This window comes from Podarcis bocagei, assembly GCF_964188305.1.
Source record: "Podarcis bocagei genome assembly, chromosome: 15".
Lineage (NCBI taxonomy): Eukaryota > Metazoa > Chordata > Lepidosauria > Squamata > Lacertidae > Podarcis > Podarcis bocagei.
Genome location: NC_138141.1, coordinates 19,719,836 through 19,846,504, shown reverse-complemented (window position 1 = coordinate 19,846,504; position 126,669 = coordinate 19,719,836). Strand labels below are relative to the sequence as shown.

General features: G+C 44.5%; 1 protein-coding gene across 4 annotated transcripts; it reads right to left on the bottom strand.

Moving 5' to 3' along the window:
* Positions 1-21,624: 21,624 nt before the first annotated feature.
* Positions 21,625-103,429, bottom strand: DRD2 (dopamine receptor D2). Of its 4 annotated transcripts, none has more exons than XM_081172660.1 (8): positions 102,513-103,429; positions 35,506-35,804; positions 30,830-30,939; positions 30,496-30,632; positions 28,667-28,866; positions 26,574-26,660; positions 24,041-24,374; positions 21,625-22,518 (listed from the first exon to the last, which is right to left on the bottom strand). In XM_081172660.1, exons 2-8 carry the CDS (start codon positions 35,776-35,778, stop codon positions 22,325-22,327), a joined length of 1,335 nt encoding a protein of 444 aa, XP_081028786.1. In that variant the 5' UTR covers positions 35,779-35,804; positions 102,513-103,429; the 3' UTR covers positions 21,625-22,324. The 4 variants fall into 4 exon arrangements, with proteins under 4 accessions (XP_081028786.1, XP_081028787.1, XP_081028788.1 ...); XM_081172661.1 differs by having other exon boundaries at positions 103,209-103,429; XM_081172662.1 differs by lacking the exon at positions 102,513-103,429 and adding an exon at positions 101,904-101,993.
* Between the last annotated feature and the right edge of the window lie 23,240 nt (positions 103,430-126,669).

Here is a 126,669-nt window from a genome sequence, read left to right as displayed (position 1 = left end):
AAGGCTTTGGGTAGGGTGGCTGAACTGTTTTTGGTCCCCACACCAGTTGGCATTGCAGGTGTGTGCATGTGTGTGTCTAAAATTATCATTACTGGGGTGGGGGAATTTGTAAAGGGCTGGCAGAAAATAGAGCAAGCTTTTAGAACCCCAGCTCTTTCCCTTGATGTGAATCGACATGACACCCTGACATGTATCTGTGCACTTGCATGGTGTCTGTTTCGTCCCAGGATAGGTGCAAAGCCATCACCTCACACTTCTCTGTCTGACCTTCAAGGGTAAAGAAGGCCATATGCTTCCATTCAGCACAACGGCCCCAAATCACACCCCTCAAACTGGAGATTAGGCACTCCTGGGTTAAATGATCTAAGGCACAAACTCTCCCTTGAGGAGCCACTGCCAATCAGGGTAGACAATATTGGTATCAATGGGCTGATTTGGTTTCTCGGTGATTTAAAGCTGTTTCCCTGCCCTTGTTGCTTGCCTTGCTTCAAAGCTGGCTCTCCACACCTCACCCATTTCTTACAGCGGCAGGAGAGAGCAACTCTTTCCATTTCTCTAGCTAGCAAAGTTTTTCTTAATTGAAAAATAAGCACTTAATTATCATCATATTTTCCTGATTAAAGAGCAAATCTGTGCTGTTGGTGAGCGAATTTTAATCTCTCTCTGCTTTTGATTCATTTTCCCCCCTTCTCCCTCTCCCGATGCACTTTCTGAGGTTGAAAAATGAAGGGTATTCATTAAATGAATGGTAGTTCATTAGAGCTGCTCGTTAATTACATGATTCATAAAATTGCCTGTGTTAACTAAGATGCATGCCTTGCAGCCTAGTGGAGCGGCATCAAACATCTGTGTCTCAGGTTTGAAATGGGGAAAGTGACACCCGTCCAGAGACCAAAACTGCCTTGAACAATCTCCCCCGCCTTCAATTCAAGAAGGCTGATCACAGAAGAATTGATGCTTTTGAATTATGGTGCTTGAGGAGACTCTTGAGAGTCCCATGGATTGCAAGAAGAGCAAACCTATCCATTATGAAGGAAACCAGCCGTGAGTGCTCACTGGAAGGACAGATTGTGAAGCTGAGGCTCCAGTACTTTGGCCACCTCATGAGAAGAGAAGACTCCCTGGAAAAGACCCTGATGTTGGGAAAGATTGAGGGCACAAGAAGAAGGGGACGACAGAGGACAAGATGGTTGGACAGTGTTCTCAAAACTACAAACATGAGTCTGACCAAACTGCAGGAGGCAGTGGAAGACAGGAGTGCCTGGCGTGCTCTGGTCCATGGGGTCATGAAGAGTCGGACACGACTAAACGACTAAACAACAACAGGTGGCAGTCAAGTGGGAAAGGCTAGTGATGGGGCTGGCAATGTGGGGAAGGCTGGCAATGGTGGCAGTCAAGTGGGAAAGGCTGGCAATGGGGGACTCCAGGTGTTGTTGGACTCCAACTCCCATCAGCTCCAGCCAGCCTGGCTAATATTTAGGGATAATGGAAACTGTAGTCTAGTAACGTTTAGAGGACCGCAGGTTCCTCACCGCTGCTTCATGTCTTCTTTGTGCACTTCCCAGTGGCTTTGGGTGTGTTTTTTTTAAAATAATATTTATTATTTTTCCAAAAACACTAAAAAAAAGAAAAAAGGGAAAAAAACAATACAACACAACACATCAAATTAACAAAACAAGACTAATACAATAAAATAAATCAACCAATTTCATTATCCCATCCTTCATTTACTTATTTCCATGACCTCCTCACACCTCCCTTTTTGTATTCCACTTCTGTTAATTATTTCAGCAATTCCTTTCCATCCTCCTCTGTTTTCTATCCTATAATTATCTTAACTCATTCTAACCTTATTTTTCCCCTTTATTAACCTATCTGTACTTAATTCTTTATAATATTTCCACTAAAGCCATGTAACTTCATTTCAACATTTTTCTAACATTCATTAATTTTACAATATTTCTGTAGATAGCCTTTAAACTTTTTCCAGTCTTCTTCCACCAACTCCTCTCCCTGGTCTCGGATTCTGCCAGTCATTTCCGGCAGTTCCATATAGTCCATCAACTTCATCTGCCATTCTTCCCGGGTGGGTAAATCTTGTGTCTTCCAATACTTCGCGATGAGTATTCTTGCTGCTGTTGTTGCGTACATAAAAAAAGTTCTATCCTTCTTTGGCACCGATTGGCCAACCATGCCCAGGAGAAAGGCCTCTGGTTTCTTCAGGAAGGTATATTTAAATACCTTTTTCATTTCATTATAAATCATCTCCCAGAATGTCTTAATCCTTGGGCACGTCCACCAAAGGTGAAAGAATGTACCTTCAGTCTCATTACATTTGGGTTTTCTGCTCTTGGATGTAGGAAGGTGTAGGACAGGGATGGGAAACCTCTGTCTCTCTAGGTGTTGCTGGACCTCAGCTCCCATCAGGCCTGATCACTGGCCATGCTCGCTGGGGCTGATGGAAGGTGGAGTTCAAAAACACCTGGAGGACCACAGAGGTCCCCACCTCTGCTCTTAGAGGAGACATTCCATGCTCTACGGAGGGAATGGCTTTTCTAAGTAGAGACACTATTCTTGCATGCAGTGGAGAATGCTACTTCTTAGATCAGGGACAGAAAAACATGTGGTCCTCCAGATGTTGCTAGACTCCAAGTCTCATCATACCTGGCTATTTGCCATGCTGGCTGGGGCTGAAGGGAGTTGGAGTCCAATAGCACCTGTAGTCTTTGCTGTAGAAGATGGTTCATGGAGTGGGCAAAGTGAACAGAGATCAGTTTTAATCCCTCTCTCCTAAAGCTAGAAGCCAATGAGGAGCATCCAATGAATGTTGGAAGATTCCACATATACAAAAGAAAGGCTTTATTCCCACAGCACATAGTTAAACCGTAGGATGCACTATCACATGTTGTAGTGATGGCCATAAACTTGGAGGGCTTTAAAATGCTGGGGGGGGGGGCACCAGTATGGAGAAGAGATGTCCTTCTGGTGGCCTTCTAAGAGGCATCTGGTCAGCCACTGTGGAAGCAGGATGCTGGCTTCGCTAGGTATTTGGCCTGATTCACCAGGGTTCTTCTGATGTTCTTAGGACCATGACAAAAATGCCATTTCCCCATGGTTTGAAATGTGCTTCCAATCTCCTGTCTGCTGCATTTGGAAATGGTCCTGGCTATGTGATGCAGGGTTGCATTTGGCATTTCAGCTGATGAGGATGTTTGCCTCACACCGAGAAGCTTAGGACACAGAGAACTCATTGAAGCTTCATGGTGCATTGCAGTAGCTGGGCCCAGCTGCCTTGCAGATGGTGCTCGCCACTCAGGGGCTGGATGTTCTTTCTGCAACTTGGTTAATAAGTCTGTTTTGTTCCCCCTGCGGGCACTGATTTACAGGGAATCTCTTTGATGGGGCTTGGGGTTTCTTAATTTCCCCCAACCCCCTTTTTAGCAACTTGAATTTGGACACCTTCTGCTTTAAGAAACATTCCAAGTCACTAACACAGTTTTAAAGTATTGATTAATTGGAAATTCGACGAGTGGAACCTCGAGGTTTACAAATTTTTTATCTCCAGTTTCCATATGTTTGGGACTAATTATAGAAAATAAATCTCTCTACTATGTGCTGTTTGCAAGCTTTCTAAAGGCATCTGTTGGAAACCGCTGGAGATAGATCCCTAGGTTGGACCATCTATGTATTTCTGAGAACTTTGCACTGTAACTAAAACAACAACAACAACCCCTTTTTTAAAGTGTGCGGTTCAAAATAAGTGTGGATGAGACAAACATTTGTTTGAATAGACCTGTGTGCTGGACAGGAGAACTCACTGAGGTCTTCCGCTGCCAGCAAAAATGTGGCAAAATTGCCTTTTCATGGTGTTAAAGTGCTTTTTCACAGAGTAGCATCTTCGAGCCTTGACAATGGACAGCAATAATACACAGCTAGAATCTGGACTATTGAACAACTTGCAGTCTGTTTTCAAATGCTCTTAAGGCTTAACAATACCTTATGTAAGCAACACAGTTACACAGAATAAACATTTTGGAGGCTTGGGGGTTGGGGAGGGAATCAAACCTGCCAGATTTGCCCTGCCTTGGCTGTGTTACGATGGAAAGGTGGAGGTCATTGTCAAGGCCATGGCAATAGTACTGCCAAGGCTCACATTTCTTGGCTCTGAAGAAGGGAGAGTGAAGACAAACCTAGCCAATGGGTAAGCTTATACTTCCTGTCTTTTTGAGAAGTGTCATCTCCTCCTGGCTGTGTTGCAGAGAGAACTTTAAAGTATAATGAAAATAAAACAATAATTGGTTTGTTTGTTTGTTTGTTTGTTTAAAAAAATGGCATAGAAACATAGAATCATAGAACTGCCGATTTGGAAATGACCCCAAAGTTCATCTAGTCCATCCTTCTGCAATGCAGATAAAGAAGCTATGACACATAGCTATCTAACCTCTGCTTTAAAAACCTCAAATGAAGGAGTGCCCACAACTTTCCAAAGGAGACCATTCCAGTGTTCTTCCTAATGTTTGACCAGAAGATACTTTCTTGCAGCTTCATGGAATCATGGAAGGAGTTGGCAGGGACCACAGTGATCATCTTGTCCAGCCCCCTGAAAATGCAGGAATCTTTTGCCCCACGTGGGGCTCAAATCCAAGATCCTGAGATTGAAAGTCTCATGCTCTACCAAACGAGCTATCCGTTGTCCTACCCTCTGGAGCAGCAGAAAACAAGCTTGCTCCATCTTCCATGCGACAGCCCTCCAGGTATTTCAAGATGCCTCTCATTTCCCTCTCTCAGTCTTCTCTTCTCCAGGCTAAACATACCCAACTCCCTGAACCCTTCCTTGTAAGGCTTGGTTTTCAGACCCTTGATAGTCTTGGTCACCCTTTTCTGAACATGTTCCAACTTGTCAATATTGTGCCCAATATTCAACTGTTGTGCCCAGAAGTGGACACAGTACTCCAGGTGGTGCCTGACAAAGTAGGACCCTTACTTCCCTTGATCCCTTGATACGGCACCCATGGAGAAACTTGCCTATAAAATTAGATCTATACAGTACATAAAACCACAGAAACTGACAACGCTTTTGCTACTTGTCACTGTTTTGCACCATGTGCAAATACATCGGTATGCGCTGTAACTCAATTAGGGTCAATTTTAGAAGGATGATCTCAGATGAATTTGGCATCTTCTGGTAAAAATATGTATAATGGGAATTTGTCGAACTTATCTCATCTTATGCTTTGAAAATCTTTAATCCTTTTATCATTGCCATTATACACTTAATGTTATTGTGTTTATAAACTGCATGATAAAGAATAATTAAAAATAAATGATCCTCATAACAAACACACCAGGTTTGTTTGGTTTTTTTTTGCCATCTCTGCACTCAGCGCTACAAAATTGAGACATAGAGGCAATTAGCTTCTTTTCCAATTTGAATGAAATTTATTTAGAATAAATTGAATTAAATGGAAGTTCTTCTCAGTTTACTCAGCTCGAACTGAACAGACCTCCAGCACAAATCAATTCTCCCAACACCCCCTTCTTGGGAGCTTTGAATGCAAGCCTTATGCAGACAAATAGTGAGGTGCTACCCCTTGATTTGTTGCAATAATTAAAAAGCTGTTTCTATTGCGGTAGACTCTGCAGTTCTGCATTAAAACAAACAAAACCCAGACTGTTCCCACAAACGAAAACACCCCCAAAACAAGTCCACTAGACTGTTCCATCTTCTGGTGGGTTGGATAAATTAATTAATTACAGTGTTGTCAGAAATATTTATCATTTGCATTGGGGGAAAAAATTCTTGCAAATAAATAATTAAAAAAACCCAACCCGAAGCTATAAAATGTTTGTAGTATTATTTGTGAGCAGAGCTTTTTGCTTGGCAAAGGATTCTGTGGCTGAAATATGAGACAGACATCATTCAGAAGGCTGGCCCAGGTAGGATTTGTCAGCGGTGAAATGTTTGCTTTGCTGACCTTGGAGATTTGCCGAGTAGCAAAACAACAATTTCTTAATGTTCACTGGGTGCACAATGCTTTCAGCACAGTGGCAAGCCCGCCTCTTCTCTGCTTCCCCATTTGTGATGGGGGCAATTGTCAGCTATGTTGCAATTTGGAGCATGAAACGGAATTGAAAAAGGATTCAGTGTAGTCTTTCCCAACATGGTGCCCTCCAGTTGAAATCCTGGAGAGTCCAAATGCCTGTGTGGTGTAGTGGTTAAGAGTGGTAGACTCATAATCTGGTGAACCGGGTTCACGTCTCCGCTCCTCCACATGCAGCTGCTGGGTGACCTTGGGCTAGTCACACTTCTCTGAAGTCTCTCAGCCCCACTCACCTCAGAGAGTGTTTGTTGTGGGGGAGGAAGGGAAAGGAGGATGTTAGCCACTTTGAGACTCCTTTGGGTAGTGATAAAGCGGGATATCAAATCCAAACTCCTCCTCCTCCTCCTATTGGTGTAGAGAGTATAAAGCTAGGTGGACCAATGGTCTGGCTCAGGATAAGGCAAACTTCCTTTAACACTTCTCCAGCCAGGGGAGGGAAAAACCAAATGTCCCATGGAGAGGCATTTCCATAACAACAGCAGGGGGCTTGCACATGCTGCCATTTGTTATATTTTGGAAAAATTGTGCAACAATTCCTTTTTAAAGTATTGTTGACACTGACCGGCTGTGGCTTTCCAAGACTACAGGTGCAGGACATTCCCAGTCCTACTTGAAAATGCAAGAGACTGAAGCTCTGAACGTCTACCTGCAAAACAGGTTTTAAACCATACTGAGCTGTGGTCCTTTTCAGACCAGATCCTTCCTCTTTCTCCAATTTGAGAAATCCTGTCACTGAAATGCTGGCCCTAGAGGTTCAGAAGATGCTGGCTAAATCCCTTCAGTGACAGAATCTGTCAGTTGTACAATAAGAGGTGGGGTTTTTATGTCTACCATTTCCCCATCTTTTTGCATGGGGGTCTCATACTCCTTCAGTGTTTGGTTGATGGGAATCCATCCTCTGTTCTGTAAAAGGTTCTTATGCGAATATCTGCAAGAAAAGGAAGGAAGGAAGGAAGGAAGGAAGGAAGGAAGGCATTGCCCTCCCTTGTCTGTCAAATTTCAATGGATGATGCTTTTTCTGCACAGCAGTTAGTGTTTGTGAACATTCCATGACATCACAAAAATGCAACAAATAGCAATGAGTGGGGTCTAAGCTTAGGCAATATGGGAGCCATTTTTTTTTTTAAAAAAGCTAGCAGTCCATATATTTAAATTATGAGCCAGAGCTGAAAATTCTTTTCCCAACAGGAGATTTCTTTCATTCATTCCAGGGTTGAACTTATTCCCTTCCTTTGCTTTTCTTTTTTTAAGAGTTTTTTTTTAAATTTACTTATTTATTTGGCCTTTCATTTACAGCCTTCATTTTCCTGTGTTTAATATTAATATTTAATATTAGGATAGCTTCAAGCTGAGAAATATTGAGTCTATGCTTTTTCAATAATGCATTGCTTTATTACCAAATCCCTATTTTTTCTAGCGGACCACGAATATGATTTTTATAATGATTGCATTGTACACCACTATGATATTTACCATTATAAATACATTTTTTTTTAAAAAAAAACCCACCACACAGTCTGGCCATCAATCACATCCTTAGGAACAGAACTGGCCGATTACGCACATCTGGCCAGACAAACTGTTTTGCAAGCATTCTGTGCCAAGGAGCTTTGTCAGTTGAGATGGAAGGATCTGCTGGTATCGTTTCTCTGATTTTTTCATTCTTCCAGTCTTACAATTTAGTTTCCCACATTTTGCAGCTTCTCTCTTCTTCTTTTGCTTCATGCTCATGAAAATTCACCAGCTTTTTAGGGCAAATTTCTCCCAGTCAAAACATTTTATGTGGATTTTTGACAAACATACATTTTTGCAAGTAATTTCCATTGACATACTGTACTTCATTTTTTGTATGCATTTTCACTACTATCTTTATTTTTGTGAACACTTTCCCTTAATATATGCATTTTTGGAAACATTGGTTAGAGAACCATATTGCAAAATTTTGGATAAATGTGAATTTTGAAGGATGGATGTATTTTAGTTCTACTCTGAGTAGAATTTAGCTGGCAACAACCCCAAAAGACCTTTACTTTTCTGAAGTTGATTTGTTGTATGAGGGCAACACAGCCCTCTAACTTTATTTGTGCAAAGCTACATTGATAATATCTGCTTGAATTCCACCTCCCACCCACCTAAAGAAATGTTTTGTGATATGGCCAGTTCCCCATAACTGTCAGAAGTTGCAGAAAGCAGCTTTTCCCACTTTCCACATGAGATGAGTTTACTATTTTCAGATAGGTTAGCAGATATTTCATTAGTTTGTGTTTATGTCTTTTAAATTTGCAAGTGTTTTGCTTAATTGGAGCTCCATTCAGAACTGCCTAACTGCTTCCCTTGAATCTGAGTCAAGGCAGTGGTGAACCTTGGCGTCTCAAATTTCAGTGGCACCTTGTGGGGTGCAAAAATTCAGCACCCCTTTGCATCTTGCACTCCATTCTAAACAATAATCACAGCATCTCCTATGGAGCCCCTGAGGCTCCTTGCCCAGTGTGACCGAACCGGTCATGCTCCCCTAAATCCGCCTCTGGTCAAGGGGATCGGCAGCTGGTAGCTAGCAGCCATCCCTGCTCCCCAAGCAATCATCCCCAGCAAGCAAAATGCTACAGAATCCTTGAGAGAGAACATCATTTTGCAGAGCCAAAGTGTCTGCTTGCCTTTGAAAAGACTCAGGGCAGAGTTGAGAATCTTATTGCTTAATAATTAAACATCACTTAGCAGTCAGGTCGCTTTGCTAACAGCAGTGCTGTGAAAGGGTGCACAGCTTTCCCCATGAACTTTAGAAGGTTTTATTGCCTCTGGAACTCCCCTGAGGTCAATTCTGATTTTCTTCCATCACACTTTTGAGAGCATTGATTCCCTCCCCAACACCCCTTTTTGTAATCCAGCCACAGAGGAGAACACTCGTTTTATCAGGTAGGCAGCAATGTATGTGATACTCAACAATTGTTTTCTTGCCTCTCCAGAGGGTTACACACTCCCTCCCCGGTACAATTAAAAGAAGCTGCTTGCAATCAAAGGAATAAAAACAAAAAGCAATTGATTTTAATTCAATGAACGGACATGTTTTGTTCTACGCCTCAGCTCCTTTTTTCCCCAGGTCCAGCGGTTTTCAAAATTGATTTTGAAGAAGTGCAATGAGCTCACCCAATAGAGAGACATGTATGAATTGTCTTTTGTTTTCTTTCATGCAGAATTATATTGAACAACTGCTTCTGGAGTGGTGGAGGATAGTTTGATACACCCATACATTACTTGTTTTCTTTTCCCTGTCTTGTTTAGTTTTTAAATAATCATGGCTCCCTACCAAGGAAGGATATATCTGTTTTGGTTCTGTCAGTTTCTCATTTTTCCAATCTTAAATTCGCAAGCATTTTTGCGCAAATTGCCCTTGTTATAAGAATTTTAAGGTCTCAAATATAGAATAAATATTCATAAGTGCACACATACTTAAATATATGACCCATGTGTCTGAAATAGTATGGGAGAGCAATCCTGAAGCCATTTTGACTCTCCCAATGACCTCAAATATTCCTCTGCAGTAAGGGAGGCAAATGGGGAAAGCCTCCCCATTGTCTTTTTGTTTGCAAATCCTGTCTTAAAGGCATATTTGTGTATGAATAGGGTGAGCCTGTGACCAGGATTCAGGAACTAAAGTATTAACCATCACGAAAGTATGGCCAGGCTGCCCAGGTAATGCAATCAGTGACCATTATCAGGTATCCTGACAGGCAAGATTTCTGCTGTAGACCGCCTCCTTCTGTGATGTATGTATGATGTTTTAGGGGTGTGTTCTTGGGCTACAGGGTGAGCAGTTTCAAAAGTCTATATAAGGGCTTGCACACCATTGTTCAGGGCTCTCCTCCCTCCTGCATGTGGTGAGTGGGGACACCGTTGCAATAATTTATTTCCTTTAATAAAGATCAGACTTACTAGCTGCTTTGCTTTGGTTGGCCTCTGTTTTCTCCTACTGATAGGGAATCCATTTAAGGACTCTATACTAGCTCCAGAATACGCCATAAGAGAAAGGGAGCAGTTTTTCTTATAACATCCCCTGCATTTTTGTACGCAGCTCTGACTAACGTACACATTTTTGCAAGTAGTTAGGAGACCCCTGCAGTTCCCAGAGTTCCATGTGAAGAGGGACTGCATGTTAAACCACTCTGAGAATTGTGAAGTGAACAGGGGTCTCCTAACAATTCTCACCCTTAACAAACTACAGTATCCAGGATTCTTTGCAGGGGAATCCATGACTGTTTTAAGTGGTATGGTGCTACTTTAAATGTATGCTGTTGAGGTGGCCTTAGATCTTAGCCAGTGAACAACTTCAGTTTTGGACACTCCATTTCCACATGGTGTCTTAAATCTTGGATCAATGCCTGAACTCCCAGGTGGAGTTGGCCATCAGTTTTGAAGGTACCCATTGGATTTGGCCTGGCTGCATAGAGTTTGGTGCTGAAAGGCAGGAAGCAAAGTGTCCGAATGCCAACTGTGTTGTTCATGTATAGTTCCTACTCTCATTCTCTACCCCTGTTTCTTGCTCATGTTTTTGAAATAGACAATGCCTGCCTCTTGAGAAGGTTAGGGCATAATGATCTCTCACTGTGGGCTGCCCTTTCTCCTTTTAGATAAATCTCTTTGTCTGCTGAATTCAACATCAAGGATAAACTAGACCTCTGCAAGTGGTACACAGGCTTCAGCAAATGGTTTCTTTTTGTTCCCTTTTGGCTCTGTGATTAGATGAACAATCAACAAGAAGCTCAGAGCATCCCAGCGGCTCAACTGCTGACACAATCTTGCATTAAATTTTGGGCTATCCACTGATTGGTTTGAGTATTTATCTGAGAAGCACTGATCTCCTTGGAGTCAATATCTGAGAGACAGCAGGAGCTGCTGGGCTTGTCCTTTCAGTTAAACAGTGAGAGATTTCAAAATGTGCTTTATGTTAGGTGTTACCATGAAAACCCCAGCATTTGCAGCTATCAGCTGCATATTACAGATGTAGGTTGTGTCATGGAAGTGCAAATCACTTGCAAGACATTATCTCATCCAGTTATCCTTTCTGTTGTATGGATGTCTCCAAATCCAAGTTATGTGGGGAAACAGAGAGCAAGGAAAAATGAGCGTGTGCATTAAAGCTCAGTAAAGGTAATGGTAAAGGTAAAGGTAAAGGGACCCCTGACCATTAGGTCCAGTCGTGGCTGACTCTGGGGTTGCAGTGCTCATCTCGCTTTACTGGCCGAGGAAGCCAGCGTACAGCTTCTGGGTCATGTGGCCAGCATGACTAAGCTGCTTCTGGAGAACCAGAGCAGCGCACGGAAACCTCATTTACCCTCCTGCCAGAGCGGTACCTATTTATCTACTTGCACTTTGACATGCTTTCGAACTGCTAGGTTGGCAGGAGCAGGGACTGAGCAACGGGAACTCACCCCATCGTGGGGATTCGAACCGCTGACCTTCTGATCAGCAAGTCCTAGGCTCTGTGGTTTAACCCACAGCAGTATTGGCCTACATATATATGCACATACATGCTTGATTCATTCAAGGGCTGGGAAAAGGAACCCCTTTCAGTCCAAGGGCCATGTTCCCATCTGAGAGAAAAGTGAGTGAAACAATGAATGGAAAATTTACCTTTGAACGGTAGGATGTGAAGTAAGGCTGTGTGTGTGTGTGTTGCAGACAGGGAAGCCTGAAGGACTGCGTTTGACTCCCAGGTCCAAGGTGAAGCAGATGAAGTCACAGACCCTCCAAGTGTCCCTATATTCCAGGGACGTCCCTGATTTAGAGAAGGTGTCCCGGTTTCCGATTTGAACCTGGAATGTCCCACTTTTCCTTAGGATGTCCCTGTTTTCATTGGAGAAATGTTGGAGGGTATGGAGCTATCTGAACCCTCCTGCTGTCACAAGGAAATCCTGTATAGGGAAGGAGTTTTTTTTTAAAAAAAATATTCATGTTTTATTATGTTTTTATATGTTGGAACCTGCTCAGAGTGGCTGGGGCAACCCAGCAAGATGTATGGGGTATAAATAGTAAAAATATCATTATGGAATGGGACGTCCCCATTTTCATCGGAGAAATGTTGGAGGGTATGAGTCATAGAAAAGGCGAGCAAAAACACTGCTATTGGTGATGGTCAAGCCTGTGCCCCATTTTCCCCCTGGAATGACACATTTGATGGATGTCCAACATTTGATGAGCAGTTTATTATAATGCAAAATGCTATTGAATGCGATTGTGTTGGTGCCGGTTGCAGTTTGGACTTAGTGTTGCTGTTTTTATAATGGCTGTTTTGTTTTATTCTGCTTTGTTTTATCTTTTGTACTGCTGCTTATACTGTATGCTGTGTTGTAAGCCACCCTCTGCTCTGATCTGGAGGCAACTGATAAAACGTGTGAACCAAATTTTAAAAGGTGCAACCATACAAATGGATTCATCATTTAGGCTGTAATTCTAACCCATAGGATTTACTTCTACGTAGGCATGGTTAGGATTTGACTGTTGCTCACTACCCTCTGTGAGTCTTACTTTTGCAAGCTTCCATGTGAATGTAACTTACACTTTCAATGAGCATCATTTTGCATCTTAAGTGTGTATAGACCATGGGTAGGCAACTAAGGACTGGGGGCCGGATCTGGCCCAACTGCCTTCTAAATCCAGCCCACGGATGGGCCAGGAATCAGTGTGTTTTTACATGAGTAGAATGTGTCCTTTTATTTAAAATGCATCTCTGAGTTATTTGTGGGGCCTGCCTGGTATTTTTACATGAGTAGAATGTGTGCTTCTATTTAAAATGCACCTCTGGGTTATTTGTGGGGCACAGGAATTCTTTCATTATTTCCCCCCAAAATATAGTCCGGCCCCCCACAAGATCAGAGGGACAGTGGACCGGCCCCCTGCTGAAAAAGTTTGCTGATCCCTGGTTTAGACACTACACGGCATCGCTGTAATTCCTGGATTAATGTTGAATGTTGCAAGGGCTGATCTACAACATTTTTTGCACAGAATCCAAATGGGGAGCCCAGGATTTCTTGTGATATTCTGTCAGAGAAATTTACACTTTTAAATGGTCACAATAAAAGATTGTGCCGATTTTAAGCTCTAAATATCTGTTCTAAAACAGGCTCCATCTTTTCCACTGATAGTTTTGCTGTAGAATTAAGGGTTTATTATTTTTTATATTAAAAAAACCAACCCTGGGTGAGAAGTGAGTGTGGCAGGAGGGAAATGAGCACGCATTTGATAGTCTTTTGTATCTTCTGCTGCTTTGAGTCAAGTAGCTTCGGCTAAGAACTGATGAAGGCTCAGTAGCACACCCACGAATTTAGATCCCCCATTCTGTGAAGGAGGAAAATTCAAGCTGTCAGGGCACTCTGACACTGGAGACAATTTGCATGCTAAACATACTGTATTTTTAGCAGCAGCTAGATTTCTCAGAGTTTAACAAACCTGAAGACTTAATTATGGACTTTGGGCTTCTCAGGGCATCTGAAGCATACTTCTCGCATTGTTGCAACTCTTTCTTCTGTCTACATTTTGCTCACTATATTTAAAAAGCGCTCTGGAGCTGGCAAGAAGATTGTTTTGTTCACTGCAGAACAACACAGGAAGCACAAAGACCTTGACTTGTAGCTACAGAACTTGTGTTATATGAGACTGGCTTTATCCCGCATTATTAAACTCAATGCTGTTCTGCTCATGCAAGGAAAGTGCAGGCCTTGTATTGACGCACCTCTGTAAGGGTATTGTAGAGCTGGAAAAGGGCAACCAAAACCAAAATGATCTAGAGCTGCAGCCCAAAATAGGAAAAGAGGTAGTAAGGGAACACCTAAGGTAAAGATAAAGGGACCCCTGACCATTAGGTCCAGTCATGACTGACTCTGTGGTTGCAGGGCTCATCTCGCTTTATTGGCCGAGGGAGCTGGCGTACGGCTTCCGGGTCATGTGGCCAGCATGACTAAGCGATTTCTTGTGAAACAGAGCAGCGCACGGAAAAGCCGTTTACCTTCCCGCCAGAGTGGTACCTATTTATCTACTTGCACTTTGACACGCTTTCCACCTGCTAGGTTGGCAGGAGCAGGGAGCTCACCCCGTCGCGGGGATTCGAGCAGCCGACCTTCTGATCAGCAAGTCCTAGGCTCTGTAGTTTAACCCACAGCACCACCCGCATCCCTAAGGGAACACCTAGCTACTTTAAATGAATTCAGATCTCCAAGACCTGATGATCTGCAGCCAAGGGTAGTAAAGGAGCTTGCAGATGTATTTTCAGAGCCTTTGCCTATTATCTTTGAGAGTTCTTGGAAAACAGGAGAGGTCCCTAGAGACTGGAGGCAGGCAAATGTTTTTCCCATCTTCAAAAAAGGGGGAAAGCAAGACCCAGGTAACTAACGACCAGTGAGCTTGACATCAATACCAGGAAAGTTCCTAGAACAGATACTTCATCAGTCAATCATTTTGGAGCATGTGAAGAAAGGACATTAGGTTAAAGAAGAGGTGAGACAGAGGTGGGGAAAACAATGCATTATGTTGAGAAAGGGAAGAAAGTTTTTCTGTCTCTCTTGTAAAACCACTACAATTCTGGGACATCCAATAAAGAAGAAAGTTGGGAGAGTCAGGACAAAAGAAAATACATTTTCACATAGCAGAGAGTTAAATAGTGGAATTTGCTCCTACAAGAGAAAGTGATGAGCACTGACTTGGAGGTCTTCCAATATATATTTGAATTTCTCCACCACGCAGGCTATATTTGCTCTATAGTCAGTTGGGGAGGGTGTTGTGGGGAGCAAGGACACCAAGTTGGAACCCCAGGCAAGAAGAAATTCCAGAAACTGCCTCAATCACATTTGCGATTCTTGTCAGATCAGGACAACTAAAATTACCAACAAGCACTCGAAACACAGGCAGATAAAGGCAGACTGATGAGTCTATATTCGTGCGCATAGAGAGAACAGGGCATGCTTGCCTTTGCTCAGTTCTTTAATAAAGCAAGAAGTCTGGGTTGAGATGCTGATCCATAAAACGGGCATCTAAATTGAGGCAGGAACTTCAGAAAGACAGCAGTTAATTTCCTCTTGAAGTTTCCTAGACCAAGGTGGAGAAACTAGCTTTTTGTAGTCCTCTTGCGGGTATTATTAACTTTGGGAAAAGGGTCAAGGAGGACAGTGGAGATGAATACTCTAGCCCAGGCATCCCCAAGCTGTTTTGAGACTACAGCTCCCATCATCCCTAGCTAACAGGACCAGTGGTCAGGGATGATGGGAACTGTAGTCCCAAAACAGCTGGAGGGCCAAGTTTGGGGACGCCAGCTCTAGCCCCATATCCCTACTCCAACACCTTGCCATTCTCATCACCCTTCAGGAATTGAGGGTGAATTTGTTTTGGGGGGGTATCTCCCCACATTTTAGTACCCTGGTTACTCAGTTACAATTATGCATGCATACTAATAAGTTACCCTGAAAGCCAACTTACTCACACAGGAAGTTGCCTTATATCATTGGTCTGCCATTGTCTCCACTGACGGGCAGTGCCTCACTGGGTTTATGGACAACATCCTAGACTTGGGTGAGGAGAGGTGGGAGAGAAAGTCATTCCATTTGCATTTGAATGGGAACCTATCCTAGTTCCACTTCCTGAATCAATATGTGGACCAAAACACAACTAGCTTTGGAAATGCTCCCCATTTTTTTAGGTGCAGTTCTCCAACAACAACAAAATGCATATGTTTGGGAAGATCATGCACAAAATTGCATATAACGGTGAAAATACTGTACAAATATGCATTGTATTATGGATGAGTAGCCACATGCTTTGTGCCACCTGGGCTTTTGATTATTTCTTCGGAGCTAAACTGTTTGCACAATGGGCACAAGGCTAATCATTCCACGGTAAAGAAAAGGGCCACGGCAATTAGACTAGCTTTTGTAGAGTGTGAGCTTAACAGGATTACATGTAAGCACAAGATTAATTTCCTCTGTAAACACAGGAAGGCAGCAAATCCCTTCCTGATCAGGAAACTGGAAATACCAAACTTCTCAAGAGCACGCGTGTTTCCAACTGGACGACTGTTTGTGTCTTAATCCAACTGAATCGACTCAATCCTGCAAATCAATTCTCCACCCTCTTAATTAAAAGGCTCAAACACCTTAAATGTCAACCTACTTTGCACCATTAAAATTAAAAAGCAAGCGGCGATTTCCCCAGCTTCACTTGAGTGAGATCAAAACAGAGAAATGTCATTCAAGTGGATAAAATTCAGGTCATGGCACCAAATCTGTAAGGAAGAAGCCGGGAAATCTCAGTCACGGGGTTGTGGTAAGGTTGTCAGGTCAGGAGCATCCCATTCCCTGAGATTTCAAGGCCCAAATCTGAGACCTGGAGAGGCCTCTGGTGAAGTCATGGGTTTGGAGACGGAAGCTAATTGGGAGAGGGGAACAGAAGAAGGCAAATCCCCTTCCCAAGGGTCTATGCTATAATTTGCAGCAAGTTCCAGCCTGCCTGAAGCTTGCAAGCTGCATGCACAGTCTTCTTAAGATATTGTTGCATGCCACCCTAATCTTTCAGCGGGTTCCAGCTGCTTACCCAGGGTTTGGTTTCCTCAGAATGAAGGACAGCGGAGACTATGATGTCTTCAGGATACATAGTTTATTTACACATATATACAACCTGAGCCTGAGATAGAGGGGCTTGCAGCATCAGAACCTCAGGAAGGGCTTGCTTCTCCCATGGCCACAATCTTGGATCCAACCAGAAATCAGGCATGGCTCTGTCTCTCAGCTGTCCAGCCTGCTTCTTGCTTCTAGCTCACACACCTGTCCTTTGTATTTCCAACTAACAAGCTGTGGAGGGAGGTGGTCCCACTCATTTGTCTTATGGCACAGAGCCACTTGCTTTGTTCCCTTAATGTTCCATATTTAGGGAGCCATATTTAGGAAGAAACTTTGGTTATCCCAGCAATCAGATCCTTTTTGGATTCAGGAATTAGAAGGGACTTGGGCATACAGTCTGCCCCATCCCAAAATTCTCAACAGTATATTTTTGTAAAGGCAGTCTCACCCACCTGGAGAGTCAAGTGCTTTACCTGTCACCTGGCCCTAGAGGTTCAAAGACTGTCTCAAGGCAAATCTTAAAAAATGTAGCATAAGCACCAACAACTGGGACACAGTGGCCTGCAAGCGCTCCAATTGGAGAACACCCTTTACCAAAGGTGTCATGGGTTTTGAAGACGCTCAAGTTTAGGATGAAAGGAAGAAATGTGCTAAGAGGAAGGCACGCTTGGCAGACCCTCACAATGATCAACTCCCACCCGGAAACCTATGTCCCCACTGTGGAAGGACGTGTGGATCCAGAATTGGCCTCCACAGTCACTTACGGACTCACTTTTAAAACTGTGTTTATGGAAGACAATCTTACTCGGCCACGAGTGATCGCCAAAGAAGAAGAAGGATCCCTTCACTGAGGAGAGGGACTCAACTTGAGTCTAGCTAGTTTCAGTCCTGCTGTGAATTCTGTGTGTGAGAAAGCGTGTTCTCCATAGGAGAGAGCACGTGTTGCGGTTGGGGATACAGGCCACCCCATTGTTGCTGGGCAGATTTTGGGAAGAACCCAGGCAGCGAAATGGTTAAATTGGTCGCTGGGGAGAATTGAATGTTGCCAAGATTGGAGGTGGGGTCAGAGCTTTTAAATGCTGGACGCCCAACTCTGGGCGTCCTCTTGGCTGTTTGCACCGGATCACCCGCCCACCCTCCCTGTAATGGGGGGGGGGGTTGTTTACTTGATCTTGCTATGCCTGTCATGGGGTCGTCTGCCTTAGTGCGGGGGCCTGGTAGGAATTTTGCCATCTGGCTGATTGGCTGGTGCCATTTGTTTTTTTCCTACTGCGTAGCAACTTGTAAGGTTGGCGGTTAGGCATTGGTTAAAATTGTTTGGTGGAGGGGTAAGTGCCTACCCCTCCAATGGTGGTGCGGAAAGGGAATTCCGTTAAAGGAATCCAGGGGCTTGCCATTCTTTTCGTCCTTGTCCCCGGAGTCGGACTTGGGCCGTGCAAGCCCCACAGGAACATGCGGGTGAGAAGTGAGGGACTGATGCCCAGCTTCATTTCTCACCCAATACTTGTTTCCCATGCTGGCTTCCGCTGGAATCCGGAAGTCAGTTCTGTCCCTGGGGCAAGGGCAGATAGTCATAACCACTCACATTTTTTGTATTTGAATAAAGTTGTGGCCAAAATTATGCCAAAAGCCTTAAACAAAAATTGATGTGTGAATTTATTTTGGGGGGTGGCATGGGAACCTCAACACACAAAAGTGTGTTCCCCCTAAAGCTCCAGAGCGTTAACAGTGGACTTTGTATAAAGCACACTGAGGTAATGAGAGCTCAATGTTCCCAAAACATGATCATCAACAATTGTTAGGCTTAAACCTCAAATGTGCTGCCTTATTCACCAGATGCATTAGTGAATTAAATTCCAGAGAGATCCATTTCCACGCCATTTTATTATTAACCGACTGTATAACATCGGCAAAGGTCTTACAAAAGGTACTGTGAACTGGGTACAGCTAGCAGTTACAGGGGTGGCAAAGGTGTCAATTCAATGTGATGGCTGTGGGCGACAGTGACAGCTTTCTGATGGTGAACCACAAATACCTTGATGGTGACGTGGAAACATTTAGTCAGAAAAATGCCCCCCTCCCTGCATCTTACCAGAGACCAACTACACATCCCCAGTGATCCCCAACAATTTTTTTATAGCGAACACAAGTTAGAAATCTAATTAAACCTTTATTGGCAATATCTGTTTAATTAGATTTCTAACATTTAAATGTTACTGCATGTAATGTTATATTCCCCCCCTTTAAAAATTTATAGGGGAGAGTACTGAAGAGGTCACAGCAAGATGTCAAAGCATGAGGTGCGACGGGAGACCTAGAAACAAATGATCTCAATCCCAGAACTAAATCTGGATATTGAGGGTGGTGTTTTTGTCTCTTCTCAGTTAGACTGTTTCATGCCTTTTTTTTTTGTCTGAGCTGTGTTCTTACTTGATAACACAAAGGCCCTGGTCTGTGTCCAGGAAAGAATGCCATCTGGCACAGCCCTTGGGAAGGGGATCCTCAATCCACTCTTGCCCAATCACTGCATTGCAAACAGAAATGGGCAAATCCATCCATTTTAATATCTCCCCCTTTCTCATTTTTCTATTCTTCAGTTCTCCACATTCCTACATCAGTTTGCATTTTTTTTTTAAAAAAAACCCTCATCAAAATTCATCAGTGATTTTAGCACAAATTTCTCGCAATGCACATTTTTGTTCAAAGCATTTCCCTAACAAATATAATGCATTTTTGTATGCTATTTTACCAATACACACATTTTAATGCACATTTTGCCTGAGTATATGCTTCTTCTTCTTTTCTTATACCTTACTTGGCCAGATGACTCCATTCCTAAATTCAGAGAAATATTTCAAAGGACGGCTGTGTTTCTGTTTGTGCATTGTTTCAGTGAGTATGAATTAGGCAGGCCCACTTTCAGATGTGAACTAAATCAAATTTCTTCCCCACCCCAATTTGCAAGTGCTTAGGGGAGCACTGCCCTGAGTCCCTAATGAGCAGTCCTGTATGGAACTTCATAGAAAGAACAATTCAGGTTCCTGCCCTAATGTGTTAGCTTTTATTTAAAAGCTGCCGTAGATTGGGACTCAAGCAGAACCAATCTGCCTGAAGTGCTTCATTGTAAGATGGGCTTTCCATGCAACACGCTCTCCACAGATATGGGGCATGCTAGATTTTCGCAGCTTGGCTAAAGTTCCCATCATGTCAGAATAATGGTGTCTCAGATAAAACCTTCTTGAAAATAAACCCTGTTCATATGCCATACTGGCTATTGTTCTAACTCCACTGATGGAGGCAGCATGAACCTGAATTGCAGTTGCTGGAAATTACAGGTGGGCATGATGTTGAAGGGTTAAACCACAGAGCCTAGGACTTGCTGATCAGAAGGCCAGCGGTTCGAATCCCTGTGACGGGGTGAGTTCCCGTTGCTCGTTCCCTGCTCCTGCCAACCTAGCAGCTCGAAAGCATGTCAAAGTGCCAGTAGATAAATAGGTACAGCTCTGTCGGGAAGGTAAACGGCGTTTCCGTGCGCTGCTCTGGTTCGCCAGAAGCGGCTTAGTCATGTGGCCGCATGACCCGTAAGCTGTACGCCGGCTCCCTCGGCCAATAAAGCGAGATGAGCGCTGCAACCCCAGAGTCGGCCACGACTGGACCTAATGGTCATGGGTCCTTTACCTTTATGATGTTGGCAACAGCTAATCTAAACAAGCACAGCAATCTCTGACTGTGGCTCCATCAGAGATTCTTTCAACACTACCTGTTTGATCCTTTGAAAAATTTACTGGAGATACCAGGAATTAATTCTGGGGCCCACCGTGAACAATGCAGGGCATCCGGGTATAGGGCAGTATATAAATAGTAGTTGTAGTAGTAGTAATGCATATGCTTAGGGCCCTCGTATTTATGGGACCGCCTCTCCTGGTCTGCCCCACAGAGGACTTTAAGGTCCATGAATAATCATAGTTTAGAGGTCCCGGGCCCTAAGGAAGTCAGACTATCCTCCACGAGGGCCAGGGCCTTCTCAGTGATGGCTCCGACCTGGTGGAATGCTCTGTCCCATGAGACCAGGGCCCTGCAGGATTTAACTTCCTTCCACAGGGCCAGTAAGACAGAGCTATTCCGCCTGGCTTTCAATTTGAACTTAGCCTGATCTTTTATTCCCCTTCCTTCCCTCCCCTCCCCTTTTTATGAAGATTACCCGCTCTGGATCCCACAGCTAATTCTCCCCATGTCTCCTCGCTGGCCCAAATAGGACTAATTTAGCCAGCTCGCCCTGGTGATCATCAAATGTTTATTGGATGGACTTCCCCCCTACATTGATTTTTGAATTCTGAATTTATTGTTATTCACGTTTTATACTGTATTTTGTTGCATCAATTAAGTGTTTTAAATTTGTTGTTAGCCGACCTGAGCCCGGTTTTCTGAACCGGGAAGGGCGGGGTATAAATAAAAAAATATTTATTATTATTATTATTGAGCGGTCTTTTCCTAACAATTTATGCTTCATTGAGCATTTCTTGGAGGTTTCTTCAGATTGAATACTTGATTTAGGAACCTAGGAAACTGCCTTAAACCAGACCATTAATCTGTCTGTCTTGACTGATTGACTGATTGACATGAGCGCTGCAGGATTTGGGGCAGGGTTCTCTCCCAGCCCGGCCATCAGAGATTTAACCTGGGGCCTCCTGTATACAAAGCAAAAACTCTGCCACCGAGCTACAGCCCTTCCTTGTCTTCCACCTATCCCTCCTTGCCTGTTAGTTCTCTTTCATCCCCACCTCCATTGGATTCCCTTCTGGACAATGGCATGTAATCAGAGAAGATGCTGGAGAAGGCAAGGAAAGCCGGTGGATGCTGGTGGAGATGGCTATTGTTTTTGAGCATCATGGGCAGACACTAATTACAATGCATACCATGCAAGACAAGATTTTGTATATTTTCATTTATTATTCTTATTTTTTTGGCTTGGGCTTCTGCTCAGTTCATTCAATTATATATATATATATACACACACAAACATCATTGTTATACAGTGTCCTCCGCACTGAGGTTCCATTTTCTTACATTCTCCTCCTGGCAACAGTGTTTTGAGGCTACTGAACGCCTTTATGCAGCCTGCCCAACCAGACCTTGAAGTCTGAAGGCAAGGCCAATGGACACAATCCTAAGAAGTCCTGGCTGGTTTGGGGAGCAGTGGCAGAGAGAGGTTCTCCTATTGCAAAGCAGACAGGATGGTGGTGTCTTTGGTGAGAAATGTATCCATCAGAGCTACACACGAGCAAGTCAATGCACTCGACTGTTAGGCTCGGCTAATCACTGTGATGAATGCACTGAAGACCACAAGTGTTACTTGGGGCATTTTCCCTAACTGCTGTTGTTTCTAGCACAGTGCAAAGGTTGCAGTTGAAACGAACACTTCTTCATCAGTCTCCCAGAGTCTGAATGCCACCTTGGTCATGAATGAGACAACCTTCAACCGATACAGTGGTTTCAACCCAGCTGACAAATGTATGTAGGCATGACACCCATAACACGGCGTGCTTCGATGTCCAGGCAGAACACATGGTGTCTTCATGGTCCCCATTAGGACCATGCTAATCATGCACCTGGTCCTCAGGAGAGTTAGCAGTGAAGGATCTTCATAAAGGCCTTCCGGAACTCAATATTGAAGGTGGTGTAGATAATGGGGTTGACAGCACTGTTGACATAGCCAAGCCATGTGAAGGCATTGTACAGGGCCGGGGGGATGCCACAGTTGCAGTGCATGTTCAGGATGTGGGTGATGAAGAATGGGAGCCAACAGATGATGAAGACGCCTGCAGGAGGACAAATGAAAGGAGCCAGGTTAGCATTGCAGCGACCAGCCAGTACTTTTTCACAACAGAATGCAGTTAACTTATGCAATGTGCTACCACCAGATGTGGGGAATGTCAGAGAAGCAAATGATATTCCTTGCCACTTGCAGCACGATATGCGGGTGGCGCTGTGGGTTAAACCACAGAGCCTAGGACTTGCCAATCAGAAGGACAGTGGTTCGAATCCCCGCGACTGGGTGAGCTCCCATTGCTCGGTCTCTGCTCCTGCCAACCTAGGAGTTCGAAAGCATGTCAAAGTGCAAGTAGATAAATAGGTACCGCACTGGTGGGAAGGTAAACGGCGTTTCCGTGCACTGCTCTGGTTCGCCAGAAGCGGCTTAGTCATGCTGGCTACATGACGCCGTACGCCGGCTCCCTTGGCCAATAAAGCGAGATGAGCGCCACAACCCCAGAGTTGGTCACGCCTGGACCTAATGGTCAGGGGTCCCTTTACCTTTACCTTTATGCAGTCGTACCTTGGTTTTCAAACAGCTTACTTCTCCAATGTTTTAGCTCCCGAATGTCGCAAACCCTGGAAGTGACTGTTCCGGTTTGCAAACTATTTTTGGAAGCCAAACTTCTGACAGGGCTTCTATGGCTTCTGATTGGCTGCAGGAACTTTCTGCAGCCAATCAGAAGCCGCGCTTTGGATTTTGAATGTTTTGGAAGTCAAATGGACTTCTGGAATAGATTCCGTTCGACTTCCAAGGTAAAACAGTATGGTTGTTTTTCCCTGCATAAAGTGTGTTTTGAGCCCCACAATCAAGAGGCTACTTTTGTCAAAGACCTTTCCAAAGTACCTCTGCCCTCTTTCATTTTCTACTGCATCTTTGGTGTTAGATTTCCCTCTTTATTTTGGCAGCTGCAGTTGTTATAATTTAATTCCTCACATGGTAATGCAGGGATGGGTAACCTGTGGCCCTTCAGATATGGTTGGACTCTATAACTCCTATCATCTCTGATGATTGACCATGTTGGCTGCAGCTGATGGGAACTGTCATCCAACAACATGTATTATGTTGGTATCAGCCTTGGCCAACCTGGTGCTCTCTGGATGTTGTTGGTGAAACTTTCATCAGCTCTAGCTGGATTTGATGGGAATTGTTGTTCAGCAAATTTCAACAAGAAATTCCTGCATCATTTGCCCTTCTCTTTTATGATTCCGAGTAAGCAACTGCCTCAGACAGTGAAGTAACCATTGATCGCCTTATAATCAATGGAGGGTATCAGGTTGACAGAGGCTGCTGCAGAAATAATAATTATTATTTTAATTATATCTGCTTTATTACTTTAATGATTTTTTTTAAAAATACCCACATTAGGAACTTTAAGAATGCAAACAGTGGTTTATAAAGATTGATATAAATACATAGAACAAAGGCATCAGAAGCCTCCAATTTACTATCAAACTCAGTGGAAGGTGGTTCTTGGATGGATGGAGAAGTTCTGTAAACTAGAGGTGGAAATGACATGGAACCCTTACCAAGCACTATGGCCAGCATCTGTGTGGCTTTCTTTTCCTTCTGCTGCGAAAACTTCCTCCTGCTCATCGTCTTGAGGGAGGTCCTCGTCTTGCCATTGGGCATTGTTTGGATCTCAAATATCTTGGCTGCTTTGGGGTTATCCACCGTATGCCCATTCTTCTCTACTTTTGGTGGGCCGTCCGTGGGAGACCGCAGAGTGGCATTGGCACAGAGGTTGGAAGCAGCTGGCATGGCCACTTCGTCGTTACTTGGCACAGGTGGCTTGTGTTTGGTTTTCTCTGCAGGGCTGGTGCTGGTTGCCATCTCCATCTCTTCCATGTGATTTACTGCATCCTGGACAAAGATCAGATTCGCCCCCATTTTTAATTATTTTTTACAAAAAGGATTTAAGGAAACCTACCTAAATTACTTCGTTCAAAGAGTGACTCAAGGGGGGGGTTAGGGTTATGGTGTAGGATGCAATTCTAAGCTCTGGTTGGCAGCAGCAGGGCTTGACGGAGCCAGGATTGTACCTGTAACTCTGGTGCTCATGCCATCCAAGGCAAAATATTGGGGAGGGGGGAAGTGCATTTTGACCCCATTCAGCACATTCAACTTTTTAATACCAGATTTTAACAATTGCATTTGTAACCCAATTTATGGCTTGCATATACTATTGATATGTTATTATTATTATTATTATTATTATTATTATTATTATTATTATTATTTTCACTACATTTATATATCACCTTTCTTCCAGGATACAGGGTTCTCTACCCCCCCTCACAACAACCCTGTGTGGTAGGTTAGACACAGAGACAATGACAGGCCCAAAGACACTCAGTGATCTTTGTGGCTGAGCGGGGATTTGAATCCTGTTCTCCCAGACACTCAACACCCAAGTGGCTCCGATTTAATGCACAATCTGTCTCTCAGATGATACATTTTCATTCTGGAATATGAAAAGATGTTATCTGTTCATGCCAAATGAACTGATGTCTTAATTGTTCAAACTGTTATGTGGATAGATAGCCTCCTTTAAAAGAGGTTGGGGCGAGCTGTGAAGGGATGGGCAAAAGGATGGGTGAGGTGTAAAGGGAAGGGAGTTTGGTCAGGTGTAGAGGGAGGAGGAGCTGGCCAGGTGTGTGGGGAGAGGGTTGGTAAAGGGGCAGGTGAGCGGATTGAGTAGGAGCTGTAGCCTCATGTCATTTATATTTGTTACTTGCTTTTCTTAGAAAGTAACACACATTAAGGCCGAGTCAGAAAAGCCAATAAAAATCCACGTAAATATATGGCAGGACTTACAGATCCTACCCCACTGAAAGATGCCACAGTGCTAGCCCAAATTAAGGGCCAAAATGCTGGTAAAGAAAAAAGTATTTGCCTGGCACCTAAAAGGAGATAAAGATGGTGCCAGGCATGGCTCCTCGGAGAGAGCATTCCACAAGTTGGGGGCCACCACTGAAAAGACATGAACTCTTCTTGCCACACTCAGAACAGGGACAGGGCACACAAAGAAGTGCCTCAGATGATGGTTGTGGGGTTCAGGTCACTTCATGTGAGCAATGCTGGTCCTTGAGATACTGGGGTCCTGAGCTGTATAATGCTATACAGGTAACCAGTAGCATTTCTCCATTTTAAATCAGGTTCAGGGCTGGCACCAAAGGATGGCATAGTTGGGCATCTGCCAGGGACAAACATTACACCAGTGAGCCCCACTGACAAGAGCGCTCCCTGAACTTGCTCCTCCTCTTCAGCACTGCAGCCCACTAACTTGTTCATCCAACAGTTACTTTGGCTCAGGCTCTGGTGGTGATGAGGGACGCGGGTGGCGCTGTGGGTTAAACCACAGAGCCTAGGACTTGCCGGTCAAAAGGTCGGCGGTTCGAATCCCCGCGACTGGGTGAGCTCCCGTTGCTCGGTCCCTGCTCCTGCCAACCTAGCAGTTCGAAAGCACGTCAAAGTGCAAGTAGATAAATAGGTACCACTCTGGCGGGAAGGTAAATGGCGTTTCCGTGCACTGCTCTGGTTCGCCAGAAGCGGCTTAGTCATGCTGGCCACATGACCCGGAAGCTGTCTGCGGACAAACGCCGGCTCCCTCGGCCAGTAAAGTGAGATGAGCGCCGCAACCCCAGAGTTGATCACGACTGGACCTAATGGTCAGGGGTACCTTTACCTTTACTATGGTGGCGATGAGGAGGAGCAGGAGACGTCCTTGCCTACATTTTCAGAAGTACATGTGATGAGGAAGAGGAGCACAGCAGCAGTTTATGGTGGTGCGGAGGCAGACTCACCAGGGAGCTGGACACTGGGAGAGTGTCTTGCCCTCTGTACAAAACCTGGAGCTTGCATGGAGTGGACTTGCTGAAATGGAGAAAGCTTGGGAGAAATCCCGGGGTGGACTTTCTCTGGGGAGGGGGGAGACTGAATCCTCCCTAAGTGTATGTCTGTTTCCCTGGAGCTGAGTTCCTGGCTCCAGATGGAGGGACTCTAAGAACTGAAAGAGATCCTGCAAGCCTGAAGCCTGCTATTGCTTGTAGTACAACTCACCACTCTCCGTTTGTGAAGCTGGAAGCTCCCATTGGTCTTCATGATGAGTGTGCAGAGCCTGACGTCTTCTAGATGAGTGCATTTGCTCTATGGGTGGGGAGGGAGGGAGGGAGTGCAAGGAAGGGAGGGGAAGCAAGGAAGGACAAACAGGGAGTGTAAGAAGAGATAAGTCTGGCCTGTGAGCTAGAGAGATGGATTTGAAATTCAGAAGACGGGGGATGGAGGATATAGATGTGAGGGCCCTGACTGTGTGTGTCTCCCTGAATAAACAGGGATCAGCTTGGCAAAGTCTGTAGCTTATCCTGGGTGAAGCAGGTGGGTGAAAAACTAAGTAAGAGATGTATTTCAAAAAGTTTTCTATATTACCTCTATAGCCTTTCCTTACAGGGGAATCACTCCAATCAAAACTATCAAGGGAGCAACTCCTGTTTAGAGAAAGGGTAAGGGGTGGTGGTGGGTGGGGCTGGCCCACCCTTGAGGCAAGGTGAGGTAACTGCCTCAGGTGGGCAGCAGATTCCAATCTCTTTATTCCACCTTGTTGCTGATGAAGATCTTCATTTTCACCTCTTCTTCCCTGGAGGGGAGGAGGATGCCATTTTGTGGTTCACCTCAGGTGCCAAAATGTCTTGGGCCAGTTCTGGTGGTGGGAAATGATAGAGTTGTATACAATTATGCGTGGTGTGGGGAAAGTGGACAGAGAGATGTTTTTTTCTCCCTTTCTCATAATACTAGAACTCAGAGCCATCCAGTGAAGCTGAATGTTGAAAAATTCAGGATTGAACAAAGCAAAGTACTTGGGTGCATTGTGGAATTTGCTTCCACAAGAGTCAGGGATGGCCACCAATTTGGAGGGCTTTAAAAGAGGATCTGGCAAATTCACAGAGGAGAAGGCTACTAGCCAAGATGGTCCTGCCTTCATGCCAGAGGCAATATGGCTCTGAATATGAACTGTTGCAAATCACAAGTAGGGAGAAGGCTCTTCTGCTTTCCAGAGCCATCTGATTGGCCACTGTGAGAGAACAGGGTGCTGGACAAGATGGGGCTCCTTGGGCCTGATCTAGCAAGGTTATTCCTACATTGTTACGCCTGCAATTCTTGTGAATACCCCTCTTAAAAAAAATAAACACAGATAGGCCAACAGATATACTGTGGCTTCCCAGGTGCTTGATAAACTCTATACTTTCCATCCTTTGGACAGGCAGCAAAACTAGAACATTTATTGAGAGCCTGAATGCATGGGTCGAGAAGCTTTGAGGGCCACAATCTGTATAGCCCCTGGTCGTATTTTCCACTATGATCTCTAGCTTGCACCTGTTCAGCTATTGCTATGGAAGTTGTCACTAAATGGTACAGGATGGGATGCCTCCAGGTTTTGTTTTGTTTTGTTTTGTTTTGGAGGTATGTAGGGTGAACTGCTCTCCCCAGTGTCATTACCAACATGCTTTTAACTGTTGCCCCAACTCCTGGTGTGCCTATTAAGGGCCAGGACAGTCAACCATGGTAGGAAGATGAACTCCCCCTATATTGGGGGTGCAATAATATAAGAAGAGCCTGCTGGATCAGGCCAATGACCCATCTCGTCCAGCATTCTCTTCTTGCAGTGGCCAAACTGATGCTTGTGGGAAACTCTCAAGCAGGACCCAAGCCCAAGCGCACTCTCGCCTCCTGTGGTTTCCAGCAACTGGTATTGAGGAACATTACTGCCTCTGACCATGGCAGTACATCCTGGCCACCATGACTAGCGGCCGTGGATAGCCTGCTCCTCCATGAATTTGTCCAATCCTCCTTTAAAGCCATCCAAGTTGGTAGCCATTGCCATCTCCTATGGAAAGTGAGCTCCATAGCTTAACCATGCAATGGGATAGCGATGTCAGAAACCAGGACGGCAGCTGAGGACTGATGCCTCTTCTGCTTTTGCCTAGGAGCCCTACCTGAGTCAGAGAACCAAACAGCCATCTCAGGTTCACTCACGCCGAACAGCAAAGATTGGGGAAGGAAAAGGAGGAGATGGGAAATCCTTGGGGATAAATCAGGAACAGGGAGGAAAGAGGAGATGGAGATTGGTGTGTGGGTGTTGCTTGGGTTCTGATTACCTTCAGTGGGGCCTCGGTGTCAGGGTCCAGGCCCACGTTGGTGGCGGTGACGCGCTTGGTGTTGACCCGCTTCCTGCGTTTCCGCAGCACTATGTATATCTGCACGTACACCAGCAGGGTGACAATGAAGGGGACGTAGAAGGAGACGATAGAGGAATACACAACAAAGGCAGGATTGGCAATGAAACACTCATTCTTCTCTGGAAGACACAAGAGATTGCAGGAGCGTTGTCCCAGCCATTAGGAGCTACTGCCAGCTTGCATGTGAGTTTGTGCTACTACAAGAAGGTGCAAAAGATGTTGTTTCTGGGGGAGAACCTCATCACACTTGGTCCCAATGCAATAAACTCCAATGCAAGCTTGAGATCTTCAGCAGTGGAGACTGCATGACTGTTATGGAATCTATCCAGCCTCACATACATGACACTGTTCCTTGGGAGAGCAGCCCCATCCCAAGACACTGCTAATTTCAAGGGGGCGGCATGCTGTCTCCCTGCCTTGCTAGTCTTTCTGACTTGCAGTTCCATAAAGTTATTTAAGAGACAAGGGGAGGAAGAGGAGAGTGAATGTCAAGGCTGGAGCCGGGAGCCAGTCAGCCATAACTCCCCAAGTGTCAGTGAAGTTAACTCTTTATTCAAAGAAACAAAATAGCTCAGGCCTAGTGAGCACAGCAACTCTTCCCAGTATGTCTTGCCCCAGTGAGGCAGTTGTGAGGACTGAAGGCCCCCACCTTCTCATAGCTCTCTAAGTCTCCTCCTCCCTTGGTTACTTCCCAAACAGTCTGAGGCTCCTTTGTTTTGCCTGTTTCTGCTTTACTCATGTCATACTGCTGCAGGTTCTGGGTGACCAGCAGGGAGGGGAGCTGGTCGCAGCACGAAGGGGAAAAAACCCAGGCTTCTTCAGCAGCCTGCTTTATATCTTTCTCTGGGGTCCTCCTCCACTCCAGTCTCTGCTTCTGCCTCTGATTCTGGACTGCTCTCTGCCATAGCCTCTTCCTGCTCACTAAACCCTGTTACCTCTGCAATTTTCAACACCTCCTCCAGTCCTCTTCCACTGACCACTCATTATCATCTCCCCAACTCTGGGCCTTCTTCCCTCAGTGTTACCCAGCTGCTGCCTCCCACCACACCTCTGTATCCAGCCAGTCCATGACAGTGAGTGGTGGAAGTTTGCACCCCTTCAGGAGATCAGATGTTGCTGTGGCAGAAATACAGCGTGACCAAGAGACACACACTGGGCTATTTTCTAGATGGGCCTTTGCCAGTCTTTCTGAATGAGCCATTGCGGATTCATAAAAATAACATTGAATTATAATTGGGGCAGGAGAATAAAGAGTATCTACACCAGCTTTTGACACAATGATGCACTCCAGTTGTTATTGGACTACAACTCCCATCAGCCTCTGCCAGCACTGTTCGTAAAGGCTGTTCTTCCCAATTGCTGTGCTGAAAGTAGGCCAATTTTACTCTTTCTTGTGTGTGCACATACATGTGTGCATTTCAGTGGCGTAGCGTGGAGGGTGCAGGGGGGGCCGGCCGCACCGGGCACAACATCTGGGGGGGGGTCTCGCACTTGCAGCTCTCTGCCCCCACTAAAATCCACGGGTTAGGGGGTGCAAATTACTTGCCTTGCCCCGGGTGCTGACAACCCACGCTACGCCACTGGTACATTTGCTTGCTTTCTGCACAAACTACCCTTTGGGGTTACAAGAGGAGGAAGGCTGTGTTGTGACCAGGACACACAGAGAGAATGCTGGCTCATTTATAGCCTACCCCCCCAGACTTGAACCCAGCACAGAATGCACCCCCTATTTTTTTTATCATGCTTACTTGTGTTGTTCAGCCCAAAAAGCAGTGGGCAGGAGACAGCAAAGGAGAGGACCCAGACCACGGCGATCATGACAGTGACTCTGCGCTTGGAGCTGTAGCGTGTGTTGTAAAGCATCGGCATGGCCACAGCAGTATACCTGTTTGGAAGGGAGACACAAGAGTGGGAACTCAGTGTGGCATTGGAGCTCACCTGCACTGCTGAAAAACAAACAAGGAGGGGAAGGATGGCAGAGGAAAGTTCAGGTCCAGAGATAGCAAGGATTCGTGATGCTGTGCTGGAAGGAGCACGCAATCCCTTGCAAGCTGGGAAGCAACTCAGAGATGGATTCTCTACCTGTCGATGCTGATGGCACAAAGGTTCAGGATGCTAGCTGTGCACATCATAACGTCCAGGGTGACGAAGATGTCACAGTGGATGCGGCTGAAACGCCACTCACCAACCACCTGAGAAGAAAACAGCATCGGTGTCAGGGGTGGGGAAGTCCAAGACTCTGTACAACAATAATAAAGACTTGGGTGGAATCTACACACATATAAAAACACTGTGAAAATGTGTGTTTTTTTTAAAAAAAACATTTTGAAAAATATATTGAATTAGCCATAGCTCACCATCGCCATCTAGTGTCACATTAGTATATTGCACTTTACAACACACTTGAAATGTTCTGTTTTCAGCTGTATAGCTGATTCCCTGGAGACACTTGTTTATCCAGGTATACCTATTCCATTTTCCAGCCAGATGGCCTTTACAACAGCCTCCCCTAGCCTCACACTCTCCTTATGTTTTGGGCTATGATTCCCATCAACTCCAGTCAACCTGATCATCCTGGGTGGTGATGATGAGAATTGTAATCCAAACACCAGGAAGGCACCAGGTTGGGAGCCGGCTGCCCTAGAGGAACTTAGAGACAGTTTTGATATGGAATAATTCAAGAAGCGCAGAAACAATGCTGGCATGGGCTGCATCTGAGCTTCTTTGGTGCAATCTCTTCAATCAATCAATTTATTTCTCAAATGCCCAGAGCAAGACAGTTCCAGCATAACCACATAAGCGCTCTCTCCTTCCCTTTCTCTCTCCTGCACAAATCACACCTTTGATCAGGTTTCCAGATGTTCATCGCTTGCTTGCCGCTTTTGGCTGTTGCAGTCTAGCTTGTCTGGAATGTAAAAATCTAGACCTGCCTGTCCGGAGAGATCAGCACTGATCCTATCAGCGGGGGGGGGGGGGGGATTTGGAAACAGACAACATGCTCCTGAATATACATCCAGCAAGCTGCCAACAGACTCCCCCCACCTGCCCCCCAGCTCTCCCTGGCCTCTGTAATTCTTGGAATCTACATCAATGTCTCTCAGCATCATTCACTTTAAGGGAGAGGATGTGAGACTTCAGAAGGAATTAGAAGACAAACTAATGAAGTGTTACACACAATGCTGGTGGGGAGTGCACTCTTTGTGGTGGTTGTGGAACGCAGCTTAAGAAGAGATCTGTCACATCAGGCCAGTAGACTCCCTGCCCCTGGCATCTGACACCTAGAATGACACTGTCTCTGGGATGTTTTATTTATTAATTAAATCACTTCATAGCGAAACTTTATGAGTGGTTCATAGCAAAATAGAAACGGTTGCATTCCCCCCCCCCCATTATGACTTATAGCTGCATGGCAGAGAGGCCTTCTGGGGACAATGTGTATTTGCAACAGCATCCTTTTTAGCAGCAAAGCATTTTGGGTGCAGGTGATAGACAAGGCACCAAAAAAACCGTTCTGACTCTCATGTGGAGCACTCAACAACAGGGATGTTTTTGATTTGGAGATGTAGGAAATGCAAAAACCAAACACCATGTGTCCAAAATGGTTTTAGAATTGTGGTGTTTTTTAAAATGTATTTAAACATCTAACCCCCCCCCATCACATACACTCCAAAGGGGAAAGAACACACCCATGCAAATATTGTTTGGTAAACACAGTTTTAGAAATGGGCAAAAGTTGTATGTTTCAGTGGAATTTGATTTCTTGGCAGTCAAAAACTTGCTGGGAATGCATTTCTTGCAGTGCATTCATACAAATGAGTTTCATGCGTCACATTAAAAATAGGCACACAATATTTCAACCAGAACAAGGCAAAACCATCAAAATCCAAATGACACTGTCTATTGTCTGATAAACAAACAGTCATTATTTATTTTTATTCTCTTGGAAGGGATAAACTGATATTCCACTTGAAAGCAGGTTGAGGATCATACAGAAGGAGTCCGGGTCTGTTGTTGCCTGTACTTGCTCTTGAAAAGTGTGGCAAGCATTGCCACAGAGATATATATATATGTCCAGCTAGTAGGTGATAGTTAAGCACTGTTTAACTATTTAGATAGTTAAGCACTGTTTAACTATTGATGACTGTTTGTTTATCAGACAATAGACAGTGTCATTTGGATTTTGATGGTTTTGCCTTGTTCTGGTTGAAATATTGTGTGCCTATTTTTAATGTGACGCATGAAACTCATTTGTATGAATGCACTGCAAGAAATGCATTCCCAGCAAGTTTTTGACTGCCAAGAAATCAAATTCCACTGAAACATACAACTTTTGCCCATTTCTAAAACTGTGTTTACCAAACAATATTTGCATGGGTGTGTTCTTTCCCCTTTGGAGTGTATGTGATGGGGGGGGGGGTTAGATGTTTAAATACATTTTAAAAAACACCACAATTCTAAAACCATTTTGGACACATGGTGTTTGGTTTTTGCATTTCCTACATCTCCAAATCAAAAACATCCCTGTTGTTGAGTGCTCCACATGAGAGTCAGAACGGTTTTTTTGGTGCCTTGTCTATCACCTACTAGCTGGACATATTCACCTACTAGCTGGACATACATTTAAGTGTCATTACAGCACAAGAATGCCTCTCCTGCTCTTACTTCTGTGCTCCATTCAAAAGTAAACAAAAAAAAATCAATGGGGCTTGATTTTTGAAATGAATGAAACAAGCCCCATTGATTTTTTTTTTTGTTTACTTTTGAATGGAGCACAGAAGTAAGAGCAGGAGAGGCATTCTTGTGCTGTAATGACACTTAAATGTATGTCCAGCTAGTAGGTGAATAGCATCCATTGGGGTATCCATAAGATTCTCCATTATTATGGGATTAATGTGGACTCCCTACCAAATTTTGCCTCTAACAGAGTCAAACAACTCATCAAAGAAAAAAATTATTTGGACTGTAAATGGAGGGACATTCATTCACTTTCCCAGATGGCATACTCATCCTGGTATCCAATATATAAAACATCTTTTGAGCTGGAGCAATACTTAATTAATCTCACGCTGGCACCCCTTAGAAAAGCATTTACAGCTTTGTGTCTTCAGTGTATGCCCTCCGCATATCGAATGGGAAGATTCAATAACATCTCTGTGTACCTAAGACTGCACCTGTGAGTCGGGAGACATGGAGGACATTCAACGCTATTCTTTACGATGCCCCTTATATACATCCCCTAGACAAAAATTCCTCGATTACATCCTTTGTTCTCTTTCCAACTGACCTCCCCTTGAGCAATTCTCTATTTAGCTGGCTGATAATAACGTATTTATTATTGCACTGGTTGCAAAACTTGCCTTGGCTGCAAGTAAGTTGAGAGCTAGGTGCCAAGACAAGTAGCATAAGGGGGAGTGTGAGATGTGGAGTGCTTAACTTATGCAGGTGTTATTTTTTGCATTTTTGTATGTTTGCTTTGCTGCTGTTGTTGTTCAGTTTCAAATCAATTATTTGCATGCTACGCATTGTGACCAATTGTGATGGTTTATAGCAGGCACCATCCACCTGCGGCCCTCCAGATGTTTTGGCCTACAACTCCCATGATCCCTAGCTAACAGGACCAGTGGTCAGGGATTATGGGAATTGTAGTCCAAAACATCTGGAGGGCCGAAGGATGGGGATGCCTGGCTTATAGCTTTTGGCAATAAAGATTTCATTCATCCGTTCATCCATTGGGGAAATGAGTGTGCAAAATAACAGCTACTAAGGTAGATTTCCTGGAAGACTTGATGGTGCTTTCTAGAATATTGGGCCCCCTGATTCTTGAGCCAACCAGAATTTAACTAACTCAAGGGCTTGCCTAGTTCCTCCTCACAGAAACCCCACAGACAGATCAACACCCTAATGAGTGGAAGAGTGTCATTACAGCCCAGGAGCCAAATACAACCTTCTAGGCCTCACTGTGTGGTCTCTATTTCCAATTATTTTCAATGCATTTGCCTACAGAATACACATTTTGCATGCATCTTTTACATAAGATACATACATTTTCTGCACTGAAACAGCATCACAAAAGTAAGAAAAGTGCATAATCTGATTGGGTTCTGATTTTCAGTCAAGTTTGGGAGTGTCAGGTTGGAACGGTCCACTGTGAAAAGCAGGTGGAAAAAGTTCCTATCCCCTCCCTTTCTTAGGCCGCATTGGCACAGTAGTTAATTCAGTTTCGCTCTGTTAATTTTCTTATTAAAGTATATTTGAGCTTTTGCATGACATAAAACCCACTTCTAGCGGAATCTAATGGAAGTTTAGTGCTCCTTTCTGTGATAATTGGTTCCAAAACAATCTGTTTGTAACCCTATTGACCCAGAATATTATGGAAGTAAAATTACAAAATTTAGGGTGTTATAACGGCATACAGTCATTTCCTGCCATTTTTACGGGGAAACATAGTGAAATAGAAGCATGCATGTGTGGAAAGGGTGGGGGAGTACCGTGCCCACTGGTGTGAATGGAATTTATTGTGGGATGTCAGTATATTGATCAAAAAACCATAGTTCCATAATGCAACAGGTACTGCTGTGTGAAAGGAACGTCTGAAAATGGGACAGAAGCAGTAGCATTATAATCAGAAAAATGAACACAATATTCCCCACATCTGAACACCTCCCAAGTGTTTGGGTCACCTCTTCCTGACTCTAAAGAAGCTTCAAGGATTCTTAACCAGGACAAGTTGCAATAGACTATTCCTAGAGTCTCCCTACCTCCAAGTAGACCCCCCATGGCATCACCAGAGTAGCCACGAGCAGGTCTGCCACAGCGAGGCTGACAATCAGGTAGTTGGTGGTCGTCTGAAGAGCCTTCTCCCTCGACACAGCCATGCACACCAGCACATTACCAAAGACGATGACGAAGATGAGGAGAGTGAGGAGCATGGCATAGAAATTATACTGAGGGGGCTCCTGTCCTGGGCTGGACCCATTGAGGGTTTGGTTATCGTAGCTGTCATCATACGAGGACATGTTCTGGAAATCCATGAGGAAGCAGCAGCTGGTTTGGGGATCTGCCTCACCACAAAAGGGGAAGACAAAAGAGTTGGTCATTAGCGGGTAACCAGCAGTGAGGAACATTTAGTCACAGATCTTAAGGCCACCATATTTGAACAACAATGTTTCAGAGAGAGGCTCCAGCGTGAAACTGATGCTGAAATGAAATTTAATGAGATGCAGGCAGAAGCCAACATAAACTGGGGGGTGGTTGTCTCACTGCAAACAAACAATTGCCCTATTTTAGGTGTTTATCATTTTCAATCATGCTATGCTAATTTATCACCAATGGCTGGCTGGGAATGGGCTGCCCATTCTAACTGGATCTTATATTCATTTCTGCTCTGCAAAGCAACGGGAGTTTCCTGCTACTGTCTGTACACTGCGCGGTCTTTTGATCTCACATTGCCATGCCTCCCTTCCCTTTGTACATAAGTATGTATCTGCCTAGGACACCTAATATGATTTTATCCATTCATTCTCAGGATTTTTAGAACCTTACTGTCTGACGATATGTTGACAACTTGCAATAAGTCTGCATAGAAAGCTTAAAACAGCAACACTGCGACAGAAAATTAAAAAACAACAACTGTATTTAACAAAGTAGAATAGGGCTTGCAAAAATTGCCCTCCTTGAAAAGCTCTCTTATAAACTGAGTGTATTTTAAAGGCTAAGCTCAAATGACCCATTTTCTTTATATATTTTTTGCTATACAGGGTGATTTTTATTTATTGGGTGGATATTGTGGCACACAGTTGCTCAGCATTTCAAGTCTGTGCAAATGCCTGGCTCATCTAAGACTTTATAGAGCTTTTATTGTCAATAACAATGGAGCTTACAGGTGGAGACTACTTTCATTTTTACCTATCTTTGATATTTGTAAAGGGAATCCTTGTATGAGTCAATACTTTATTATTCCTTTGGAGATGTGCTGTACCTCCTGTACTTCCAGACTGCGAGGCTTTGCGGTTTACATTTTGATTCTTTGCTCTCTCTCATTTTGTTATATTTGCACTTCTTATCAAATCAATAAAAATATTTTTTAAAAATAAAAATAAATTCCAGGAATTTAAGAGCAGCCTTCTGGATCAGCTCAATGGCACATCCAGTCCTGTTCTCACAGTGCCCAACCAAATGCCCCAATGGGAACAACAACCCTTTGCACTTGTGTTCTCTAGCAACTGGGTATATTGGGGGTGTGCTGGGGGAGGAACAGTGGAAAACTTAGATCTAGAGGGAACAACTCCTTCCCCAGCTCCCTGACACACACACAGACCCAGGAGAAATTTGTCAACTCAGGAGCTGGTGCAAATCAATACCTTTGCGATATCCATTCCACTATTCCTAATGACAGTAGTAGATCTTGTCGTCTCAAATTTCAACAGCTCAATGGATATAAAATTTACATCATGTTATGGTTTAAGAGAAAATGATATGAAAATGATATATCGTTGATATCTAACACCAAGTAAACTGACAAAAATGTATAAATGTAAATCAAACCAGTGTTGGAAATGTAAAGAGAAAGAAGGTTCCTTTTATCATATGTGGTGGTGTTCGGGTCAGGTTAAAACTTACTGGGAAATGATACACAATGTATTGAAAAGAATGTTAAAAATAACTTTTGTAAAAACAACAGAAGCTTTTCTTTTGGGAATTCTAGGGATCGGACTACCTACATTGTATAGAAATTTATTCATGTATGCTACTACAGCAGCAAGAATGCTACTCGTCCAAAAATAGAAAGAAGCAGAAGTCCCAGCAAAGGAAGAATGGATACAAAAACCTACGGAATATGCAGAAATGGCGAAACTTACCAGAAGAGTAAGAAATCAAGATAATATTTTATTATTATTAAATAATAGATATTGTTTATTGAATATTTACAGATAAATTGCAAACAGGTAAGAACATTGGCAGGATTATTGTAATAACCCACAGTTTCATAAGAGTTTATATTTAAAGCAGACAATTAAACAAGCAAATTAAATGAATTTGGATATGCAGAAGATATTTAAAAATAAATTTAAGGAACCTCAGAAAGAGGGGGAAGGAAGTCAAACTTTGGAATGTTAAAATGATAGTAAAGTTAATGGAATGTATACATTTGAAAAGTATAAATAAAAACTTTTTATTAAAAAATTTCAACGTCCATTCTACATCCTAGTTGCTGTGCCCTCTGCAGCACCCCTGAGGCTTCATGCCCAGTACAACCAAACTAGTTGTGCTCCCCTAAATCTGTCTCTGAGGTTAGTTTGACACCTGAGATAAAGGGACTTGTAGAACTTTAAACTTTGCATATCGCTCAGTATGCACGGGGGGGGGGGAACGCCCCTCAAAATGATCCATCTAGAGCTTATTCAAGTTTCACTTCTTGAACTGAAAGGCTGGCTGGTCTGAGATGTTTAGTATTCCTTCCTAGCGGCCTCCCCTTGACTCAGTGGCCTCCCCTTGACTTATCTCGGCGGGAGATAAAACAAGAAGGTTAACCATATTAATTGAAGAGGAAGTTGGATACAAGACTATAATCCCCGATATATTGCACTTGATGAGCTAAGCAATCTTCTTGGCCAAGTACACAACTCTTTAGAGCTCCTTCCTCGCTGTTCCTTCTCCCTCCCCTCTGAGATGTTCTTTCGGCAAATTATAGTCTACTTTGGGTGGAATTCCCTTCCACCTGTGGGCAGGAGAGAAAAGCAGTTAAGTAGCACTTTCAAGAGCAAGGTAGGGCATCCCCTTGGGAGGCAAGATCACTAACACACTTCTCCCAGTTTTGTGAACTTCTGTCAGATAACTTCACACAGAGAGTTAAAAAAACTACTGGAGTATTGGGTGGAGAACCTGTGGCCTCTCTTTCTGACCCACATGAGTCTCCCAGACCCAATTCCACACCCTCTGCGCATGCTCTTGCATGGCTGAAGCATGTCCTTGAATTATTTTTATTTTGCCTGGATGGAAAGATGGCGAGGGAGTTGTAGAAACCTCTGGCTTTGTAAGCCTGGAATGTAGCCCACTGAACAAATCCATTGCTTCCCCAACTTTTGCCTCTGGCCTCCTCACTTTCACCTCTGGTCTCACTCGCTATCAGGGGCATGCACTTCTCACAAGGGAGTGCTGCTCTTGGGCTAAAGAAAACTATGGGGAGGGGAAGAGCTACATAAAAAGGGACATGTCTTGAGTGTTAGGGTTTATCCATACTTCCTCTTGTCCTGCTGCTTCCCCCTAGGAAAAAACTCTCTTTAGTGCTCAATCAGAGCAAACAGCAATTTGGGTTTTCGTCGGGTTGACGTTTGCTCTGATTTAGAGCTAAAGAGCAGGTTTTCCCTGGGAAAGGAATGGGGACCTGGAATTTCTGAGTATGGGATGCTCTTGACTGAGGAACCACAGTGGTCACAGAATGAATCTTCATGCTCAGCAGCTTGAGGGTGGGATTTGTCTACCAGCCTCTGCCTAGCATTCAAGAAGAAGAAGAAGAGGAGGAGGAGTTTGGATTTGATGTCCTGCTTTATCACTACCCTAAGGAGTCTCAAAGCGGCTAACAATCTCCTTTCCCTCCCCCCCCCCACAACAAACACTCTGTGAGGTGAGTGAGGCTGAGAGACTTCAGAGAAGTCTGACTAGCCCAAAGTCACCCATCAGCTGCATGTGGAGGAGCGGAGATGCAAACCCGGTTCACCAGATCACGAGTCTACCACTACACCACACTGGTCCTCATACAGGGGTAGGAAATTGGATCTGGTTGGTGGGACAGATCATGGACCTCCCCCATGGGCCACTCACATCTCAACTCAGACCCACAAATGCACAGCCCACAAAGTGCCTTTCAAAGAGCTCTGCAAGACCTGACAAGCAGCTAATGGATGGAGCTTGTGAAGCAAGCCTCTTTTGGTTGAGCCAGGTCATATATGGTGTCAGGTGGGAGAGGGTTGGCCCAAATGGCCCCATAGGCCAAATGAGGGAGGCCTGGTGGTTTCCCCATAAAACTAGTTGTTGACTAGGGTTTGAAGATGGAGGTAACAAAAATCTTAATTGATTTCTCAAAAGCCTTGAGTGTACCTTCTTGGCTCCTGCATTAGAAAGGCACACTTCTTGAGAGGAGAATTGCCAACAGGCATGCCTCTTAGGAAGAGCCTAAGAATGTCAAACATGCTTGTCATAGGTGAAGCCTGTCACTACCTTTCAGCCTCGGTTTTCCACCTGTAAAATTGGAAGAATAGCAACATGCATTCATGCCTGGATTAAAGCAACTGGAAACCCTGAGCTAGGAGAACTTAGGAGGCCCAAACCTAATAGTATCTGATAATGAGAAGCAAAACTTTATTGTGTTCTTTATATACTCAATGAAAGTAGAACATTGCTGAAATTTTAGCGCTGATAAAAAGATTATAAATTTCTAAACAATCTTTTATAAGTTTACAAAAGTTTGAAATTAATGAAGATATTCACATGGAATATATGTAGGAGAATCATAGCACACAGGGGAAATTTACACTGTATACAAAGTCAGAACAGATTCTTTTGAGCTCTTTTCAATGCAAACTTATCAATTATATTAATATAAACAGTAAGAGAATGCTTAGATCAGACAACCAATCTTGGAGCATTATTGACCGTAGATCATTCTTTATCCTTTTTAGTCTAGAAAATGATATTTTGCCAGTACAGTTTGTATCCATTAAACGCAGGAACAATCTGAACATCATTTCCCCATTTGAAAAAGTTGTCTGAATTTTCTCCTGGAATATTATTTGATTCATATATTGATGGCTGAATTTGTCTTTTTCAGGGTGAGCTTGTTTTATGTACAGATGGAAGTGTAAGAGTTCATTGATTAAACTAAGGTTTACATCCTTTGGATACTCAAGAACTCAATGCCATTGTGAATCTGTTCCTTGGTTGCTCGCAGATTCACCAAAAATGAAAAAAATCCCAGCGATACTCCTATACACTGTTGCTCTTCTGTGTAAGTTGGTTTTGAGAACATCCATTATAGTTAATTGACCAACATGGGAAACATCAGGGGTTGAATTCACTGATAAACTAAAATAACCTGCCTGTTGGATGTGCTCAATATGGCTGCCATTCTGATAGACCTTTCTTAATGCAGAATATTTCCTTGTTATTCAGTGTGGTCCATAAGTCTACATCATTATTGTCTCTGAAATCACTAGTAGCAAGAACAGCTGGTATTTTTGTGTGTGCAATGCTGAGTTTTCGCTCGATAATTTGCTTTGTTTTCCAATTCTTTAAGGCAGCAATGAGCTGGAATTGCTTCTTTTGGTGCAACCATCTCCTAGCATGTTCCTTCAGTGCCTTTTGTTAATTCTTTGGTCATGCCATTTCATTGTCACTTTCTTCAGAAATCTCTGTACTTGTAGTGGTATTTACTCACAAAAGTTCTCCTTGAAGTTCTTGGGAGGCTGTGTTCTGTATATTAACTGGTTCTTCATTCTGTTCAGACTGCTCAGTGTAGTCTACTTGATTGTCTTATGCTTGTAAACAAGAACAGTCTGCATCTTAGGGGTTATGTAAGGCAGTTTCTGTCTGCTGTACAAAGCCATATGACATGGTTGACTTTAAAGGTTTGAGTATTTCCTTCTGCTCTTTTTGTCTCTTGTTTACTAGCACCGCTTTCATATTGCTTACTCATTATCATTTCCACAACAAGTCAAAATTAAATATGGTTGTGATTCCCAATGATATAAAAGACTCCTCACTTGTTCTCAAAATGTACACTGTAATGATAAGACAGTGATATTGCTGCAAGTATATAAGGAATACCTGTTGCCCACTCAAAATGTGTCCAAGAATCGACAGATGCAGCAGTGGAGAAAAAGAAGGCAAAGTTTATTGCTGAGCAATAAAGACCCAGTGGAATATTTTCCAAAGCCTGGGCTCCGAAGGCCCTGTGCATTGGGTTTTTATACCTGATTACAAACAGCATAAAACATGACATATTCGTATGTTGCAGCAAAATCAAACCAATGAGCGGGTACAAGCTCTTCCTCTGCCCATGTAAAGAATACTTCTGCTTTTCTCAGATGGTGCATCAGTTTGCCCTTTACCCTAATTTTCAGCAATAAAGAGGAAAAGAAACCTATTTGACCGTTGAAACCTGAATAACCCCCACCATCTGCTATCGGCTTAGAACATTGCATTGTGGCTGACTGCTTTTTCCCGTTCCCCAACTCAGCCCCATCTCGTGAGCCTGAGAAGCCCTATGGAGATGGTTCCCTATAGAAAAATGCCAACACATCAGATTTATTGTTTCCTTCAAGCACAATAGCAGGGCAGAGAGAGAAATAGGGCAGAGGGCAACTTTTGGATCTTTAAGATTCAAACATCATTAGGATACATGGATATATAAAAATCATCATTAGGGTATATGGTTATATATAGATATATGATTATATAGAAATCATAAAGGTAAAATTCTTCCAGGTGGTCTTGCCACAATATGAACACTTGCATTGCTTCATAGCTGACTTTATAATTTGATTCTGAATAAAACCTCCATGCATTTTGCTAAACTGCTAGTATGCACTTGGGTGACTGTTAAACAGTCATAGATTCATATGCCACATGTTTATTGTTAATAAGCAACTGGGTCTAGATCGGTGATGCCATCTCCCAGGGGCCAAGTCCATTTTTGGGGGGGACCCAATATTGTGGAAGGAGTCAGCCCCCCCCCATGTTCTGGTGGTAGTGGCAACAGGAGGAGGAGAAGCTGCCGCCATGTTTGGCTCCACCCCGGCTCCTCTGACATCCTGACATCACACAACGTGCAACACTGACACCCTCATTCTCCTTCAGAAGTTGGCGCCTGTGGACTAGATAGTAAAATCTGCCTGGTGTTTAAAAAAGAAAAATTGGCAAGATGCCGAGGCCCCCTTAGATTATGAGGCCCTTAGATTATATGTAAAAGCAACATGCCTTGTTGAGCAGTCATGAAGGGGGGGGGGAGCAAGAGGGGCAGAATGCACATTAAAATTTGAAGTGCTGCTCCATAAGTTTAAATTGCTCTGTAAATGGTGGTATTTATGGTACAGTTTATGGTTTGCTGTTTAATTAAAATATGGCTCCCGACAGTTCCGAACACACTTTGGCAGGGGTGGAAGAGTATTAATTATTTTCCCCCAGAGATCTGTTTTAGTTATGCAAGGAAAATTCTGCCAAAGTGGTTGTCTCCCCCCCCCCCCCCGTCCCCGGCAGCTTCAAAAGCTTCTGTAACTGCATCACTTTTTTTGCCATTTCTGTTTGATTATGCCTTTATCTAGGTTAGCTCAAGGAAAGATTAAACACTGATTAGAACACTTCAGTAAACAAAATGATTTTGCAAAGGTTTATGCTAATTGGATATGGCTATGGTGCTCATTGTCGAAGGCTGCATATAATTGTACAACATAATTGAAAAAGGCACGTTTTTCAAAACACTGCGCTGCAGAAAAGCACATAATGACAAGAGACTGGAGATTTACAATTCCACGGCTTTTGATGGAGGATTTTGAGAAACATTTGAGAAACGTTATCCTGACTTTGATTGAGTGTGCAGCCGTGGCGAAAAAGGCAAATTCCATGCTAAGGGTTATTAGGGGAGTGATGGGAAATCTAAGTGCCAATATCGTAATGCCCTTTTGCAAATCTCTGGTTCAGCCACACTTGGAATACTTTCAAAGAGGATATTGTAGAACTGGGAAAAGGTGCAGAAAAGGTCAACTGAAATAATCAGGAGGGAGCGCTGTGCCTTTTATAGAGGGGAAAGCAGACTAAACCCCAATAATGTCGCATTAGTAAGGGAGGCTCAGTAAAAAATATGGCTGTTTGTACTTTCAGCCTGCAGTTTCTGTTTGCGATAAGAAAGAGAGCCACTTCAAAAAGAGTCCCAAAATTGTAGTTAAATGGAAAAGCAAGAATCTGCCTTCACATATGGGCAGTGGTTTAGTGGTCCAGGCTCATGGGAGTGGGATTGGGGTAAAGACCCATTGCTATTTCTGCAGCAGGGTGCCTGCAAGGTCGCTGTCTCCAGCATCCTGGAGTTACCTAATCGCCATGAAAGAGGAACTTTTTAGCCACTGTATGTTCTGAAGCTAAGCGTTTGGGAACATGGAAAAGAAATGGGGCTTCAGTTTCAAGGGAACGGTGCACAAATTTTGCTACCTACAATGGAGCTTCAAGGTAAACACACCTTAAGTCATCCAGAAAGATGACTTTTCCAAATCATTTGCTCATGTACATGTACAGAAAATATTAGATATAGGTGAACAGCAACACATGGAGATCTGCATTGATGGCTGCAATGCATCCCTGAATATTATCCCTGAATACTATTGTATAATTTTAAGATTATTGTGTAAATTTGTTGTTGTTGTTAAAATTCGTATACCTCCATGTAAGATAAAGGACCCCTGGATGGTTAAGTCCAGTCAAAGGAGACTTTGGGGTTGCGGCACTCATCTCGCTTTCAGGTAGAGGGAGCCGGCATTTGTCCACAGACAACTTTCCGGGTCATGTGGCCAGCATGACTAAACTGCTTCTGGCACAACGGAATACCGTGATGGAAGGCAGAGTGCACAGAAATACTGTTTATCTTCCTGCCACAGCAGTACCTATTTATCTACTTGCACTGGTGTGCTTTCAAACTGGTAGGTTGGCAGGAGCTGGGACAGAGCAATGGGAGCTCACCCCGTCTCGGGGATTCAAACTGCTGACCTTCTGATCAGCAAGCTCAAGAGGCTCAGTGGTTTAGACCACAGCACCACCCATGCCCCACTGCATGTACCCGCAGGTCTCAGGGTGGTTAACAGGAAGGTTGTTTAGAAGGTTGTATAATCTAAGAAAGGGTGAGGCTATGACATATATGAAGGGACCTTTCACGTCTGAATTTGCCACCACATTTACTGGGTGAAATGAAGTATGGTAAGTATTTACCATGAACAAGATATGCTACTCAGTTTTGAGTTTGTTATTTTTTAATAAGGTGATTTTTCCGGAATAATTGGATTTGTGAAGGATAATGCACTAAAAGACAAGTTGTGCCAACCACATCTGCTTTAGATGCACAGTTTAAGATTATTGATGAATGACAGCACTCTGGGAATACCAGACACAATATTGACTGATTAGCTATTTTATGCAATTTGCACCCATCACTATTTACGGTGAAGTGGCGGCAGGTGGGGGAAAGGAGAGGGAACCCTGCAAATAAAGAGGCAACAATGGAACAAGGCTGGAAGTGAAAGTGGGGAAAGGAAGAAGATAACTCAAGTGACATAAAAGGTGTCAACAGTCTGGCCGAGCTGGATCAGCACAGGGTTAAGGCATGTGTGCTGAAATAGTCATATGGTTCTTCTAGTAAGCCAGTAGGCTCAGGCAACAGAAGCTGGGGAGAAAGGAACATTGTCCTCTAAACTAGCATGCTATCCTCTGTTGCAGTGGAGGAACACCACCAATGTTCAGGGAAGATCCAGCAGCCAGTCTGGTTGGCTTCTGTACATGGAGCCAGGGGCACTGTAATTTGGACATGTGGCAGAACTATCACAAAAACCCTTCATTAGGCACAGACTTATTCATCCTTGGATCTCCTCGACTCATTTTCCGAAGACACCATTTTGGCTGTGCTTGCTAGCCCAGTTTTCCACCCCAGTTCTGCTGCATCTGCACCCAGGAATCAGATCTCTGTTCAGTATAATTAATTTAATTGACACAGAAATGGGAAATGTATGTGTTTTTCATGAAGGTTTAAAATGGAAAAATGGCTGGATGCATATTGCTAATGTTGGGGTTTTTCCACAGTAGTTTTCTAAGTGAGCTCTGATAATCAACTCTTGTTTTCTGCTAGCTAACATGTGAGTGTTGTAACCTTAGATCAGGTGCCCAAGGTCTTGAGTTGCAAATTCGCCATCTTGAAAGGCTGGTGGCTGAAAGCCTTTCTCTGAATGCAACAAACAGAAGTGATAAATGGCTCTCTCAAAGCTGCATAGCCTTAAAGCTGGCTAAGGCAGGCTGGAATGGGGGAGAGAAACACCGTTTTTGATTTTTGGAGTTACCTTTTATTTCTAAGATGCTGAGCCTGTGCTGGACAACACAAGACGTTGCATAACTGTTTTGGATGTATCATTTGAGGTTTCTGTTTTGTTTTGAAGAGTTCTGCCAGTAAAACTTCAAATAATACTTTTTTGGATCTGGGCAACAATTCCTTTCAAAAGGACTCAGTTCTTATGCTTCTAGTACACAATATTAACATCTGCAATAATCTCCACCCAGTTTAAAGTGCTCTCCCCACTTCTGATTCAAACTGTGGTGCATGAAGTGGCTAATTAGACAGCTTAATTGACCAACAACTTCATGTGTACCTTTAAAAGAAGGTTTTAAAAAGAAGAAGAAAAACATTTTCCCCTAATTGTGATTTCCTCCAACTGATTACTGTTGACACAGTTTGATTGATCTGAGCTGCCCTTCTCAACCTGATGCAGAGTGTGTGTGGGATCTGGGGTTCTTCAGCAAGGCAAATCCAGAAGAAACCAGTTCTGAAAGCCTCTCCAAGCTGAGCCCCCGGAGCTGCCAAGTCTCACCCTGTGATTTTCTGTTTCCCAGTAACGAATGACTTCTTGGCTCTGGTGGCTCTACAGCTGAGTACTCAGCAGGCAAACATGAAAAAGATGTATTTCATTTGAACTAGCCACCCTCTCCCCATCCCACCATGGATTTACTCTGAGCACTTTTCAGTTTTTGGAATATAACAGCAGCCCTGCAGGATAAAATCAAAGTCTCATCTTCTCAACAGCACCCTCTCCTTTCCACTGTGACCAACCAGATGTCTCTACAAGGGGGTGGGTCTCAATGTAGTAGCCCCCTCCCATTTGTGGTACCCAGCAACTAGTATCCAGAGGCACGTTGGGTGGATGTCTTGGACATTTACTGGTGGAAGAAGGCTACTGTTGTGCTGAGAAATGACTGAGACCTTTCCACACCTTTTCTCCTTTTGCCCTCTTCAAGAGAGTTTGAAAATGAGCTCACTCTGAAATATAGATGGATGGATGGGAAGATAATCTTGCATTTCACGCAGTGGTAGGAAGTTTAAGTGGCATCCTTTTTACAAAGCAAGTTCTCTCCTGAATAGTTGGTGTTTTTCAAACATACAAGTTCAGGAGAGTGGCAACCTGGTGGCCACTGGTAGCCTACAGAGTATTGACATCTCCCCATAATTACAGCTTAGCATACTGTCGCACCCCCCCCCCTCACCACCAACTGCCCCCACCCCACAAGGCTCCTTCTGTGACTGCCAGTGTGGTGTAAGGGTTAGAGTACTGGACTAGGACCTGGGAGATCAGGGCTTGTTTGAATCCCCACTTAGCCATGAAGCTCACTGGGTGACCATGGGCCAGTTACTGCCTCTCAGCTTAACCTACCTCACAGGGTTGTTGTGGGGAGAAAATGGGGAGGGGAGAACCATGTACACTAGTTGCAGCTCCTTGAGGGGGGGAGGTGGTAAGGGGAGGTAATAAATAAACAGAGAGAGAGTGTGTGTGTGAGAGAGAGAGTGCCAGTGACCTGCAAAAACACCAGACTTCTTTCTCATTTGCTTGGCTGCATTGTAGCTCTTTTTCTCCCCTAAGCAGGTAAGAAGTGTTAAATAGGTAGTTCCAACCAACCATCAATGTTCATGGAATGAAGCATCTTTCAGCAGCCATTAAATTCTGGAGAAGAGGCACTTTGTATGACTATAATCGTTCTATTTCCCAGCAACCCTTTCAACTGGAACCAATAAGAAATGGCTATGCTTTGTGGTTTGCTGTGAAATCCTGCACTGCGCATGACGCAAAGCGCACAGTGGCGCCTTCTGATGGATTGTTATGGATAGTTTTAAACTACAAATGTTTCAGAGCAGCTTTAGGCAGCTGAAAATCTCTGCCACACAATGTGCAATAAATTATTCCCTGTTTAACAAGTTTCACGCTGGGGAGAAGAAAACATATTTGATGACAAAGCGAGCAACAGGAACCATAAAATGACAAAAGAGTGGAAAGCAAAAGGGAACCTGCCGCTCGTGGTGTGAGATTTGTTTGTCCAAATACTTCAGCTGAATCACTCCAAATGACAAATTCGCTTAGAGGGAAGAATGAATTTACCAGTGAATCAGGGAGACGGCCAACTGGTGCTCACGAATGCAGAGTAATCATTCCACGAGAACAAACCAGATTATAAATGCTTTGTAAACATGTTTTATTTTTTGGGTCACGCACATTCCCTTTCTAGAGGATTCCTGTCCTGAGAAGACCACCACATTCCGTTCCTCCAAAACAACTGTGCCATTAATATGTGCAGTACAACTGCCTCACCTCCATGGGAGATGGACACAATTTTGAATGGTAGAGGAAATGTTCAAAGCATTTCAACCCCCAAATGAAGAACTATAATCTCTCAAGAAGTGCTAAATGGTACGAGGGGTTGTTTGGCCCTTACTCAAAGGTTTTTTAAAGCGGGAAATGAAACACAGCCTTTCTGGAGAGGTAGGGTTGGGAATTGTGTTAGGAGTGACGGGAATAGCAAGGGAAAGGGGCTGATAATTAACTCATTCTCCATAGATTGTCTGCCCACTCAGGGCTTTGCCACACCTCAGTTTGCTGCACTGCTTCCCCTCCAGAAAATCCTTGGTTTACTGCTGAATGGTTGTCTTGATAATTGAGAGTACCTCAGTTGGTAATTGTGTTTTCCATGGAACGGATCTCTGTTTGTTCTGATTTTGAGGAAGATGTTGAGAGGCTCCAGAGGTCTCTCCATCAATGAAACTGACCACAAAGGATGGGAGGACAGGACATTTTCCCTGTGCTCAAAATCCTTGTTAGAAACAGTTTCCAACATGCCTGCGTTAGTGTTAAGTCATTCCATTGGCCTTTTCAAAATACTGCATAAGTAATAGATGGTGACACACAACCAGCTCCTTGAGGTTCTCTCACTTATCAAGATAACCACTGACCTCTCCTTGAATTAATAAATTGTTCTGCTTTGCACATCTCGTTGGCAATTTAATCCCAGTTTGCAGAGGATTTTTTTTTTATTGTCCAGGAATCATTTTTGTGATGACACTTCTCTGCAGCTCTCTCCATTTTCAGAAGCAGTATGCTAACAATCATAGCAGGTCTGAGAGATATTACAGCATTCGGATATTAGACTCCCACAAGGAAGATACTCAGAAGGGTTTCTAAGGATCGACCAGGAAACTGCCTTTTAAGGTAGTAAATTATGCATTCTCTAAATTGCTTTATATAACCTACAGTTAAAACACACACGCACAAACAAACAAACACTCAAAGGCAAGTAAGAATACACACCACTCTGCCATCTCTTAGTTACTTGAAGGTAAGAACAAGCAAGGGACAACCCCCCCCCCATAAGACCCTAATATTGTGTTCAGAGTTTTAGGTGGCATAATAAATATATCATCCTTATATGGGTTATAGAGGAAAGTAAATTAATTTTACTTTCCCCCCAAAAGCCCCTGGATCGAGTTTTCTGCAATTTGGCAGTCTTCATCCATTCTGGCTGGGCTCCTGTGGCTGCAAAGTTTATCCACTTCTGCCAAATGTCAAAAAAGTGATAGCTGTTTTTGTATTTTGAGAAAGTTCATTTTACACAGAGCAGGTCAGAACAGAACAACAGATGAAAGCAGGCAGGGGGGCTTGGAATCAAATCAGAATTTTTAAAAAATGTGCAGTTATAAAGTGGCTCTTGGAGCTGGCACACACCTCTAGAAGTAAATATTTATCTACAAAACTTTATATTCAGTGTCATGTAAAATTTGACCATCAACAGTTTATGAGAGTTCATATTTGATGCCCGTGAAAAATCAAAGTAAACATAAAGACTCCAAGTAGAATTTCCTAGTTAATGGACAAAGAAATCTGAAATTTTGACCACAGTGTCAACTAATGATTTAAGGAACAATATAAACCTACAACTAGCTACACTTTGCCTACTCTGGCCTCAAAACCCTACCTTTTTCTTTTGAGGAATGTTGGTGTGAGTTTTAGGATATGCCCTTACCTAGGATGGCCATGTGGCCTGTGTTACAGAGGGCAGTCCTCTATTGAAGTGCCATGTGAAGGGTTTAAGTTGCTCATCAACCTGGACATCAGAATATACAGGGCATCTGGTCACCACATCTGGTTACTATAGTAACTCTTTCTAAATTTGCCTTTATCAATCTGTATTTGCTTATTCACATTTTAAGCCAATGTTTCTCCTCTTTTTTGGGTGCTGTGCAAGTAGACTCCCTACCTTGACCAGACCTTAAAAGCAGCAAAACTCCAAGAACAGGACTCAGCAATCCCTCACAGACATTGGGGACTTTAAGTTTGCAAAACAACCGTAAGTCTTCTGCAAGGCCGGAGGGAATCTCTTATGCGTTCTTAAAATCCAGTAGCAGCACAAAAAGAAAGTGGACTTGTGATCATTTGAGGAGAATAGCTAGGGTTGCTGAATAATTTAGTTCTGAGCAGGTTTTCTCAGCAATTTCATCCCCTTTACACTAATGTGGGTTGTTTATAAAGAATGAAGCAAACACCGATAATTTCCTGCTAGGCTTAAAAGCTGGGGAAATGTTTCCTTTGGAAGAACATAACAACAGCTTTGCTGAGTCAGGCCAAAGACTCATCTAGTCCAGCATATTGTTTTCACCGTGACCAACCAGATACTCATAAGCAGGGCATGACTGCAACAACATACTCCACACTTTTGCCCCCTGGCAGCTGGCATTCAGAGTTTACCCATCTCTATTACCTTCCCTGCCCTGAATTTTAGATTCTAATCATCTTGGGACAGCGACCTGTTCTCTCGTACTTTGCAAAGTGCCATGCATGTTGATATAGCACAGGTAATTCTCACAATATCATTTTTAGTACAACACTTTGCAATCAAGTTGGCTCACACATCCAACTGGGTTATCAAGTAGTGAGAAGAAACTGAGCTATGTGTGAACGTGTGCATGTGTGAACCGGAATATGTATACCCAGATTGAGAGTGGAAGCTTAAGATAGACATCCCTGCAGACACAACTAGGTGCAAGACAGAATCAGCCCTGTTTAATGCATCGGCAAGTGATTAAGGAAAGAGGACATCTAATTTCATTTCTCTTTCTAAAAGACAAAGGGGGGGGGTGAGGCTGAGGTGTGCACGCTTTTTTACCTTTTAAGGGTGGTGATGGGGAGAGAATTACTAAGATAGCAAAACATTTGCAAATATCAAACTCTCCCGTGAATAATGAGAGGCCTTTGGAGTGCTTTTGTGTGGTACTTGATTCTGTCAAAGAACAAAATGTGTGGCACACCTTGGCAATGTGTGGCATATAAGTTTAAGAGCTGATAACTCCCAAAGGGCCCTGCTTGACAGTATTATCAATTCAGATTGACAGAACTACTAATGTCGCCTTGCAAACTGTCAAAGTGTCACAAATTAATTAAATGTTAGCTCCGATGATTCACTTTGCAGGGGGCGGGAAAGGGGAGAAGAGGGGGATCAGGATGCTAAGCGAAGCAGCAGCACTTAAGACTGTTCACTTGTTGCCCTCGGAGAAGGCACTCGCGAAAGGACCACACAACATCCTGTGCTGACCCCGGAAAGATCTGAAGTTGCACGAAATTGTGAGCAGGAGGCAGTGATGGCCACCAGCTTGGAAGGGCTTTAAAAGAGGGTTTGGACACATTCATGGAGGACAGTATCAATGGCTACTAGCCACAGCGGCTATGCTCTGCTTCTATGGCTGGAGGCAGTAATGCTTCTGAATACCAGTTGCTGGAAGCCATGGGAAGGAGAGAGGACTCTTCTGCTTCATGTCAGGGACTGGGCAGAGGAGGAATGGTGGAGACCGCCTCCCCAGCCTGAACCTTCCAGAGAAGAGAAAGACAGTATAGATGAGGGGTCAGCAACCTGTGGCCCAGGGGCTGCAAGTGGCCCATTGGGGCAGTTTAACCAGTCCCTGAACCACCCCTGAACCAAGCTGCCCACTTGGCAAGTCCCTGTGCACTGCGCTAAACCGGCGCAGCGCAGGGACTCACTTCTGCGGTGCCGGAAATCGTGTCTGTGCATCCCCAGAAGCCAGAAATCGTGCGCGTGTGTGCAATCCGGCCCACGGAGAGCTCTCCGCAGGACTTGACCAGCCCAGGCAGGTAAAACCTTGCTGATCCCTGCTATAGATTTACAACAGTGGTTTACAGGAGGTCACAACTCAGAGGCTGATGAGGGGGAAAGTTGGGAAATAATGGGAGAGGAGGAGGAGGCAGAGCCGGAGCGGCTGGCTGACACCTTATCACTAGAAAGCATTCCAGACCCGCCCCCCTTCTCCCAGAACCTGGCAAGCATTGAAAGTAGGAGAGCAAAGGGCTCAGAGACAGATGGCCCTAAGCCGCAGCCATTAGGTAGATGGTGCCATTGACGAATGAGGACGTAGGAAAGAAGAGGGGTGGAAATTTACTTGGAGTAAAACCATTACTACAAGAGGTTTCATTTCTGCGCCTCTCTCTGTGAATATTGAATAAACAACATTGGTAAGAACTTTCCTTGTCTTATCCATTCCCGGCAATCTACTATGGCGGGTTGGATCCTCTGATGCCTGACACTTAGGTTCTGCTTGAGAGTTTCCCACAGGCATCTGGTTGGCCACGCAGTGTAGGATGCTGAACTAAATGGGTCACTGGCCTGATCCAACATGCTCTCCTTGTGTTCTTATCTTCTTAACACAATCAATAGTCAGGAAGGATGGGAGTGGGAGTCCAACAGAATGGCTACAGGTTCCCTCCTATGTAGGGATGATTGCTGGGTGCGGAGCACACTCCCCACCTGCAGGCAGCCTCAGCTGCCTGCACGCGTGACCTTGGGGTGCAGGGCACACTCCCCCTCACAGTTAAAGCCACAGCTGTCTGAACATCTTGCCCTCTGTCTAACCTTTTGTGGTCTCAGTAGTCTGTGGTGTCCTGTCTGTGACCTTTGTCTCTGAGACCTTTGTCTCCTTTGTCATACACTGGGCAAGGGGGAAATGACGTGGTGGAAACAGGTGTCAAAATAACTTTGTACCACCCCACAATTTCAGGACTGGAAGATGTGTAAAGGTCACCGCCCAAAATATATCTGCCCGGGTTTGCATACTGTGTCAATAAAAGGAGCCTTCACAGAGCTGGCCGGCAGCTTGCTTGCAAGTCACCTGTGCGCAGCTCACCTGCATTATCAACTCCTGCCTCATGTCCTTCACTTCACTCCTACCCATGCCAAACAACCAATGCTGACCAGTGTAGAATTATAGAACTTTCTGCCACCAAGTCCCACTTGAGAGGGCAGCAGATGTGAGAGGTATAGTGACATAGCTTTCCCAGTTTAGGTAGAATTTGTGGTACTGAAAAGTAGAGATCCACTGGGGAACATGCTGCAAAGGGGCAACCTATTTGCAGGAATGAAAGGAAGAAAAAGGGGGAAATCACAGATTCCCCCCCCCCCCAGAATTCTGTCCTCCAAGAAATTTCAGCTCTAGCTAAATTCCACTTTGTCCTCCTTAGCATGATGAGAAGGATCCTCTGTGACCTGGAGCACTACACCTCTGTATAAAGGAATATTTAGAAATAGCCACTTTACAAAATAGATCACATCTCACTTTAGTGGGGACAGCTGTAGCCGGGTGACCTGTGTTCCTGCTGCGAACTGTTATGGGCAACTTAAAGGATCTTGCATCTCTACCTTCTTATGGTACTTCTTCTTTAAACCAGATTTGGACCAGACAGCCTTTCAAATGGTGTGTGTGTGTGTGTGTGTGTGTGTGTGTGTGAGAGAGAGAGAGAGAGAGAGAGAGAGAGAGAGAGAGAGGGGGAGGGAGGGAGGGAGGGAGAACTGGCTATCTATCCCAGGCCCTCAGCTAAGTTCTGCAAGTCAAATGCCAACCTTGCTAGAGTGTTCTAAATTGCAGGACAGACCCAATCGCAATTCTGCACTATCCAGACTTAGATGAAGAAAAGAAAAGGGAGAAGGAGAAGTTAACATGCAACCATTCCCACAACACCTCCTGCTGAGGCAGACCTCACATCACATTTATTCTTCATTGCCGACACTAAGATAGATGCCGAAAGTGTTTAATTACTGTTGGTCTTTTGGAGATGGGGGTGGTGAGAGCTCTTTCAAAGTGGTTATACCTTGAAGGCTTTTTGGCAGCACATAGAATCAATTTTCTACTAGTGGCAGGACGTAAGTTACAAAAACTACTCCCTCCCTTTCTGAAATAGCAACACCCGCAAAACCCAGGGGCTGCGTGTCTCTCCCCGGGGAGACAGGCTTTCTCTACAAATGCCCATGACTGTGCTTTTAGGGAAAGGACATTCTTTGGGGAGTATAAATTGCCTTTCGTAAAACACAAAACTAATCTCTCACCCCCCTCCCCACGATTTTCCCTGAAGATTTGGGTGAAACATAAAACAGTACAGTGGTACTTCTGTTTAAGAAAAGTTCTGTTTACGAACAATTTGGTTTACGAACTCTGCAAAACTGGAAGTAGTGTCCCGGTGTGTGAACTTTACCTTGGTCTACGAACAGAATCCGAATGGTGGAAGGGCACCAGCAGCAGGAAGCCTCATTAGGGAAAGTGCACCTCGGTTTAAGAATGGCTTTGGTTTAAGAATGGACTTCCAGAATGGATTAAGTTTGTAAACCGAGGTACCACTGTACAGTGGTACCTCGGGTTACAGGCTCTTAAGGTTACAGACACTTCAGGTTACAGACTCCGCTAACCCAGAAATAGTACCTCGGGTTAAGAACTTTGCTTCAGGATGAGAACAGAAATCGTGCGGCAGCGGTGGTGGGGCGGTGGTGGGAGGCCCCATTAGCTGAAGTGGTACCTCAGGTTAAGAACAGTTTCAGGTTAAGAACGGACCTCCAGAACCAATTAAGTTCTTAACCTGAGGTACCAATGTATAAGATATGAGTGGTGGGGACACAAGTATTTCCCCTCTCCTGTTCTTTTAAATGGCCGCAGAGAATTTGCAGGAGAGGTCCAAGCTCTCCTCTGCTAATGCGTCACACACATCCATATGTTGCTGACCACAGTTATGAAACTTCCTTCCTTACTATAAGCCATTTGAATCAAGGCCCCTTTTAATTAGATTGAACCAGAGGCAATCCTTGGCAGGATCTTGACATTTATACATTCTCGGCACATAAATAATAAAACATTTGCCATCAAATGCCAGCTGTATCCCTCCTGCTTTCTTACTACCACCAGTGCAGGCCAACTCCAGCTCAGTTCTTCATGGCACAGTGAGCCAGACTGGGTCTCAAGGTATGGGGAAATGCCACCTTAGGCTGTGGGGAAAGGGGCATGCATGCATGCCACAGGAAAAGAGGACTCCCAAGGTACAGGGCTGGTCCCATCATGTCAGAGACCAGGCTGATGAGTACTGCTCTGATGAAGAATGGCGGGAGCATCCCCCTTCCCCTGCTCCTGGCCAGGATCCTGAAACTACACAGGAGCAGGAGAGCAGTATTGATTTGGAACAATGGTTTGTGGAGGGACACAGTTGACAAGGGGGGTGGGGAACAGTCAGAAGAAGACAACAACAAACTGGCAGAGAGAGAACAAACAGGCTCTCCCTCTCTGGAAAGCATCCAGTCCAAGGTCACGGAGATTAGATAAGGTAGTTGAACAAAAAGCTAGGTGGTGGAGAGATCATGTTTCCAGGGCTGGAAATGACGGGAGTAGCTAGGAGGGAAGTGGGTGTAACCTTTAATTGGGAACACCGCCATTTCAAGATGGTTGCTTTGTTCTTTTGTTGTCAGCATTAAAAGCTCTTTCACCAGTAAGAAACTCATTTTGCTTTGTCTTTCTTATCTCCTGGCCAAGGGGGGGGGGGGGAGCCACATCCCCTAAGCCTGATACATCTTTGGGTACAGTGAGACAAGCACCTCAAGTGACAAGTGCTGTTGGGCAGCAACAGCAGATGCCCAGCTCTTCCTCCTTAGTCACTCAACCATCTCTCACATGGCCTCCCTTGGGTACCCTTAACTGGTGAGCTGGTTCAGGGGCGACAGGTGTGTGTGTGTGTGTGCTTTCCCATCACTAGGGTTGGAGTCAATTCCTGATGCAGAATGAGAAGGGAACACCATCATGTATTGTAGCCAGTGCTTTTTTTCTGGGGGTACGCAGGGGTACGCATACCCCTAAACATTTTGTGAATCTAACAGGAGAAGAAACTTAAAATTTTAGTTTCTTCTCTAGCACAGTGAATCGTCAGTTCCGTTGCTACCCCCGATGGCAGCCTCATTTCTTGTCACGGTGTTTCTCAAGTCTCAGACAGAAGCGAGCATTTAATGTGTGAAGTAGGAGTTGGAATCTAGCATGGGGATTGGTCAGTTTCGTTGTCGCCACCTCCGACAGACACCAACAGCAAGCAGAGAAATTGGGAAGATGTTAGGGCGCACAACCTCATGCCAATGTGGAAGTTACTGTGAGCTGCATAATATGAGGTAATGCATGTTCTTTGTACTTTTGTCCATTTACTGCATTTATTTTCCCTGATTTGAACTATAAAATGGTGATTTGCTTGAAAAATTCACTGATTGTACCAGTGCATTAAGGCAGGCCCATCTTCTTTTCCATGAACATCAATGATCTGTTATGGTAAAAAGTCATGCCTACAAGAAAGAAAAAGGACCAATCTGCCATGGGGGAAGAGGGAAGGGGGAACCACTGCCTTTGTGCTTTTGAGACTATCATGCCATGGCTGTGGCCTATATCAAACGTGGGAAACCTCCAACCTGTGAGTCTAATTCAGCATGCCAGGCCTCCCCATTTGACCCATCAGGCCATTTTGAGCAAATGGCCCAGCTGCCTTATACATAACATCACGTGTGGGGCAGGTAACATCCTGATTCAGCCCCAAGGGGGTTTGCAAGCACTAGAAATCAGCTGATCAGTGGCACCTGCAAACCCCCTGTGCAAATCACTCTGCAAGCTCCAACTACCAGCTGATTATCAGAGCTCACGGAGAGCTTTGAAAGAGACATCTGGCTGGTCCCTGTTGGAAGTAGACGTTGATAAGCCTTTGGCACGATCCGGCAGGGTTGCTCTAATGTTCTACTAACCACAGATAGACATATCATCTTTTAAAATGTCTGGTTCCCTTTTGCTTTTCTTTTAAAAGGCATCTAAGCTGGTGGCCATCACCATATCTGGACCGCTTATGGGAATGCAGAAAGCTCCCCACTCTTTGCCCACAGCATTTGGTCCTGAAGTGACCTCAGGCAGGAGATGCGGGTCTTTTTGGGTGGTGGCTCTATCCCTGCAGAACTTCCTCATGTGCGGTGTGCAGTTTGTGGCTTCCTCCTTTTTTTTAAAAAAAAGTATTCTAATTTGCTTCTAATTAAAATAGGTTGTTCTGGGACGCGGGTGGCGCTGTGGGTAAAACCTCAGCGCCTAGGACTTGCCAATCACATGGTCGGCGGTTCGAATCCCTGCGGCGGGGTGTGCTCCCGTCGTTCGGTCCCAGCGCCTGCCAACCTAGCAGTTCGAAAGCACCTCCGGGTGCAAGTAGATAAATAGGGACCGCTTACTAGCGGGAAGGTAAACGGCGTTCTGTGTGCTGCGCTGGCTCACCAGATGCAGCTTGTCACGCTGGCCACGTGACCCGGAAGTGTCTGCGGACAGCTCTGGCTCCCGGCCTATAGAGTGAGATGAGCGCACAACCCTAGAGTCTGGCAAGACTGGCCCGTACAGGCAGGGGTACCTTTAAAATAGGTTGTTAGTGGACTTTGTAAACTGTTGCTGTCTTTTATGGACTTCATTTTATTGGTTCATTCGCGTTTCATGAATTTTATTTACGGCATTGGATTGCTTGTCATGATTTTAAGGGTGTTTCGCCTACAGCCCTGAAAAACAGTCCCAAAAATACTTAAATAAAAGGAATGAAGAAATAAATAATAGCTGTTCTAACAAAAAATACTCGTTTGCCATTTTGCTTTGGCACTTTCCGCCCACCAGGTGGGGTTCTGGCCGCAGTGCACGTCTCCAGACTCGCTGATCGGTTCATTTGCCCTGGTTAAGTGCAAAGACATGCTGTTAAGTCAGGCTCCTAGTAGGAAATGCTCTAAAGGAAAGGAAAATAAAACCCCATTTTACCTCTCCACTTCTGGCTGCCACAATATTTAACCAGCGCTCGCGGTTCATTTCTGGATAATTGCATCATTTGCAGCACTTGGCTCTTATTCCATAACATGAAACAGATCCCTTGAACTGAAGTATTAAAAGGGTTATAGGAAAGAGGGAAGTGAAGAGAAAGGGAGCTTGATCAAATCCTCTCCTGTCCCATCTTGGGGCTTCCTGGTATATGTGGGATTGGGAGAGACGGGGGCTGCGTTGGCCATCCATGGTAGGGTGGACTGCTTCCACCTGCCATGACCCAGCCTCTTGTCCTACGAGTGGCCGATAGGGTTGCCATGTGTCCTCTTTTTCCAGGATACATCTTCTTTTTCAGGGGTAAAATTTCTGTCTGGGTGGATTTTTTAAATTTCTCTGGCTATACTTTCTGGATGAGACATAGACATAACTGGTGGTTGAAGACTTGCTTTCCTCTTCTCTTCTCCTGCCCCCCTCAGCAATATATCACAGCTTCTATAGCTTACATATAGTAGGGGGTATTTAAAATGAAAGTCTTCATTTTGCTCTTCAAAATATGGCAACCCTAGCAGGGGGATTCTGAGCCTAGGTATAAAAATGTGGAATGGGTCTGCTAGATACTTATGCCATGAGTTGGGGGGGGGGGCAATTCACCTCTTGGTTAAGCGTTAAGCTTGCTTAAGTTTTCTTATGATCAAAAATGGAGACTGTCAGATCCAGAGGTTAATTGTGGCCCTCCAGGCCTCTTTACCTGGCCCTGGGGACTCTCCCCATGTTTCACCCAGCCATGCCATTCCCTGGCTCTACTTTACTTACTCGTTTGCCTGGTTAGAAGGTATCCTTAAACTAAATTCTGTCAGTTTGCATTTCTTAGTACAGAAAGTATTGATCTGATGTGTAGAGATCTTTCCTTTTCTACTTAATTCAAGAGGGTTCTGGAAGCTTCTGGAAGCTTCTCTGTGTGAAAGAAATTTCATGATGTTTGGGTTATTCCTTCATAGAAGCTGAGTACAGCTGGCTTAAACTGGTTCTCTTATCTTTTTCTGTCAAGGTCATGTGGATTATAGAAGTAGGGCCGGAAGGAGCCTGGGTTTCACTTTTTCTATCTTTTTTCTTTCTGGTGTGCTGTTCTGTACATAGTATGCTTAGTGTTAAGGTTTAGACTTATCATAAATTATTGTAAATTTAAGTTAAGTCTGCTGCAACTGGATTTCTTACGGACTGTGCCAATCCCGAACGTATTGGATTTGTGACCATTATGCTCATTTGCCTTCAGTAATAGTAACTCTCTGCTGGATGAAATACAATTGCCTCTGGTCTATTTTTTGGGGAACTCTGCAATGTGTTTAAGTTTTTCCTCCACATGACTCATTCTTCTGTAGAAACAAACTTACTCCGCAAAGATAAATTAACATGACTTGCTCCACTCATTCTTGCTTCCAGCCCCACCCACCACTGGGCTGAAAAGAGGTTTTCAGCTCCTGGCCTGAAAAGAGGTGACTTCCCTTTACCCCTATGTCTGTTTTGAATCAGTTATTGGTGACTGAATTGTTAGTGTAGCGATACAATTTTTATTACCTGTCACTGTTATTCAGATTTTACTATTGGAGCTTTACCCTTCAATTTGTGTAAGGCGTTTTGAGCGTTTTGACCACTGTGGAACATGTGGTATATTAATAACCTGCCTCTGACTGAATGTATTCGGCTGGAATCCAAAGAGCCTCATCAAGGCACATATACAAGTACTTCTGTGCAGAGTTTCTGCACTCCCTGGGACCACTGGGATGCCAGCAGCACAGCATCTTTTAATAGACCATTTTAGGACCAATGAAGGCCTGGCATTCATTTCAGACCCTGGAGATCTGAGTGACAGATTCTTCTCTTTTGCACACAAAAAGCCTGCCTTGTGTGCAGTGGTTTGGGATGAGCATAAATATTAGCCAGCCCAGAGGAGACTGAGCATTCATCAGATCAATGCGGACCACAAGGCAAAAGCAAGGTTTTGTCACAGATTGTCTAAGAGAAGTTCTTCCATGCCCAAGCTAAGCCATGTGTTGGAGGGCTACACTTTTTTTTTTACAAGGAGGAGGCAGAGAAGGAGGAAAGAGTGAAACTGTTCTAGTGAGGGCTGAGCCAAAATTTCTCTTGTCTGTGTTTTTTTAAAAACACTCTCCATCAATAAATGGGGAAAGAAATTGCCATTGGAAATCGTCAAAGGAGACAGAAGACTTTAGAAAAATTTTTCATGAATTGGGTGCTTGCTGAGTTTTTGTAATGTTCATCATATGTTAAGGCAGCCAAGGGGAATCTGCAAGTTCCTTTTCCTTTGTTCTGCAACACATTTATCTGGTTCTGCATCAAACAATGCCCAAAGGAAGACATCACGAGGTTCACTCCTTTTTCCGATCAGGAAGCGTGGGAAGCCAAAGTGGTGGAGAATTGTTTACTGGGAAGAAACACACACAGTCCTTGGCCACCACACAGCAATAGGGTAATCTCCAAAACTCCACACCCACTGAAATTCTAAAGGAATTCTCAAGTTCTCTGAGAATGAGGTGGGAAAATGGAAGCTTTTTTTTTTTTTTGCAAGCAGAAAACTTTTGAGAAACTAGGGACAAGATTTTGGTATAGCACTAGCTCTATCATCAAATTCTATCATCCCAACATTGTGTGTGTGTGTGTGTGTGGTGTCTATCTGGGGCTTACACTTAACAAACTGCATTACGCTGAATCACACCATTGCTCTATGTAACCTAGTACTGTTTTCTCTAAGAGACAGTGGCTCTCTGAAGTTCTCCTATTGGAGATTCTTGCAATAGCAATGCCAAGGATTGAAACTGGAACTTTTTGCATCCAAGCAGCGGTTCTACCACTAAGCTATGGCTCTTCCTAAAGTCTGAATATGCCTCTGGAAGCTAGCCCAGCTTTCACAAGCCTGGATCAGGGCCATTACAGCCTCCTCAGCCGATGCTGTGGAAGGTTGGAAGACCATGGAAGAGCCCAGAGATGGAAAGAAGACAGAGAAGAACTTCCCTACCAGAGAAGAATGGCAAACTAAGCTGTTGGACAATGCTGAAATGACAAAACATACCGGGAAGCTCAGAATTCAAGAAACCAAGGAGTCCAAAACTTTAACAAAGAATGGGATAATTTTATAATATATCTGGGATACCATTGTGATCAGATGAAAACATTAGCCGGATTGCAATAACACTTGTAATGTAGCAGATACTATGGACAAAATGGAGTGACATAAAGTATGGATTATGAAATAATATGCAGTTGAAAAAGTTGAGAATTGGACCCATGGAGGGGGAGGTGGGATGTCCAGAGATTCGGAGAAATCTCTAAATATGGATATGTATTTTGTATTGTTACAATCTTACACTTGTAAAATCAAATAACAATTATTTCAAGGAAGACTATGGAAGTAATGAAATCTTGGGCAATGGGGGGGAAATACCATAAAATAAAAGTGATGGTTGTACTGGGGAGAAAGCTTGTTTTATTATAGTAGTGGGGAAGCATATAAAATATGCTGGTGCTTTAAGAAAATGGGGTAGCTGTAACTCTGCACAAGATAGTGTCCTTCCCCCTTTGCATTTATATACCGCCTCTCTTCCACGAAGGAACCCAGGACAGCATCCATGTGATTCCTGGGTGGTCTCCCATCCAAGTGTTGACCAGAGCCAGACCCACTTAGCTTCAGCAAGGTGGTAGGCTCATGTGCCTTCAGACCATACCCTGTGATAGATTGGGTTTTATAAACAGGAATAATATTATACAAATAAGTATACCAAGTTTCCTCATGTCATTTGTATATCACAAAAGCAGCATAATAAATGTGGAAAAATATCTACAACATATGGTTTAAACAATTAGGAAGAAGAAGAAGAAGTGAGAGAGGTTGGGTGTGGCTTAGGGTGTGGTTGGTTGTCTTTGGTTGGCTGTAGTGAGAATTGTTTTTGTGTGTGAGCGGGGTATGAGTGTGTATTTTTGAATCAGGTTAGCCAGATTGATTCGTATGCTGTTGTGCTGTTGGGGGATTCTTGTTGTTGTCTTGTTGGGCTGTGTATGTGATAAAGGGGACCCAAACCGGGGTGAAGATGTCTTCTTCTATTTGTTCCCGTGTCCGTGTCAGTTTATTGGTTAGTTTTTCTAATAAGGCTTTTCCCCATACTATTTGACGCCATTGGTCCATGCTTACTCCTGACAGGTCTCTTCAGTGTCTGACTATGATGCTTCTGGCTGCTGAGAGTAGGTGGGTTATGAGCTCTTTATGATGTGAGTGGGCATTATTATCTTGGAAGTTGTTTAGTAGGGCCAGTTCTGGGGTGACTTCTAATACTTGCTTAGTTATTTTGCACATTTCTTGTATGACTGATGTCCAGAAGAGTTGGATTTGGGGACATTCCCACCACACGTGGAGGTATGTGCCTGTGGAGGTGCATCCTCTTCAGCATTTTGGTGAGGTTCCTGTGCATATTAGCGCTAGTTTCTGTGGTGTTAGGTACCATCTGTAAGTGAGTTTCAAAGTGAGTTCTGTATACCCTTTGATAGATGTAGGTAACGCCATCCTTCATTTGGAGAAGGCTGTTTTTTTGAGAAAGTCACAACACAAAAGTTCAGCACTATCCTCATTCTCAAGGAGGCAATCTGTTTGCTACAAAGGATTACATTCATGCCACTGAAAAGGAAGCCCATTCGCCTGCAATCTGCTTTATTCTTAGAGACACAAAAATATATGTATTTATAATTTCTCCCCAGAATATAAAATCAATGTTGGGTATCCAGGGAGAGACTTCATGTCCCCTGAGTAGTATTATGCAATTTCTGAAGAGTAACCATAAATGTATGGATGGCGGTGGGGGTGGGGAGAGAAATTCAGCTCAGTTTACAAACCTGCCTGATTTTCACTTTACAAAACAATACAAAATCTGAAACACAGCCGGCATTAGAATTTTGCATTTCTCTGAATTTTGCAGTGCAGTTTTCAAGCCAAGTAATATGCACAAAAAATGCATCATAGCAGAGAAAATTGCTTTGATTAGGCACACAAAAACCTGCATATTAGGAAAAAATGTCCTAAGATGCTGATGGATTTACTGATGCAGAAGTATGGAGAACCTGAACTTAAGACTGGGGAAAGGAGAAAATGAGAGAAACTGAGGTTAGATTTGCCTTCACCTATTCCCATGGACTGCAAGAAAATCAAACCTATCCATTCTTAAGGAAATCAGCCCTGAGTGCTCACTGGAAGGACAGATCCTGAAGTTTAGGCTCCAGTATGTTTGGCTACGTCATAAGAGGAGAAGACTCCCTGGAAAAGACCTTGATGTTGGGAAAGATTGAGAGCACAAGGAGAAGGGGATGAGATGGTTGGACAGTGTTCTTGAAGCTACCAACATGAGTTTCACCAAACTGCGGGTGGCAGTGGAAGACAGGAGTGCCTGGTGTGCTCTGGTCCATAGGGTCACAAAGAGTCAGACATGACTAAACGACTAAACGACTAAACAACAACAACAACAACAACAACAACAACAACAACAACAACAACACTTTGATAGCTAAATCCATAGCCAGAATTCAAATGAGAGGTGGGATTAAGAATAGCTGCAACTTTCCCATTATTTCATTTGGTGATGTTTCTTTCTGTTGCATTAAGATCTGATGAAAGGGACAGTTTTCCCCACATTCGTTCTTAGCGCAGGTATTTTGGTACCTTGGATATTTTTCAAAAGAGTTATCTGTGGAAGAATCTAACAGGCTATGTGTTAAGGCCTCTTAGATTCAGCTTCTTCCAAAAATAAAGGTGTGCATTGGGGAGAGGGAGCAATCCATTTGTTCCCAATCCTATGATCCAGTAATGTTCCCAGCTGAAGCAATGTCTCAGCTGTCACTGTAATCAATAACATCCATGAGGATTTGCGGGCGGTGGGAGAAGGAGCTCAGATTATACTTCTTTGATCTTTAAATAGAAAAGAAGAAAGTCTTGGCAGTTGAGAGGAGAAAGTTTATTTCAAGGCAAGCTCACAGACTGCAGAGGCAGAGGTCTCTTGAATCAAGACATCAGAGTTCTCTTATCGGGATGCTTTCCAAAAGAGGAAAAAAGATCAACAGTGAGCGGGGAGAGGTGATGAAGGAAAGGCTCCCATAGCCTTTAACTATATGCCTTTCCTCCCAAGGCTATTTGTTGGAAGCATAGCGTAGATGAAAGGTCTTGATTATGATTTCTGCATTCACAGCTAGCCTTTTAAAAAAACAACACAGCCACTTTAAAGGTGATGATCACCTTTAATGTAACATGTTACCCTGGTATAGCTCATCCCCACCCACTTGATTGCATTCCCATTGTCACACAACTCTCAATAGTACAAGAGCTCTTTGCCCCAGACCACCTGAAGTGCCTATAATCTTATATTCATTCTCCAGCAACGGACAGGCAAGAAGCTTCCAGGGAAAGTGCCAGGGGTCAAGACTGCTTGTTCTCATTGACTAGTAATTCACTGGATGGAAAACTCTTTCTTTCTAGATGTCTGTCCATCTCCTAATTCCCTGCAACCCAGGTGCCTCATTAAGAATTGAAGGAGGCAGGATGTCAACTTTCATTGTTTCACCTTCCAAATATACCCATCAGTGGGATTCACAGCTATACCCTAATGGGCCGATAATTGTAACAGAGCTCTGTAGGAAGGATGTGGTGTGTACAGTATCCCCCACCAGCAAACAGACAATCAACCAGCATCCTGCCTTGCTTCTTGATGTAAATCTTCAGACTCCTCTCTCTCTCTCTCTCTCTCTCTCTCTCTCTCTCTTTCCTGGTTGTATTCCCATTTCAAGCAGCTTCTCTGCAGCCTCTACCCAAGCAAGTAAAGAAATGTGAAGTAGATATCACCAACTATCAGAAGTCATCAGAGAACCCTCTCTATGCAAGAAGCTAGAGTTGGTTCTCTCTTTGACACAGTGACGTTCTTTTTGCCATGGTATGCAATGGATCATCATCACATACAAGGTAGTTTCTGGAGGATATTATACCACCAGAAAGTATGCATTTGTAAGCCACTAAGCCAGTTTTATATAGATATATTTTTACCCACTGAATAGCTTTAGGCACAAAGAACTTCACAGTTGGGGGATCTAAGCTACTGCCATCATCTCAAATGAGACATGAATATTGTAGAGAATCCCAGCAGGCTTTCCTCCACAGTAATGATGATCAGAATCACAAATTCAATGTGTGAATGCAATGCCCTATGGAGCGCAGACCTTAGAAGAGGTTCTCTTTGGTATAACCTTCCATTGACCTGCTAGTGCTACCTCAATATTTTGCATTTCTATTAGCAGAAAGTGGTCGTATCTAGGGATAGGGAGGTGAAAAATCAGTTCGATTAACATTTTAATATGCACCTATTTAATCTGCATTTCATGAACCAATATGTAAATCCTAATACAGCTATCATTTGAGATTTTCACTTCTCTGAATTTTGCAAAGCAGTTCTCCATCCAGTATCTATATCTGTCTGTCTTTCTGACTGTCTGCCTACCTACCTATCTATCTATCTATCTATCTATCTATCTATCTAGGGGTTTGCATAAAGATGCATATATTCATGGAAATAACAAAACAGCAACAACCCCATAATGTATTATTCAAGAGAAAATCCATTGCAAAAGAATGTTATTTTAGGAAAAATTGCATAAAAAGTTGTATTTATTATGAGGAATGCACATTAAAATTCAAGTGACTTTTCTTGAGGATTGAACCCTCAAACTGATGCAGAAATGTGGGGGATCTAATTTAAGACAGGGGGAAATGAAAAACTGAAATAGACACATTTGTTCACTCCCAGTTGTATCCAACCAAGTTCTACCAGTAGGCTCACTGAAATAATGAAACTACACTGGTCAAGTTCATTCATTCAACTTTCTAGTGGATCTGGAGGAGGAGGACTAATGAGAACCACAACCAGCCTGGCCTTCTCTTGTGCCTTGAACAGGAGCTGAAAGTGTAGGAACCAGTAGCTGAAGCTTCTCACGACACAGAGATGAATGCAGTCCTCCTGCTAAATGGCTGCTGATCAGAGGGCCGTTAATGACCAGCTATAGAGACTAATGCAAAAGTTGGCAATCTGATTTCAAAAAGCAAATTCAGTATCTTCGCAAATATTTTATAAATGTGGAGGGTCAAATTTCATTAGAGGAGGGAAGGGGAGCCTTAGAGCCTCCAGATATAAATGGACTCCATCAGCTCCAACCAACATGGCCACATACTGATGGCCACCATTGCAGAGAAGCTTTTTAATGGGATTAGACAAATTTGTGGAGAATAAGACCACCAGTGCCTTGGCTACTAGTCACAATGTCTGAGTACTACCTCTAGGATCAGGCACTGGGTGCTGCTGGACATCAGTCGCTGGAAAGCATGAGCTGAGTTGCTGCATTTCTTGTAGGCATCTGGTTGGTTACCGAGAGAAGTGGAGGCTGAACTAGATTGGACTGTGACCTGATCTGGCAAGACTCTGCCTATGGACTACCTACAATATATTCTATGTAGGGCTGTTTTGGAGGTTGGCCAAGAAGCTGCTGGCACTATAAAATGCAGCAGCTTAACTGCACCTTCTCCTATGCCACTTCCGAAAGAATGGCACTGCCTGAATTAGTTCAAGGGGCTGATTTTGGTGTACAAAGCTCTATACAGCGGGTTGATAGGAGACCGAAAAGCATAATCTTATATACCCAAGTGATCATTGCGGTCTCATGAGGTCCATTGCATATGATGTCAGAATTAGACTTTTATGGTGGTGGCATCTACCTTTGGATCTCCCACGTATTACACACCAGACAGGTACAAGTTGTATTGCCTTCAGTGCCTACTGGTAACCTGACTTTTCCACTAAGCCATTTAAGAGCATAAGAAAAGCCTGCTGGATCAGGTCAATATCCCATCTAGTCCAGGATTCTGTTCTCACAGTGACCACCCAGAAAGCAGGGCATGCACAGAAGAGCTTCCATCATCCTGTGACTTCCAACAACTGATATTCAGAAGCATTACTGCCTCCCAACTGTGGAGGTGGAGCGTAGCCATTGCAGCCAGCAGTCTTTGATAGCCTTGTCCTCCATGAATTTGCCCATCCCAGTTGGTGGCCATCACTGCCTCCTGTGGCAGTGAGTTCCACAGTTTAGCTTTACGCTGCATGAAGAAGTCCTTTCTTTTATCTGACCTGAATCTTCTGACACTCAGCTTTACAGTGGTACCTCAGGTTAGAGATGCTTCAGGTTACAGACTCCGCTAACACAGAAATAGTACCTCGGGTTAAGAACTTTGCTTCAGGATGAGAACAGAAATCACATGGCGGCAGAGGGAGGCCCCATTAGCTAAAGTGGAACCTCAGGTTAAGAACGATTTCAGGTTAAGAACGGACCTCCGGAACAAATTAAGTTCTTAACCAGAGGTACCACTGTATTGGGTCTTCACAAGTTCTAGTTTTATGACAGAGGGAGAAGAACTTTTCTCTAGCCACTGTAGAGAATGCCTGTAATGGGTATGAGGTTGCTCGTGCGTAAGTTGCCGCCTTTCCTGGTTATGTTGCCTTGTTAAACCTTTCTGTCTGGACAGCCCTTCAATTCGTGGCTGCCTCAGTCGCTAGCAGAATCCGTCAGTGGGCGTTTCTTAAATCTTTTCCAACATAAAAGTTGTTTGACACCCAGTCTCCTCCTACTCTCTCTGCGTGGACGTCTTCTGCGCAGGGTGGGCGTGGGTAGCGGAGGACCCGTGCTCTCCCCGCTGGTGTCCGGTGAAGAGTCCTGGAGCCCTCTCGGCGATTCCCCCATCAGCCCCTCTATATCCCTGGTGTTGCGCTGATTTGCTTCCCCATCTGCGGAGCTGCCTCTCTCCCTGCTGGGCCCTTCTCCAGCATCATTTGAGAGCCTTCCCTCCGCCTCTGGCTCCGATGTCAGTTCCCTGACAATGCTGCACATAATGTGATAAACTTCTGTCATGCCACCTATTTTAAGGAGAGATTTGTTTTGGTTTCCCCCCCGTTCTGTATCTGCATTTGGATTTGAAATTGTTTTTATGCATGAAATTGGTTTTGTTTTTATATATGAAATTGTTTCAAAGATATTTTTTATTGCTGGTGTGTTTATTGTTCTATTGTTTCAAGAGGCCTCATAGGAAGCAATCTGTAAATAAATGGAAATAGAGAAATAGAGAAATGCCCTTATCCTATGACCCTCCAGGTGTTGCTGGACTACAGCTCACAGACCCTCCAAGTGTCCCTATTTTCCAGGGACAGTACCAGATTTACAAAAGCTGTCCTGGTTTCTGATTTTATCCTGGAATGTCCTGCTTTTCCTTAGGACATCCCTATTATCATTAGAGAAGTGTTGGAGGGAATGGATTTATGTGACCCCTAAGCCAAGGTGGTAACTAACTATATAGTTGTACCTTGGTTCTCGAACATAATCCATCCTGGAAGTCCATTCCACTTCTGAAAGTGTTTGAAAACCATTGTGTGGCTTCTGATTGGCTGCAGGAGCTTCCTCCACTTATTCGGAAGCCGAGGAAGCTACGTCAGACATCTGGCTTCCAAAAAATGTTTGCTAACCAGAACACTCACTTCCAGGTTTGCAATATTCGGGAGCCAAAACTTTCGAGTAACAAGTTGTTCGAGAACCAAGGTGTGACTGTACAATCTTTAGAAGACATCTGAAGGCCGCCCTGTATACGGGAGGTTTTTAAAGTAACATTTTACATTTTATTATGTTTCCATGTATGTTGGAAGCCACCCAGAGTGGCTGGGGCAACCCAGTCAGATGGGCGGGGTATACATAATTATTATTATTATTATTATGGAATGGGAATGTCCCTATTTTCATCAGAGAATTGTTGGAAGGGTTGCAGCCCCTGATGGAATCTAACAGCAGCTGGAGGGGGCCTACAAGTTTTCCATCTCTTCATTAAGCCACCATTTCTAAGTGCTGGGCATTTAGCAGCAACTCCATAGAATTAAATGTGCCCATCTCAAGATACTCAGTTTCAAATCCAACATAAATGTTAAAAAAGCAAAACATTGCATTCACTCGCATCTCAGTTATCTTAAACACCAACTTCTTTCCTCTCTCTCTCTTTCTCTCCCCATCCTGCCTGCTATCATTTCCATTCCGTAGATACATCTTGGCTTGGTGTGAACCCTAGGGAATATGGATCTTGGCTCAATTTTTGTATTTGTTCACCTCATTAGGACTAGGAAGTGCAATTAAGATTCATGGGCTGGTTGTATCCTAACAACCATTTCCCAGGCCTCCAATATGATGGCATAATTCAACCATTAAAATGATGTAAACAGGACTAGAACTACTCATTCATAACACTGACAAAGACCTTTTCATTCTTTCACAGCAATTGCTTCCGTGACCTGTCTCATAAAGGAGAGGTCATCAAGGGAGCATACCACCAATCTAGGACAAAGAACATTTTCAGCAACTTTCACTTAAAATAAATTGGGACCAATTTTTTTTAACAGCATCATAGGTGACATTGGGCAAAAGTTGCCAACATCTCCTCTGACAGATGATTTTCCGTGTTGCAGAGTAGGGTTTTTTTCACCATGCTGAAGACAGACATGGCTCTATACTATAAACTGAATCTTTTACCGCATCTGGATACAAAAGAAGAAGGAAGGAAGGAAGGAAGGAAGGAAGGAAGGAAGGAAGGAAGGAAGGAAGGAAGGAAGGAAGGAAAAAAGAAAGAAAGAAAGAAAGAAAGAAAGAAGAGAGAGAGAGAGAGAGAGAGAGAGAGAGAGAGAGAGAGAGAGAGAGAGAGAAAGAAAGAAAGAAAGAAAGAAAGAAAGAAAGAAAGAAAGAAAGAAACTGCACAGGCAATTTAGGAAAGCCACAAAGCTTTCTCTTCCTAGGTACATTAACAATTTGGTTTTTCTCTCAGCACATTGGGATTAATTAAAGGTTGTTGCTTCTTCCAACACCTCTTTCAATCTCAGCAAATTAATTACCCGGCTAGGCTCATTTTACTTAATAGTTTACAATGATGCTGACCTGATAAAGGTTTTGTTAGACCATCTGCTATCATACCTTTTGTAGGACAATACTGCAGTGCTATAACCCCATCAATCTCTTAACAAATGATATTTCACACCTGTATGTGTGATTCCGGGGTTGATTTTCTCCATTTGTGAAAGTGAAATACATCCTTGGCTGCCTTTCAGAATTTGTGTAGGTCCATTCAGTTCTTGATCCAAACCATCGAGTCACCCTATTTGCATGCCAGCAAACCTACCCTAGTTCCATTACAGGAAGCGGCAATCAGTTCCCTCTCCACCCACATTTCACCAGCAAAAATGGGGATATTTGCAACATCCTGTTGTGGCACATCAGGGCACATTGCTTTGAGCTGCCACCCACCAACCCTTGAATTATTCCACGTGTCTGATGCCTTACTTCCACACATTCCATATTCTGCAATCGCCTGACACCACAGGCTTCAGACACCAGAGGTGTTCCAAGTGACTAAAGCAGTACAGAACGCTTAATCCTACAAAGTAACTGGTTGTGCTTAATGCAGAATAGTGTTTTATAAAGGAAAATTTCATGAGCATCAAAAGAATTGGATAGCCTCCTTCCCTCATCCCTCAAGCCTGTGTCTGCCTCCTTTCCAAAGTTAAAACCATACTCAAGGTGGCTGACAACATATAAAAAATTACATACTACAAAACATAACAAAAGCCATCATAAACAATGAACAAAACATAAAAGGTACCCAACTAAATTGAACAATTTCCACATAAACGCGCTGGTGTTGTCCCCAACTAATTCCTAAAAGTCATTAATGGGTCACCATGTATTCATTAAACGTTTCCATCTCATTATTTGAAGAGTCTACTATTTCAGATACGGACGTCAGATGGAACACTAATGTTTTTAATTATGGAAGGGCGAAGCTGTGGGTAATTGTGGAACTGAGGGCTTGCGGGGGGAAGGCTGGGCCGTTACGGCTCAAGTGAAACTCAATGGATTGAACATGTCAACTTCATTATTGGCGTAGCATTAATGTGTGCAGGAAAAGGAGAACTTAGGCAAAGGAAAGCAATTGGGAAATTGGTAACAGAGTTTATAACCTGTGTGGAGAGAAAACCTCACATAATCTACACAGTGAATTCCATTGCAGGATGGAAATAACTCTACTGTTTCCCTGAAATTTATTATATTTGTTGTTTCAGCCCCACTTTTCTGTTGCGCGTCGAGGTCCCCAAGCCACCCCAGTAACTCACACCACACACATCAATTTTTTGTTTAAGGTTTTTGGCATGAATTTGGCCACAACTTTAATTAAATACACACACATGAGTGGTTGCTTAGGCATTGGTTACGACTATCTGTCCTTGCCCCAGGGACAGAACTGACTTCCGGATTCCAGCGGAAGCCAGTCAGGGAAAACAATATTGGGGAGAAAAGAAGCTGGGCATCAGTCCCTCATTTCTCACCCTCATGCCCCTGGGGGCTTGCACGGGGGCCAAGTCCGATGCCAGGGACTAGGGCGAAAGGATGGCAAGCCCCTGGATTCCTTTAATGGAATTCCCTATGCAGCACCACCATTGGAGGGGTAGGCACTTACCCCTCCACCAACCAATTTTAACCAGTGCCTAACTGTCAACCTTACAAGTTGTGACGATTTGCTACGCAGTAGGCAAAAAACCAAATGGCAACAGCCAATCAGCCAAATGGACAAAATTCCTACCAGGCCCCTGCCTCAAAAGCAGATGACCCCATGACAGGCATAACAAAGTCAGAGAGCAATGAACCCCCCCCCCTTTTCAGGGAGGGTGGGCGGGTTATCCGATGCACCCAGCCCCTAGCTGTGTGCCCTGTATTTAAGCCCTCTGACCCCTCCCACCAATTTGCAACATAACAAACTTCCCAGCAACACACTTTTGCCCAATCACACCTCGTGGCCTTTAAGCAAACAACAGTGGGGTGGCTGCAGGCCCCCACCACAACACGTGCTCTCTGTTATGGAGAACACGCTTTGCAAAATGCACACAAAGTGGCTCACATAAATTAAAGGAGCTCATTTCACTATATTGTAGAGGGGGGGAACATCCCCATGGAACTCTCCCCAGGCCACACACCCTCTCTAGAGGCCACACCCCTTCACTGGCCTGCTTTGCACCCTGAGTGTTTTTGCCTCTTTGGAATCTCTGTGAATTCTTATAAGGCTTCCTGCTTCTTTAGATGAATGGGCGTGAGTGGGTGTAGAAACTAGCCCACTGTGCAAAGGCAAAAATCCACAATAGTTGCTCCACCCCCTTTTGTCTTTGGTCTCACCCACTACAAGCACACCCAGTGCTATGGAGGTCTTGTACACTTGATGGAAATTGCTGTACAAAACATATCCACAAAGAAGGATTATTCTGAAATGAGTCGGGCACAGAATAAATCTTACTTCAAGCATCTGCCATATCTTCCTTCTCTCCCCGCCCCCCATACCCAATCAGTAGTACTTTGCCCAGTTTTCTGGTGATTTTTCTGCAAATATTAAAGACCATAAAACAGTAAATAAAAGAAAGAACCTAAAATGCCAAGCATTTTTCTGAAAAGACCAGCGGGTAACAAACTGCACAGTAAGTAGGCAGAGTGGAATCCCAAACTAAATGCACACTAAAACCCAAAATGCATTCAACAAATGTCAAAAAGCACGGTGGCTTGGCTGATTTCCAGAGAGAAGGTGTTTGACAAACTGGGTGCCACCACCGAAAATGCTTAGTCTGTTATTGTCCCATATGAGGATCACTTGTGATCCTGTGGAAGACGAAGTAGCCAAAACTTTGGGTTGGGTCATGCCTTTTTTTGAACGCAATCTTCACATAGAGGAACATAATAGATTACTTTGCTCCCTTATAATGAAACACCTTAGAAGGACACTGGAATGGTATCTTGAAATTTTTTTGGCTGATGCAAACAAATTAATAACAGAGATAGTGGTGAAGTTCCTATTCTCTACTCAAAGGCCTCCTAAGAGGATAAAGGTAAAGGTAAAGGGACCCCTGACCATTAGGTCCAGTCGTGGCCGACTCTGGGGTTGTGGCGCTCATCTCGTTTTATTGGCCAAGGGAGCTGGCAGATCATGTGGCCAGCATGACAAAGCCGCTTCTGGCGAACCAGAGCAGCGCATGGAAACGCCGTTTACCTTCCCACCAGAGTGGTACTTATTTATCTACTTGCACTTTGACGTGCTTTCGAACTGCTAGATTGGCAGGAGCAGGGACCGAGCAATGGGAGCTCACCCCGTCACGGGGATTCGAACCGCCGACCTTCTGATCGGCAAGTCTTAGGCTCTGTGGTTTAACCCACAGCGCCACCCGCGTCCCTCTCAAGAGGATACTTTCACTTTAAACATGAGGTACACACTGCAGTTAAAGTGAAAGTATCTTCCTTTATCATATTGCATATCTCATATTGCATTTAAGTGTATTTTAATGATAACGTTTTTATTCTTTGTTCTATTTTAATGGCTCTGAAACTGTATAATAAATGGATTGATTGATTGATTGATTGATTGCTCGCTCCATCTGTCTTGGAATACAACTCCCATCAGCCCCCGCTAGATGACTGGAGGGCATCAGCTTGGGGATCACTGGACAAATCTTACAGAAAGGCAGAGCTGGCAGAAAAAGTAATACATTAGCTCTATATCTGTGTCCTTAAGTGCTGGGTTGGTGGTTTGTTTGTTTGTTTTTTAACACAAAGTGACAGCAGCTGGAGTCCATTCCAGATTGGGACTGGTGCATAGGGATCTTTAACGGTGGCCTTGTTCTGAATCTGATTTGGGGTAGCTTTTCCCACATCAATCTCAGCAATTTAAATGGGCGAGCTGCAGTGGGGGTGGGGCGGGGAATTGCCTTTCATTTGCTTAAATGGCATTTCCTTTAACCTCCACCCTGCATACAGATTTCTGGCATGGAATGAGGCATGCCACCTTACTTGGAACCAGAGTGGGGGGGCAAAGGGTTAGATTTTCCCCTACCCCACACTATGGGCCCAATCAGAATCAGGCTCCCATCCCGTGTAAAAACACTTTACACTTAGGGGCACACAGTGCTTTTTTCTTTAAAAAAAGTTTAGCGGTACTGTCAGGGGTTCAGGAGCAGAGGCACAGGGAAGGGAGGAAACAGAGAGCGAGGGGGAGGAATCCGAAGGAAATATGAGCGATGACAGCGGCCCGAGATCTCTGAGTCTTTCCAGTGAATCGGAAGATTCACAGAAAGGGGCGCCAGTGGTCAGAGCAAGGGGGGCGCCTAGGGGGACACCCCAGGAAGAAGGGACCAGAGAGGACTCAGAGAGCAGCAGTTGGAAATCGGGACCAGCTTCCCCGCCAGAGTGCAGTAGAGGGGAGGGGTCCCAGGTATCGGGATCTGGCGGCTCGCCGCAAGCGGGAGGGCATGAGTCAGGAGTGGCCACACCTCCATCGGGGAGCGAGGAAACGGTCAAGAGGAAGGTTGAAGGCTGGGCGCGCGCGCCAAGTTCAAATGCACAGGAAGGCGGCACAGTAAGCAGCCCGGATAGGGAGCCAGGTCCTAAAGCCCGCCGCAAGGAGGGAGAAGAGTCCGGGGGGTCCGCGTCAGAAGAGTCCAGGAAGGAAGAGACCACGGGGGGTAGAGGGACCCAGAGGAGGAAGGAAAGACGGAAGAGGTGGAGTAAGACTAGAGTATTAAGTTGGTGTACAGGAGGCGGAGACTCAGACGGAGCTTCGCCGGTCTAGCTTCTAAGACGTAGAGCTGCGCGCTGCGGCTTGAAAATGGAAACTGTAACTCAATAAAGACTTTTGTACAGTATTGCCGGCTAGCGTGGTCCTATGTGAGCTGGGACCTGGAGGCGGCTCTGACAGTAAGCTCCGTCCCCCTTTTGCACCAAAAGCCTTGCAGAGTGAGTGGGCGCAGCGAGGGGTGAAGATTGGTGCTTCGCGAGCTCACGAATTTCGGACGAGATGAATACTAAACAGCAGATAGCAGCCCTGCAAAATGCAGTGACACAACTAAACGCCGAGATACTCGCATCCAGGAAGAGGGAGGAGGAAGCAGCTGCCGCCTACAAGGATCTCCAAGTCAGGTTGGAAGTGCTTACAAAGCAGGGGCAACCGGGACCCAAATCGGAGGGAATTGGGCTGGGGAGAAGAGGAGGCAGCCTGGTATCTCATTTCGATGGGAATTTACAGCAGTACCCCAACTTCCGAGCAGATGTGCAGTTTGCTCTGCAACTGCTGGACAAAGACTTTAGAGATGAGCAAGATAAGGTGGGGTTTATTTTATTCCATTTGCATGGAGACGCTAAAGCGTGGCTGCGCAATCTGTGGAGAGATAAGGATCCGGCGCTCCGAAGTGCGGATGCCTTCATTAAAGCGATGGATTCGTGTTTTTTATCAAATATAGACGTTGATATCGCCAGAAAAGAGATACATGGGCTGAAACAAGGGAGGGCCAGTGTGAGGCAGTATCATTCCCGCTTTTTTGCACTGGTCAGTGCCCTGGAATGGGACAAAGATTCAGCTCCAGTCAGAGACCTTTTCTGGGAAGGATTGAACAGTGCGGTAAAAGACGAAATTGCGAGGGGGGAGAGACCCCGGAGCACTCAGGAGATCGTTCAGAGGGCGCTGACGATTGGGGTGCGTCTAGAAGAACGTCCATGGAGCAGAGACGAAGGGCGTGGAGGACGCGAGTCGGCAAGGGCGCCTTCCTTCTTTCCCAGGGATGCAGCGCGTGCGCACTCCACGCCTCCGCCAGGAGGAGGAGGGGAACCTATGGAGGTTGGAGGTGCCAGGGCTCAGTCAGCAACCAGAGCCCTAGCACCGGCAGCAGTCAAAGCGAAGCCTCCTAGAGGGAACAGGAAGTGCTACCTCTGTGACAGTCCTCAGCACATGGCGAAAGAGTGTCCCCAGAGGCTCCACAAGCACACTGCAGCCTCCGCGACGGTAACAGAAGCAACTCAGCAGAGAGAACCACAGCAGGGAAACGACGGAGTCTGGCTGGAAACAGAGGCACTGGGGCCCAGCCAGACGAGTCAGTGAAGCAGTCCCCAGAGATTTTGCAGCCCACAGACCCCCTCCCGCCCAAACCAGTGGTGCAGCTCACCGCATCGCTCCAGCTACCCAATGGACTTACAATGGAAGTGCCGATTACCATTGACTCTGGTAGCAACGCAGACTTTATAGGACAGGATTTCATCGAGCAGCACAATATAACGCTGCTGCCAGCCACGCTGCCCCTGAAGGTTGTCACGGTGGATGGCAGGGAATTGCTAGGGGGGCAGGTGGTGAAGCAAACGCCACCGATGGTGATGCAAATTGGAAATCACAGGGAAGTCATCAGCTTTAATGTCACCCAACTGTCGGACACGCCTGTAGTATTGGGCATGAGTTGGCTGGACAGGCACAGTCCAACGTTGGCTTGGTACCAGCGGCAACTAACTTTCGGCTCCTCTTACTGTGCAGAACACTGCATCCTGCCCAGACCGGAGGGGGAAGAAGAGGACACACAGCTGCGATTGGGCACGCTGCAAGCAGTGCCCCACAAGTACGCAGAATTTTTGGAGGTTTTCTGCGAGAAGGAGGCGGACAAGCTACCTCCCCACAGGCCCTATGACTGAAAGATTGACCTCCTGCCAGGGGCGACGCTGCCGACGGGGAAACTGTATTCCATGTCTGAAGATGAGCTACAGGAACTCAGGGAGTTCATAGATCACAATTTGGAGCGCGGGTTCATCCGGGAGTCCAAGGCAGTGGGGGGCAGTCCCGTATTCTTTGTGAAGAAAAAGGACACGCCCCAAAAAAGACTTGTGGTGGACTATAGAATTTTGAACTCGAAAACCAAGCCCACGGCGTTCCCCATGCCCAAGATCGGCGACCTCCTCGCGACGGTGCGCAAGGGACGCGTGTTCACCAAGTTGGATCTGCGAGGAGCGTACAACCTTATTCGCATACGGGAGGGCGACGAGTGGAAGATGGCCATGTTCACGCCCCTGGGCACCTACGAATACAGAGTTATGCCATTTGGATTACAGAATGGCTCCCACTGTTTTCAAGCTTTCATGCATCACGTGTTAGCGGGGCTCCTCTACAAGAAGTGTGTCTGCTTCCTGGACGACATCCTGATATTTTCAGAATCGCAGGAGGTTCATGACAGAGACGTCAAGGAAGTTCTGCAACGGCTACAGGAGCATAGACTGTACGCCAAGCTGGAGAAGTGCCAGTTCGACATGACGGAGGTGGATTTCCTGGGCTACAAATTGTCGGACAAGGGGCTCACCATGGACAGCGCCAAGGTTCGTGCAGTGTTGGACTGGAAGAGCCCGCGCAACCGGAAGGAGGTCCAGCGGTTTGTCGGCTTTGCTAACTTCTATCGCAAGTTCATCAAGGGGTTCGCGATGCAGACGGCGGCCATTACCGACACGCTCAGCTCCAAGAAGAAGAAGTTCATCTGGACGGAGCAGGCGGAGCAGTCCTTTCAGAAACTCAAGCGTCTCTTCTCGTCCGAAGAGCAGCTACTGCATGTAAATCCCGGCAAACCGATGAGGGTTGAAACAGACGCCTCAGACAGGGCCGTGGGAGCAGTCCTGTTGCAGCAAGACCCGCAGGGGGATTGGAGGCCGTGCGCCTTCTACTCCAGGAAGCTCAGCAAGTCGGAGCAGAATTACACCATCTGGGACAGGGAGTTGCTTGCCATTCATGCAGCATTCAAGGCGTGGAGGCACTTCCTGATCGGAGCCAAACACACAGTGCAGGTCCGCACGGACCATAAGAATCTGGAGTACTGGCGCACGGCGAGGTTCCTGAACCAGAGGCACATACGTTGGGCAGAGTTCTTTGCGGACTTCAACTTCAGGATAGAGTACGTCCCAGGTGACAACAACGTCATGGCGGATGCACTGTCCAGGAAGCCGCAATACCTCGAGGAGGCGACGCCAGCGGCGGCCAAGCACATTTTCGCACCAGAAGCGTGGGCGTGCTCTTCGGCAACCGTAGACCTGGATGCTGTACGTCGCGCGCTGCAGGACGACTCCTTCGCATGAGCGAAGATGGAGGAGGTGCACAGGGGCACGGCGAAGGGCGACGAGTTCCAGATACGCGAAGGGTTGCTCATCTGCAAAGGGGCCCTCTACGTGCCGGGAGATGAACTCCGCGCTAAGGTACTGCAGCAGTTGCACGACGCACCCACCGCCGGGCACTTTGGCACAGAGAAGACGATAGAATTAGTCGCCAGAGACTTCTGGTGGCCCAAGATGCGGGGGGAAGTCACGGATTACGTCGCGAGGTGCGACACCTGCCAGAGGGCTAAGCCAGTGCATAAACCGCCGGCGGGACTGCTCGAACCGCTGCAAACTCCGCTCGAACCGTGGGAGAGGGTGGCCCTGGACTTTGTCACGGATCTGCTCAGCTCGAGGGGCAAGACAGCAATGCTAGTGGTGGTGGACTTGTTAACCAAAATGGCACATTTCATTCCGTGTGCGAAGGTGGCCACGGCGGAACAGACCGCCAAACTGTTCATTGATCACGTGTTCAAGGTTCACGGTCTGCCACGGTCTATACTGTCTGACCGGGGGCGACAGTTCATCTCGAACTTCTGGCAGAAGCTGATGGGCATCCTGAACGTCAAGATCAACCTAGTGTCGGCGAGACACCCGCAGACCAACGGACAAGTGGAGCGGGTCAATGCCATCATGCAGCAGTACCTGAGATGTTACGCGAATCAGCAGCCTGCAACGTGGGTGGACTACCTGCCACTCGCCGAGTTCGCCTACAACAACACGAAGCACGTGTCCACGGGGATGACGCCGTTCTTCGCCAACAATGGGAGGCATCCCAGAACCTTCCCGGGATTAGAGAGAGTGGGGGAGGGGGAGCCACAGGCAGCGGACGCCTTCGCGTCAGAGTTGCAGGAGATCCACGAACAGCTTCGAAGGCAGTTAGAGCTAGCTAAGCACGCATACAAACTGCAGGCTGACAGACACAGGAGGGTTGGGGAAGACATACAGGTGGGAGACTGGGTTTGGTTGGCAGCCCAGGCAGTGCCGGCCAGATCATTAGCGAAAAAGAAGCTCGGACATAAGCAGCTAGGGCCCTACCAAGTCGAGGCACAGGTCAATCCGGTGGCTTTCCGGGTGACACTTCCAGAGGGATCCAGGATGCATCCGGTATTCCATAGATCAGTGCTCACTCCCTACAAGGCACCTCACAGATTTCAGGAGCCAGGGACGGCACCGAGCCCGCTCAGGGAAAGGACCACGCAGGGGGGGTTGCCAGAGGGGGAGCCCATCAACGAGGTTACAGAGATTTTAGACTCAAGATGGGGGGAAGAGGGAGTGGAATACCTTCTCGCCAGAGAGGGCACCCCAGCCAGTGCCAACAGCTGGGTGCCGGGCTACGCTTTGGAGGAACCTCTGCTCAAAGACGAGTTTCATGCCCTCTTCCCACACAGGCCCATGCCAGCCGAGTTTTTCGACGACTGGCTTTTCACACCCACGCTTTCAGCCAGCACGTTCCAAGGGTTCGACTCGGACGAGGAACCGACACTGGACGCACGTTCCCCGGAGGGGTCACCCTCGGGATCTGCCTCAGAACCCTCGTATTGGTGGGATGATCGACCAGAGGAGCAGTGGCGCAGGAAGTGGCTGGAGGGGCCCGGGCGAGCAACGTACCCAGAAGAGACCGAGGGAGAGACGGACATGGACGTGTTCGGGGAGGACCTTGGGTTCGAGCACGGTGGCACAGAGATGGAAGCAGAGGAGATCGACGTCGGCGAGTGCAAGGAGGAAGAGCCGGACTTATCCAGTTGGATGTACGCCACGAGAAACGAACTGTATCTGGCACTCACCCCCATAACAACGGAGCACCCAGCACCCACACCTGAAGGAGGGGAGGGGGGAAGGGGGGGCTTCGAGGGGGGGATGGATGTCAGGGGTTCAGGAGCAGAGGCACAGGGAAGGGAGGAAACAGAGAGCAAGGGGGAGGAATCCGAAGGAAATATGAGCGATGACAGCGGCCCGAGATCTCTGAGTCTTTCCAGTGAATCGGAAGATTCACAGAAAGGGGCGCCAGTGGTCAGAGCAAGGGGGCGCCTAGGGGGACACCCCAGGAAGAAGGGACCAGAGGGGACTCAGAGAGCAGCAGTTGGAAATCGGGACCAGCTTCCCCGCCAGAGTGCAGTAGGGGGGAGGGGTCCCAGGTATCGGGATCTGGCGGCTCACCGCAAGCGGGAGGGCATGAGTCAGGAGTGGCCACACCTCCATCGGGGAGCGAGGAAACGGTCAAGAGGAAGGTTGAAGGCTGGGCGCGCGCGCCAAGTTCAAATGCACAGGAAGGCGGCACAGTAAGCAGCCCGGATAGGGAGCCAGGTCCTAAAGCCCGCCGCAAGGAGGGAGAAGAGTCCGGGGGGTCCACGTCAGAAGAGTCCAGGAAGGAAGAGACGGGGGGTAGAGGGACCCAGAGGAGGAAGGAAAGACGGAAGAGGTGGAGTAAGACTAGAGTATTAAGTTGGTGTACAGGAGGCGGAGACTCAGACGGAGCTTCGCCGGTCTAGCTTCTAAGACGTAGAGCTGCGTGCTGCGGCTTGAAAATGGAAACTGTAACTCAATAAAGACTTTTGTACAGTATTGCCGGCTAGCGTGGTCCTCTGTGAGCTGGGACCTGGAGGCGGCTCTGACAGGTACTCTCATTTTGACTCAAGAAAATCACCATTTTATAGTTCAAATCGGGAAAAATAAAGACATGTCAATGGACAAAAGTACAAAGATTCACAAAAATGTTTAAGGGTGTGCATACCCCTGCGTCCCCCCAGAAAAAAAGAACTGGGGGCACATATACAGAGCTAACATAAGCCTCAGGTGCCAGTAAGCAGGCTTGTCTTCATCAATATCCTGTTATTATCAGGGTTATTATTTCATTTATGATGTCACAGTTGTGACACTCAGCTTGTTGTTTATTTTGCTAAAGCTGGTTTTTTTAAAAATAAATGAATGAATACTGCCCTTCAATTGAAACTTTCCAGAGGAGTTTACGTCAGCTCATAAAACAGCAATAAAACAACAATGATCAATAAAAACAACAGTTGAAAACAATAAAAAGGCAGATCTGAAAACAAATCCCAGCAGAAATAAAAACCAAACGAGCCAGAGCTTAAATGCCTGAGTCAGTTAAAAAGAAGAGGAAGAAAGGTATTTGCCTGAGGTGACTGCTACAGTCTCTGTGCTGGAGACGGTTGCAGTTCCCCCTGTGCTATCGAGGAAGTGAATTAAACTGGGTGTCCTTGCACTGATACCTCGTTTGATTTTGCACTGCAACAGACCTGGTTCCTTTGAATCTTCCTAATTCACAGTTGTCTCGCTGTGGAAATGTCAGGTGAAAATCCCCAGAGAAATGTATTGGATTGGCAGTTGCCATAGAAACTACACTCTCTGACCCCTCTCCAAACATCTGTATATCCCATGGAGTTGAGGAAAAGAGCAGAGGTTGGTGACGTCGGTCCCCTTCCTTGATAACCTGAGAGCTGCCATTTCCAATGATGCTTTGTAGGCGAAGGCAATGGTGTCACTCTGCCTGCCCTGTGGGGGCTCTCAGTGGTAGAAAAGCCCCCTCAAATCAAGGGTGGCATGTTTCATCGCTATTGTAAACTCGCCATGACATACAACGCCTTGTTTTACATGGCCATAGTGAAAGGCAGTTCCTTCATTTTTACCACTGATGGGATTAATTAGCACCAAACTTGGCCCAGTCTGCATGATCCTGGTCTTTCCTTTGCATCCTCCAGCCCCTCCACTTGCACAGCTCCTTCTTGGGTCTGTCTCTTAATGGCATCTTGAGAAGTGGTTCTTATCACTGTACATAAATCTCTGCCAAGATGCTATTTGTAAATTGCTTGCATGTCTCAAATATTCCTCCATTCTGAAGTGAAGTCCTTGATGTTCAGTCTTATGAATATACATGACATACTATTTTTTATTTTATTTTTTTGGATGGGTAAATAGAACAGCGTGCCACGAATTGTAAGTAATCTCCGTGTACATCAAGAACACAAAAGTTCACTCCGTACAGCTCCTGCCTGTCTATCACACCTAGCTCAAACTGAATAATATACCGTACTTCAGCCGCTCCACATTGTCTTGGGCTATTCATTGGCTTTGTTACCTTACTTTCCAGATCTACACCAGCTGAACAGCAAGTTTGTTCCATATTATCAAATCTCCATGAAACTTAAAATCCACAGGGCCTGAATGGTATGTTAATGGAGAATTTGATACTAGCATACTTGCATGCTTTGAATTTTCAATGCCTCTTTTATGTAGGTTTATATAAATAAGAACCTGGCAAAGAAATTCGCAGAAGTAAACAACAGTTTGTATAGATTGTGCAGCTAAGGACCTATCCGAACATCCTTTTTATCATGCATTCATGGTGATTTGTGTACACCATGGGTGGTTATACACTACACCTTTTAAAATATATTTTGCACCTGCAAAAGTTGCATGGCAGAAATATGCCGCTTCATTTCCAGTTGGTGAATGTCCTATAACTTCACACAGAAGAAATGCTTTCACCTTTTGTACTATGAATGTTCTAGGGTGCTTTTTAATCCTTCTTTTGCTGCATCAGAACACGAGTGCCTCTTCAGTGCAGAAACATAGGTGAAGCAGCACAGAATATCTAACAAAGCCGAATGCCATGTGGACAATCCAGAATAAATCTACCATTCATGCGCTAATATTGTATCAATGACGTGGTTCGGAATACACCAACCCTCCCACAAAAAGAAACATTGGTCTGAAAGGGCCATGAGGCTGTGGAAAGAAGAATTGGAGAGGTCAGGTTCTAGCCCAAAGCCTCCCAGTTCATAAGACTGTAATCACACAGTCATTCCCCTTTGAGCACATGTTCTGAGTAAACAGGTATAAAAGAGCTAAGCACGAATAAGCGATGCTACAAAGAAGAGGTGAGAGGTAAAGTTCAAGGAGAGACCAGCTAAGACGCAACAGAGATGCTTTAAAGTGCTTTCAGCAGTGAAGAATGGAGAAACAGTTACTGGAAGGGAGAGATCAAGAGAACCATAAAGAGAGACAAGAACCAGAAAAATAAATATCAAACATGCAAACTACGTAAGCACAGGAGGAAGCAGATGATGGCGTGTACACAGAAGAGGAAAGTACTGTGTGTGCAAGAGGCTGCAAATGCTTGCAGACCAAAAAGACAGGGACAGAAAAGAGAGGCAGGTAGGAGTCACACAGTCCAGGGAGCCAGGGGGTAGGATGTGCCCCCTTCAAGGAAATATCAGGCCAGCCCCTTCATTATTTTTTCAGCTTTCATCTAAAAGAAGGGGGAAAGGAACCCCTGTGGAATAGCCCTGTGGAACTATTAGAAGCCTGGAAGCAGGACACAACCCAACAGCTTCATTGAGAACTGGACCTGAGTACAGGTGCCTCAATGACTGCCAAGCATAAGAGGTAAAAATACAATCAAAGAAGAAATAGAGACTCCAGTTTAAGAAGCAGTCTATGCCTGCTAAACAGATTATTGTGCCACACAAATTCTTGAGGTTACATGATTGCACTTTTTCACACCAGCAGGAGTCATGGGCCAAAATCAGCTGTGTCAATCTGCCTATCGGTCTTTTCCATCCTTACCATTCAAGTTCTGTGTCTCTTGTCAAAGTTCCATGTCACTGTCGAGCTTTTCTGAAACTATGTACTGAGAGAGCATTTCCATTCCATTTCCCTGCAGCCTCTGTACTGTTTTGGCCCAAAGCTGGGAGTGGGGCGGAGAGATGTTTGGAGAGTTTTATCTAGACAGAGCCCTACCCATTGTGTGTGTTATGTGTATTGGGGAGGGGCAGGGCTTTGTAAGAATAAAGCTGCTCTCATCCATTTAGTGCTGGTCACAAAGGCATATAGTGATTATATTCTGGGTAGAACTGAACAGCTTTGTCTGAAGCCAGTGCAACCATCAGGGCCACAGAAAACCACTGTGACAGTGTTGGCAGTTTGCATATCCTGATTCTCCAGAAGTATAGGATTTTGGTTGCCAACAGAATCGCTGAGTTGTAAGGGAACCAAAGTGAATTTGTTCCAGCTGTCAAACAATTAAAAGCAACAATGAGCTAACAACCAGATTAAAACACATGCCAGCATTTTACATATTTGGGTAGGCTTGCCGAAACAAAAATCTTTTCAGCAGGCACCAAAAAGAGCACAATGAGGGCCTAATGTTACTAGAGTACTGGAATATGAAATATTAGTTGTACAATTGTAGAAATGATCTTACTGATTTTAGAGTCTGTATTGTATTTTATGTCCTGTTATCTTATTTGAAATCACTTTTATAGCCCAGCTATGGTTTATGGTTTAATAACAATAACAACAACAACAACAATAACAATAATAATAATTCTGCCTTGGGCAGTTTGAGAGCCATACTCCAGAGTTCCTGCTTCTATGCATGTTATTTTGAATTTATTTCATCCTTTCATTGTATGTTCCTTCCCCATCACTGCAAATAGCAAGAATCCCAGGGTAGCCAAATTCATTCCCAGAGAAATTATCACTGCTTTTCTCCTCTGTTCAGAATGGAAGGGATAGTGGGTGCTCAGTCCTGGCATCCAGGGAAATCTTTGATTAAATGTGAGTTTAAGGAGGGCATGTTCAGTGTGGGAAAGAGTGAGTCAGACACAATCTGAACAGCAACAGCGAACAGTTGCTCACACATTGTGGATTTGCGTGTGTGTGTGTGTGTTTACTGAGAGCTTTTGTGGGTGCTCTGGGGAAACCCAGCCAGATGGGAAGGGTATAAAAAATAAATTATTATTAATATTATTGTTATTATATTATCTATGAAATATTGACAGGCACCCTAGCACCTATGGGTGCTGAGCTGGTGACCTCTCAGAGTTTATTGTTTCACTTGGATTGCACTTCTCCAGATAGAAGCTCATGGCTTGTCTTTAAATTGCATGGAATTGCTGCAGGCAGTTAAAGAATTATCATAACATGAAGAGGCCAGAGCAGGTCATTCAACGCTTCTTGAGCTCTAGGGAAAGTATCCTGGGTGCCACTGGTCTGACTCTGCTGCTGTGCTTAACCTCTTCACCAGACTACCTTCGAATGTGGTGGACTCTCCATCAGAGGTTTGTTAACAGAGTTTGGATGGCCATCTGGTGTTTTTAGCTGTGATTGCTGCGTTGCAGAGCATTGATGACCTTTGGGGTCCCTTCCAACTCTGCAGTTCTATGATTCTCCTTCGCCTTTCCAGAAGGAGCTGAGTCCAGCAATACTTCACATTCTCTGCAACATACCAGGGGCTGCACCACTCTCTGTGTGCCACACCTCCTTGGTGTCAATAGAATTATACTACCCTAAACCCTCTCCATGCCTTCACATGTGGGCGTGCCAGCTCTGGAGGAGAATATGATGTGTCAGGGAAAAAAACCACCAAACTTTTAGGAAGCTTCTCTTTATCATTCAATCCACAGCTACCACCATCAATTCCACACCATCAGAGGTGCTCGTAATCTTTTAATGGAGTCTCTTTATCCTCCCAGCACTTTTGTGAGGCAGGGAAGTGATGCTATCTGTGTTTTATAGACAGGAAAACAGAATACAGGTTTAATTTTTTTAAGAGTCCCTTTGGCTTAGCATTCAGGTTTCTTAATCAGATACTGGTTGATCCTTACTGCCTATCAACATATCTTGTGCTGGTTCACTCATGTATACACAGCAATGTGTTTTACTGGACCACTGATGGCTATCAGCAGAATCTGTGACTATAGACGCCAACAGAGCTTTGCAATGGGTTGGCTCATAATGACATGCTCATAAAGCTTATCAGTATTCTGAACTGAGCTATCATTCCTTATCATTTTTTGGGGGCTCAGATCGTAATCTAGGCCCCCATGTATGATGGTATAGATGGTGATAGGAAGTTGTGAAGTATCTTTCTCTTCCTCTCTGGTATTTAAAATACTGTTATAAGCTTACAAACACCAGGGGTTCTAGGATATGCCATTTTTCCAACTTCTTGAACTGTTCCCCATAAGGCATGTCTGAATGCATCGCAGCAGCACATCCAGAAAACATGTTATCCCCATCTTTTTATAGCCATATACCAAAGCAATGGTGTCTGTATAACCTAGTAATTCCAAAATATAGACGCACTTTTACCCTCACAAGACTGAATGTATTGTATACCAGTATACCTGAAGGAGTGTCTCCACCCCCATTGTTCTGCCCGGATGCTGAGGTCCAGTGCCGAGGGCCTTCTGGCGGTTCCCTCACTGCGAGAAGCAAACCTACAGGGAACCAGGCAGAGGGCCTTCTCGGTAGTGGCGCCTGCCCTGTGGAATGCCCTCCCATCAGATGTCAAAGAGATAAACAACTACCTGACATTTAGAAGACATCTGAAGGCAGCCCTGTTCAGGGAAGTTTTTAATGTGTGACATTTTAATGTATTTTTAATCTTTATTGGAAGCTGCCCAGAGTAGCTGGGGAAACTAATAATAATAATAATAATAATAATAATAATAATAATAATAATAGTAGTAGTAGTAGTAGTTATCACCCTTGGCTGTACTTGAGGGATGATTCCAACAGATTCCACAAGAAAAACGCTTATGTCCCTGCGGGGATGGCAGCACCGAATCAGTGGCGCATGCCCTTCTGGCTTGTACTCTTTATAAAGACCTGAGAAATGAGATTATCAGCCCTCTTTTATTGTCCATTCCAGGTCGCCCAACCACTGCCACAGTGTCTTTCCTCCTGGCATATCAAGAGGAGCAGATGACAGCAAAGGTTGCAAGGTTTTTAGCTGGGGCAATCAGAATAAGGTCCACTATTTGATTGCTGATTCAGGACCCTAAACTGTGTTTTATATAATCAATTTTTATTTTGTTCTGTGTATATTGCAATGTTCTTTTGTTGCTATGGCCAATGCCTCACGCAAATAAAGTTTTATTCATTCAAAGCAATGGTGTCACACAAAGCCAGACCAAATGTTGTGTGATGCCCCTGCCCAGTGAACCCAGCTGTGCGATGTGCATGACAGATGTATGCCCTATGAAAGCTAAATGCTAGGTTAGCTTCCAGTCTTGCTGCTTTTCTAGTGCTTGAAGGAGGAAACCTTTGGTAGGTGGTTCTTTAAGAATCCTGTGCACAACTCAGCCCTCCCTACATCTTAATGCAAGCATTTGAAAAATGATTGCAGATTTACTTCAGATATTGGAAACGGGCATGCCATGGTCATTGGCCAATCAGCACTGTTCACAGAACTGTCCATTGCTTAGCTTATGTCAAAGATGATTTTACAAAATATTCAGTCCTGGAGAGGAATATATACATTTGATCAGGACACTTCAAAACTGGCTTCCCAGCTCTACAAATATCTCACATTTCTTTACCCAGAAGAATTTTAGAAAAGTTTACTTTTCAGTTGTGCTCATTAAATCGTTTGCACAGTGGAACTACTGAGTTACCATCTTCCAGAAAGAACCAGATTTTGTGCTGCTTTTAGTGCTTTGTATGGTATTGTTAATATTATATTTTGTTCCTTAATTTTTTGTGAGCTGCCCAGAAAACATATGTGATTGGGAAGCCAATCAAATGTAGTAACTAAGTGAATGAATAAATATAAATTGTTATTCCTTTTTGGTATGGCAAACCCAGCAGAATGGAAGACATAAAGTTGCTACAGGCTGCAGCTGTAAATCATCACCATCATATTCATTTGCAGAACTCTTCATTTGCATAGAAAAGAACATGTTGACTTTTGGTTTGCCCCCATGAGAACCAAGTTAATTGAAAAAGCTTTAATTGTTATTACAAGCTGCATGGAGTTCACAGGAAAAAAATGAAGCAGCTTTAAGCAGTCAATTTGATTTTATTGTGAGCTAAAGAGCTCCAGCCAACTGCAAAGGCATTTCCTGCATCTTCCCTAACCGTAGGGAGAGGAGAAATGTATCCGCTCCTTACTTGCAGGGTGAAAAATGAGAAATATCCCTCTGATTGCCAGATGCTGGGACAAAAAACAGCAGGGAGCTGACTAAGTGAGGCCCTGCTTAGAAATTAGAAATATTTGGGGCTGTTTGGAAAGAACAGCTAGCGCAGAATGTGGCAGCTAGATTGTTAAGTGGAACATGAAGACATGGACATGTAACACCAGTTCAGGCCTGACTGTACTGGCTACTGGTTTGTCCTTGAGCCCAATTCAAAGTGCTTTTTTGACCTTCAAAGCCCCTTCGCTTCCTCCCCAGCCCCTTTTCCATGCTGGGCTTTGGCTCAAATCAAGGTCCCATCAAGCCCTCTCCACTCCACCCATTCCCTTCCTCCTCCCTCAATTACACTCTGGAGTCTCACTGTCAACACCTGAGTCTCTCCTCAGATGTTCCTTATCTAGCTTATCTCCCACCATTCTCCAGCAGGGACTTGATCCTGCATCCAGGGGCTGTAGGTCCAGGCCCTGGTGGTCCTTCACACCTTGTATGGCTTAGGACCCCCATACAATAATACAATGTGAACCTCTTTGGACCCTGAGATCACAAGCTGAAGCCCTTCCCTGCAGATGACCTCCAAGGGTGACAATGAGAGAATGGGACTTCTCTGTAGTAGCCCCTTATTTATGGAATGATCTCCATAGGGAGGTCCACCTCCTGCCAACTTGGTCATTGTTTCAGCACCAGGCAAAGACATTATCGCTTTCAAGATGTTTGGGTAGTGCCAATGATATGGTTGCACAGTTAAATCTATTTTTTAAAAAATAATGATGCTTAGGTGATTTTATTATTGCATTTTTAATAAAAAAAATCTGGTTTTAAATTGCTTTGAGGATTTCTTAATGGAAAGTGATGTACAAATATAATAAACCTAAACTGAAAAGCATCTGGAGGACCACTGTTAACACCAGATTGAGAATCCAGCAAGCAGCATTTGAGCATGCGGAACAGCACCTATTCCAAGCCAGTTTCAGCAAATCACATCAATAATACCAGCACAGATTAAAGACCTTTCTAGGATTAAATCTTAGATAACATGTATTAGCAGCATTTTGAATGCTCTTGCCCTGTCCTGAACTGTTCTGATTGCAGGATATGGTGGATGCCTGCAGCACCTGGTTGGATTTTCAGGACCTTGGATAGCTCCAAGGAAGAAGCTTCCTCAACCAGGGCCCCCATTCAGGTTTTCCAAGTGCAAAAAGATTCCTGGGTAGGGAACGTGGAGTTCCTTTTCAGATGTCCATACCCAGCGTATGGACTTGATCAAGAATTTTGTACCCAAACAGAGATTTAATATCTAGCTCTGCTGCTGCTTTTAAGGATTTGAATGACTATTGCTTTTAATAACTGTTCAAAAGCGGTGCCTTTAAATACTGTTGTCATTTATTGTTATTTCATTATGTTTGCCAATCTTTGAGTCAAAGAGTGGGATAATAGATTTTAGAAATACTACAACAATAGCAAACAAACAACAAAACAAGTGAGGGCTATTCACAGATGCAACAGATTTCACTTTCGCTGCAATAATTTTTAGTGGAGTCAGTATGCACCTTCAGATGAAACCTAAGAAGATACCCACTCTGTCAAGAAATATAGAGTAGAGTACCTGTGGCAGCAGCTTGCTCCCCACAGTGGCCAATCAGATGCTTCCAGGAAACACCAACAGAATGAGAAAGTGACAGCCCTCTATGACAGTGTCTCGTCAGCAAATGATATTCAGAGGTAGACTGCCTCTGAATTTGGATGTTCCATGTTGCCATCTTCACTCCATTTCCTCCTGCTGCTTCATGAATCCCTCTAATCCTCTTTTAAAGTGACCAAAACAAGAGGCTGAGTTGGACAGCACTGAGTTCTAGCCTTATGAGAGATGGAGTAATACCTCTCTCTAGCCGCTTTCTGCAGACTGGTTATAGTTATATACTTCCACTATGTCCCATCCTCCCCCAGTTCTCTTATTTTCTAACCCCAAAGATGCTTCAGCCTTTCCTCAGAGAAAAAGGTATCCTACTCTCTGACGATTTCAGCTGTCTATTTCTGCAGCTGTATCCTGCCATTCAGAGTCATGAGGTTTCTCCAGATCAAGTGGTGTGACCTGCCTGTGCAGATTGCTCCAAAGAGTCAAGAGAAATGCCAAAATACTTCCTTCACGAGATGTTGGTTCCCCACCTTATAGGCTAGGGACAGCCAATGTGGTATCCTCCAGTTGTTGCAAGGGATCCCACCACTCACCAGTCCCAGTCAGCATGGTCAATGGTCAGGGATAATGGGAGTTGTAGTCCACAACGTCTAGAAGCCCTTAGGCTATCCAGCCCTGTTTTAGATCAACACAAGAGCAACCCCAAGCAGAAAGTGCAACTCTTTGAAACTCCCTTTCACTAATGAGGTTCCTCACCCAGAGATTCAGCACTTCCATCATTCCAGCCAATGTTCTACAAACAACTGGGTCTGCATATGCAACCAGACTTTGAACCAATTAGGCTATCTGAAATAACCACTCACAGTTCTACTATACAAAAAAAAAAAAGCAACCTGATGTTCCCAACAGATTCTTTCAAGAGGTGAAGTGTCTCAATGGCTGGCCTGGGAGTGGATTCAAGATAAATGGAGGAACGCACACAGAGGCAGATAAGGCTGGCAAGACACAAAATTCATATTGACTACACACACACACACACACACACACACACACACACACACACAATGGGAGACAACATATTGCTCCAGTGGCCTCAGTCCTGGCCTTCAAGCTGATAAGCTGCTACCAATGACTTCTCCACGCAGGCAGTATGCTAATTTTGCTTGTTTGGTGCTTGAAAAACATGGTAACCGAACCAATGTTTGCTCCAGACAATGCACAGCATTTAAATGTGGCATCCTGATGTTGCTTTGGCTTTGCAAGCTTGTTCTCTCTCACACACACCTTCCCTTCCCCACCTCCACCATGTGTGCTGCACAGCATAGAAGATGAGGATGGCAACATTTACATTTTCTGAATGGGCTAATCACAGATTTGTACTTTCCACATGCTTGCCTCCTCCAGAGCTGCGTGGAAGGTGCAGGAGGAGCGGGCTCAAGCCAAAAAAACACATGTCTCTTTATGGGGAGAGGAGGAGGAGGAGGAGGAGATAATTAGGAAGATGTACAAGGGGATAAGCAACAGCACATATGCAGTTGTGATGCTTTCTTTATTGAACAAGAATCACAAGGTTAAAAATAGACACTTGAGGGACAGCTGAAGGAAATGTGATGGGAGAAGGAACAATTCGGAAAGGAGGTGGTACTTATTATTAAGAATAGTTTAAGGCAGACAATATGCTGCTTTTAGAATGTTTCGAGGAGTGATTTTGCTTTGACAGCAAAGCCTTCCTGCTTTTCAGAGCACTGTGGAAGGACCAGTTTGCTTACTCAGTGTGGCCAAGTTGCAAAACTTCCCCTGAATGCAAGTTCCACTTCAGGCTTTAAGTGGAAGATCACAAGTTTAATTCTCTGTCTTATACACATGTGCCCCCAAACCTCCCCTTGACAAAGAAATACAACATGTCAGGGGGAAACCTAGTCTAAACCCCTCTGTAAACCCCAGTATAACTGAAGGGGCATCTCCACCTCCATCATTCTGCCCAGACAAGGAGGTCCAGCGCAGAGGGCCTTCTGGTGGTTCCCTCACTGCAAGAAGCCAAGTTACAGGGAACTAGGCAGAGGGCCTTCTTGGTAGTGGCACCCACCCTGTGGAACACCCTCCCACCAGATGTCAAAGAGAAAAACAACTACCAGACTTTTAGAAGACATCTGAAGGCAGCCCTGTTTAGGGAAGCTTTTAATGTTTAATAGATTGTATTTAATAATATTGTATTTTAATATTCTGTTGGAACCCAGCCAGATGGGCGGGGTATAATTTATTTATTTATTTATTTATTTATTTATTTATTTATTTATTTATTTAATTTTATTATTATTATTATCATCATCATCTCCCTGACATGCTAGGTTTATAAATGCAGAGAGGATTTTAAAAGCATATATATGGGAACAAAGAAACATTTGTTCTTTGCCATCTGCAACCTGAAGTACCACAGCTTTCCCACTTGATTGTGCTAAATGCATGAATTGGATCTTAAACCCCCCCCCCACGGGTGTCAAAAATGACAGGTAGATGAATTGCATACAGCCAGTTAAACATATGGTTGCTACTTTTTAGTGGCTCAAACCACACGGGCAGCTGATCAGCAGCAGCCTCCACCAATCTGTGAGCCGCGTGCTGCCACTTCATGCCTCCTCCCCCACAATTGTGAGAGCGCTGTCATATTTACTTGCTGCGATGCCAATGTTAACACAAATAAAAACAAAAACGCCGGGCGGAAAAAGCTCCCGTGTCACACCTTGTTTGAGAAAATTACCACTAGAGATTGAGTAAAAATGAATGGGCACCCAGCGTGACTGGGATGGTGTGGAACTGTTGCAAGATACAAGTGTGTTTAGCCTGGTGAAGAGGAAATTTGAAGGGGAGGCGCAGCAGTAGTTTGCAAAGACTTGCCCAAGAAGAATCTAAAATTAGAGGTGCATAACATTACTCATGGTGTGTAGAAAGTGAACAAGGAAAAGCTTCTCTCCCTCTCTTTCTCAACACTAGAACTTGGAGACATCCCATGAAATGAAACATTGAAAGATTCGGGACCAACGAAGCATAGTTAAACGATGGGATTTACTCCCCCCAGGAAACTGTGATGGCCCCCAGTTTGGAGGCCTTCAAAAGGATTAGGCAAATTCATGGAGGAGAAAGCTATCAAAGACTGCTGATGAAGTGTTGGATGTTGGATATTGCAGAGTTGGGAAAAGGTCCAGAAAAGGTCAACCAAGTGGATGGAGCAATGACCCTATGAAGTGGTTGCAGTGCCTGGAGCTTTTTAGAGAAAAGATGAGTAAGAGGTGATATGACAGAAGTTTATAAAATTATGCATGGTATTACACATGGTGTGGAGAAGTGAACAGAGAAAAGCTTTTCTTCCTCTCGCACGATACTAGAGCTTGGGGACTATCAATGAAACTGAACATTGAAAGAATGTAAGACAGACATTTTTCGAAAATGTCTAAAAATGAAAAAAGTTTATGTTGGAAGTGCAATGAAACTGAGGGATCTTTTGTTTGCATGCGGTGGTCCTGTAAAATAATTAAGGAATATTAGGGAACTATATATAATGAATTTAAAAAACTTCCCCCCAAACACCTGAGATTTTCTTCTTGGGAATGGTAACAATGGAGGTCCCCCCAAAACAAAAAAGTTTACTACTATACACTACCACTGCAACTAGAACCTTATTGGTACAAAGGTGAAGAACAAGTATAGTACACACTAAGGAAGAATGGCAGTGTAAAATGTTTGAATATGCTGAACTGGCTGGTCAGGATAAGAGAAAACAAATATAAGGAATATAAGGAGGAATGGTTAATTGATTATTTCAAGAACCAGTATAGACAAATACATAGCTTAGCAGGTCTCGTGTAAATCCAGCAGAGTTGAAATGGAGTATTTAATAGATAACGAATTGAATGATTAAAAAGTTGTGGATTACACAGAGCAGTAGAAAAGCAAAAGGAATCAGGAAATGTGTGGAAGGGAAGTCATATGGTATATGTATACATGCTGTATTTGGTATGAAGTTGTAAGTGGGACAGGGGGAGGGGAGGGGGGTTAAGCATGCTCTCTGTTCATGTTATTGAAAATGCAATTATATATATATATATATATATATATATATATATATATATATATATATATATATACACATAGAATCAATAAGAAGAGAAGAGTTTGGATTTGATATCCCGCTTTATCAAAGCGGCCAACATTCTTCTTTCCCTTCCTCCCCCACAACAAACACTCTGTGAGGCGAGTGAGGCTGAGAGGCTTCAGAGAAGTGTGACTAGCCCAAGGTAACCCAGCAGCTGCATGTGAAGGAGCAGGGACGTGAACCCGGTTCACCAGATTACAAGTCTACCGCTCTTAACCACTGCACCACACTGGCTCAAGACAGACAATGCACAGCGAAGCTATAGAATCCATTCCCACAGGAGGCAGCGATGGCCACCAATTTGGATGGCTTCTTTTAAAAAAAAGCATTAGACAAATTTACAGAGGTGAAAGCTATCTGTGGCTACAACCATGATGGATGCTGTGCTCTGCTTCCATGGTTGGAGTCAGTAATGCTTCCGAATACCACTTGCTGGAAACTGCAGGAAGGGAGAATGCTCTTATGCCTGGGTCTTTGCTTGTGGGCTTCCCCTTGGGGTAGCTGGCTGTGAAAGCAGAGTCCTGGACTTGGTGGGCCACTGGGGTGTGATCCAAAAGGCTCTTCTTGTGTTCCTATCTCATGCCTCAGTTGCTGGGAATTGTAGAGGAGAGAGTTGCTGTTGCACTCGGGTCCTACTTGCAGGTTTCCCACAGCCTGTGAGAACAGGTCGTCTGCCTGATCCTGCAGGTTCTTTTTGTGTTATCCCCTCTGATGTGCCAGAGGGAAGGACTAGAACCAACAGGTGGAAATGGCAAGGAAATGGGAAGACTCTGTAGCACTAAGAGCCATACAACCATGGAAGAGGCTGCCTCTGCCAGCCGTGAGCTAGCCTTCACTGGAAGAATGCAGAGGCTGGTTGGACATCTGCCAGGGATGCTGTAGGATGCTGCTGTTTCATCCCGCATTGCAGATCCTGGTTAAGCAATGGGTTGGACTAGATGACCTACAAGCTACCTTCTGATTTCATGATTCTAGCTGCACTCAGTACACAAGATGGTATGAATAGCCCTTCTGCATCAGTACAAGTCAGGTCTCTCTAGCCTGGCATTCTATTCCCAGCAAGGATATACTAGAAGGAAGGGCAATCATGCCTATTGCAAGCAATGCTAATCCTACTCAGAGCAGACTGCCTGAAGTGAATGGGAATGACTAACTTGGTCCATTCACTTCAATGGATCTACTCAGAGAGGGACTAGCCTTGGAGACAAGCCAGTGAAAGCTACCCGGAGGTCCATAAGACTCAAAGAGAGGAGCAAATGCCATTTGATGCAACCAGGCTCCATTGAAACAAATGCAAGCGGCAAAATAATATTAATAATAAAAATACAGCATAGAACGTAACTGAGCAGGAAATTGAATGGGTCATGGGGAAAGACCACATGAAACCGCATGGATTGCACAAAATGATATGGGAGAGATGTGACACAATCCTGAAGAGCAGTCAGCCCCAGAAAGCTCACAAGCAAAGGGGGAAGGTGATAGACTCTCTCGACTATTTGTCCTCAGCATCTTGCCGTCAAAGATATACTGCCGCAAAACATGGAGGCTTCATTCAGTTTAAATTGCTACTTGGCTTAAGCATCTTCAATTTGCAGCACCCTTTACCCACAAGCTGTTTAAAAAGCCAATGGCATCTTCTACCCAGAGGCAAGTTGCAGCTGGGGGGAAGACTTTGGTCGGAATTGTAGCCCAGGAACAGAATAGATCGAAACCCTTTCTGTGCAACATGAGCCCCATCCTGTAACCCACCCATTGCTGCTGTTTAAAAAACAACAACACACAGAGGTAAAGAAGCACATTGTGCCTTTAATATAACACATTGTTTGGCCACAAATATGTGACTTTTGACTGTGACTGCACAGGGCACAGAGAAGCTCCATTCATGTTGATTAACACACTATTAAGTAGTCACAAAGCCGTATTAAATCCCTGCTTTTTTTAACGGTGCTGTGTGATCCCTGTTGACCAGCAGGACTCTCCAGCATGCAGTATAATAGTTCACTGTGGAAGTTTTAAGGCTGTTTTGGGAAAGAATACATGGTGTCATACAGAATTTGCACTTGAGTCTTATAGCTTAGTGGCTCCGACTTTGAATTCCTAGTAGCAGATGATGGATCAGGCAGCAAGGTAAGAGGAATGAAAGACCTCTCCCCTCTGAGACTCTGGAGGTCTGCTACTCATCGGAGGGCTGTATATGCACAAGTGATCTAATTTCAGGTAGCTTCCTAGGTTCACCTCTTTCAAAGCATTGAGCTGTACTCAGAGGAGACTCGGGAAATCATTGAATTTAATGCACTTGACTAACTTGAGTCCATTAATTTCTATTCTGAGTAGAACTTAGGTCACATCTACACCTTATATTGAAAGCACTTTAACAGTCATGCCCCCCCAAGAATCCTGGGAAACTGTAGTTTACCCTCCACAGAGTTACAGTTCACCACACCCCAAACAAACACAGTTCCCATTATTTGTTTGGGTTAGCCATGTGTTTTATACATGCTTTAGGTAGGTGTCTGGTGTGATTGTGACCCATTGTCTTGGAGAGGCTGTGATAAATTTCTGTCTTCAGTGTTAGATCTGTCATGTGGCCCATTCATTTTTATTGTGTGTTGTATTTATTTTGCTGTTTTCAATGTTCTGTAAGTTGCTCAGAGACCTGCAGGTTGCAAGCAAGTCTAATAAGAATAATAATGATGATTCACACATCCATGTTGACACCCAATGGCGCTATGGTAAAGTGAAGAGCATGCACACAGAAACCCTTCCTTTAATCAACCTCTTTTCCTTGATGCCAAGATTGTCCATAAAATATCTCTCAGAAAAACAACCACCAGGAATAAAAGAGAGAGTGGGAGAGAGAACTTTTTCCCATTCTGTTAGTACATGATCTATGAGGACTACATAGTCTAAATCTTTACCAAATGCTAACTGGAGTCCCTTTGCTTTGATGGCTGCTCATTTGGCTGCCCTAAGAACTCCACAACAGCATTATTTGCAGTTATTAGAGGAGGTAATCAGTTGGCAAATGGAAATCATTGTAATATCCTGCAAGGTCTTGAACCAACTGCTGTTGCATGCAGAAAACTTGCTGCGTACAGCAACCCCTGTGTTCTGTGTTTAATTAGTAACATATTAGGATTATTGCTGAGCAATAGGCAGGCTATTGAAATAATTATTATGGTAATATGGGGTTTGCTGATGCTAAGTGCACGAGCGTGGCATTTGGATAACATGGCATTCAAAGTCCTGTAGCGCATACAAAGAACAAACGCCTGTGTGTGAAAAGGAAGCAGCTCCAGGCATCAGAGGCATTCCTCAAACATATTAATAGGAGCAGGGCATCCTGGCATGTCCAATACATGTTTTGTTTTTCAGTTAGCATGGAGTGAAGGTGCTCATGCAATGCATTACATGGGGTTTAGAGGACATATTAATTCTTATGTGTAGTCAGGCAGTGGCCAATATAGGATTTTCTGGTTCCCACCCAGGGTGGCCAGTCAGAAGCAGCATGTCTAGTATATATATATATATATATATATATATATATATATATATATATATGTGTGTGTGTGTGTGTGTGTGTGTGTGTGTGTGTGTGTGTGTGTATTGTGAGAAGGGAGGATGAAAAAGAGGGTTCGGGGAGAGGAGTATCCAACTCTGTCTTGCATGCACAAGTGCAATGGAAGTGGTGGGGAGAGGGGAACAATTTGGCAGGGTGAAACGCTGGTCACCTGTTGTGGTACTTATATGGGAACCAGCATGGTATAGTGTCGGACTATGATCTGGGAAAGGGATGCGGGTGGCACTGTGGGTTAAACCACAGAGCCTAGGACTTGCTGATCAGAAGGTCGGTGGTTCGAATCCCAGCAATGGGGTGAGCTCCCGTTGCTCGGTCCCTGCTCCTGCCCACCTAGCAGTTTGAAAGCACATCAAAGTGCAAGTAGATAAATAGGTACCGCTCTGGTGGGAAGGTAAACAGTGTTTCTGTGTGCTGCTCAGGTTCACCAGAAGCAGCTTAGTCATGCTGGCCACATGACCTGGAAGCTGTACGCCAACTCCCTCGGCCAATAAAGCGAGATGAGCACCGCAACCCCAGAGTCGGTCACGACTGGACCTAATAATCAGGGGTCCCTTTACCTTTACCTGTATGATCTGGGAGACCAGGATTCAAATCCCCACTTGGCCATGAAACTCATTGGGTGACCTTGGGGCAATCACTGTCTCTCTCAGCTTAGTCTACCTCATAGGGTTGCTGTGGGGAGTGGAGAACCATACATGCCATATTGAGATCCTTGGAAGAAAAAGTGGGATGTAAATGCAGTTAATAGAAGTGCATGGTGCATCATTTTTACTTGATTGGTAACTGACGGGTAATCAGAGATATGCCATGTCTCATGCTTTTATGGCTATCAAAAAATGGCCAGGACAGCAGCCAAAAAGTTTAGCCTTTGGACCTTCATTCTTTTTCAGCGTCTGTGCCATAAAGGTACCATAAATTCCATCCACTACTATAGATGCATCTTCACTTAAAGGCTTCCCCAACGCAGAAACACCTTATGCCAGCTGATCCTCCTTTTTAGTGTGTTACCCAAAATTTTGGTATTTTGAGTGAAGGTATAACTTTCATCCTCCTTTTCAACCTCCTTACACCATTTATGTGCTTATCAAGATTTGTAACTGGCTGACTGACCGAACCCAAAGGGTGCTCATCAATGGTTCCTCTTCATCCTGGAGAAGAGTGACTAGTGGGGTGCCACAGGGTTCTGTCTTGGGCCCGGTCTTATTTAACATCTTTATCAACGACTTGGATGATGGACTCAAGGGCATCCTGATCAAATTTGCAGATGACACCAAACTGGGAGGGGTGGCTAACACCCCAGAGGACAGGATCACACTTCAAAACGACCTTGACAGATTAGAGAACTGGGCAAAAACAAACAAAATGAATTTTAACAGGGAGAAATGTAAAGTATTGCACTTGGGCAAAAAAAATGAGAGGCACAAATACAAGATGGGTGACACCTGGCTTGAGAGCAGTACATGTGAAAAGGATCTAGGAGTCTTGGTTGACCACAAACTTGACATGAGCCAACAGTGTGACGCGGCAGCTAAAAAAGCCAATGCAATTCTGGGCTGCATCAATAGGAGTATAACATCTAGATCAAGGGAAGTAATAGTGCCACTGTATTCTGCTCTGGTCAGACCACACCTGGAGTACTGTGTCCAGTTCTGGGCACCACAATTCAAGAAGGACACTGACAAACTGGAACGTGTCCAGAGGAGGGCAACCAAAATGGTCAAAGGCCTGGAAACGATGCCTTATGAGGAACGGCTAAGGGAGCTGGGCATGTTTAGCCTGGAGAAGAGGAGGTTAAGGGGTGATATGATAGCCATGTTCAAATATATAAAAGGATGTCACATAGAGGAGGGAGAAAGGTTGTTTTCTGCTGCTCCAGAGAAGCGGACACGGAGCAATGGATCCAAACTACAAGAAAGAAGATTCCACCTAAACATTAGGAAGAACTTCCTGACAGTAAGAGCTGTTCGACAGTGGAATTTGCTGCCAAGGAGTGTGGTGGAGTCTCCTACTTTGGAGGTCTTTAAGCAGAGGCTTGACAACCATATGTCAGGAGTGCTCTGATGGTGTTTCCTGCTTGGCAGGGGGTTGGACTCGATGGCCCTTGTGGTCTCTTCCAACTCTATGATTCTATGATTCTATGATTCTAAGAGGACTGTGTCTGGTTCTCTCTCTCTTTTCCCTTAATATGCTTACTAATATGCTTACTTTATATCTTTCCTCAAATGGATGGGGGCAACAGTCAAATCACACTGACATTCTCAGCATGTGCCAAGAGAACTGTGCATCTATCTGTTACACAAGGAGCTGTTAATTTATATGGTCAGCACATTCTACATCAGTGGTTCTCACATATTTTTCTCCCCTGTGGACCACTAGATAAACCTTTTTTTAAAAAAAAAAATCTTTGAATCAAAGTGCATACATAACATTATTTTCATTACTGTAGCCCTTTCTTTAACTGGTAGTTTTTAAATGGAGAATTAGTAGACTGCGCCAGCTTCGTATTCTGAAAATCATGGGCACTAAGCTCAGATCTTATTAGCGTGTTCAGTAACCAGGCCTTGGTTAAAATTAGCCTCTATGTCAACTGTTAGAGAAGGCAAATGAAATACGTACGAGGTCATTACAGATATTCTGGATTATTCCAAAAGCCTTTTGCAGACTCTGCAGAAAGAAGTCAGGGACAACCAGTCTGTGAACCTCTGCACTACAGGAATATTTTAATGACACCCCTGTCCAAATGGAATATTCTGAGTGAGACCATCACTTTTTCCATCAGCACCTCTGCCTGTAGACTGACTGACACAGTTTTTCTGTTTTACTTTTCCAGCTCAACACTGTTGATTCACCAACTTGCTTCTTGTTGCTCTCTTCCTTCAACATTTTCACTCCAAGATCATTTTGGATCTTCACTGCCCAAAACGAAAAAGCAATCAAGGTTTCTTGTTATTTAAGGGGGGGGGGGGTCCCTTGCTGTCCCATTAGTAATTAATTAATTAGTAATTAATGTTAGATGATTTTTCCTATGAACCAAAACTGCACACACTGTGCGTATGTATGTATGTATGTATGTATGTATGTATGTATGTCTTTTTTTCAGCCAGAACCTCTCTTTTTTACCAGCACCTCTCAGGTGGGTACCATTTCAATTCTAAGACTACAAGGGAGGTGTTCAGAGTGAGTTCTGGCACCTCTTTTTCTATATATAAAAAAAAGCACTATATGTATGTATAGGAAACTCACATTCCTCTGAGGAAATAATGGAACCAGACCGTGTGTGTGTGTGTGTGTGTGTGTGTGTGTGTGTGTAAAACAACTCCTTCTTTTATGGACAAAGGGAAAAAAGCAGCCAACTCCTTCAGGGTTGCCAGTAGCAACCCACAGAGAGTTGTTCGGAAAGACAAAAAAATACATAAACAGGAGATTGCACCATGTCAGGGCCCTTGAGTGATTAATCATATTTGCACAAAATAAATGAGCAATGTTCTTTAAGTGTACCCAGATCTTTTCAGCATGGAGAGTGCAGCTCTTCTGAAATGAGAACTGCAGTGTCTTTCAGCTCCTTTGTATCACTAACTTTTTCTTGCCCTTGCTGGTGATCACAAACTTTGAGTTAGCCAGTGCGATTCCTGAACTGCAGCCCTTCGCTCTGTTAAGAATTTGTTGGTCAACATCTTATATTGGACTAGGAAAGAGCTAATTTAACACAAAACTTTATTCTCTCTGCTTCCTAAATATGACACCCATGCAATCTTGACCACACATTTGTGTGGATCATGGAATGTGAGGTGGAATACAGAGGTGATGGCAGTTCCCCCCCAAGTGTGGGTCTGGAGCCCTTCCGCTACCCAGTGCACCCTCAAATTTTCCATGGGCTGTATCCATGGCCACCTAAATCACAGCAGAGGCAGAGGTGCTCCAAATTTTGATGCCACTAAAGAAGCCGCTGAAATTTGAGACCCCCAAGATCCGCCACGGATCACAAGTTACAATATCTATGCAAATAGGTGCCTGAAGATGGATGAGGTCACTAGTGTAGAAAAAATAACAATTGTGTAAAGTAACGCTCAAAAGGGATTTTTTAAAAGATGGTTCAAAGTAACTTCTTCATTTAAATGATGGATCTATGCATGCAATGGATGAAGAGGAATCCAGAACCAACTCCCATCTAACATTTGCCACTGATTTCTTGAAAAGATGAGATAGATTTAAAACTGAGAAACAGTAGAGGGTAGGATTGCCATAGTCTCAGTCCCACACCTGCAAAATGGGAATAGAAGTGATTGACTTCACGGCGTTGTGAGAGCAAGAAATATCAACAAGAAACACTCTTTGCACATTCAACAATGCTGTGTGAATGGTTGCTTTGGCATAAAAGAATCAATGCCAAAAAGCATACATCTATAATAAAACTGCAGTGATTATGGGGTGAGTTTGCATGCTGATGTGCAGAAGAGAAGAGGAAGAACGGTAGTAGAAACAGTACTATAACCAGATGTCTGTCTACATTATTGCATTGGGAGCCGGAGCTCATAAAAAGCTCTGTCTAGGCAGATGCTGTTTCCTCCTCTCCACCCACCTTTCTAAACTTTGCCTTTCATCTTGGGGCAATGTAAAAGGCCTCTGCAAATGCTTCTTGCTCCACAATCACTTCTCATTTGTTTATTCATTTCTTGCAGTCTGGACTTGTTCTGCCTACAGACCTCTAGAGTTGCTCTGATTATTTTGTTATCTGATTAATGGGAGTAAAACAGATTCACTATGACAGATTGTAAAATTTCTTTTTTATATATATATATATATATATATATATATATATATATATATATACACACACACAAATATTTAATAAACATTACAAGCAACACACACACACACACACACACACAAGAGAGCATCTTCGCAGTTTTAACATCTGAAAATCTTTCATACTTGCAACTCTTCCAATCTTCATTCTGGATAAAATGTGTTTTCTAAGTGAAAAGTATTCAGTTGTTCTCTCAAGTCATGCTTATACAATACATATTTCTTTGTATTTTGATACCCCCCATCTTTTTGTGCCCCCTACAAATAGGTGAATATGTAATACATTACTATTTATTGAGCCATCGCTACCACTGAACCTTTTACAAAGACAGTTTCTGCTATCCTTGAAGAGAAAGTGAAATACTGATGATTTTGCCCTTACCTTCAAGCCATAAGATAAGACAGCGAGAACCACGAACCACAGCGCTGACTTCAGGTCTTGACCTGTATATCCAAAAGTTTCCACGTTTTTGCTCCTCTCTTCCTCCTCTTCTCACTTCTCCCTGCTTCCTGCCAGACTTCCCATCTCCATGGGATCTCTGGAGATACCCAGAGAGAAAGCAAGGCTAGTAGGGTCTTGCCAAACCAGCATGGATCCCCCCAGTGGAGAAGAGGCACTCTCTCTCGGAATCTCCCCCCACCAAGAAAGACTATTTCTGTTCTCAGACAGAACCTCCCGAGGCTAAGGAGGGTCAGCCTCTTGGAAAAAGGGACATTGACTGGGTAGGAGCTCCCACCCTATGGATTTAGCCTTTGCCTCCTCGGAGAGAATGTCCTCCAACTTCTCAGGAGAGCAGCTTGAGTTGGGCAAAGCTCTTATGTCGCTCCGTTTAAGGGAGACAGGGTTTCTTGAAGTGGGGTTCATGCGAACAGGGCGCTCCTCCCTTTCATTCTCTTGTGGAGTTTATAATAACAATAGGAGGAGGAGATAAGGGAAAGGGAATCTTGAAAGGTGAGCCAAAGCTTTGTGATGCTGTTCCGAGCAGCAAAAGCTCTGGAGATCCTTCCCCGCCTCCCACTCCCGTCGGCTTCCCAGGGGATAGCGGCCGCTGGCTGGCGAGGAACTTGCTGAGCGCACCTCAGCCGGAGTTGCCCTGCCTCTTCTCAGAACCAAAACGGAACACCAGGGAAACGCGGAGGTGGGAAGATAATTCAGCACCAAGAGGACGGACAGCTCCGACGGAGTCGGCGAAAGGGAAGGAAAAGAATAGGGAGGAGGCGGTGGCTCAGGTTGGGGCGGAGACTCGTGTGTGTGTGTGTGTGTGTGTGTGTTATAGTGTTGACGGGTAAGAAACAGACCGTGACCCGCCTGGCACTGCTACAAGCCCTAGGCAGCCAGTGGCACACGATTCCCTTACGTTGAAGGGAGCAGCTGCTTTGCACAAGCAGGCGCACCCCGTCGGCACGGACCTCCGATGCAGCTGAGTCTGGTGTCAGGCACACGAGGAGGGGGGTGGGGGGCGCTCTAAAGTCACAAGCAAAGATCGAGAGACAAAAGGATGTCGAACTAGAGGTGAGGAAGAGATTCAGAACAGATTGGAGAGCTGCGGGACAGATCGATAGACGAAGCTTTGATAGGACCTCGGAGAGCTCCCAAAGGGATACGCGGAAAGCTGCCATTCATCCTAATGGAGAGAAGTATCTGGCAATAGCAAAGTGTATTGATACACATGTAGAAATGGGTAGATTTCAGCTGAAATGGTGGGGGGTGTCAAAGCGCTGTTTGCGTGAATGGAAGAAGGGGTGTAGAGAGATGTTAGATGGATGCAACAGTTAGATGGATGCAGGGGGAAATCTCAACAAACACAAATGGGTCATGGTGGAGAGGGGCGACTGAATGGTGCTGAGGAGCTGAGGAGTTCAGACGCATACAGACGACCCTGGGTTGCTTTCAACACACAATGTCCTTAGACCAGGGGTCTGCAACCTTTAAGACAAAAAGAGCCACTTGGACCCGTTTCTGAGGGAAAAAAACTGGGAGCCGCAAAACCATTGCGACATTTAAAACAAATATATCTCCGGAGCCGCGATCTGACAGTGGGCGGGAAGGTGACGTTGGGACGGTGCGTGACTAACGCACGCACCACCCCATGTGACGTCACAGCCAGTACAGTGCCCACCACAGTGGGGAGTGTCGGGGCACACAATGCGCCTCCTCCCCTCGCTAGTATCCACCCCGGAGCCGCGGCAAAGGTGTAAAAGAGCCACATGCGGCTCCGAAGCCGCGGGTTGCAGACCCCTGCCTTAGACTGTTGCACTAAACACTATTGCGTCCATTTATCCTGGAACATGATGGAACGGCAGAGAGCCCTAAAAATGATGATGCATCTAGCCTAGCTTTATGTTCCCAACAGCTGGAAGCTCACAAAAGGTCACGGAGGTGACAGCCACCACAGCCTCATTGCCTTCCCTCAGCACCTGGGCCTTGGAGGTTGGTTGGCTTTAAATGTGGATTTTCATTATCATGAGGAAGTTGGGTATTAGCCTGGTAAATAGCAGACTGAGAGGAGATATGATAGCCACCTTCAAATACAGTGGTACCTCTGGTTACGTACTTAATTCGTTCTGGAAGTCTGTTCTTAACCTGAAACTGTTCTTAACCTAAAGCACCACTTTAGCTAATGGGTGCTGCCGCCACGCCACCGGAGCACGATTTCTGTTCTCATCCTGAAGCAAAGTTCTTAACCTGAGGAAATATTTCTGGGTTAGCGGAGTCTGTAACCTGAAGTGTATGTAACCTGAAACATCTGTAACCCGAGGTACCACTGTATCTAAAGGGCTGTCACATGGAAGATGGAGTAAGCTTGTTTTGTCCTGCTCTGGAGAGTAGGATTCAAACCAAGGGCTTCAAGTTACAAGAAAGGAGAGTCAGACTCAACATCAGGAAGAACTTTCTGACATTAAGAGCTGTTCAACAGTAGAACAGATTCTCTTGGAAGGTGGTGAACTCTCCTTCATTGAAAGTTTTTAAGCAGAGGTTGGGTTGCCATCTGCCATGGATGTTTTAGTTGAGACTTCTGCACTGCAGGGGGATGGACTAGATGAGCCTCAGGTTCCCTTCCAACTCTACAATTCTATGATTCTATGATCATGGCTAGAAGCCGCTCACAGGCATTTCCCTCTAGGAATCCTTAAAAATTAAATCCTTTAAAACCTGTCTGATCTAGTGACAATTGGAACAGTGAGCCCCACATGAATTATGTACAGAAATGTCTGTCCAGAATTGACCAATCAACTTTTGTTGATGACTCCTGAGGAAAATACCTCTTTAGCCACACTGATCATAATTGTATCCCTTTAGTCACTGCTTCCAAACTAACAAGTCCCAAGGGCTCCAGATGTTACTTGCAGGGAAGATGTGCCAACCCCTTGGAACCACAGAATTGTTCAGTAGGAAAGGGACTCGGAAGGTATCCAATCTTATGTGGTCTTCAACCTTGGATCCCCAGATGCTGCTGGACTACGGTCCCCATAATTCCCAGACAGTTTATCCAACTGTCAGGGTTGAAGGGAGTTGTAGTCTAACAGTATCTGGGGACCCAAGGTTGAAGAACACTGATCTAGCCCATAGTTCCTCCTCAATGTAGGAATCACTCAGTGACAGCATTTCTGACCACCATCTTCTGTAGCAAACAGTTCCACTGTTGAGCAGCTCTTCCCATTAGGAATGTTCTCCTAAAGTTTAGCAGAAATCTGCTTCCCAACCATTTTCTTCGGTGGGTTCTAGTCCTGCCCTCTGGGATCTTTTCTATATTCTCGCTTGGCAGCTGCTCAGAGATCTGAAAATGGCTATTGGGTTTCCCTTCATCCTCTCTCTTCCCCAGGGTAACCATCCCCATCCCCCATCCCCCATCCCCCTCACTTTCAACCATACTTAATCAGGCTTGCGCCATTGCAACGCTGCACCATTTCATTGTCCTACAGATTTCGCTGCCCTAGCTCACCTCCGTGAATCACAACATTGCACTAGTACAAAGTAGTTGATCATCTCCACTTTTTCCTTGCCCAGCAGACCAAGGCATGGAATTGTCAGTGTTTTGCCCGCACTACCCCTACTGTATACTTTACAATGACCTTTATTTCTTCATTTACTAGTAGTCTCATACCCAGTGTTGGTTGAGGATTCGAAGGAACCAAAAAGATGGGTGCAGATCCTCAGAGAACAGATGGGCAAACAAATTTCCAGAAGACATAATAGATTATGATATATTTATATCCCACCTGTCCTCTGAGGAGCTGAAGATGGCATGGCAGACATGGTTCTGCCGCTCTCCATTTTATTCTCACAGCAACCTTTTGAGGTAGGTTAGGCTGAGACAGTAACTGACCGAAGGCTGCCCAGTGAGCTTCATGTCTGAGTGGGGAGTTGAACCCTGGTCTCCCAGGTCCTAGTCCAGTGCTCCAAACACTACTACACCACACTGTCCCCAACCAGCACACCAGAGCTGATGGAAGCATCTGTAGGTCAGCAGGTTGTAAGGAAGGCTGCTTTACAATATCTGCACCTTTAGCAAAATCTTCTTATGCTGGGTAGCAATGTCTTTTTCTTACGCTTCCCAAGTAAACTGGGGAGCATTTCTGTGTTGCCCTTTCCATCTGTCTAATATAATCTGCTTTCTGCTCAAACTGCAGTAGTTATAGGTCACCTCTTATTATATATTTATCCCTGGGTCTTAATATCCTTTTGTGCTTCATCACAGAGTCAATGCATTCATTTCCCGACGAACAACAGGCAGTGCGAGGCACAAATTATTGCTTTCAGATATTTCAGTTTCTTCTAAGCTCAGAAAGCCACTTGTAATTATTTTAGACCACTGTGCCTTTTAGCAACCCCCCCACCCGCAATTCTCTTTTATATCCAGCCACTGGCAGGGAAAGGGGGGGGGGTGGCAGGGTTAGAACAGAAAAATAGCAGTGCTGTTAATATAAAATTGCAAGTGCCACAGCAGAGCTGGGAACAGGAGACACTACAGATTAGGACTTTGCTTTCCATTGATTCTTTATCACGTGTCAAGGCTGTATGTGCCAATCAATACAGCCATTTTTATTTACAGGCTTCAATAATGCAGTGGGGCTGTTGTGCAGCTGTCCCTAATAATCTTATTTATATTGGCTGTCACCTCGTTTTTCCTCTCTCATTAAGAACGGTTCCGTGCCTGCCTGCCCATGTGATGGAATGAATGACAAGAGAACAGGGAGCCTGTGTCCCTCCTGATGTTTCTGGACCACAACTACCACCATCCCTGGCCATTGGCTGTGCTGGCTGCTCAGAGCTGGAATCCAACAGCATCTCCCCAGGCTCCCCATCCCTGAATTAGAATACACAAAGTTGTCTGCTGGATCAAACTTGTGTGTGTGTGTTCCCATGTGACCCAGCATCCTCTTTTGAAGAGCTCCAAGCCATATGCCTCTGAGGCAACCACAGATAGTGTACAAAGGCAACAGACTTATTCTGCCATTCCCCCTGTATCCCTTGAGAAGTAGACTGCACCCAAGCCTGGAGGTTGCATCTTAGTCATCCTAAAATCACAGCAATCTCAAGAGAGTTACACTAGCTACATTATATCCAACCACCCTCAGTCCCTAGATCTCATGTTCCTCCTCCATTCTTACAATCAAGCTACTACTGCACATACTCAGTGTAGGAGACCAAGGCACCACACACACACACACACACACACACACACACACACACACACACACACCTCACCACATTAGCTTTTGTTCTAACTGCTGAATGAACATCTGTAGAATGTGAACCTTTTTTCCTGAAGCTCATATTCTTGATGCTAACAAGAGACAGAGAATGCATCAGATAGTGGACTTGGAAAAGGGTAAAAGAGTGTTAGGAAATGATCCATAATGAATTGGGAGGGGTGTTTAAAAGTACTTCCCCCCAAAAAAAACCCAGAGTAATTTCTGTTGGAGATAATTCAGACTGAAATCCCCATGTGTCAAAAAAGGTTATTTATGTATGCTACTACTGCAGCCCATGTTTTGTTAGCCCCCAAATGGAAAATGAGTGAGGTCCTAACCAAAAAAGAATGGCAACTTAAGTTGACAGAATACGCACGGCTCTCAGACTAATAATAATAATAATAATAATAATTTATTTATACCGCACCCATCTGGCTGGGCTTCCTCAGCCACTCTGGGCGGCTTTCAACAAAATATTAAAATACAGAATATCGAATATATAGAATAAAAGAACAAGAAGAACATATGTTTAGAGAAGATTGGAAAACGTTTATTGAATATATGGGAAATAATTGTGTACAGCTGAAAACGCTGTCAGCATTAAGATAAATTCAACAGTGTAAATAAGTTGTGATGGATGTAATAATGGAATACTGAATGGTATAGTTTCTGTAAAATATGCAGGGATTTATGATATGTAAAATGAACCGTGGAAAGAAAAGAAAGGAAATCATTGATACCTTAAGGATGTAAAATGAGTGCTTTAAATTGTAAAACAGAAAACATAATAAAATTATATGCAAAAAAAAGAGAGAATGCATCAGAAGGTGGGTGGGAAACCTGTCCCCAAGTTACAAACCCCGATAGTTGAGGATTTTCCAGGTAACAAGTAGTCAGACATTTAGAGAGAGAGATTGTGAATTAAATTATTATATAATTAAAATATACTTGGGGAAAGCAGTACTAAGTCTCATGCTTCAGGCATACAGCCTGTCATTACAAATTAGGGCAAGAACTGCAGGGAGTGGGGGATGGACCCAAAGCATTATCCTGAAACTGGGAGAAGCTAACCCCCAGTTCAGGGTTTCATCTCTCCACCAGCAGCCCCCCCCCCAGTTCACAAAGAACTCACAGATTTGGGTGGCAAATGCAAAACAACAACAACAACAACAATGTAGAGACAGTGCTGGAGAAGGTAAAGCCGAACATTCTGCTAGGATGCAAAGCACTTCTCCCTGGCCCTGCAGTGAGGGGGTGTTAATCCTTGACTGCAGTTGTGCACATATTAAATGAAGTGTGTGTGTCTACCTGTCTGCAGCCTGTGTGTACATGTGGGGGGGGGCACGGTAGCCACACCCACCTTTGCCCCTGCCCACCAGTGGCATGTGGTCTCTGAGGACTGTGCAAGGGTGAATGAGGCCCTCATACTTAAAAGGCGAGCCACTCCTTGTCTAAAACGTCTTGTTGGAGCAATGCTTCTTTAAATACCCCGTTGCTTATTTAAGCATCCTATTTGTTTGAAACTGCAGACATTGGTGAGCATGCAAAGGGCATCGGCAATGGAAGGCAATGGGCTTCCCAGAATCATTTTGCCAGCTTGTGTTCCCAAAATAGGCTGCTAGACCAGGAAGGCTTTAGACTAAGATAGCAGCAGTGGTGGAGACAGTGATCAGGGTTTCTAAAATTCTGCAGAAAACTGATGCAAAAACCAATGGAATTGGTGCTTTCCTCTGTGGTGGCCTACACTTATGGAAGCAATCTCTGCACTGAGGTGTGTTATGCACTTATATTACTGCCATTTCACTCACAGTTGAAGATGCACCTATTTGCTCAGGCCTTTGGGAGGAAATGAGGTTTAGTGCCTGATGCTTTGTTCTCTGAATTTTCCATTCACCAGCCTCTCTGAAGGATGATTATCAATGGTTTTAAGTACTGATTTGCTCTGTTTCACATGTGTGGGATTTTAGAAATGCTATTGTTTTAATGATGTGTGTACCTCCACTTGGCGAATGGTGTGCTATAAATAGATGAATGAATGAATGAGCGAGTGAGTGGGTGAATGAATGAAAAAATAAACAAGATTCAGGACAGAAGAGGGAAAGGACTTATTCACACCATGCCTTCATGGAACTCACTGCCACAAGGTGTAGCAATGGCCACAAGCTTAGAAAGTTTAGAAGGGAATGAGACAAACCTTTTCGTCAGTGGTTCAGATCAATTCTGCCACGAGGACTGTACAGAACATCCATGTTCAGTGGCAGTCTACCCTGAGTACCAGTAGCTAGAGAGCTGTTGCCTTTATGACCTGCTGTGACTTTCCTGGAAGTATTGAGCAAGATAGTGCTGTCCTGGATGGACCAATGGTCTGACTCATCCAAAGGGCAGCTTCACATATTCATATATTTGTCAGCTTCCTGGAAGCAATGGATTGACTGCAGTTGGAGGAAAAGGATACTGGATTAGATGGGCTTTTCTCCTCTGGTGAATGCATGTTGGGTAGGAAAGGGTGGTGGTATTTGGGAGACACAAATCTAATTCTGACAGTAATTCAGTTGGGAGGTGTGAAATTTGACTTATTAATGCTAAGTAAGTCAAATAGTGCTTCAGAATTAATTATACAATATGCTTTCTGGCTGGAAGGAATTCTCTGTAGTTTCAGAGCGGAAATTAAATCGTGGGTAGATTGCTCAGAAAGAAGCCTTCGTGGAAGGACCACGCTGGAATAACCCCAGCACCAGAGCCTGTTAACACTATCAGTGCAACATCTGACACAGAAAACTAAAGCAGTATGCGGTGGTGTAAGCTTTTGGGTCCTGAATGAAAGAGAGCAACCCACTGTAATGCTAAGAGCTATTTTACTCAGTCGGGTCATATATGTGGTATAGATGTCCAATTAGCATGTAATCAGAGGATTCAGAGAGACAATTTTCTCCCCGGGAAATGAGCAGAAGACTCTTCAGCTGCTATGTGCCATGTGCCAATGGCCTGGCCCATCCAAAGGCAGTTTAAAGAAAATGTGATGAAAATGATGTATAGGTGGTATATTACACCCGTAAAGTTAGCGAAAATGTATAAAGTTAGTAATAAATGTTGGAAATGTAAAGAAAAAGAAGGAACATTTTATCACATGTGGTGGGAATGTAAAAAGGTGAAAAGCTTCTGGGAGATGATATATAATGAGATGGAAAAAATGTTGAAATATACATTTATAAAGAAACCAGAAGCATTTTGACTTGGCATTGTTGGGAGGGATATAAATAGAAAGGAATGCAAGCTCTTTTTATATGCAATAACAGCAGCAAGAATATTATTGGCCCAAAAATGGAAACAAGAAGAATTACTGATGATTGAGGAATGGAGGATGAAGCTAATGGACTATGCAGAACTAGATAAACTAACAGGAAGGATTCGAAACCAGCGGGACCAAAAATTCACGGAAGACTGGAGTAAATTTACGGACTATCTGAAAAGTATTTGTGAAGAGCAGACGACGTTTGTAGGTTTGCAAGAAGTTTTGTGAGGAGTATTAATGGAAGTATTGCAAAAATGGAGAAGGGGAAGGATGATTTGCCTCACAGTGATGTAAAGGCAATACAAAGTTTAGAAATGCATAAGAAGTGGTTAAAACGGTGGATCATCAGAGGTGCTGATGGAAGTCTAAAAAGATTGTATAAGTGACAAGTTTTGTGGTACACTTTATAATTTATATGTTAAAATTAATAAAAATTATATTAAAAAACAAAAAAAAAACAAAAAAGGCAGTTTAAAGGCCAAGAAGTGGGTTGAACAAGAAAGTAGAAAGATGATGGCAGAAAGAGAATCTTGATGAGGAAGGAGGGAAAAGACAGAAGTTCCAGCTCTAGGAATTAGGAGGTTTCGAAACCTGAGAGGCAAAGGAATAATGCAGGGAACAAGGGCAGGGAAACTTGACAGCCCTCCAGGCCTCTCAATCTGGCCATTGGAAATCTCCCAGGCCACAGCCCTCCCCACCCCAGGCCCCACCTCCACTGTCCTGGCTTTCCAAATTCCTTGAGTGTTTTTGCCAATCCTTGAATTCTGATCTCTGCTGTTGCTTGCCCAGATGGGAGACAGAGAGGTGTGTGAGCATGTATAGAAACTAGTTTAAAACACAAAGGTGAAATTTACATGAATTGCTTTGCCTACTTTTCTCTCTGGCATCTAGAAGGTTTTCCAGAAGGGAATAATGCAACCCTTGGGATGAAAAAGGTCCTCCATTAATGACTTTGTCGGATGCTTCAGTCACCATGAAAGCTACAAGACCAGTAGAAAATTAGGACCATTGTCTTGAGGTCCCCTGGAGCTGGCCCAACAGCTGGATCCATCCAAAGGTTATCTGTTCCCACAGTGGCCAGATAGCCCACATGCTCCTATCAACCTGTATTCAGAGACATGTCGCTTTGGATACTGGAGGTAATGCAGCCATCATATTAGCTATTGATAACCTTATCCTTGGTGCATTTGCCATACCCTCTTTTAAAGATGTCCAAATTTACACAGAATTACCGTACGTGATAAAGTTCAGTGGGTCTTACTTTCATGAAAATGGGTACATAATTGCAGTTATAGCCACAACAATAAATAAATAAATAAATAAATAAATAAATAAATAAATAAATTTTATTTATACCCCGCCCTCCCCAGCCAAGACCAGGCTCAGGGCGGCTAACAACCAATAATAAAAACAAGTTGATTGAAATACAACTTAAAAAACAAGATTAAAATGCAACATTAAAACAATTAAAACATTAAAATGCAGCCTCATCACAGAAGGAGAAAGGGGAAAAGAAAGGGGGGGAGGAGGGAATCAAATTGATTCTAAACCAAAGGCCAGGCGGAACAACTCTGTCTAACAGGCCCTGCGGAAAGAAATCAGATCCCGCAGGGCCCTGGTCTCATGAGACAGAGCATTCCACCAGGCCGGAGCCAGTGTTGAGAAGGCCCTGGCTCTAGTTGAGGCTAATCTAACTTCTTTAGGGCCCGGGACCTCTAGGGTGTTGCTATTTATGGATTTACAATTATTTATTTACAATCCTAGTTTCAGAAGAAGTACATCCCTAAGGAATAGCTGCTGCAGAGCAACAGGAGAGAAAGGATGCTGGCTTTATGTCCTGCTCCTGGGAGGCTACTATGGGATGCAGGAGGCTGGAACAGGTGATGGTACTTTCAGCCTTCTTAATATTCAGAAGTTTCACTTTCTGTCTGGTACGCAATGCGTGAAAATTAGAATCTAGATTCTTACTGAGTACAAATCAGCAGTATATCCCACCGGTCTCTGGAGGTTCAACCAACAGGAGCCATGAGTGTTCCCCTCAAAAAGGGCACTGAAAATGTTAAAACATTTCTGATTAATAGTCACTTAAACACACTCACTCACAGCCCTCACGCGCTATAGCTTTAAACTGCTTGGATTTTCTGGAAGTGGATATTAACTCCCCTGCTCTCCCCTGAAGGGCTGTTTGAAGATAAACGAAGTTGACATTATTATATGCAGAGACTTGAATATGAAAATAAATCCTGTACATTATACCTGTAACTCTTCACTTTATCATAATCCGTTATTCCTCGTGACTCCCTCCAGTTCCTCAAAGACCTCTCTTTTTGTAGCCCTTGTCGGCGAACTCTGTTAATTTAAACAGAAATTGCTGCTGCTGTAGAAAACATTTTCTTTAGGATTTCTTCTTCAAATGCAAATGAGTGTAAGGAAATAAACAGTAGTTTGTTAAATAAGCATATTTGCCTCCCCTTCTTTTGAAAGGTGGGGAACGTCTCTTTGCGCCATGAGTGGCTGGCAGGCTGGGTGGGTGAAGTGGGGAGGGGGAGAATTAATTTCCTTCTTGTGGATGAAGCCTGGCCAGATGCTTCTAACAAGGGCTACAGATACCGGCATCGCCTTTTCTCCTTTTTGCCTTCATATCTGGATGATGGATGCTGGTCTTGCGGTACACAATATTTCCTAACAGAGATAAGAGCTGAGTTTTCAGCCTCAGGAGTAATGAAGATGGCCAGATACCCAAAAGAGAGCAATTATTTTGGATTATGGAGGGATAGGGGAGGCGATGCAAAAGATGCTTCCTGGGCAACAGGAAGGAGATACTTTTCTTGAGCAGAGCTGTCCTTCCTACATCCTTTCACTACCTGGAAGGTGCAATAATGAATAAGATATGGACAACAATGGCTGCGAGAGCTTGCAGTGGTCATTTGTGTGGGCAAACAGTTTGCTTGCTTGCAAATTATTTCGCGTTTGGCTGAGAAAAAGAGAGCCAAGGAAAGGAAAATGAGAACTGAGTGAGTGGAGCAAGTTGCTGGCAGAGGGTCACTTTAAGCAAGTGGTCTAGCTCCCTGGTAGACCACACAGAAGGTCCCAGGCTGAACCCCTGGCACCTCCAATTAGTGCTGGGAAGGCCTAGAGAACCACTGTGAGTCAGTGCAGAAAATACAGGATGTATCAATGGTTCAGCTCAGTATGACGGAGCTTCCTAGGTTCCTAGAAATAGTGTGAGGCTAGAAATAGTTGGCAAAGGAGTGTGTGCCAGAAGGGAACAGCATCTCCAAAGATACACAAGTGAACTGTAGCTCAGTGGCAAGTCTTACTTTGAACTGCAGGCCCCTAAGCTCCAGTATACCTGAAGGAGTGTCTCCACCACCATGGTTCAGCCCGGACACTGAGGTCCAGCTCCGAGGGCCTTCTGGCATTTCCCTCACTGTGATAAGTGAAGCTTCAGGGAACCAGACAGAGGGCCTTCTAGGTAGACGCTCCTGCCCTGTGGAACGCCCTCCCATCAGATGTGAAGGAAATAAACAACTACAGTGGTACCTCAGGTTAAGAACTTAATTCGTTTTGGAGGTCCGTTCTTAACCTGAAACTGTTCTTAACCTGAAGCACCACTTTAGCTAATAGGGCCTCCCGCTGCTGCCGGGTTAGTGGAGTCTGTAACCTGAAGCGTCTGTAACCTAAAGCCTCTGTAACCTGTGGTACCACTGTGTCTGACTTTTAGAAGACATCTGAAGGCAGCCCTGTTTAGGGAAGTTTTTAATGTTTGATGTTTTATCGTGTTTTTAATATTCTGTTGGGAGCTGCCCAGAGTGGCTGCGGAAACCCAGCCAGATGGGCTGGGTATAATTATTATTATTATTATTATTATTATTATTAGGCTTTCAATATTTCAAAAAGTAAAAACCAGGACACCCTGAAAATTGTTGAGCTTCTTTTTAGGAAAACACAAAAGTTTTTCAGTTTTTATTTTTTACTTTTTACAAAAACACCAAAAAAGAGCAATTTTTCAATTGACTCACCTAAGATCCAGGACAAAGCGCTGTTTGGAAATCCCACCCCCACCTCTGGACATCAATTCTGGTAATGTCTGGGAAAATCAGGATGTATGGCAGCCCTATATTAGTTTATATAGTGCTAGCAGTGCACACCATGTTGCATGGCTCCCGTGCTGGACTCTGCTTGCTGTCTCCCTGCAAATGGAGCCGGCCACAGCTTCCCAAAGACCATCTGCAGCCTCTGCAGCCAGCAACTCCTTCTGGTTTCTCTAGGCCTTTCTGCACTTGGGACCCTGCGATGATTTAAGTGGCAAGCCCACATATCCTGACGCATCAAGTCTAGGAATCTAAAACCAGCTGCTGAGTTGCAAGAAAGAGAAGCAAGAGGGGGGAAATAACAGAGGGAGAGTTCTACAAGGAATTGATCTCTCAACAGATGGTGACTGGAAAGGTTAGGAAGTAGAGAAAGGCATCTTCAGACTATTATTCACTCTCACTCTTAAAGACTGGCAAAGAAGTGAGAAATCGATCCCTAAAAAAGCACAAAAGCTGATATGGTGACAGCCATCCAGCTTTCGAAAAGCCCTCATTTTTCGTAGCTGGAGTTGGGTTAAGTAAGAGTTGATCTTATGGCCTATGAGTCTCAGCTTGGCAAAGGAGCTTTTGGTGGTTTCCCTTAAGCCACTGGTGCTTAGAGGAACAGCTACTTTAGTTGGTTTAGATGCTGATGCAATATATAATAGTTGGTTGGGGAGTTTGTGTTGGACTGAAGCAGCATCTCCAAAGATACAGATGCGGACTGTAGCTCAGTGGCAGGGCACACAGAATGGGGACAGTCTGCCCATTTCTTCCACTTCCACTGTGCAGCCTCCTCTTCCTCCACAGCCCTGACCACATGCTCCCCACCACCATCGCCACTCAGCCCACCCTGCCCCACCACTGTGCCAAGCTTCCTCAGGCTTCCTCTAGGCAGTGGTGGCACAAGCCACGGTGGTGGGATTTTTTTCCACCTCAAATAACAAAATGTCTTGGGGCAGACCTGATGTGGAAGATCCCAGGTTCAACCCCCAGCTTCTCCACATAGGGCTGAGGAGGTCTCCTGTTTGAAAGCATGGAGATCCATTGCTAGTCTGTACAGACAGTACTGAACTAAACGGACCAATGGTTTGTCTTGGTAGAAATGCCTGGTGGCCTGCCTTCTATTGCACGAATTCACTTCCTAACCCTTTGCTCTTCACTTCACACCTTCCTCCAGATCCCCTGCAGTTGAGTGGGAAGGGGGCTCTCTGGATTGTGGCACAGCAATGCTGGCTGGAGCTGATGAGAGTTGTAGTCAAACGCACCTTGAGGGTTCCAGGTAGAGGAAGACTGTTCTGTGGAATGCCCTCCCCAGACATTTCATCTCCTGGCACCACCAACTCTGATGTCCTTTTGGCAGACGGCAAGGATTTGTGTGCTTTGGTATGTTTAAACATTTTCCCAGGGCTTGCAGCATGCCTTATAGTTCATCAGTCATGATTCTTTTTTAATGGATTCTGCTGGAGTTTATGGATTTACTCATTTTGCTTGTTCTTGACTGATGCCTCTACAGCATGTACTGATTTTTATAGGCTGGTTTATTGCAGTGTTTATATTCTTTGCAGCCCTGGAAGGGTGGCTTATAAATGAATAATTGACTGAATGACACATCATTTGATGTTATATATACATAATGACTGACATAAGAACATTAAAAGAGCGTTGGTGGATCGGATGGAAAGTCCATGTAGTTCAGCATCATCCCACTTTCCCAAAGTGGCTAGACAGATGCCACCAGGAAAATCACAAGCAGGACATCAAGGCAATTGACTGGCCCTGTTGTTGCCCCCAGCAACTGGATTTTCAGTAGTGGCAGATTAACTCTGCACCCAGAGGTGTTTTTTTAAAATGCTGATATTGTGATTAGTGTCCATTCATAGAATTATGGAAGATACAAAAAGGGTTATCTAATCCCGAGTGATGCAGGAATCACAGCTCAAGAACCCTTGACAGATGGGCATCCAACCTGTGTTTAAAAACCTCCAATGAAGGAGAGTCCACCACCTTCCAAGGTGGTCTGTTCTACAGTTGAGCAGCTCTTACCATCAGAAAGTTCATCCTAATGTTCAATCAGAATCTTCTTTTGAAGATTTGAATCCATTTGATAGCCAACCCTCTGGAGCAGCTGAAGACAACCTTGCTCCATCTTCCATGTTGACAGCTCTTCGGATATCTGAAGATGCCTGTCACATCACATCTCAAACTTTTCTTCTCCAAGCAGAACGTACCAAACTCCCTCAACTGTTCCTTATAAAAGATTGATTTCCAGACAGATCCATCCTCCATATTTCTTATTTCCCACAGTAACAACAACAACAACAACAACAACAACACTGGCCCTACTCTCTTGTGATGGAAGATTAGCACAGGAAGCCTCTGATATGAACATTCAATTCAATGCATATGTTACAGTAGGGAGTCTGAGTGAGGTAAGGTGTTTCCCCTCAGAGGAGGTCCCATTGGTCCATTTCATTCGTCCATCCAAGAAACGGCTTATCTTACCACTCATTCTGCTCTTATTTTTTACTTCTGCAGCTAAAATTGCTTCTGTTAAGATGTTCTGAGTATAATCACTGTGCTATATCAAATCTTTCTATTCTGTTCTATATCAGAACTGTCATGCAATGACAAAACAAGCAGTGTTGAATCATCATAAAATTGCAGAGTTGGAAGAAATCCAGTGGGCCATCTAGTCTAGGGCTGCCATATTTTAAAAAGTGATAATCCAGACAGAAAAGTTGTTGAGCTTTCTTTGCCAAAGTTGTTGAGGAACGAAATTGGATGTTTTTGAGCTATTTCTGGGGAAGACCAGCAAAATCTACACTGCCGACATGGGCTGCCATACGTCCAGATTTTCCCGGCCATTTAACCAATTTCCACCTGGACACTGCTTGCATCTGTAGTATTCTGGGAAATTCCAAGCATATGACAATCCTAAATAGGAAACACTACTGTTCTGATCTGTAGCTCCTTGGGAACAATCAGGGAACACCCATCCCCAATAACTACAATCTGCCATGTAAATGTTGGTTGAAGAAAGCGTTTACAGAAACTGGTCAAATACAAATTTTGTCCTTCACAAGGAAACATATTCATCACACCCCTAATTGTGCCATTTCATGTAATCCTTTCCTGGAAGCTACCATTCAGACTCTTTCTGCAGACACCCAACCTGGATTTTTATTATTTTTTTGCTCCTGGGTAAATAATTACTCCAAGCATAACAATTTGCTTAAAACTGTGGCAGGTTTAATGATCATCTGGGGCTAAATGACAGCTCAGCGTGGCAGCTGGTGAAAAGCCAGCCTCTAAATGACAACAGAAGCCACCTAAACAATCCCAATCCACTGGGAGAGTTCAACTTCAAACAAACACCACTTCTCCACTTCACAAAGATGTGCAACATATGCCATGTTGGAGACCTCCTTTTCTTTCAGTAATTAATTGTGCCCAAATACCAGAGACTCTCCAGCAAAAGGCTGCCCTTTCTTCTTTGTGGGAAGATAAAAAATCTGTTTGTCTTATCAGAGCATTTCTCATCACTCTGTGTAATTAGTTGGAGCCAGAAAGCAGAGTTTAATTAAATTCTAGAGTGCTCACTAGATCTTTTCTCTGGAAGATGGTGGACAATGTGGTTAATAACAAAGCTTTTTGTCACATTTTCTGCTGTCCTTGGGCATGGGCAAGATCTGAGCGAGGAATTGCTCCAGAGGCAAGGATATAATGAAGTACCACAAATGAGCAGCTCTGAAAGTTATCTTGGCAATTATAAATGTACAACACAGCCCCCGAGTTGAGCTGTCAAGAGGCCAGGATTCTAGAAATGACAAGAGTTCAGCAAAAGAAGCCGATGGATCAAGCTTGGGGCGCTAAGATGGCAGAGGTGTTGTGAAAGCTGCAGCTAATGGGTCATGCAGACTGGATTGTTAGGAATATTAACAGGAGACATCAGACTGAACTGATGCAGAGTCCTGCGGAATCAAAATTTAAATAGGCATTTAAATAGGGATACAGAGGCCTCCACCAGTGAGAAGGTGTGGAGGAGCTAAGAAAGGTTAAGCTTTCCTGTCTGTTTCTGAAGCAGCATCAGACCCTAAATGGCTTTCCCACTTCTTTTTGGGAGACATATGTAATCTCTCCCTATTTCAAGGGTGCATTGATGCTGACAGTAGCCATCAAAGTACATCTTCTCCACCTTCTCCTTCCCTCAGGTACTCTTCTACATTCTCATCTTGATACAGTGCTGCTCCTTTGGCCAACAACCTCTCTCCAGCTCCCCTTCTCCAGGCTGCCATGATTCAAGCTTGGTGTCAGCCTTTAGCAGAGCTGTTCTTTCATCCCTTCCACTGAGGGAACATCCTGATGTGGATTTGTCTGGTAATAAAGATGTGTTACATGGGGGGGGGCAGAAGGTAGATTGGCATCTCTGGTAGGTTTCTGGCACACTGGGAGCAGAGTGGCAAGGGTTTCTGGCTCTCAGATGTTTAACAACTCCCCACCCCCAAATGTAGGGGGCTGAAATGAAAATTAACCAGAGGTTGCTGAAAACAAATCCCTAGGCTCAGAAAGTACTCAGAAGTTCCTGTTCGTTCATCCTAGGTAAAGGTAAAGGGACCCCTGACAATTAGGTCCAGTTGTGGCCGACTCTGGGGTTGTGGTGCTCATCTCGCTTTATTGGCCGAGGGAGCTGGCGTACAGCTTCTGGGTCATGTGGCCAGCATGACTAGGCCACTTCTGGCAAACCAGAGCAGTGCACAGAAACACCGTTTACCTTCCCACCGGAGTGGTACCTATTTATCTACTTGCACTGCATGCTTTCGAACTGCTAGGTTGGCAGGAGCAGGGACCGAGCAACAGGAGCTCACCCCGTCACTAGGATTCGAACCGCCGACCTTCTGATCAGCAAGTTCTAGGCTCTGTGGTTTCACCCATAGCGCCATTTGCGTCGTTCATCCTGGCTACACATTCTTTTTGTTTTCACATGGAAGGTGGAGGAGGCTTGTTTTCTCCTACTCTGGAGGGTGGGACTTGAACCAAGGTCTTCAAGTTACAAGAAAGGAGATTCTGACTAAACATCAGAAACCTTCTGACAGAAAGAGCTGTTTGACAGTGGAATGGACTCCTTGGTGGTTTTTAAACAGAGGTTGGATGGCCATCTGTCATGGATGCTTTAGTTGAGATTCCAGCATTGCAGGGGGTTGGATTAGATGGCCCTTGGAGTCCCTTCCGACTCTATGATTCTATGCTTTGGAGGCTAGCCCATTAGAGAGAGCTCCACCATCCTCAGTCTGCCCTCTGCCATGCCCCACCTGCATGTCTTCTTATAAATATAAATGTTCAGTCAAGGGAATGGCTCTGCCTGCCAGCTGCCTCCTCCTTAGTCTCAATGTTGCTCCCTGTGAAACTCAGAGAGGAGGGTGCTCAAAACTAGAATCAGTTGGCTTTGCTTGTCTTCTATGTTCTGCTTCCACCCATTAATGGCTCTGGCTCCACCTTCTGTTGGCCTCCCTGCCTTCCGTCAAAGGGCACTGGCTGCCAGTGGATTTGACTGGTATATCTTGGGGTGGGTAAACCAAAGTAGATCCAACCAGCCTGAAATCTTCCCGCCCTTCCACCCACCGCATTGCAGCATATGTTACATGGCGAGAAATGCAGAATAATTAAGACACCTAAATCTAATTAAAACAGTGAACAGGAAAAAAATGCCCAGAGCACTTTTAATACAATTGAGTTACAATTCAGTGCAACTCTTGGATAAGAATCCTCAGTCATCTGTCAAATTTCTAATGGGTATTCAACTGTTGCATCAACACCATGTTTTGTATCCGCAGTTGTCTAGTTAATTGTGGTGCCAAAAAGTACTTTCCTTGTATCCTAGTTATTATTTATGATGCCCAGACAGCAGCGTAGGGAAGAACACCCAGAAACTTTTCACTAGACTAGTATGCCTCCAGCTGCAGTAATGAACAGCATCTAAAATTCTACAGTTCCCTTTGCTGCAGAAATACCTCATAAGTAATATCATGATGCTTGTTCAAAGTCACTTGATAAAGAGACGCTGGCTTGTTATGCAAAAGCTGGCACTTATTAGCTGAGAGGGAAAAGAATGTTGCACAAATTTCAAAATTCCAGGCAAAGGATATTATTAAGAGGCGCGCGCGCACACACACACACATTTCAAAAAGTGTTATTGGTGAATCTTCAGTTGGGTTAACATTCCACACCCTGGGTGGGTGGGTGTGAGGAGAATAGAAGTATATTAATCCAAATTTTATGAGCAAATTGGAAAATGTCCCTGTCCAGGTTCATTTCAACTCTATAAGGAATCTATCCTTGAAATTAAAAACAGGTATTAATTTTCACTCAATCTGGATTTCCACCCTCTTAATCCCATATTAGTTAGAATTTCACAGAGACAGGAGTAAAGTGCTCTGCACATCTTTAGAGGCATTCAATGTATGATTGCATGATTATTCCAAGGCCAAGTCCTAGTGCCCAAAGCAAGCTCCAGGGATTGGCTCTTGTTACCCCAAATGAAACTTGCCCAGGGCCAGGACAAGGCATTTTGATTTCCAAGGGAAAACACATGATGAGGCACCTACCATTTCATGCACAGAAGACAACAGTACTGGCAGCTGAATCAGCACCTGGATAGTGTCCCTCACCACACCTGAGAGCAGCAGATCAGCTGGTAGGGTGCAGAGCACCGCACATGGCACACGCCCCTCAAACAGAGGCTTCATCAAAGGGGCTCAGAAGGGACAACCAGGATACCTCCCACTACCCTCCAGTATTTGCCACCTGAGGCGGTCACTTCAGCATACCTAATGGTAGGGTTGGGCTCATTTTCCTCCTCACTTGGTTGAAGCAAAGTTGTCATTCTGTTTAGACTACATCATACTGGCAAAGGCTGGGAAGGGGCTGATTTTGGAGCTGGAGAAGAGCAGTTTGGTCCTCCTTTTTGGAGAGGTTCTGCACTCGCCAAGCTTAGGAACAGAAGAGCATCAAACAAAGCCTGAAACTGACCTCTCTCATTTGTGTGATTGTTACATCTTCACTGTATATTCACACACAAAATTGCGCTCTCATGCTAGGGGACCACAACTCACATCGTTCTATTTAGGAAAGGTTACAGAAGGTAAGACACTTTCTCTGAAGCTCGCCTCTCATTTAGTGGCCCAGTTCTTTGGGGGAAATAGGAAAACATCCATCTTCGGAGTTATTAGCCCATCTTCTTTCTCCGTAACAAAATTCCCTTGTGGAAAAACTGACAGTGAAGAAGATAAATTCTGAACACAACATAATTTACTAGTGTGTATAACGATGGGCTTTTTTGCCTTCATAAAGCAGCCTTTTATACTGAAGGTGTAAAAAGAAAAAAGAAAATAAGTTGGGCTGTTACTCTCCTTAGTTGTTCCCTTGTTAAGGCTTTTGTCAAGGTCAATAAAACCATGCAAATAAGTAACCCAAAACAGAAGCTTCTCATCTTGATTGATTAAATGCAGGAGAGGTAGAAAGCTCTAAAGAAGGAATTCTGTACACCATGTATAAAAATGTGATCAAATGTGAATTTAGAGCTCACCAATTAGTTTTGCATTCTTGAGGAAACCAGAAAAATTGGACCGCTCCAGTGAGCTGCTGGAAGACTAGTCCGTCAATCAATCCATGCCAAACAATAACTAGCCCATAAATGTATTATATTATCTGTCTGATTTACAACATAGTGCACCAACTTAGTAGTTAGTCTTACTAATTAACCCCTCTCTCTTCTCGGTGTGTGAATTGAGGTTATTTCTATGCTGCCTTTCAGCCAAAAAGACTCTTAAGATGGCTCACAAAATTCAATAAAAGTACAGCTTACGTTTTGTAAGACAACAAAATCCTAGCAACATCTTTAAAAATAACCACACACCCACCTCCCTGCTTCAAGGCAAAGGCAGTAACACCCCCTACCCTATCAAAGAGATAGCGGGAGCAAACTCTGGGGGAGCAACTCTTCCTTGTCCTAGGCAGAGCAGGAGGGCAGAGCAGGGGAACAAGTCTGTCCCTTGACCCAACTTCCTTGCAATGCTCAGACACAACTTCCTCACAATGTTCACTCCAATAGTGTTAAGTGTTTCTCAGACTGAAACACAGCCCTTTGCATGATGTGTAATGTATGCACAGGAGAAAAGCATGATGTAGCATGATGATGGAGAGCAGCCTTCACCTTTCATACATTTTGGAACCAAGCTGTAGAAACAGGTAGCTTTTACCTTAAATCTCACAAAACCTCATTTGCTCCCCCCCCCTTTTTTTGCTCTTTCCTCATTTCAAAGTCCTTCAGTCTCATAAATGTCCTCTCTACAACATAAAACACTCTGGCAAGTTATAAATACTGCTCAAACTGAATAGGAAGTAAGTGAGCCTTGGGGTTTACCGGTATATGAAAGGAACTGGGAGCTGGTTGGTTTATTCTGGTCCCGTGACTTTCTGGCTTACCAAATTCCTTCCAGAAGTTTATCTCATAAACTTGCTGACTTGCACACAAAGCCTTGCTTCTGGGGTGACTTTGTGGTTTTTCCTTTTCTTTCCTCTGTGTCTGAAGTGAGAGCTGCCATAGAAATCCAGGATTTTTGCAAAAGAAATCCAGAGTAGAGGCTATTCATCAGCTTGCCCCTTCCTAGCAACAAAAAGACCAGCAAAGCTCTTTATAACTTCGATCTTACTGGTGGTGGGAAATGTTCCCCCCCCCTCAATTAATAAAAAATAGGTTTAAAATATTTAAAAGTGCAATGCAAGTAAATGGGTTCCAAGGTTTCTATGTGCAACTGACTGCCAGATTCAGAATGGGAAAGAGGCTGAGTTGAGACTTGAGATAGAATGAACTTTGCAGCAACCAGAGAGGCGTTTGCATAGGGAGACTCTTGGCTTTAAAGTTTAAAGCAACTCAGGTCAGGTTTCCAACCTGCAACATTAACAGTGAACTACACTGCAAGGCTGTCATATGCTACTCTCTTCTCAACTACACTACTTTTAATGTGGTCTAAACCAATGAGCCTCTTGGGCTTGCCGATTGGAAGGTTGGTGGTTCGAATCCGCACGACGGGGTGAGCTCCCGTTGCTCTGTCCCAGCTCCTGCCAACCTAGCAGTTCAAAAGCGCAACAGTGCAAGTAGATAAATAGGTACCACTGCAGCAGGAAGGTAAACAGCGTTTCTGTGCATTCTGCTTTCCCTCATGGTGTTCTGTTGCACCAGAAGCGGTTTAGTCATGCTGGCCACATGACCTGGAAAGCTGTCTGTGGACAAACGCCAGCTCCCTTGGCCTGAAAGCGAGATGACCATCGCAACCCCATAATCGCCTTTGACTGGACTTAACCGTCCAGGGGTCCTTTAGAAGAGTTTGGATTTGATATCCCGCTTGATCTCTACCCGAAGGAGTCTCAAAGTGGCTAACATTCTCCTTTCCCTTCCTCCCCCACAACAAACACTCTGTGAGGTGAGTGGGGCTGAGACACTTCAGAGACGTGTGACTATCCCAAGGTCACCCAGCAGCTGCATGTGGAGGAGCAGGGAAGCGAACCTGGTTCACCAGATTATGAATCTACCACTCTTAACCACTACACCACACTGGCTTTACCTTACCTTTTACCTTTTTACTTTTAATAAGTGGCAGAAGAAAGGTATGCCTCCAACATTCACTTAGAGCTTTGCAGCCGGCATGCTTCAGTACCTTCCTGTGCTGCTCACATGCAAAGCTTGTGTCATAATAATCAACCAGCACTTGAACCTGAGGCAGATAGGACCTCCTCACCAATGGGACAGGGAACCCCTGGGAATATAGGAAGCTTCCTTACACTGAGTCAGACCATTGGTCCATTTAGCTCAGTAGCATCTACAGTGATGGGCAGCAATGGCTCCCCAGGATTTCAAGCAGGAGTCTTCGCCACCCCTTCCAGGGATTGAAACTGGCACCTTGGGCATGGAAGGCATGCTCTATCCCTGCCTGAGCTATTACCCTGACTCCCAAGGCCCCACTACATGCTGATTAGGGTTGCCATATTTTGAAGAGAAAAAAAGAGGATGCTATGACGGCCATTCAAAGCAAATAAATGCAATTTGTCTCAATTTTTACCTCTGAGAAAGAGGTTGTGTCCTGGAAAAAGAGGACACATGGGAACCCTAACTGGCACCAGGAGGAGTTGGTTTTCTCCCCCTAGTGGAGACTCTGCAATGCACACAGAGTGTAGGAGCTCTGATATTTCAACAGACTGCGCCTTGCCTCCAGCCACTTCTGAACCAAGAGGAGACAGAAGGTTTGGCTTCTCCTCTTGGTCCCTCTCAGGATGTCAATGCAGAGTGTCAGCACTGTGCCCTATTTTAACAGAGCAGAATGCAGGGCAAGTGGAATTGAATGAGCTTTGCCAAGGAGCAGGGGTCTGCAATATTCCATCGGTAGCTTTAGACCATATTTTCTCCTAAACATCCTATTAATATTCATTGTTGAGAACAGGGCAAGAAACGAAGCCCATCAAATCCTATTATGCGGAAAGTGAAAGGTGAAGAAAGCATGGCACAGAACTGCGTGCTGCTCATTTTGAACGTGCCAGGACTCCATAAAAGCCCATGAAGAGTTATTGGGGGATTTAGGTGAGAAGGGGCTGACAGGGCATCCCCTGGTGTACTCAATGCTTAATCCCCATTGCCATCTGCTGGGTGCAGCCATCCTACCCAGCTCCTTGTTCATGGTAGAGAAAGTTAGCCATGAAACTGGCCATGATACCTATGCTCTGCTTCCATGGTTGCAGGCAGTAATGCTTCTGAACACTAGTGGCTGGAAACCACAGGGTGGTAGAGCGCTTTTGTGCCTGGATCCTGCTTGTGAGTTTCCTGGAGGCTTCTGGTTGGTCTCTATAAGAGCAGGATGCTGTCAGGGATTGGACTCAAGAGGGCGAGATGGAGGAGGAATGGTGGAGGTCACCCCATCTTGTCATGACACTGCAGGAGAAGGGGAATGCAGCACTGATTTACAGCAGGGGTTTGAGGGGTCTGAAGGACATCACAGCTCAGAGATAGGTGAACAGAAGAGTTGGGCAGTGTTAAAAGGGAGGGGGGACACAGAGGCAGGGTAGCCAGCTGGCACGTTGTCACTGGAGAGTATTTCTGATTTCCTCTGCATTCGTTAAGAGTTCAAGAACAATGGAATCAGAAACATTTGACCACAAGCAGCCAGCATAAAGGCAGATACTGTTGCTAGGAAGGAGGGAGGAGGAGTCACTTGGAGCAACGTCATTGTCAGGGCTGGCTGCGCTCTTTTGTTTCTCGCTATTATGATTGAATAAACTCATTAAAAAGGACTCTACCTTGTTTTCTCTACTCTTGCTGCAAACGGGGGGAGGAATAGTTTCCTGAAGCCTTGACAGATGCTGAAGTAGATGAGCCATTGGGCTGATCCAGCAAACTCTTACGTAGGACTAGACCAGGGGCCCCAAAA

Coding starts and splice junctions, on each gene's coding strand:
- DRD2 (XM_081172660.1), bottom strand. CDS start 35,778: ATGGATTTCCAGAACATGTCCTCGTATGATGACAGCTACGATAACCAA. Junction 30,633..30,829: donor TGTGCCATCAGCATCGACAG/GTAGAGAATCCA, acceptor CCTTCCAAACAG/GTATACTGCTGTGGCCATGC. Junction 26,661..28,666: donor ACACCGAGGCCCCACTGAAG/GTAATCAGAACC, acceptor CCCCACCCATAG/AGCAAATGCACTCATCTAGA.